The sequence below is a fragment of the Salminus brasiliensis genome, chromosome 14 (genome assembly GCF_030463535.1).
Source record: "Salminus brasiliensis chromosome 14, fSalBra1.hap2, whole genome shotgun sequence".
NCBI lineage: Eukaryota > Metazoa > Chordata > Actinopteri > Characiformes > Bryconidae > Salminus > Salminus brasiliensis.
The window spans coordinates 25,917,968-26,019,305 of record NC_132891.1 but is presented as its reverse complement, the minus strand read 5'-3'; the positions used below and the strand labels follow the sequence as shown (position 1 = coordinate 26,019,305).

At 40.0% G+C, this 101,338-nt stretch overlaps 1 protein-coding gene across 1 annotated transcript; it reads left to right on the top strand.

Moving 5' to 3' along the window:
• The first annotated feature begins 397 nt into the window (after window positions 1–397).
• Window positions 398–92,275, top strand: samd10b (sterile alpha motif domain containing 10b). The gene is made up of 5 exons (XM_072697093.1): window positions 398–631; window positions 48,934–49,112; window positions 68,658–68,826; window positions 78,776–78,916; window positions 90,585–92,275. The coding sequence occupies exons 1-5, from the start codon at window positions 619–621 to the stop codon at window positions 90,605–90,607; spliced, it is 525 nt and encodes a 174-aa protein (XP_072553194.1). The 5' UTR covers window positions 398–618; the 3' UTR covers window positions 90,608–92,275.
• Window positions 92,276–101,338: the final 9,063 nt, after the last annotated feature.

The window sequence follows — 101,338 nt, the reverse complement described above, 5'->3', positions numbered from 1 at the left end:
CTCAAAGAACCCTTTGTAGCACCTTTATTTTCAGAGTGTTTTGTGTCTCTTCTATGTGTTAAAAGAAATGTAAAACATAGTCAAATGCTGTCTGTGTACGTGTCTGACCGCTCATCGTCCTCATCGTCCTTTGTCCCCTATTTGTCTCGTACTGCATCGTACGTAATAACCCCGAGGACACGCAGCTACAGCTAATGTCACTACAAACACACACTTCACAGCTCGGTGTCAGTTAAGCTCCGCTCGAACAGTTAGGCTCGAAACCACACCGGGGCAGTAAGCACTGAGGGAAAGGTGCCAAACGAGAGGGAGGAGTTCCAAGTCGCTAAAGGGGTTTCCGGGCGCGCCGAGTGTGGTTCACATCTTCAACCTCAGCGCGCGCAGGGATGGGGAGAGGGGCATGACCGGAGACGAGGGAGAGCCACATTGGGAACATAGCGCATCAGTTCGCTCGCAGATTACATCGTATAGGAGCCCACGGGAGTACGGGAGGTCACGCGTGTGACGCGCAAGTGTGCGTGTGTCTCGGGCTCCGTCTTTGTGTCTCTCTCCGGACGCTGATAAGTATGGAAGACCCTCACTAGAGCCACCACGGAGAGATACACGTTCATCCCGAGCATGGCTGTGGACGGTAAGGTCGCCGACGGTCTGCTGTTGGTCTGGGATGATGCTAAAGTCATGCGTTCGTTTTAGCCCGTAGGTGAACTGACCCTGCATCTGTGTGCGCGCGGCAGAGCGCCCACACTCAGCCTGCTTTACTCTCTGGTGCTTAGGTGTAGTTCAGTGATGGATGTGAGGAATTGCTCGAGGTTTGCGGATTTGTTTTAAGACTGAAAGTTTGAAACCTGAAACCTGAAACCTCCTCGCGGTTTCACACACTTTACTCTGTTCTGTGCGCTCCACCAGCCGCTGTGCTTCACACCAGAGCGCGGCCAGGTGACAGAGCAGTTACTGCTGGCTTTCCTAACTACACTACACATCACTGAAGGTGTCAAGCTCGCTCTGGTTTTGCTCTTATAGTGCCTCTCTAATCGATTTAATACTATTTAAATTTACTATTGTTATTTTACCTACTTTTGGAAATAATTATTGTGTCAGAATTATAGTTTATCATTGCTGTCTCACAAAAACCTTAGTAGTATCTCCACAATGGTAACTTTACAGCGCGAAGAGAAACCTTCTGGACTCGAAATATATATATATATTACATTTACATTTAAGGCATTTATCCAACACGACTTATAAAAGTGCTTTTACCCAAGAAAAACCTCAGCTAGTTTGAATAGACTAATAATTCAAACATACCTCTAATATATATATATATATATATATATATATATATATATATATATATACGTGTGTGTGTGTGTGTATCATAAAGTCGTGACACAAGGTAAAGAACAACTGCCAGAAAAAAATGGAGAGCAGGTTTTTGTGTGACAGTGAGGTGATATCTGATTATTCTTGAGAAATGATGTGCACAATTTTGTGACCCGAATAGATTTATTCGAAAGATTACTGTTCTTCTGTGTAATGTGGTAATAAAGAAATGGCAGTTGCTTCTATAGATAGATAGATTCATAGGTGACTTTATAAAAAATGCATAATGTGGATAAGATGTCTTTGTAAAGGTTAATTAAATAATTACACACAACCATTTGCTTATTAAGTTATTAATTCAGTTAATTAGGCAGCTTCATATAACCTTTATCCCAACATTTTTGCTTTATGACCTTTCCATCTCTACTGCTGTCAGAACACGAATGAGTGTGTAACACCCGATTGAGACTGAGTTTAATATCAAAGGCACCTTGATTATACAAGTTTATTTATTGCACTCGAATCAAATTAAATATGCATGTTTGTTTCATTAATTTACATAATCTACATTAATAGCACCAATTTATTCGTTTTACACAAGGATACTTCCTCAAGTAGCAAATAAAGGGACTTTTAGGTGCCCTGTTTACATTCCATTAACCCTTAGCAATTGTGCATGGGTAAATTCTACTTTAAAAAATGATGGGTTAAAAATAACTCAATTTGGGTCACTTTCACAACCCAACATTACATAGTAGAACACGTGCTGGGCTGAACCCATTGCTGGGTTATATGAATTATCCAACATGCTGGGTCCTGAGAGGCACCCAAATCTATGGATGCTTTGACCCAGCACTATTTTTTACTTATTTTAACTTTAGATAATATTTTCCTTTTCTTAAAACCATAAGTATTTATTAGAAATACAGTCAAATAATGACAAACTGTCCAATTAAATAAAATCATTATTAATATTTCTGCTTCTTCTCAGCTTGCCGCAGATAAAAAAGAGAAGATAATCTTTTACAGACACACAACAAAACAGATGCAGAAACAATCTGCCCTCAGAAACAATATCTTACCCAAATAATGCATCAAATACGATGTTCATATGTATTTTTTTACCATCAAATTGACTACCAACTACCAACGACCCTTCAAGACAGTGACCACGTCATGGCAAGCTGTCCTTAGCTCAGAAAAATACAATTTATAATATTGTGTCTACCTAAATAATAGATCTATAATTCATTATATAATTACAAAAAAAAAATACATTGCTAAGGTTCGCTTAGTGAGTAATAAACTGTTTGACTGACACTCTCCTCATGTGCTGTTTATTGTTTTAACTAATGTCATCAGATGTTTTTGGAGTGTCGAGTCGCAGAACTTTGGAGATATCCTCCCTTTTTAAGACCTTTAGACGACTGACTCTGAATACAGCATTAAAGTAAGTGATAAAAGCAACACATTAAAACATAGGGTACAAGGCATTGCACTCATATTTTGTAATATACAGAGATATTAATGCATTCTCTTCACTGGCCTCCTGTAGCTGCTGCCCGCATCAGATTCAAAACCCTGACGCTGGTCTACAAAGCCAAGAATGGGCCAGTCCCTCCATACTTGATAGCAATGGTCAAAAGCCAATCAGTACAGAGAGCCCTTTGAGCTTTAGGTACGGCACGGCTTGACCCGCCATCCCTTAAGATCCACGGCAGACAAGCAACCAGCCTTTTTTCTGTCCTGGCAGCGAAGTAGTGGAACGAACTTCCCCTGGGTGTCCGAACAGTCGCTCGCTGTATTCAGGCATAGACTGTAATATGGTCTCCATACTGACTTTTGTATTTAGTAGTATCTAAGCTTAGAGGCATATTTTCAATCCTAATCTATACAAACTACCAAGGGTATTTTTCTGAGTAAACAGTGAAGCACTTATGTAAGTGGCTCTGGAGAAGAGCATCTGCTAAATGCCTTAAATGTAAATGTAAATATGGACACTCATTCAGACCCATGCACACATTTGTGTTTTTGTAGCATGCTTTGGAGAAAAGAAAGAATGTGTGTATGTGAGTGCGTATGTGTGTATTTTTGTGATCTAATACATTTTTTGGTTACTTTGCTCATAGTGAAATGTCTTGTGGCAGCGGGTGCAGTTGTCTACAAATCTAAAGAACATTCAGTCTGTCTGCTTTTACCTGATGTTTTAAGCTTGGCCAAGTAATCAGTTCTAGTAGCTGTTTCTTCATAGTCATTGTGTCTTTCCAGTTCCTGTAAATGAGTAATTAACTCCATGCTCATTTCTTTTTTTTTTTCTTGGCTGATGTTTCATGGTGTTTTCAGAGTAGCCTTATTTGATATGTCTTGCTTATTTCCCTCTCATTAAAACACAGTGTGAGCTTTGGTGCTTCGTACACAGTCCATGCTCACAATAACCTTTGGATAAGAAGTAGTAGCTCGTTTGGACCGACTAATGGCCTGCTGCTCTTACACAAATCCTGACCTTAAAGACATTCTCCACCATTTTTAACCTAAACTCTATCTGCCACATCTGCATCGTATATTTAATGACCACTGACAATAATTTTGACACATTGACCTGTGCTTAAAAAAGAGCAGTGCGTAACTTGAAGCTGATTTGTAATAGGAGCCAATGGGCGGGTGCAGGATCAAGTGCTTTTTGACTTCTGTTGTCATTGTTATTGTCATTTCTACTCTTTTACTAGGTAGAAGGAAATTATCCTATTAAAATGATCGAGGATGGTAATCAGCTATATGCTGCACATGGAGATTAGGTTGTAAAATGCTGGAGTACTGCCTTAATAATTATGAAAAACCGCAGTAACTGCCATGTTTACACAGTGTATAAGAAAACAGGCTGAATGGCTTTAGTCAGTTGTTCACTGAAATGCTCTCCAATTTGTGCGTTGGAGCCACCATTTAGGACCCATGTGCGCTGTGGGTGGGGCCACAAAGGGCAGCAGAAAAGAGGAGTTCTAGATGAAAAAGAAAACAAGTCACTGTTTTTTCTTTGCAGCTCAAACAGGTCTTTGTTGTTTTTGGTCATGTATTTGCGAGCACCAGTGGAGTGGCTGAGTGGCCATTTGGTGGCCTGCCCAAAAGGTGGCTTAGAAGCGCTTTTGAAATGTGATCCCCGCTCCTGTACCGCAGCTGGGTGTGTGTGTGTGTGTGTTTGTGTGTGTGTGTGTGTGTGTGTAGGCAAGCATCACTATGTACTCACAGGCTTTGCATCCACCTTAAAGCCTTGATCCCTTTAGCCCTTCATCCTTTCAGCATTAGCTCTCTCCAGCACACAATGGCTAGTGCTGATGATCTAAAAGGGATATGCATGTGTGTTTGTCTGTCTGTTGCATACTTTTGCCCACTCCCAATGCATGGCCGGTTGCCGTGTTATTGGCCTGATCGTCCTTCTTCTCTCTCTCCTTCTCTCTCTCTCTCTCTCTCTCTCTCTCTCTCTCTCTCTCTCTCTCTCTCTTTCCTCTCTCTCTGTCTCTCTCACACTCTCATCCTCTTACTCGCACACTCCAGCTCACAAGACATCTGCACCAGCAAGGCTATTACCCCATACTGCTGCAGCTATCATCACAATCAAACACCATAAAACCAACCATAAAACTCAAAGAGTGAGAAAGAAGGAGAGAAAGTGTGTTAGAGCGAAAGTGTGCGTGAGAGAGAGAGAGAGAGAGAGAGTGTGTGTGTGTGTGAGAGAGAGAGAGGGAGAGCATGAGATGACTCATGTGGCATACTCTAATGTCTTTTTGTTTTTTCTTTTGTTGTTGATAAAGGACCTTGAAATGTGTGGTACACTTTCAGCCCATTAGCTCAAGGTTTTATGTTTTCATGGCAAATTATTGATTATGGCATTAGGGCTGTTATATTGAATCTACCAATTATTACCACGTTGAATAATCTGTTTTTTTTTGTCTGTACAAATTGGCTTTTTAACAATTTACTTAAACAACAACAATGATGCTTTTAACAAATGATGAATGTATATAACAGGGTTCTATATATTTCTATATTCGACAATAAGAATAAGCATCATGTAAAATTGTCAAGTAATCAATGATGATACATTTAGTAAAGTAAACTAAGTATTTATTTAAGATCACATAAAATAATTAAATGAATTAGTTGGGACTATAGATGGGTGGAATCCACGTTTTTTCATACTGTGATACTGCCTCAAAATATTGGGGTGGGGAGTAGTGTAAGCTGCGCAAGTAGCACAGATGGTTCTATGTGAAGTGGCTTCCGTACCATCTCTGTATCCTGCGTTACTTTAAAACCGCAAAGCGATCAAATACAAAGTTCCGTTTTCTCACAGTGTGACAAACTTAGTGAACACTGAGCATGATTTCAAATTTTAAGTCCTTCAAGGAATGTTAAACTGCTGCAAATCAGGAATCTGGCTGACAGAAACACCACTTCTAAACGTTATAAAGGCGGGAATGGCTCGGATCTAGAGACTGGTGTTGATGTTGGTGTTATTTATGTAGCCTTCTCGCTAAGCTAACCTTTTCTTAGGTTGAATGTGTCATTCAATAAGTGTTAAACAGTATGACAACAACTGCAGATGTCATACTGCATCAGGAGAGAGAAGCTAGCTCAGTTAGCAGGATAACAGTCTGCTCACTACAGATGAATTGAAGTCTGACTGACAGAAAGCACACTTATAAACTTTTAGATGAGAATGTCTCAGATGGATGACTGCGGTTGAAAGCACAGAAAGCTAAATTAAGTTTTTCTCTATTGTTTTGGATCAGTAGGCCTCGCTAAGCCAGCCTTTGCTTAACTAGCTCAGCTACAGCTGCTCCAACTATCAGACAGCTCAGTTCAGCTGTAGTTGACTAACTGCTGAACTACTGACACCGACAAGTGTTGAGAATAAGAACTTGTGTCTGAGAGTGAAGTCGAGCGACTGGTGTTGTGAGGAAGAGAAAGGTAAACTGAGACAGGTTCTGCTGTGTTTGGACTTGTAGACAGCTAGCTAACACTATCCAGCTATATTAGCAGGCACGCAAAACCCCACAGCACAGTCTATGTTTAGCCGAGGCTTAAATCCCACACGTTTCGAGGATAACATGACACATCAAATAGTTCATTTTGAAATATCATCCTTATTTGGAGAAACAGTCCTCATTTTTAAATACTGATATATGTTGATGTTGACTGGTTCTTGGCAAAAGTCCACATCCACTGATGTCCTAAGTATGGAGTATGGAAACTAGTCCAAGCTATTGTTAAAATGATTTTGTTCACTGTATATTGTTCCATAATCAAGAATTATGTACCACCATAGAGCACCATCATTAATGAGCTAAGCAAGAGTGATGGTGGTACATGAACTTATTTATTTTAATAACATTTATTTCTACAATAATGAAAAAAAAATAAGGAAGATGACCACAATGTAATATAATGGGCGAGCTGAAAGAAGGTGCACTCAGTGATTTGGTGATGGATTGTAAACATGGCCAGACAGTCTCAGCCTCATATTCTTGTTCCACAGACAGCTCTGTCTTCATCATACATCCTGCATAGCAAGAGAGTGAAGGAGAGTGTGAGCAAGAGAGAGAGAAAGTGAGCGTGTGTGGTGGACACGTATGGTTTGGAGGAAGGTGGAGGGCTTTCAATAAACATTTACTCTGTCCCTGTGGGCCTCAGACAAATTGATTAAATGTTGAAAGCACAGAGGGATCAATTCAGTTCCAATCAAAACGCGTATACGAGCGAGAAGACGGAGAGAGAGACAGGAAAAGGCAGAGAGAGACAGACCCTGGTCTTCAGACAATAGAGAGAGAAACAGGGCTGATGAAAAAGGGTATAGAATGGTGCACGATTGGAATTGGTCAGTATTATTCATTTGTAACGATGAGCTACAATGAGCTGAATTATTGTTATTATTGTAATTTGTAATATAAACCAGCTAAGTACGCACTACATAGTCTCAAAACATTTTTGGACACCCCGTTTAAAAGCATAGTATCCTGTCTAAGCTCCACTTGTAACATTTGTGTGTTTCTGTGCTTTAATATATATATATATATATATATATATATATATATATATATATATATATACTTTTTCTTTCTATGTGTTGTTTTATTGGTTCTGAAACCAAAAGTTGAGTTTCAGCAGCCTGTTTAAAGGCCAGACGTTTATTTATTTTTGAAAATCTGTTTGATCCAGCTTGGCAAGATTATGCTTCTTTACTTTACATAATTTAAATTTTTTAGTAGCTCTGTAACTTTTAAAATGTGTAGTTTTTTCAAGCTAATATTATATAATATTTAGTATAAGATATAAAAAAGTAAAACCTATAAAAGTGGTGCACTATAAAAATATCAGGATTTGGAGCTGTCTATCGGCAGATACTTGAAAATCTGGTATCGGTATCGGAAAGGAAACTCTGGTATCGGTGCATCCCTAATTTGAATGTAAAGAAATCAGAATAAAAAAAAACTAAATTGCTAATAAAAACTCATGATCAGTGCACTCCAATAGGGGTGGCTAACTTGACTGATATTAGAGATGCTGAGATTAGGGAGGAATTAGCTTTGATGAGATAACTGCTTCATGGTGAGGGTGTTCATACTACACTCATTTTTTTGCCCCCCTGTCCTTGTTACTAATTTTCCAGAACGAGTACAGATACTTTTTTCTTGTACTTCTCCTGTCAAATTAGGGAAGGCATGGGCCCGTGTCCAATATCTATACTTTAATTAGCATACTGAGAGAGAGAGAGAGAGAGAGAGAGAGAGAGTCCTGTAAGAGAGTGGGGAAGAAGAAAGACAAAGATACAAGGAGAGCAAAGAAGAAGCGACATTGAAACTTAGAAAGTGCTGAGTGGGTGATACTAATTAGGCCTCATTTCATAGAGCCATTTTCCCCCTTAGCTCCTCTCTTTCTCACCAGTGTTGCTGACCTGACGGAAGGTAGTGGCCTGGGGCATGTAAGCAATCAATTCTCTCCTGTTAGGAAAGTATTCACCTGTTCACAGTGTCTTCGAAGGAACATTATTCGTTATTATTATTATTATTATTATTTATTATTATTATTATTATTATTATTAACATTATTCATACACTGAACATGCCTCTCCTTTCAACGCTAATCTTCTAAATATGTGAAACTAGCTAAATACTCCTATCCGTTGTTCACTGTGGGGTTACCTTTGTTGTAGGCCTGTTTATGCAAAGATAAGCATTCTGTGGTGGCGCTGTATTTGTCAATAGAAGGGCTGGGAGTCTGCCTGCACTCATGCACACATGGAATGTGAGAGATTCTGCTGTCACTTTCCAGACAGTCTGTCTGAAAAACTTGTCCTTACAACACATTTATATGTAAATATAATAGAAATCATATTAGACAAACGAAATAGCTACTTACTGCTAAGAGTGGTGTAAATAAACGTGTGCTAATGTCCCTGTGATGATGTCAAGGCACCAGACACATCACCACTTATCACCAATCAATGCATCTAGATTGGATGAAGCTAGCATAAAAACACATACACACCTGCAAGAAAATGTTTTTGTTGGGCATAGTGGCACTTAGCTGGGGGGGATGGGAATGAAAAAATTGGAGAACTGACCATTACATTATGCTAATTTATGATATGTATATAGAGAAATGTAAATGAATTGTGTCTGGCTTAATTAGTGTATAATATGTAGTGGTTTTAATGTTTATCTTGTTTTTAACCCCTTAGGATGGTATGTTTTAGGGAAGGGGAGGTATTAAGGCAGCAGTGCATGTGAGAGGGGTGACACAGTTTGGAGCAGATGCGGCGTCTGCTAAGGGTGGCAGGGCCTAGCAGGCGGGCTTGTAGATCAGGGGGGTTGTCTAGAGGTTGCATTTCCTTTTTTTCCTTTTTTTATAAACTGACAAGAATTTACAAGAATTGATGGATCCTCACCTTTGCTTCTCCTTGAGGTTTTTCGTCTCATCCACCACATACGGTCACATTACCACAGTCCCATACTGCCTTCGACACTGCTTATAACAGCTCTAATTTCAAAACCTTCATATTACATAGTCCTTCATGTATGGCTTTTGTTCAGTGAATCCTTTAGAGACCACCTTAACTTGTGTAGGAATACTACTCTTTAGCATCTCTTCAGCTTTACTGCAAAACATCATGATTCAATTAAAAAAGCCTCTTAGTCTTACTGTAGTGAGTGTAAGAAAAGGGAAAATTTAAAATATGCATGGCAGGAGCAATACAAGATCTGCTCTGGGAATATCTGCCCTGTAACTTTTCTCTGTCCAAATGTGCTGTATCCCTAGTCGCTATGTAGCAAAGGCTGTTCATTCACAAGCATTTTCCAGAGACAGAGGTGTTAATAAGTCCCTAGACTTTGAGACTTAAATGCGTCATCTGCTCTACAGCTTTCACCTCATACTAACCAGAAAACATTCTGCTTTGAATCAATGTTCAGTGATGCTCTGTTGATTTCTTACTTGCTGTTGAACAGATGGAAAATAGGCCATCACCAGGTTGGCTGCTGGGTGAAAATGCGCGGCACACTGTGGACAGAAGAGGCACGTTCTGGTTGCGAAAAGCAATTACACCATGATTTTCACATCAGTATTATCATCCCCATCCAGCTCTTGCTACCGCTAATGGGTGCATTACAAACCTGAGGAGCAAAGAGAAGGGGAGGAGGGAGAGTGCGAAAGAGAGAGAGAGAGAAATTCAGCCATCCTCGCTCTCTCAGGATGATGAACAGCCCTCCACCCTCCCTCCATCCCTCAAAACAGAACCCATGGGCCAGCCCTCTCTCTCCTCCTCTGTCTTCTGTCCGCTTGCCATGCTGCGCTGCTCCCTGTATAGTGTGCGCTCTCTTTCAATGTCTGTTTACCTTCTATCTGTTTGTCGTCTGCATGCCTGTCATATAGCAGCTTCTCTCTCTCTCTCTCTCTCTCTCTCTCTCTCTCTCTCTCTTTCTCTCCTTCATCTCCTGGTCATCCAGTCGAACACAAATGAGATGTGGGCAGGAATGTGGATAGATTGGGGGGATTGTTTATTAGGCTTTGCTGGCAGGGGCAGATTGGCTGGAGATGTTGATATGAGCTGACAGTGCCATTGGGTTCTGCCGTCTTTTTTTTTTTTTTTTTTGCTTAAGCCTGGTTGCCCCACTCCAGCCACACAGACACAGTTATCGAAAAAAGACTGGATTAAAGTGGACCGTCTTCTGCCCCCAGAGTAAAACAGCACTCACCTTACGAGCTTAAGTGTGTGTACAGGTTTTTATTTTTGTTTATGTAAGAATGGAAGGTACTACTTTTATATGCAAATGTGTGTTTTGCCAAGGCCATAGTAAGGAATTCTGAGGCCTGAATATTAAGATCACCCCAAGCGGTAAGGTTAGTTTGTATAATGAAACATTTAGGGATTTAAGGATTTAGATATATTAGCTTCATGTGCCCCCAGCTCAGCTCCTGATTCTCAAATACTTGAGTGGTGCATTATATATATATATATATATATATATATATATATATATATATATATATATATAGTTTCAGCATTATCATGGCAATGTAGGCATGCTCACATCACCGGACATGCAATGCCATGTAAAGCTAATTTAATGACATGTTACTACATATTTGCTGCTATATATATATATATATATATATAGCATATATATATAGAGAGAGAGAGAGAGAGAGAGAGAGATTTAGATTTATTTATTTATTTTTCCCAACCCTAGTTTTAACTACTCCCCTTAAAAGGAGACTTACTTGATTTACTGTGCACACGCCTTAACGTAATGTGAGAGAGGGAGGGGTAGTGTACTGTGCTGTGTAAACACATTGGTCCAGTCATGAGTCACACAACCAGCTTGCACTTGTTTGGCCCCATCCTAGTTCAATGTAACTGTCTCTTCTGTCTGCTCTTCTTGATTGTGCTTGATTCGGATTCACCAGCTATTCAGCTCTGCCCATATTTACTGGTGCCATGTCAGAAAGCAGGCAGAAAAAGGGCATGATTCATGTAACCAAAGAAAGAAAAAAGATTCAGGGCTTTGCTAGAAACCCAACCCCTAGCACTATTCATTCATAGGTTTTGGGATTTTTTTTCAGTCACATGCCGAAATTGTCCAAGACAATAGACTGTACACTACAGATGACTGACACAGTATGATAAAGACTGTGCTGAAGTATTCTGTAGGCATGCAGAATTGCTCCTCCTTGCAGAAGTTTGTGCTGTGTTTGTTGTCAGTATCAATGGCCACTGACTGCAGTAGATTGAGCTCCATCAGGCCGGAGTTTAAAGTCAAGTGCTGGACTGGCTGCCTGCATCGTTCCCGGCCTGTGCAGGGCTTCTGCTGCCTTTAGCACCCTTATTTACTGCAGCACAGAGAGGCCACGAGAGCAGAAATGAGACCATCAATTTAGTCCACCAGTGGGGAGCCATGCGATGGAGTGGCGAGAAGAGAACTGTTTTTAGTCCACTCTGAAAAACGCTCTTACTGAATTTGAACACAAATCCTAAAGGGAGCAGTTGTCTCCCCCTTAAATGTATTTCTCTCTTTTATTTTTGGGTTAGAGTCTCTGCATTTCTCTGGCTGCTGGTGGCGATAATATGGAGAGTTAAGGCCTAATGCCAAAGCTGCAGGTCCTTTTATTTGTTTTATTTTTTTGGCATATTTTTGTTATCATATTAATCGATTTCAGTGCTTTCTTGGGGTACATGCTCCAGTGTGTGGAGGTAAAGGTAAAGCCAGTCGTGCCAGTCGAAGTCCGTGCTGAAGTGCCACATTTCATGGAAAGTCTTTTCTGTCTAGGTAACTGGAGCCAATATGGACTGCATGACTGAACATAACATTGCTGCTGACGGCAGTGCTGGTATATAATAATGCAAAATGGAGCAAATCACTGTGGCAGAGAGGGCAAGATGTTCCAGACTGCACTCAAGTGTGTGCGCTGAGATAACCGTAGCAGGCTGATACACTTCCCCATTTTATATTTTACACTTTTCGTTTTACAGTCACTCTGCCCTGGACTCTCTCCAAGTCCTGATTAATTCTGGGCTTTTCAATTTTTATGTTCAATGAATATAAAATGAGCACCTACAAATCATTTTAATGTTTTAAAATGAGTTAAAATAAACATGGCAAAGCGAAATTGAATAACAAATAAGTGGTCCTGCTCTAAAATTGAAACATTTCAACATCTAAAATCATAGTTCTGTCATTACCTTTGACCAATGCTATTATGGTTTACTGTTCACTTGTAATGCAGTTTATTTCACACATATGCTTTGAGAACTAATATTCCTACATGACCTGATCAATAAAATGCCTATGCTGGCCATGGCCAAGGGAGTTTTCTGCCCATCTGCCTGTTATTGTGTGTGTGTGTGTTGTATGCTGTGTGTAATCTGTTGGATTTGTCTTTGTTCAGTAACTGTACAGAGTCCTTGGTTTTGAGAAAGGCGCTATACAAAATCTGCAGTCTCTTGCTGTTATCTGTCAGTGTCAGTAAAGCCATCATTAAGTGAGCTTGTCAAAACTTACTGATCTTCTTCTTCTTCTTCTTCTTCTTCTAGCTCTGAATTGTTAAGGCCACCCACTCCACATCACACACACCGCCCACTTCACACCACACACTGCACACTCCACACCACACACACTGCACACTCCTCACCACACGCTACACTGCACACCCCACACCAAACCTCACACTCCACACCACACCAAACACTGCACAGTCATCACCACACACTGCACACCCCAGACCAAACCTCACACTCCACATCACACACTGCACACTCCTCACCACACACTACACACCCCACATGAAACACTGCACACTCCACACCACACATTACACACCCCACATGAAACACTGCACACTCCACACCGCACACACCAAACACCAAACACTCCACACACACCACCCCAAACACTGCACACTCCACACCAAACCTCACACTCCACACCACCACCACCTAGCAACACTCTAGAGACATCTTAGCAACCACCTGGGATACTATAGCAACCACCTAGCAACAAAATATCATCCAGCTGGGAGATCATTGAACCCCCCCCTTCAAAACTTTAGCAACCACTAAGCAACCACCTGGGATAGTATAGCAACCATCTATAAACTCCATAGCAACCACATTGAATATACGCTCATACACAAAAACTCTTGAATCCAGGACAGTTTGCAATAGAGCTATAGAGTTATATGATGATGTTTCATCACAGTATGCTCTTCTGCTCTTTGTGGATAATAGTCCTGCATAATTGGATTTAGTGCAGGGCACTGTGTGAAATGTTGAATAATTTATACTTTTAAATTTGTCCATTTCAACTTATCAGATGTCAGAAAAATAAATATTCATAAGACAAGTTTCTTGTGCAAGTATAGAAGTATTGGCATTACATGTATGCCATATCGTCTGCACCCGAACCTTATTGTTTCAGTACAGAGCAAAAGTCGTATTCAGGCCATATTTCCAACTTCAGAAGCACGTTGTGCATTTGTGAACAGTTCGTGAGTCATGCTAGCCATACACTAGAAGACGTTGAAAAGACTCGGTCACATCTAAAGACAATTTGCCATTACTCACAGATGATTTTGCAAAGCCTGAGAATCTTGCAGGGTCACTATTTGCAAGACTGCAGCTAGATTCCTTTTCAGAGTATGTCCCATCATGCTCCTGATGAGAATTTAAAAGTGAAGTGGAAACAGAAGCAGATTTATGCCACAGCTGCCCTTGTGTTCCTATAGCTACTTTGCTGTTTCCTGTTTAGTGCTGGAGAGAGCTCACCGATTGGTTAATTTACAATGTCTATGTTACAGTTTGCAATCGAGATGAAGGGAGTGTGCTGCAAGACTTGCATGGTTTTACTGTAGCATTGGAAATTAGTCTGTCAACTGATGTGAAATCGTTTGAAAGGTTGTTTCATGTAAGGCCAGCATAAATGGCCCAAAAGTACCTTGAGTAAAATTGCATTAACAAACTTTAAATTTAAGATTGAACATTTTCCAAGTTACCACTTCTGCAGTATATAAGTATTAGTAATACATCAGCAGCAATATACCATTACAGGCCCTAATCCAAAGCAGCAGAAGAAAGGAACCACAGTTTCTAGGGACTAAAATAAGAGGCATATGTAAATAAAATAAAATATATACTTAATCCAGTTATTCATATTCTGTTACTCCCCAGTAAGGCTTATGCTGTATTAGCATATGTTCTACATTTCGGCCTTGCAAGCCTTAGCCGATGTTTGTTATATCAGACTGAGCACTGCATATGGAGGAAGCATATGGTAAAATCCTCCTTCACGCACTCATGAAATCCACATTTACAAATATGTGCGAGTATGTGGGAGGCTGTGTGTTTCTTAGTAACGATAAGTGTGCAAAATATGTGTCCATCTACTACAATTGCAGTATTATTTAAGCATAAATACATTTTTACTGGCAAGATTTTGGATTTGTAGCTTTGCCAAAGAAGCAACATAAAGTCTCGCTCTACCCTCTCTTTGTAAAACATGTATTTGAAACAGATGGACAGTCTCTCTCTTCCCTTCCTCTCTTGGCTTACATGCCCATCCGTACTGGACTTCAGCCATAATGCTCAGAGTTCGTACACTGTTGGCCTGACTTTAATACTTAAAGTACTTAACATTAACATCATGTTTTGCCGTCTTGTTTTTGTTGAATGTCTGTCATTCTTTACTTTCATTCATTAGTTTTATGAAGCACTGTACATTTTAATATTCTCAATAAATCTGAATGTAGAAAAAAATATAGACATGACAATTTGTAGAAACTGAAGGATTTACTCATACATACAGCACCTTACAACAATTTCTCAGCATAATATTTTAATATGTTCAATTGGGATTCTTCTGAATATTCCCTTAGAACAAAGGAAAGAACCTTAGAACAAACAAAAACAAATGTTTCAATTGGGGAACCTGTCATTTGGTCTTCCTGCTGTATCTGTTCTGCTTTAATCTGCTCTGAAACTCTCATTCACTGGCACAGTGATTCAGTCTGCGGAAGAGCGTGTCAGGGTGCAAGTACACAACTGCCCCTTTTGACCCTTTACTTTCCTCAAAATCCACTCCGGCAGAGCCGGCAGAGTACTTTATCTCAGATTAAGAGGGATTTGGTCTGTGTGTGTGTATGTGTGTGCGTGTTTGTGTGTGTGTGTGTGCGTGTGGAGACAGAAAAACAGAGATAAAATTGTTGCTTAGAGGGGCAATGCAGATGATGCTAGCCTGCTGGGGGACAATTGTGCACTGTGGCCTACAGTAAAGCAGACAAGCTAATGCATATTCCCATTAAAATGTGTGTTTTTCCACTGAGTGCAGCCTGAAAGAAAGAAATGGGATCATGAGCTGAGATGGTTGGAAATTGTTTGCTGAGGAAGAAAGTAATTCACATGCTACTACCGTCTCTGCAATGTACGATTCCCCTATTTTAAAAGTAAAGGTACAGCAAACTGTCAAAAGCCACATAAGGTAATCTATTAGAGAAGATGTAGTTTGATCCAGGTTTGTGATGAATAGGCCTGTTACGATAGTATTAGATGGAATATTGTTCCATAAACCAAATTATTGTCATTTTAAGACCCTTTTATACCATTACTATAATGCCCCCCCATCAGAGCTGTGGAATGATCCTTTAAAACCAAGTCTATTTGGACTTACTCTTCCAAGCCTTTTGACTAGAATTCAGGTCTAGTCTTCAGGATATACAACTGTTATGCTTGTTATGCTTGGGTAATCTGTCGCAGTCTGCACTGTGTGTATAGAAGCGTCAATATTAACGCATGTGTCATTGCGTGCACTTTGCACTATTTTCCTACATGGTAGATGTAGCTGCTGCTCAGTCAAGCCCTGCCTTTCACAGAGATCAGACAACAGAGGAGAAAAGAGCGACTGGCTGAAATATTGGCGGCGTTCTTTCTTATGTAAACTAACCCACAGATAAACACAATGGGTGATATTGAGGTCAGCAGAAGTGATCAAGGTCATGTCTATATGTTGTACGATAAGTCAATAATCGGACTGCTGATGATTTGGGCAGGCAATTTGCACAAACCAAACTGGTGGGATAAACCAATTGACTATACTGTATTTTGGGTGAGGTGGGAACACTGTAAGGTTTTCATATAAGGCCAGCATAAATGGCCCAAAATTACCTTAAATTTAAGATTGAACATTTTCCATCTTAAAAGTTACCACTTCTGAGGTATATAAGTATTAGTAATACAACAGCAACAATATACCATTACAGGCCCCAAATCCAAAGCAGCAGAAGAAAGGAACCACAGTTTCTGGAGACTAAAATAAGAGGCATATGTAAATAAAATAAAATATATACTTAATCCTGTTATTCATATTCTGTTACTCCTTAGTAAGGCTTATGCTGTATTAGCTTATGTTTGATAAATCAATTGTCCATAAGTCCATAACGTAATTATTGTGACAGAAGTTCTGATGATTTTGGCAGGCAGTTTGCACAAAGTGACCTGGTGGGATACACCAATTGACTATACTGTATTTTGAGTGAGGGGGAAAACTGTAAATTTGTAAAAACAAATAATAAATAAATAAATAAAATAAGATGACTGTGCATAACTTTCAGCTGGAAAAACACACAGCTGAAAATGCTATTGGGTGTTTCCCGAAATGCTCTATATTACAGTTTTTCTTGATTGTTTACACACATTTTTTGAAAGCATGCCTCATACTCTCAGAACTCTACACACAAATCGAAAAACACACACACAATGGGCAAAACCCCTCAATTCTCCTGCAAAATGAAACTTTACATTCAAAACAATGTTATCTCTTCTCAAAATGGTATTTTGTTTTCAGATGACACACACAAACCATTATATGAATAGACATATTCATATAATGACAAGAACCAGTTGAACACTGATGTGCTCAATGGAAAACACTATGATGAATGGAAAACACTTCATCTCCATTCATCATAATGACTTTTTGGCCTTTTTCTGTTCAGTGTTGCACGACAGACAGTACAAACATAAGTGTATTGTAAAATATTTTAGAATATTGTTTTTATACTCAGAACACACAAATACATGGTAACAAATATATTTAATTTTTCCCACAAAAACAATGTACACAGTGTACATCCCAACCAACACAAAGTTACACATACAGTGCACATACAGTCTACATACAAAACAACAGAAGATTTTGCTGTATACAGTTACAGTAAAACAAACAAACAAAAAAAACTATGCTGCATCCTCTCTGCTGTTTCGGTCTGGCCACAGCACCTCATCTACATCACAAGCAATGTTTTCCCTGGCCAAGCAGTGGGGGAAATATCACCTAGCATGGCGAATCCAGCCATGAAAAGCATCAACTGCTATATCTCCACATGTGTCTTCCATAGCTTGGAGAAGGGGTATACGCGTTTGTGAATTTAGGTCGTACACTTTCCATCTCCAGGCAGAAAAAAATTGAGGAATGGAGAATATGGAGGGAGATAAACAACTGAAAAGCGTGGGTGGGCAGTGAACCAGTTATGAAGCAGAGCAGCCCGGTGGAAACTTACGTTGTCCCAAATGACAACGTACCTGAGCTGCTCTGGGCCGTCTATCTGATCTGGTGGAATGAGTGTGTTGTGTAGGGTGTCCAGGAATGTAATCAGATGGGCAGTGTTGTAGGGGCCAAGGGTAGCATGGTGATGGATGACGCCATGGTGGGTCATCGCTGCACACATTGTGATGTTCCCTCCGCGCTGGCCAGGGACTTCAACAATGGCACGCTGGCCGACGATATTCCTTCCCCTCCTTCGTCTTTTTGTGAGGTTGAATCCAACCTCATCCATGAAGATGAACTGGTGCTCCACTGCAGCCACCTCCAGCTCAAGGACTCTCTGAAACACACATGACAATATCAGAAGTAGACATGGAGCGGTCACTATTGTGAAGCACAATCAATTGTGATTACAATATAATAGAAAGAAATATGTATAATTTATACAATGTTGACAGTATGCATCAATTGTGGGAATGTATAGGACGTACTTGCACATAGTTATATCGCAATTCTTTGACTCTTTCAGAATTGTGATCAAATGGCACCCTGTAGACCTGCTTCATCCTCAAATTATTTCTGCGCAAGACACGGTCCAGCATTGATAAGCTTTCCCTATCAACATTTTGAAATATCTCATTGTTTTCTATTATTTTTCTTTGTATTTGCTGTAAGGTAATGGCGTTATTTGCTAGAACCATGTTCATGATCTGTGTTTCCTGTTCAGGAGACAGAAGACGTCTCCATCCATCTTGTGTTGGTAAACTTTCAGTTCTGCAATACAAAGAGTACAATACTGTAAATACTGTGTAGGAATACAAAGTAGGAATACATTTCCCAAATATATGAAACACAGTGTCCTACAGAACAGTCCACAGGCAATACTGTACTACTGTACTCATTGAGTACTGTATTGATATGCAGTACTGCAGTTTTCTAGTGAGAGTAGATCTCTTACCTATTGTCATTGCGAAAGTCCGGATGATGGATGCTACAGTGTACCTGCTCAAATTTGGCTGTACTCTTTGCCCAGCCTCCCTCATTGTTAGACCATGGGTGACCACATGGTCAACCAAAGTGGCTCGAATCTCATCAGAAATTATGGTCCTTGGCCTTCCTCATCCTCGGCCTCCCCATTGTCCTCCTCTTACTCTCACTCCTCTGGCTCTGGCTCTGCCTCTGTTTCCAACGTTGGCATCCATTGCTCCAAAACAGAAGAGCTCACCTGTTGCCCTTTTATGCTAAATCTCTGATTGCTAAGTGTAAACATGTGTGTTTGCCCATGTGAGGAGTCAGTGTGCATAGTAGGGCAATTAGAGACAAGATGGTGCCGCTGACGACGGCCGCCGTAACGACTGCTCTAACCACATCTAGCTTTTTTTTTTAGTTAAATTTAGTGTTTTTTGCTATTTTATTCAAACTTTTCCATCATGGCTCGTATTGCATACGACAGAGAGACTCTTCTTTCTGTTAATTTACAATTCACTCACCTTAAATCGCTGCTAACTCCGGATCCAAGCTGGCCGAGAGAAATCCTGAAGGAGGACAAAGAACGGGACGACAAACTCTACAAGAAGCGACACCGAGGAAAGCGAGCCGGCGTCAGAGACAGTCAAGTCAAGTCAAGTCAAAGTCAAGAGGTGGTGGAGTATGTATCATGGTGAACAACAAGTGGTGCGACAGTGCTAATGTTGTGACCCTCGTACGCTCCTGCACACCAAACCTGGAGCTGCTCGCCCTAAAGTTTCGTCCCTTCTATATTCCTCGGGAGTTCACCTCGGTCATCGTCTGTACAGTGTACATTCCACCCGATGTAGAGAAGGACACCGCGCTGTGTGAGCTTCATGACACACTCACACAGCTCCAAACCCACCATAAGGACACTGCACTCATTGTTGTTGGGGATTTTAACAACGCCAACCTCAAAAGTGTGGCAGCGAACTTTCACCAACACATCACCTGCCCCACCCGGGGCCACCGGACTTTAGATCACTGCTATACCACACACAAAGACAGCTACAAAGCGCAATCAGTACCACCATTTGGGAAGTCAGACCACGCCGCCATCTTTCTCCTACCAAAATATAAATAAAGGCTGAAGCTTTAAAGCGGACCAATCAGTGGCCGCACTACAGGACGCTCTTGATGACACGGACTGGGACATGTTCCGGCGCAGCTCCGATGACGTCAACATGTTTACGGAAGCGGTTGTGGGTTTTATCGGGAAAGAAGCGGACGACACCGTCCAGAAATCTACAATCAAAACATTTCCCAATCAGAAGCCCTGGGTGGATAAAAGCATCCGGGAGGCTCGGAATGCCCGCACTGCTGCCTACAACACGGGACTGATCAGCGGAGATATGCAGGAATACAAGTCTGCATCATATGGAGTAAGGAAGGCGGTAAAGGAGGCGAAGCAGCGCTACGGGAGAAAACTAGAGTCCCAGTTCCAGCAAAACGACTCTAGGAGCCTGTGGCAGGGACTGAGAACAATAACGGACTATAGGAGCTCACCCTGTGGACTGGGAAGTGCAGACTTATCTCTGGCGAACGAGCCATACACCTTTTATGCTCGCTTTGATGCTGCAGCCGGCAACGTTAACTACAGTAACACCGGCACAGCTGATATAGAGGAGCACGTCAGAGAACAAAGAGCCTTCACCATCACAGAGAGAGATGTACGGCGGGTGTTCAGGAGACTGAATACCAGGAAGGCTGTGGGACCCGATGGCATCTGTGGTCGAGTCCTAAAAACCTGTGCAGATCAGCTAGCCCCGGTATTCACGGACATCTTTAATCTCTCACTGAAGCAGGTGATTGTTCCATCGTGCAGTCCATCATCGTTCCTGTCCCGAAGAAACCACAGCCAGCCTGCCTCAACGACTACCACCCAGTCGCCCTCACATCAGTCGTGATGAAGTGCTTCGAAAAGCTGGTGAGAGACTTCATCACATCCACACTGCCCGACACCCTGGACCCGTTTCAGTTTGCATACCGTCCAAACCGTTCCACAGATGATGCCATCGCTCACCTTCTCCACACATCAATGACACATCTGGATGCTGGGAGGGGTAATTATGTTAAAATGCTGTTTGTGGACTACAGTTCAGCATTTAACACTATTATCCCCTCAAGACTCACCACGAAGCTGGAAGATCTAGGTCTCCACCCATCCATCTGTGACTGGATCTCCAACTTCCTCACAAACAGACCACAAGCTTTTCGGGTAGGCAAGCATGTCTCACCCACCCTCACCCTCAGTACCGGAGCCCCTCAGGGCTGTGTCCTTAGCCCTCTGCTGTACTCGCTGTACACCTCAGACTGCCACTTCCAGCTCCACCAACATCATTAAGTTTGCTGATGACACAGTTGTGGTGGGCCTGATCTCAGGAAATAGCGAGAAGGCCTACCTGGAAGAGATTAGAACCCTGGAGAACTGGTGCCAGGATAATAATCTCCAGCTAAATGCCAGCAAAACGAAGGAGCTGATTGTGGACTTTAGCAGGAAACAGCAGAGGAGCTCTCAGGACTTGTCATGGAGTTGCCACATCAACACCATAACGAAGAAGGCTCGTCAGCGCCTATACCACCTGAGACGACTGAGGGACTTCAGACTGCCCTCCAAGGTACTACGATCCTTCTACTCCTGCACCATCGAGAGCATCCTCACGGGGAACATCACAGTCTGGTTTGGGAACAGCACCAAGCAGGACAGGCAAGCGCTACGACGAGTGAGACGTTCAGCAGAGCGAATCACTAGGATGGAGTTTCCTGACCTGCAGTCCATCTACAAGAAGCGGTGTTGGACCAAGGCCAAGAAGATTGTGAAGGACCCCAGTCATCCCAACAATGGACTGTTTTCTCTTTTGCCCTCGAGGAAAAACCCTTAAGAACCCTGAAGGCTAACACAGAGAGAATGAGGAGGAGCTTCTTTCCACAAGCCATCCGTGCCCTGAATGGGGACAGGGACTAGGACACTAAATTAAAATATCTACATACACAAACTAGACCCTCACTCACTACAATACACAACTATGGCTCACGGACAACTCACTACGGACAATAACAGAAATATTTCTTTTTAACTCACACATACACTTACATACGGATAAATATGTACATATGTGTATATATATATATATATATATATATATATATATATATATACAGATACACACTATTCCATCTGTATATTTTTGCTTCTTATATTTCTATATTTTCATATTTTTATATTTTATTTTTTAACCTAAATTTAACTTAAATGTAACTTTTTTTTTGCACTTTTGCACTTTATTTCATTAAGTTAAGGTTTAGTTTAAGTTTAAATTTAGATCTTATTGAATAGCTTTGATATGGGCAGACTGTCAAAAAAACATTTCACTGCAAGTTATACTGTGTATTACTATGTATGTGACAAATTATTATTATTTTTTTAAATTAACTTTAGTTTTGAGTTTAACTTTAACATTAGAGTTTTGAATAACAGTGTGTTCCTTGTGAAAACAAGAGATTTTCTTCATGACAATTGTGTGTAGTGTTTTGAAAAAAGTGTGTTTTAGAACTGCAATTTGAGTGTAAAGTAGGAATTGTGCTTGTAGTTTAGCAGAATTGGTTCAGGGGGTTGGTGTATGAGTTACATGTTGTGGTCATTGTGTTTCAAGTACCAGTATTTGTGTGTAAACAATCGAGAACAACTGTAAATATTCAGCTTTTTGAAATTCTGTCAAACAGTTAGTCATTTTGGCCTAACAATGGCCTAAAGCAAGTGTTTAGTTTCTATAGAGGAAGCGAGAGAGAAAGAGAGAGAGAGATACAATCTGGCAGCCTGTTCAGGGTAAACTGCTCAGGGCTTGCTCGCTGTGGCTCCACATAGGCATCCCATCACAGCCTTGCATTACATAATCCATCTTTACCCCCAAAATAAAGATGGTTAAAAATGAAGCATGTTCTTTGACAGGTCACTGCACTTCTCCTTGTCTTCTTAATACAGTGTATTCTGTTGTTTAGCATTTCAGTTAAGCGTAGCATTACAAACAAGGACAATTTCCAACCCAGCATCTGTTCTGTGATTTGCTCATCTGCTTGGTGCCTGTGTGCTGTTACATGGCTGGGAGAGACTGATGATGTTGGTTTGTGGCATATGTACAGACAAGTTGATCTGGATGTGATTTGATCTGCATGGGTATGAGTTGGCCTTCACAGTTATGTTCATCACTTTTAGTGTTGCTGCATGCTACATTTGCATTCACTGTTGTGCAGCATAGGGCGAGTGTGTATAAATCTAATATGCACTCTACACAAAGTAAACTAATACGTAAAGACTAAAGAAATAAACCATGGAGAAAGGCACTTGATTTTGCATTTTTATTACATTTTAAATGTGACGGGAAAAGAAAACATTTCCATACTCTCTCTATATATATATGTATTTTGTAACTGTATATTAATGAGAAATATTCACCATTGTATGCAAAAGTCTAAACAATCAAGCCAAATTGTATTTAGTTGGTTTTAGTTTTTGGATTTAGTTTTAATCTAAAATCACATTACCAAATCTTAACAACCATGTTCTTCTCTAAACAGCTAAACAGCTTCCTAAAATTGATACAAGTGGTTTAATGTCACAAGGTCCACAATAGAGAAACATGTTTGTTGTGCAGTTAATATGAAACACACATTCAAAGCTTTGAATCCCTCTAATAATTACCCTATTAAAAAAACGATTACAGGAAATGCTTACAAAAAGTAACTAAAAGTACAAGATCAATTGATTTATGACATAAAAGATTTTTGAAGTTATTTTTGATTGATTTTGACTACTTGGATTACAACTCATTGAATTGCAGTCTGTGGAATCATCATCATCATCACCAGGGAGTTTTCAATACTGTAACTAATGCTATAACATACAGTCAAGTCCATAAGTAATTGGACAGTGACTTTTTTTTGTGGCAATTTTGCCTGTGTACCATCACACTGGATGTAAAATAAAGCAATTAAGATGTAACTGATGTGTAGACATTCAGCTTTATTACAAGTGATTTAATGAATTGTGTTAACCATTTAAAAAAAATTACATAGTCTCAAAATATTGACACCTAATTTGACAAACTTACACAATTATAAATATAAACATGATTTAATACTTGGAGAAAAATCATTTGCATGATGATGCATGCACATCACCAAATGCTGAGTTTCCATCATTGATATGCTTCACCAGGACAAGCAGCTGCCTTCAATTGCTGCTGGTTTGCAGATCTTTCTGTCTTCAGCTTTGTCTTCCCTACGTGAAAAGCATGCTCAGTTGGGTTGAGGTCAGGTGACTGACTATGCATTCAAATAATATTCCATGTCCTTACCTTCTAAAGCTTTTTGGGTTATTTTTGCAATATGTTTTGGGTCATCACCTACCTGTACAGCAAAGCACAATCCTATTAGTTTTGCAGCATTTGACAGACTCAAAAGTACAGCTCTACACTTCAGAATTTTTCCATCTACTACTATAAGCAGTGGCATCATCAGTAAATGACCAGTGACCTAGTTCCATTAGCAGCCATACATGCAATACCATAACACTGTCTTCATCATGTTTGACAGATGATGTGGTATGCTGCCATGATTTGGATCATAAACCCTACTTCCCTTCTCCATACTCCATACAATTAATGTTATCTGTGAAGCAAAACCATTTCACTCAACTTCCACATTAGGTCTGTTTTCTCCATTTCTGCTCCCTGGCTAATGCTGTCTCATTTGAAGCTTCTAGCTCGGTTGGCCGACTTCCCCAGCTTTGCAACACTGATCTCTATCCCATCTGAATATATATTGTCGCTCTTTGTGGACTCATTTCTCTCCACATTGAAAACAAGGTCTTCATTTCTGTTGCACCAGCCCACTAAACCTTTTCCTAGCCATGCGGGCTCTGTCCACCTAGACTCGGAGTGCGCACACCCGTGAGTCTTGTCCTCAATGCATCTCTGACCAACCTCAAATGACGCCTGATCTATGTGATGATGTTACTATGCTAGTGCTTACATGGGTGCCTGAGTCGCAACCCTGTGACCAAAGCCATTTGGTCACATTTCTTTCGCACAATGGCTTCTGTTCTCTTCCTAGTCTCCTTTTCTCACTTTTTTGTTCAGGACATGAATCTCCCATTAGTCCCACTATTCCCTATATCAGTCCAACCCCTTCCCTACCTATCCTACCCCCTCCCTTTATCATCCCATCCCCTTTCCCCACTCATCCCACTCCATCCCATTCCTCCCACCCCATTCCCTATTCATTTCTCTGTCCCCTTTCATCCCACCCCTTTTCCTAATCCCATCCTGCCCTTTTTCATTCCACCCCTCCCCAATTATTCCATCCCATATCCTCTTTCATTAGCAAGGCCTGATGGAAGGTTCAACTTCCTTATGGCCCTCATTTGAGCTGCGCTTTCTCATGGCACTATGGACAATTTCTTCTGTTGAAGTTGGCCCCTCTGCCTCACTGGATTCTTCATCCTTCTCCTGCATTACCTAATAGAGGTATCTCTACTGCCAGCTCCCGTCAGTTAATTAATCTTCCCACCTTCCCAGACGCACTACACCCTAATCCATCTGCATCTGCTTCCTGTCACTACTTACCCCAGAGCACCTCTTTATCTCCCACCTTCAGTCTCATTTTGCTCAGCCTTTTGCCCTGATGTTCTATCCCCTTACATGTCCGTCACCATTTACATCCTTCTGGGCATCGTCTTTTCACAATGCTCCTTTGTGAGCCAAGCTCACTTTCCCTTAGGCCTCCTCTACCAGTCTCATAACACATTACCATAGTCTGACCCCTTCTGAAATTCTGCAGCCTTCCATTCAGGAATTCAGACACAATTTCTGCATTAGATCCATTTAATATCAGTAAGATTATCTCCTACCTAAATTGACTTACATGGCATGTACTCGTATTTCTGCTGATACATCCAATAGGGCACAGGTCCTTGGCATAATTGTCCTTGGAATGATCAATATGTATGTTAAAATCACCAGCAATAACAAAACTTTTAAAACCAGTGGAAGTAAACGATTACTGTAAACACATAAAAAGATTATACACTGGAGGCTTTTTTTAATCCAAATATAGTCAGTTAATTGCCCAACCCCCTCTCCCCATCACATGTAATGCTCCTGACATTGGGAGGGAGAGCACATGTGACACATGCCTCCTCCGACACATGTGTAACCAGCATCTTTTCAAGCTAGGTGGAAAGCGTCAGGTACCCAGCTCTGATGCATCGGGTGTAAGAAGAAAAACCCATCTGTAGAGAACAAGGCCAATTGTGCTTTCTTGGGCCAATTGTGCTCTGATGGCAGGCAGCATGACCTGGGTTTTGAACCAGTGATCCTCGGGTCACAGCGGCAGTGCCTTAGGAGCACTCAGAGCCCAGTAGTAATTTTCTTGATGCCCCTCTTAGAACGACTAGTCCAGAAATCCATGTCATGTTTGTGATTGTTGTGGAAAAGTCACTATTCCAAAAGCACCTTTCTCATTTTTTTAGTGTTTTAAGAAGGTTATGACTCTTGTAACTTATTTTCTGAACACCACAACTTACTACGGAGCAGCTGCCTTCCTCACTCAGGTTTTTTTTTGTCTGTTTGTTACTTATCGTATTTGCTGAATAGTATTATGTTTTTTTCTGACTAACTTCAGATTTAGTTGTCCTGCTGTCCCTCCCTGGTGACAGTCCCTACTAAGGTTGCAAAATGGGGGGGACAATTTCGGATAAATTTCCTGTAAATTACTGGTCACTTTACTTGAGAATTTTGGAAATATTCCAAAATGTAACCTTTTTTGGGAACTTTGGGAATTTTTATGAGTTTATTGAAATTAATAGGAAATATTGGATAATTTAAAGGAACTGTATAATACACTATATCATCAATGTACCGTTTGTTTTGTCCACAGCAGACATACAGGCACAACTATACAAATAATAACTATGACACATAGCAAGCAGAACTTTAGAAATGCTTAATTCTTTCATCGAAAAAACAGTCAGAAGAACCATTGTTCTTTAAAATGTTAAATAAATAATTAACTTGGTAAGATAACTTCTTGCTAGCTGTTAACTGTTCATCAGGATCTGAATAAACATGCTCTTGGTTAAATAAGGTTTAGAAAAAGGTAAAGTAAGTTTGCTGTTTTGCTTCAGTGAAATGATAGAGTGAAAAATGCTTCTCAGCCAATCAGATTGTGCAGCCAGAACTAACTGCTGTATCACCTATTCTGTATTATTCATCATGTTGATGTATTCTCCTTTGCACCTACTATTTTTTTAAAACAGGATGCTTTTTATAGGCCACAAATGAGAGATAGCAGAAGCATGAAAGCTTATAGTGTTAATCAGAGACCGCGGCAAAAAATACTCTCCATCTTTCCAATTTATTAGGCTGTCAAGTATTACTGTCTAATTTGAATACGACACACTATTGAGCGTGTTTTAATTAGAGTAAGAAAGTGAAAGAGCAAGCAAGAGAGATTACTGTTATTACACACCAGACGGTATGGACACAAGTATAGGACATGTAATTGTAAGTGAGAGATGGGTGATAGAATGATGCAGAGTAGGATGAATTCTAGGGATTGTTTGTTTAAATGGCAGAGCGTACTGCAGTGAATTGTTCTGCTGCTATTTGAAGATGAAATACAACAACCATATTTTGTATCTTTCTGTACAGCTGTGCATGAGCTTCAGGCTTTCTTTCTCATGTGTCTCTCTCTCTCACTTACTCACACACACAGCTAACTGGCAATGCCTACCAGGAGGCACCGGGAGTTTTTCATAACAACTCACTTGGCTATCTAGTCCCACCCAGCAGGCCACAAGCACACAGAGTGGATGCATGATGTCCAAGTCTTTTTGATGTGCACCTAAATGAGCTAGCCAGTATATTTTCTTATTTGAAGGGAGGATGTAGTTGGAGCAAAGGATCATGGGAAATTGAGTTTGTTTAGGTGATAAAAATAGGAGAATAATCTGCCGCCCTCACATGACAATATTTGATTGTTGCTACTGTACAGTGGTCGCTAGGATTAGCTGTTTTGTGTGAGTTCAAGTTGAGGAGTTAGTGAGAAACATGAGAAAGAAGCCTTGAAGATCATGCAACAGATGACAGCACGATAAAAATATTGGTTATTATTATTACTCAGTGAGTGAAAGTTGACCTTATTTCCAAAAGGCATAGTTAAAGAAGCACTTTTCTGTCTTTGAATGTGGACAAAACTAAAGAGATGGTTGTTGACTTCAGGAAAATAAGAAGTGACCACTCATCCGCTGCACATCAACTACAGTGGTCTGCTGTGGAATTCGTCAGGAGCACCAAGTTCCACATCACAGAGAACCTTACCTGGTCCCTCAACACCAGCTCCAGCTACTTCCTGAGGAGACTGAGGAATGCCCATCTTCACCACGTGCTGCGTTCGCAAAGCCACCAGCATCCACCAGCATTGTGGACGACCCCATCTACCTCTCACACAGACTCTTCTCATTGCTGCCCTCTGGCAGAAGGTACCGGAGCATCCGAGTCTGCCTCAGTAACTGCTGTGCTTGCCTACGCTGATGGGCAAATATCTGTATGTCAGAGTATGTTACATAACCCAAACAACCATGCTGGAGCGTTATCCGTAACTAAAACTACATTCTTTAATAGCTCAGCCATATTTGCACCTGTGTGGCTCTCATTCACTGCTCTTGTTTTGAAGCATGAGATACTAGCTGCCACTCATCAGTCATAAAATCCACTATAGTTTGTAGTTTGGAAATCGCCTTACCCGTTCTGAGTACCATCTCTAGATCATTGGTTTGATTTGCCTTTGATTGGCAGCAACGAAAAATGCCAGTTTTTGCCAACTAGAGCCAAAGTGCCTCCATTCGCTAGTTTTTAATGCAAATATAAATATAAACCTTTATCCCAAACCCCCTATTGTACACACTTTTTGTACTCTGTTTAAGATTGCGAAAGGCTTCCAGATCAGTGCCCACTCTTCTTGTATGCACCGCTCTTTTGAGGTCCATGTACTGATGAAGTTTAAGTCAGGGGAATGTGAAGGCCATGGCAAAGCCTTGAGCTTGTACCTTTTTAGCTAGTCCATCGTGGATTTTAAGGTATGTTTAGAATCGTTTATTTGAATCCATTCTTCCCTCTACCAGTGAAATATTCCCCATTCCGCTGTGTGCAACACATTCTCAAAGCATGATCAATGCTTACCAGTTTAAGAGAGATGTTCTTTTCATGCATTTCTAAACACACCAATGCTCAGTGTTCTAGTTCTTTTGGCCTTCCAGACCTCAACTTGACCTCCATCTGTTAACTATCATTTATTAATTACATTATGGACAGAGGAGACTGTCTGTTTGATAAGTTGGAGTAATCATGACAAGTGTCTTTAAAATTTGGTAGAGCACCTTTTTGCTGTTATGACCTGCTGCAAATGTGAGGCACTGCCTCTTGGTTGCTTCTGATGCCGCTAATGAAACTTAATTTGCCACCTGATGTGTTGTTATGAGGGACTCTAATCAGGGGGTGAATAATTTTGAGACAGCTGTTGTCATTAAAAAGTAGCATTTTGTGTTGAATTCGGAGAAACCACTTGTTCTATTAGTTGTGTTGAGCTATTTAAATGCTCTGGTTTATTGTAAACAGATGAAAGTTCTTACATTTTTCTAATAAATTTGCAATGGAGTTTGATTGCAACTGTATTACATTACAATATATAATGAAATTGAATGAATAATTAATAATGTTTAATTCAGTGCATGTGTGAGAGCTCAAATGTACACTCTTCTTCCTCATAAAATGCTGTCATATTGTAAAGGCCTCCAAAAAATGTAATATCCTTAATAACCTGCACCCAATCTCTTAGTTGTGTCCTCCAAGCATAAACCACTCTAAACCTCACAGTGTCCCCTTGGAAAAGAGGGAGTGCAAAAAAGAGAACAGATGGGGAGGGGTGACAGAGGATGAGGAGGAGAGGAAGAAGCTTTGATTCTGCTCTCTCTTTGATTCTTTCATTTCAAAACAGGCGTTTTGGGCCCTGCTGGCTACCTGGGGGCTTCTCAGGTCCAGGCACCCAGCCATGCTGAGGGATAATTGGCACAGAGTAGAAAAGTTGCAAGAGAAAGAATGCTGAGATAGTGGGAGAGAGACTGATAACGTGGCAATTAAAGAGAGAGAATGGAGAGAAGGAGTGTGGTGACATACTGAGAGAAGGAGAGAAAGAGACACACAGCGAGGGAGAAAACACTTTCCCATGAGGCATTGAATGAATTCAAAGCTTATAAACATATTACCCTCCTGCTCTCTGCATGACTGTGTGCCTGAGACAAGAGGAATAAATTCGCCATGCTCTACATACCAACCTGCCCCAATACACTATTAACTCCTAGGGAAGACTCAGAAAACATTAGTTTCTAAAGGTCTCTCTCTCTCTCTCTCTCTCTCTCTCTCTCGCTCTCTCTCTCTCTCTGTTTAGATCTCCCAATCCCCTTGGTCTCTAGTATTGGATGTAGGGTAGGGAGACAACCATATATAACCATACTGTGAAAAAGCATGCCTAAACTGTTTCCTTTATATGTGACAAATCCTGAGTTTTGTACCATTTTTAACACTCACATATCAGAAGTGTGCTGTAGTCACAATACACAAATGGTCCTTCACTGGACAAAGAGAGACAACAAAGGGGCAACAAGGTATGAATATTTTAAAGGAATCCCTAGAGAAGTTTTAGTGGCTTTAAGTATTAGGTTTACAAAAAAAATTGTCCTCCTTTATTGTGGCTAGTTGTATTGTAGCCCTTATCTTGCTATCCAGCAAGCTACCAGGGTAAAGTAACACAGCAGTCACCTATAGTCATTTAAGCAGTTTTTTTTTTTAACCTAAAATCCAGCTTTAAAATTGTAATTGTTTTGGAATATTATTTTATAATATGTCTTATAAAGAGCTTGGTCTGATTTTGGGGGGGGTTAAAAAATGTAACTGTGTCGGATAAACAGTCCTGATGCTACAAGTCCAAAGTTTTTTTGTTTTTTTGTTTTACCCCAAAGGGAATGTTAAAACCATTTTGAAACATCTCCTTGTCTTTCCCTGTTTCTCCTGACCTTAGTGCTCACAAGATCTCAAGGTTTCAGAATGGGGGTGGGGTGTAATGGATGAGTGCAGAAGGCAATTACTAGATGTTCTCCACAAAAAGCAGAAAATACATTCCATGGTGAGATTCAGAAAACAGGCAAACAAAGTTAACCTTGCCAAATCTATAATCAAATACAAAAAGAACACATGGAGAGGTCAAAACCAGAACACACTGGAAGAAGAGGAACAATAGAGGAGAAGGAAACTAAGAACACAGATAAAATGAATGCAGTAGAGGAAAATAGGGGGAAACACCCATTAACAGCACTACACATTACAGTAAAGCTAAAGATGATACGTGCATGAGTTTAACATGCACATGGTACCTATGCACATGCACATGATACCTATGCACAGTTAGGGCACAATAAATTTAGAGTTATACATATATATGGGTTGTTCATAAACTCATCATTTATATGAATGTCATGGCTTTCCAACATTTCTTAATATTTTTTCTTGTTCTAGGATAGAATGGGTATACAACATTCATTGTGAGTAAAACCAAAGCTTTTGTTCATTTTCTGAACTCAACATAAGGTCAAAATTATACATTCAGGGATATACAGCACACCTAATGTTTTGTTCAATGTCTGACCAGTTGATTAGATTGGATATTTAATTTGAGTTCAGTTAAATCTGTAGGTTTCCAGCCACAGGCTCAGCTGAAAGAACAGTCCATATATATAAGGTCAGGACTTTAGGGAGGCCATTCAAACAGCTGAGCCTGCTTTATCTATTCCACTTCTTCTAAAGCTAAAGCAGCTTTGTGGTGTCAAAAAGCACTATACAAATAAAATCGAATTGAATTATGGCATTAAAAGGCAATTTTGAGTAATACTGCACATTTCTCTAGCTGGTTCTTTCCCCTAAGAAGTTGCCATATATGCAATTTTACCAAACCTACCGGGGTAGTTTGAAAATGCAGTCACTGGTAGAAATTATACATTTGTACAGACAGGTACAGTAACAGATCACCATCCTGAATGTTTTAAAATGGTCTTTAAATGCTGATCTTGAATAAATGGGTTTTTGAGCTTTTTATTTTTTTGGAGATTTAGTGGTAAGCAGGTTTTAAGAAAAATTCAGGCTGGCCATCAGTCCTTCCCATTCCTTACTCAGTCATGTTAATTGTCAAAAGCAGGCAAAACCCCAGCACAGCATGAGGTTTGAGGTTTAGCTGAATATTTTTTTACTGTGCTTTGAATAAAACCATGTTTTCACTTACCTGCAAAATTCTTGGAATATTTTAGAGCATATTTTTTCTTTCTAAGACACGTGGCTCGCCTAATCACCTATTTTTCTTCTGTATGACCTACTCTTAATATTACAAAGAAGCGAAAGCAGTGAGGGGCATTCACTTTCTCTTTATCTCTTAGTTTTTCTGGTAGTTTATAGTGCAATCAATGCAAATTGACTGCTATAGCATGCAACACATATGTCAAATAATCAGTGAAACTCCACTGAACAGCTTTTTATATTCATGATAAAACTGCATAATGTGTCTTATAAAGGTCTACTATTAAATTTTTTCACCTCCCAATCAATTAGCTTTTATCAGTCAACCAGTATTTTACTGGCCCAAGCACATACTGAAGGTGTGGTGTGAACTGCTGAGAGTTAATTTAGATCAGTAAGACTGCCTCTTGATCGGTAACGATGCACTGAAACCAGTAAATAAAGCCAGTATGAATTTCTCTCACTACTCAATACCTGTTCTGGTGGACTGAAACGTCTGCAAATGTGTGTATCTATGCTCTCTCGCCCTGTTAAATTTACACTGATTGTGTATTACTACCTGTGGTTTTTCATGTCGTGTGTGTGTCAGGTCTAGCAGCATGTGTTTACCTGGTCGTTTGATCAATAGGAACATCGCAGTGTGACATCAGTCAGATAAAATCTCTCTCTTTCTCTCTCCTTCTCTTTCACTCTCCTACACACACACACACACACACACACACACACACACACACACACACACACACACTGAAGTTAGCTTCAGTAGGGAAACATGCTGAAACCCTCCCACAGTGTCACTATCTGTGTGTGTGCTCTCCCATCACTTTTACTTGTTATACACACTCTCTCCCTCCAGGTCTTTGTCACTCATCTCTAGAGCTGGAGAATCCTTGAACGGCATGGCCCGTCACGCTTTCCCTATCTCCCTCTCTCTCAGGACTGTTTCTTGTGTCTTTACTGCACTCTGTTTCCCTCTGTACATTGCCTATTGTTTGCTTCTTCTCTGCACTCTTCTTTTTCCTCCTGCAGTTTTCCCTTCATTTTATAGTTGCAGAATTAAAGGCTTGATCTAAATCGCATGATGACTGTCAACGAAGTCCATGGTTAATGACATTATATTATTTTCTCACTAAAGGGCAGAACCATACATCACATATACCTTGTTAGGGTCATACCATGTTCTATAAGTTTATTATATAGACTAACCCTAAACACAAACTTAATTCTAACCTCAACAACCCAAAGGAAAGGTTTTTGCCATCTCAGTTGCTTTTGGAAAAAAGGATTGTGGGAGCGCTCTCAGGGTAGCATAGTCATTGAAGCATTGGTCCTATAATTGGGAGATTACCGTCCAGTGATGGAGCAGCCATCTGTTGTTGGGAGTCCAGAGAGAACATATTTGGACCTCCCTCTCCCCCCATAACTCAGCGTGCTGCTAGTCAGTGTGGCCGTCTGTTGGCTAATGTAACATAACGGACAGTTAGCGCTCTCCACCAAACGCATTCAGCTGTCTAATAACATTGCATTAATGTCAGTTTGAAAAAATGGGTAAACAGATATGTGGGGTGGCAAGTATCATGTGACTCGGAGGGAGCACATAGTATTTACTGACCCAGCACTAGGTGGGGTAGAGTCCGAGCTACTGAGCAGAATTGCAAATCACAAAAATATAAGGTGAACCTGGGTTAAAAAATGCAGATATCATTGTTTTGGCCCTGGCATTGTAGGTTATTCATGGTTTTCTCTGGTTTTCCTGTGAAGTCAGAAAAAACAGTTTTCCCGTAACTGTCTGAAAACAGTCCCTCACACACACACACACACACACACACACACACACACACACACATACGTAGACTCCTAACATCAGGACAGTCTGTTCTGATCCAGGGGGTGTCTCTGAACACTCAATAAACTATTGAATGGAGAGATGTTTTGCCATGCCATTGCACAGGAGGGGAGTGGCTACATTGATCTGATGTGTGTGTGATGCGTGTGTGTGTTTGTGCGCTTTGTTCATTAAAAAGTCCTGTTCTTGTCTGACACGCTGTGTGTTCAGCGAGAAACCTCTCTTCGGCCCAGTGGACCTCAGGCAGGGCTATAGTTATGTCAGGCAGCAGCACAAGCCCATGAGGAGGCGGAGGGTGTTGGTGGTTCAGTCCACCCCCATTCCAGTTTATCGGGCTGCTCTCCACCGCCTCATTGAAGGTATCTGTATTTCTCATTATTCCTCACTTGCTTTTAACCTCTTAAAGCACTCATTGTCAGGTTATTCATTGTCAAGGTGTTCTCTGGCATTTTGAACTTAATCTCTGCTGCTACATCTGCATTGTAGGAGAGTTTTTCCCTGCCAATGTCACCGCTGACTGGCTCAAAAGAGTCTCAGACCCGGTTTGCTGTAAAGTTGCTGTAAAATGCATTTGCCATTGAATTAAATTCAATTACAATAAAAAAGTCAATTGTCAGAATGCTTCAGCATCTTGATTTAATGTAAGCGGTACACGAAAGTGAAGAGTGGACATCTGGGCCTACCAACAGTTTCTTAAAATTAGAAGTTAATAATAAAAGAGGGGCTATTTCATTGTCACATTTTAGAGGTTACTAGATTGTTCCTTTATTTGTAGTCCATCTTACTTATCTTACCTATACCATATAATAGTAATAATGAGTTATTCAGTTAATTCAGTTCAACTTGATTGTCATTATACTAATACTAATAACACTAATAACAGGCTAAATCGCCAGTGCAGTAATGGATAAGGAACGTGGGACAGTAGTGCAAGGATAATAGACTAAACAATAGCAGTGCAAGGACAACAGACACAAGTCACACAGAAAACAGACAAATACAATACAATAAATGCATAATTGCACATGTAAGCTGAGCTCATATAGTGTTACATCCACTCACTTTCCACTGTTTAGGTTGACCTACAGTTGCAATTTAAATTATTTAATGCAAAATGTTCAAACGTTCAGCTGTTTTCAATAAACCAGTCAAGCAAGAACAATTTAAATAGCTCAGCACCACTAATTTTACATACAATACAAGTGGTTTCTCTAAATTCAACACAAAATGCTACTTTTAATGAGATTTATTCAACCCCCTCATGGCCCGTCTAGTACTTTGTGCACCCTTTTATTGTTATGACCTGCTGCAAATGCGAAGCATATTCAGACTCCAGCTTCTGGCAGCGTTCCTGAGGAATCTTAGGCCATTCCTAATGGGAAATGGCCTCCAGTTCACCAATATTCTTGGGTTTGCTGCTGCAACCTCCTTCTTCAAATCCCACCATAGATTTTCCATAGGGTTCAAGTCAGGCGACTGTGACAGCCACTCCAGAATCTTCCAGGACTTCTTCTGAAACCAAGCCTTGGTGGATTTTCATGTATGCTTTGGATCATTGTCCTGTTGGAAGGACCAATCTCACACAAGCTTTAGCTTCCTAACAGAAGGAATAATGTTTTATCCTAGGATTTCTTGATTATATCCATCTTGTTTCCAGTGCCAGAGGAAGCAAAGCAGCTCCAGAGCATCACTGAGCCACAGCCATGCTTTACCGTAGGCAGTGTGCTCTTTTCAGCATGTGCTTGTTTCTTCCTCCTCCAGACAAACCACTGATCCATAAGCCTGAAAAGTTCCAGTTTTGTTTTATCGCTCCACAGAACAGCATCACAAAACTTCTTTGGCTTATTTATATGGTTTTGAGCAGATTGGAGCTGACTTTTCTTGTGCTTTTGAGTTAGAGACAGAGGTGGATGTCTGGTGGAGTTCAGGCATGGAGACCATCAGTGTTTAGTATGCACCTTACTGTGCAAACTGAAACCTCAGTGCCTGCTGGCACCACATCTCGCTGCAGGTCTTTTGCAGTCAATCAGGGAGTTCTTGCCCACCTGCCTCTTCAGGCATCTGGTGGCAGCCGGTGATCGATTTTTTCTTTCTGCCACAACCAGGTAGTGGAGTCAGTGTTCCTTTAACTTTGAACTTGTGAACTCTGCTGCCAACTGTACCTCTGCACTGGCAGTGATTTCTTCTCTGAACTTTCGGGACAGCTCTCTTGCCAACGGTCAATCTATTATAACAGTCAACAAACCCCAAGCCAGTCCAGGTATTTGATGAGTTTTAGCTTAAGCGCACCTGATGCAACAAAAGAAGCCCTTGATTTGCCACCTCATTTGCAAATATGTGCTCCTATGAGGAATTCTAGACTGAGAGACGCAGATGAGCAGATGTCATTAAAAGTAGCATTTTGTGTTGAATTTAGAGAAACCCTTTGTTATATTAGCTGTATTGAGATATTTTAAGTGTTCCTGTTTGATTGGTATATTGCAAATAGCTGAAAGTTTGTATTTTTTTCCTAATTAATGTAACTTGCAGTGGAGGTTGATTAATTTTGACTGCAACTATAAGTCCACTGCCTAGGTGCACAATTACAGACAAGCAAAGCTGTTCTACACGGTTAATCAACCACCCTCTACCCCATTTATGAAGTTCAGACTACGGCACCTCTGTTGACCATTCCCACATTACTGTCACTCATGTGGAGTTGGAAGTGTTTCACTAACCAAGTAATATCAAGCTCAGAAACTAACCACTGGTAATTAGCTAGAGGACAGGTTCCCAATATTGGTCCTGCAGTACCCTCTACCTGTCATATTGTGAGTAGCTGATTATGTAGATCAGGTGTAGTGGGAACAGTTAAAACAGTAAAGCTGCAGTCTCAAATATTCGAGTGTTTTTTGAGAAATGGAAAAATCGAGCAACTCTCATAAGCTGCATGAGCAAAGCAGTGTACAAGTTTTTGAAATGTTCTATATGTATCTGGAGATTTTGTGATGAATATTCTGATTGAAGCTCAAATAAAGCAGCAACATCTGCTTTAGTGGTAGGTCAGCTGAGCTTGGCAGATGTTCCTTTGTTTTTTTCTGCTTGTAATTAAGTCCTTGTCCCGTTTTAGGAAGCCATTATAGCTTGTAGCTCAAGCAGGCAATCTTAGTCTACACTAAAGTAAACAGTACATTAAATATTCCACATTTAAATTAAAAAGAAACTTTTTTTGCAGCTGGAGCAGAATGCAGAGCAGCTCTTGATTGAATCTCTTTTCTATTCCTTGGAATGAATTCCATTATGCAAGTGCAAGCAACTCTCAAGTTACATTAGTGTAAACTCTCCAGATAATTAAAACAGTAGCTGCTTGTGCATTATTGAAGCAACAACATACCAGCAGAGGTGTGAGAGTAGAAGATGCGAGGAACGTTCTTTGCGAACTCCTGTCAGCGGATTAAAAATGAAGTGTTTGGATCATGTGTCAAAAGATTAATTGGCGCTCATAATTTATCAGCATGTTCACATCTATCATAAGCATGTGAAGTAGAACAGCTACACCCAGATGATGTTTGAAGCATGTGGTCAGAGCACATTAATTATTTATGGTCACATTAGCGGCATGTCCCATGCAGTCAGGAGCAAGTTATGCACTTTGTTCAGTTACGCAAGTACATGACCCCTGTTCAGTTTGCTTTGGAGTCAAAAGACTGAAAGATGAGAGATGATGGACAGCTTGTCTGTCTTTCACCATAGGAATTACCACTGCTCACTACCACACTGATTATTTACTGATCAGAGGGGAAAATGCAGAACTGCCTTTAAATTAACTCTTTTTATTAGGCCATATTAATGGCATGAAAACTCAGAAACTAGCCACTGGCAATCAGCTAGAGAACAGGTTCCCAATCTTGGTCCTTGGTACCTGCAGTACCCTCTACCCTTTTGTTCATGAGCTGATTATGTAGATCAGATGTACTGGGAGCAGTGAAAACAGTACAATATATGGAAGCATAGCCATTGTTGGGAACTACTAAACTAGAGGATGGCTAATGCAAATTGTCTGACAACACCTAGGCTGTAGTTTGGGATGCAGCAGTCAGATACTAGGATCTCGGTCTTGGTCTGATCCACTCACTGATCCACTCACTGAACCTGATTCCCACACTGCCGGCATTCTAGGCTTCATAACTCAGGATCAGAGTTACATACATACATTTCAATGACAGGGACATGATTGAACAGAGCCAAAATGTGGCATTTTGTCAGGAGCAATCGTTTCAATCCAGCAATATAAGAATGCATACAGTGGAGTTAAGTGCATACTGAGGCAGCATAGTAAAACTGCAATTGGAAAGCAGTAATATTACTGCTTTCCTTTGACAGATATGATTGATATGCATTAATATAACTAGCTTAATGCCCTTTGCCTCTTAGGTTGTTGGGTGCATAGTTTAACCCCTTAAGATCATCACAAAATAAGCAGTTATTTCTGCCGTTTGATTTACACAGCGACATGTAAAGGCTGTTGTTGCATTTATGTAACATGTACAGCACATGACCTAACAAGGCAGACATTTAGTATGTTTTTAGTTTTAACAAGCACGTGTAGAAAGAAGGTGCAAGGAACGTTCATTGCAGACGCCTGTCAGCAGACTAGAAATGAAGTTTTTGGATCATGTGTCAAAAGATTAGTTGGCGCTCATGAATTATCAGCATGTTCACATCTTTCATAAGCATGTAAAGTAGAAAAGCTACTGTTTCGCTGATTAAACAAGTTAGTAATAAGCACATAGGAATTCAAATCCTGCAGCTGATTCTATTTTTTAGGCATTTAAAATAGTAGTAAGAAATGTGGTGTTGTCCTTTTTCCTCACCAAAAAAATAATTTTGGGTATTTACATTTCACAAATACTTTTTTAAAAGACTGTTCTTTTGTTTTAAGTGTTTAGTCATATAACCTCTATCTCGAAATATTGTTCAAATCAAGATCAATTGTCCGTATATAATATGGAGTTTTCATGTGGCATCCTGATTTTTTCTCACTTAAATTGCTTGGTGTGAAGAAGAGAAAACTAATAAGTGTGAAGTGGATAGGAACTGATTATAACTGCATGCCATTGAAGCATCTGTGTAGACAGCACCCTTCAGTTCAGGGTGTTTTTCCATTGTTAGTACAACATGGTGCTAGTGCTAGTGTCATTTGCCTGTATAATCAATATCAATTTGTATTTGGGAGAGAGAGAGTGTGTGTGTATGTTTGAGGCTGCCCTTGAAAGCTTGGAGTGAAAAGAAAGACCAGGTTTTCAACTAATTGCTAAATGCTAATCAGTACTGGACTATGGACATTAAAACTAGTCTCTACCTCAAATAGAAGCTTTTAAATGACTGTATGCATTACCTGTGTTTTGTTACACTTATTAAGCATGGCTGGATACCCTGTATTATGAATTTTTAGGACTTTTTAGATTTCATCCATTTGTTAATGTCACACATTTGTTTCCACATCAATTTGTTTCCATTGTTAATGTAACACAACACTAGTAAGTGTGTGCATGGACTAATGTTCCCTTAAGGTGACCAAGGCCATTTCATCCGTCCTCCTACAGTGGTAAGCCTTCTCTTGTACCTCATCCTCTTCCATTGACATCTCTGCCTCCCTGACTGAAGCACTGGCTGTCAGCAAGATTTAATCTCAGCCGGCATGTTCACTTACAGTGTGCAAAGAGGCTCACAGATCTGGTGAGGCATACACACTGCTGCTCCACTGTCAGCCATAACAGCATGTCCATACACCCCTGAATGACCCACATATGTAGTACAAAGGCACCTTGATGTAAAGCTGACTTGAAATGATAAAAAGGAGGCTACAGTCAAAGGCTCTTGAACAATATTAGAAAGTTCCCTGAAAAAGTAATGCACTGAATACTCTACAAAGTAACATTCTCAAGAACACACTTATAGACACACATATAGTATTTGGTATCAATTTATTTAGTTGAGAACTTGCATAGTGAAGAGACAGCATTGGTCCAGCTATATAATATTTTGAACTTTCTTTTATTTGATATTATATAATGACTATTATTACAATAATCAACACCATCCTGTTCATTGACTTATATCTACCAATAATTGTGTATAATAAAAGGTAATGTCTTACTTTGTCAGTGCATTCAGTCCAATTACTTGCTCTCAAGCGGGCAAAAACTTGGATTCGTACCAGACGATATTACAGATTGCAGTTATGTTGATAGAAATTGGCTCCTGTCCTGTTCTAAATCTATTATTTTTAATATGTGTACATTCTTTAATACATACCTGCACACTGAACTCTGTATGTCCCTCTGAGAATTTAATAGGAGTCATGTGTTGGTTGAAGTTAGAAGGGGAAAGAGGCCCTATTCTGAAGCCAGTGTATTATGTGAACAGATGACCAAAACATGTCATGAGTGAACCAATTTGTAAATAGATATTTTTAGATTTACTTAACATGATTGCATGCTTCATCTGTGCCACAGGTAGAATAATTTCATGCTTCATTTCTGGAATTTAAGATAGAGACCCTGAGGATCCCCCCCAAAAAAAATATTCTGCGACTACATATTTGGACACAGAACCTAAGGGAATGTTATGAGAAATGTGTAGATTTAGATATTGAAAAAGCAACGATTCAGCACTTTGGATTCTATTAGCAGGAAGCTATATTTGGCATTAAACATGGTTCCATCTTCCGTGACCAATTCAAGAGGAGGTTCAGGGCACTCACAGATTACTGCGACGGCTATGTAAAGCTGTTTTCTGCTTCTTCTTTTTTTTGCTGTGAAATATTTTGTTTATGTTTAGGATTGCGTTTCTGGTGGTGTGACTGTCAGTACGTCATTCAGTTTACTAAACATGGCACACTGGAAGTTAAAAAAAAAACCTTTTCCAGCGATCTTAACCAGATCCTAATAGTGCAAGTGCCAGATTATGGTGTAAGAGAGTACACACAGAAAATCCTAGTGTGTCTCTATCTTTAGGGAGGGAAGGAAGTCAGTGTGAACATGCTTGGGTAGTCCACCATGGGACTTGGGTCAGAACTTGGCTACAGAACCTTCCCCACTACCACTGTAATTGCTAATCACTCAGTGGCAGAAGGAGCTGGAAAAAAGGCTTGAAACTTTTAAAACTTTAACAATTAGTCTTTGAAGAGGGGTTGGATCTAAGTAGCACCATCTATCACACGTCATTTCTTTAAAGCCTCGATGCATTTACCCTTGGCTCTCTCTCTCTATTTCTCTTTCTTTTCTTAGCCTCCACTCCTTCACTCATCTTGTCCTAATGTTGAGTGTGCCCTTTGTATTCATGGAGAGGCCTGATGGCACTTAATTAGGAATAATTGCAGCAAGATTAAAGGCCAGAGCCAAACAGGAGTATGCAAAGGAAGTCAGAAATCATCCAAAAGCTTGACACGTATTCAGGGCCCCTGTATAGAAGACATGAAACACCATGTAGTGTCAATAATATTAACTACACCATTGCTTATTAAGAAGATAAATGTGGACTATACATGGATAATAATGGCTTTAAAGATGTACAGCCACAGTGGCACAAGGTTAAAGCCAATAAAAGTCTTTAAAAAATGAAATGTCGTTTTTCAGCTTATACCAATGTCATTAAAATGGCTGTTACTGAAAGTATACCATTGGTGCCAACAGTCACGCCTTCCGCCTGCAAATGTGAATATATTCACGCAGATCGGCGTCGTATTCTCGAAACGAGGTGCGTTCAGGTCAATTTTCTTGCACCACTGACTGAAAACAACCTAGGCAAACATCAACAGTCAGGCCTAAATCGCTATCTTGACAGTGAAATGTCAACACAGGCGTGTGCCAAACATGCATACATCCCTGCTTGTGTATTGTAAATTGTAATAGACAGTTGTAAACTTTATTTTACAATTGTCTATTAACTATTCAGTTTGACTCATTTCTCCACACCCAAAACAAACCCATGATTAATTAAGAGAGTTAGTACAGACTTAGTGCTTTTCCCGTCGCTACGATAGCAAAGACACACTTACGCCCTAAATCAAGCCCTAAATATCGCTAAAATAGGGCTCCTTGTGTCTTCGTTTATGAGGATGAGCGAGAGATTGCTGACTGTGTAAACGAAGAAGCACGGCACGAAGAAAAAAAGAGCAAACAAACGAACAGCTCCACTAAATCAGGATTACTTCAGTTACACTAGGAAAAAGAGAGAAGGAAAGAAGAAGTCAAAGGAGCTTCTTCACAGCAGGTAAACTAAAGAAACAGAGGTCCTGGTCTTCGTTTGATTGTCTTCCACAGTGAAACAAACTCACAATGTTCAGCCTTTGTGTAAATTGGATTCTTTTAGGTTTTACTGTTTGTCCTACAACAAGTCTTAAAGTACAGTTAACAGACCACTCTGCTGATTTTTGTCATGTGAAAAGATAAGCAAAGATAGAGGACAGAGCGGTTTGTGGTGGATAAATACGCCAGGTGGAGCGTTTTTGTTGTTTTGCGCATTTGTGGTGCAGTTCAGTGCCGTGATTCGTTCAGACGAATGTCAGAGCAGATCACACTTTCCCCAAGACATAGTCCTGTTATAGGACTCCTCTCACAACCAAACCACAGAACCAATTACACACACATACTGTGAAGCAATATGTCGGTTTCTGTAGTGGACTGTAGTTGGAGCCAGGCGGGAAAATTGACACAAAAGCTTGGTACTTCCTTCATGACTGCATAGCTGTGAAGTCACTTGTCCCTTCAGCTCTGTGATTTTGATGCTTTCCCCAATGAACACAATTTCATTTAAAAATTTTACTAGATCAGAACAGAAATATGTAGAATGTTGCTGAGACATAATTCATAATCATGATTTGATGACACTCACTCATGTGCATGGGTGGAGGCACTTCTGTGACCCGTGAACAGTCTTTTTCTGCTCTGTATTTTATAAAACTAAAAGTAATCTTGTCTGTCGCTGTAAAGATGTGATTACAATGGGCAAATTTAATAGTGAAATCCGCTCTGATGTTCAAAATGATGCTTTTTTGTTTAACACGCCAATTCTGTATATTTATTAAAGCCAAAACACCAGATAGCGAGAATTTGCTATCGAAGGTGTGAATAGGCTTACCTAATTACCTAAAGCCTCACATAGCAACCAGATGGGAGAGGAACATCGCTAGGAAACAGTCTGTAATATATAAATGGCTGATTCCCAGCAATATCTTGTCCCACATTTCTGTCATATGATCAAGTATATACTATGTAGGGTTGATAAAATGTATATGGTGCTTGCGTTAAAATAACAATCCAAATTTTCCCCTTAAAATGTGATCTTCTCCTTTCCTGTCCTGCCAGCATGATGACACCAGTTTGCTTGAATGTAATTTCAATGTAGTGTAGTGTAGATCATACAAGTCTTAAATTTTGTAGTTATATAGTAATAGAAAACAGGCTTTCCATTATTTTTGGACACATGACCCACATTTCAATCTTGATTAAGAGGAAAATAACAGATTCCACTCACACTTTTTATTTTCTCCATTTTTGGTTGGTTTATGTGAGGAACCTTTTAGGATCCCAGTGGAACATGGGGAACTGCCTTCACGAAAGACTTACGAGAGGGTCGCATCAGGTGCTCGTACGGGGCACTCATGTCGGGGGGAATTCTAAAGAAATGGCACACCCTACAGCCTTTCACACCTAAGCAGGCATGTGCAAACGAGGGGTGTGAGGGTGCAAGCACGAGTAATGGGAACAGGGTCTAACATTAGCACAGGTTTCTGGGTGCTTTCTCGTGCTTGTGAACTTTGGTTCTGCCTTATTTTCATCATTCTTCGCACATATCTATAAACTATGTGTACTGTGCGTTCCCTATGGAACCACGTGTACCAAACCGTGACCCCTGTACCATGACACTGTCATGACGCGTTAGGCCAGACACAGAGGGATGAACACTCGCAGAGATGGACTCAATGCAAGTAATTTATTAAACAAAACAAGACAAACAAAAGGGGGCAAGTGAGACAAAAGATGCAGCAGCTAAAGGGCATAAATGTGAACACAGTGATCAACAAAACTAGAACATGGCAAACAAGAGGGACAAAAACAAACCTGAGACCGGGGGTTTTAGTTGGGGAACCAGCTACTAGACAAGAGTGGCTAGGCCGACCCAACCTGGAACTGCTGCGTGGCAGAGGGTCATCTGGTAGCTGGAACGAGAGTCGTGGGTATAACGTAGCAGATAGTGAGTAAACCTCGCTGAGTACTTGAACCGCCGGGTGGCTTGCTCGCACACGAGGAAGTCGAGCCGAAGCTGGCCTAAACACAACGTGGTCAGAGACGGGAACCTCTCGAGCTACCTCAAGGTTCCAAACCATTTATCCAATTCTCGGCGCCCCTTAACTACCCCCAGCCTCAGGTGAAACACATAAACTAAACAAGACATGATAACCCTGAATCAAAACACATGAACATGAACAAAACACTGAACCAATACATTGAATCAAACATGAACGGAAACACAAAACAAAAGTCCTTCTGTGAGCCTGTGGGCGGCGGCTCAGAAACGCCCCGGGGGAAGGTACCGATACCGAGGGGCTGACAGACAGGTATAAATACATATACTGTTATGGCCCCAAAAAAATGTATGCATTGTAGGCTATATATGATAATATGATAATATAATATGATTTCAGATAAAACAATTAAGACAATGTCAGGTTAAAATACCCTTTGCAGGCCAAACAGTGTTAAAAAATGTAGACCACTGCCCTAGTCAGTCTATACATCTTTTTCCTTGTTGTGTTATTGAGCACAACCCAATATCCATTTAGTGTGCTGTATGCTGATATGCTCCCATGCAGAACTCTAAATGGAGCGAGAGTTCTCCAAGTGCTGAGTGTTTGCTTCATTGCTATGCGATTGTGGCCGACAACTATACGGGGAGGTGAACTGTAGACAATTCTCTTTCCTCTGCCTTGCAAAATAACTGACATGACTCGGCCAGGAGAGAGCTTTGCCTGGCTCCCACCCACCTAATCACGGACGGATCACGGCTGCAAACCAACTCTGTCCCCATGTTCGTCCTCTCCTTTTCTCCGCCCTCTATGATTTGATGAACAGTAACAAGGCGGGGACTCTGCTTCCTGTCCTACCTGAAGGAGAGGCTCGTTAGAGTGAGACTTGTTTGGAAGAACTGACAGCAGAGAACTGTATCCACACCAAACCTTCACTCCAGAGAGCTGGATAGAGCCGATTAACACGAATGTTAAGAAAACAGGAAGATGGCACCAGTGGAAGCTTCTCGAAACAACATTATGTAGCATTTTCCCTTTAAAATAGCAGCTTTAAAATCATTGTGCTGCTGTACCGACCTGTATCAGGGGCAATAGTGTCTCCATCGTTGCTACTCTAGGCTCGACATGCCAGCTATAGCACTGCATAACTGGTAAAGCGGGAGGATAATGCTTGCGAGCGCTGCATAAGACTGCAAACCTAACTCATTTTCATGTAAAATGGGATATTTCTTTACTGTATCAGTCCATGCATTTTTCACCAGCAGTGACTGTTCTGTATTTCTCAGCTTGTCCAGAACTATGTGTAAAGCGTGTTTTTCAGGAGGCTAAAAGCGTAATTAGCTGCTTTGCTGCAGTGGAATACAAGCAAATTACACTTCTAGACTGTAGGAGGAACTCAAGAGCCAAAAAATACTAATTCTCACTTAGTTCTCTGATTCTCAAGCTGCTTTAAGAGAATTAAGGGCGGTATTGCGATTTACCAGTTCTCTTAATCTGTGTTTTTTTTACCCTGGATTTATAAATTATGCTTAACATTTATGTATATGAGCTTGGTTTCGTATGTGGAAAAGCCACTATTTATCTGGTAGTTTCTAACTCTTTTTATGGAGTGTTTTTCCTCCCACTGTCACCTTCCCACAGTCTCTATAGGAATACATAATTGACACAGAAGTATTAATCAGCAGCACTGTGTGTCACACAATAACCTCCCACAGCTGTAGTGAGGGATGCTTTCTTGTAGGCCTGAATACTGGCTTTTAGAGACTACTCAGTATTGTGAGGCACTACTGTACCAGTTTGATCTCTCTAAAACACACACACACACACACGCACACATATACACAAAACACTATTCATTAAATATTTTTATACGCCAAGTGCTTTCTGTAGCGGTAATCGAATCAGCTATGCTAGCAGATGGGCTTACATAAGACGGCTGGTCGGCAGAGAGAGATAGAGAGAGAGCTGAGCATGAGGCGAAAAGGAAAAAAGCCTCTTTGAGCATTTTTTCAATTTATAGCTAATGCTTTTTATAAGCACATCTTTAGGCCTGATGGTCTATTCCTAATTTGCCGATCTGTGGTTCAAAAAAGCAGCTCAGAGCGCTGTTTAACAAAGAAGGAATTAATGTGTGAGAGTGAGAGAGGCAGAGAGAGATGCTTACAGTAAGATGTACTTGAGGCCACACATGCACACTGAGGAGTAATTCCAAAAGTAAGATATAGACCAGAAAATTGTCTATTGTCTTGTCTAACAATTGTTTATATTAGTCATGTTCAAATTAGTAGACATTGATGAATCAAGTAAGTTAAACTTTTTTTTTTTATCTCCAGTCTGCCTTTAGTCCTATCTATTTCCCACCTAGTAACCGGGATCCTGTCACACAATTCCTCCAGGGTGAAATCTAGCATGTCCTTTTTTTGTCCTGTTTTTTTTTAACTGCTGCTAAAGCAACATTCTTGGACAGCTAAACACACTTGGAGTAGAGTGCTAACTGCCTGTTCTGCTACATCTCCTATCCACACTACACAGATAATGTCTCTACTGCCCTTATACCATATACACTGGACTTATTTATTCTTGGCATTCACTTGGCAGATTATTCTTGGCATTCATGAGATATCACAATAATTTTCTGCACTTTATTTGTACATACTGAACCTAAATACACACCATTATCTATATATCTACCCACACTATATATACAAAAGTATTGGGAGACCTGCTCATTCATTAATCAAGAGTATTTGATTGCATTCAGCGACAAGATAGTTCTAGAGAGCTCCACCCCATGCCTGGCACAAAATTGTATCAGGGACAGAAAACCCTTGTAAATGTCAGTACATTCGGTGTAATTGAATACATTAACTTGTAAATTGTATTGTGGATTAGTGCATAATGAAGCCTCAGATATGACCAAATTTAGTTTTGTAATTTTGGACTTTTTAATATATCTTATCATTTAATGCTATGGTGACATTAATATAGCAAATATAGAGACATATAGAGATATGTAGTGCTTTTAATGAATTATAATCACTTAACAGAAGTGCATTTGACAACCTCTCTAGTTACAACCCGCCTTAGACAACTACAGTTACACCTGTATGCTAGCACACATGCATCATTTTAACATAGAGAGGCATCCCCCTTGTTCTCAAGCTCTCCTTCTCTGTCTCTCTCTCTCTCTCTCTATTACGCTCTCTCTCCTTCGCTGCCCTTCTCTCACAAACAGAAGGGAAAAAACACATCAGTAGACTGAAGTGTAGCAAAGTCTTGCAGCTTAAGGGTATGCCTTGGCATCTGTACTATACAGTCAAGCAACACAAACAGTCATTTTACTGTGATTCTCATTCATACGAAGAAGAAGCCATTCTTCTAAATTCTATTAATACACTTTTGAACATGACTGTATAACACATTAGTAACTAGAACTGTCACACTGTAATAATACAAGTCTTTGAATGAAGCAGACATGACAGTCTCTTACCAAAGCTGTTGTTGAGTTGTTGTCAATGCCACTGTGCTGACATTATGGGTGCTACCTTACACCCCGCCAACAGTCTATTCTCACGCTTTCTGCCTGCGTTGTTTAAATAGCAACGGTGCTTGTAAATATATATATATACTGATGGGCATGGTGATCTCAAAATTATGTGAGTTCGGAAAACACAGAAGCACCACTGACTGAAAACAACCTACACAGACGTCAACAGTCAGACGTTCCTTTGGTTTCTTGGCAGTGAATTGTCAACACAGGCACGTGCCCAACGTGCCTACACCCCCGGTTTGGCACCATTGAAATAGCAATCTGCCAAAGTAAGACAGAACCTGGCTCTTTAAGGGAATGGCAAGTGACATGCTGATTGGTTTATTGCACGTTACGCCCAAAACACACCCATGATTAAATAAGGGACTTAGTATGTGCCTTTTTGGCATATCGAGCCACGCAAGGTGCACTTTTCCCGCCATTATGATAGCAAAACATACTGACGCTCGCCCGAGATATCTAAAATAGGGCCCTATATCTTGGTCACAACATCTGCTATTGTCCATTAAGATTAAGGCTGGTCTGTTTTTATTTTTCCTGCTGGTGCAAAATGTGTTTTCTGAAGTCTGAATATATATACCTAATTTAAATGGAGTGTTGACATAATGTCACACTGATATCCCCTGTGATGAGACACTTCTTGAGCTTCTTAATCCGTAAATTATTTACAAGTGTGTTGACAAACTATGCCAAACTGTATATCAGACTTGTGTTTATGTATGCACCAATGCACAGAGAAATCTGCGCACAAGCAAGCAGCTGAAAAACAGCTCTAATAAACAGTGTCAATTTCACAGTTGTGTTGGATTGATTAAAGTAAAATGTGCAATGATTTTTCTAGATCAAATCATCATGCAATTGTCTTGTTTATCTTATCTAATCCTAATCTCCTACTACTCTCTTTTTCTCCCTCTCCCCCGCTCTCCTTCTCTCTGCAGCTGCGTCCAGTTTCAGTTTCTGCCGGGCTGCGCTGGACCACACAGTCTCGGCGGAGGAGCTGAACTATCAGCTGCCACGGAAGGCTGGCGGCAACCTAACCTGGCATGACGGTCGCAGCCCTAGAACAGGCGGCAGAACCGTCAAACTGCTGCAGCAGCCCGGCACAGAGGGAATACAGGTATACACGTTAAATACAGCATACACATTTTTTTCTTATTATTATATGTGTATTTAACTACTTAAATGTACTGAAGATTTTCTAGGACTAATGTAAACCTATCCTTCACCTCAGTTTTGGTCCTTTCTGTTAAAAATAGACAATGAAAGGTGGATATTTCATAAGAACACTGTACAAGGTCAGGACAAACATATAAAGACATTTTAAGAAAGTTAAAAGAAAAAAAACACTCACTCATTAACAACACACCCTCTCTTATACACCCATACACATGCCCAAGGCCCCCAATAAAGGGTGAGAGCATCAGTAATTATGCATCACTGTGCAATGTGTTTTTTGCAATCATCGGTGGATAGGGAGTGTGTTTTCCTGTGTGTTTCCGCATGCTGTGTGACGGTTGGGGCTCATTACTGAAAGCACTGGATGTGTATTTATTTGTGTGTATGTGCAGGAGTAACAATGCTCAGTGCCTTTGGTACATTCTCAAACCAGGTTTGTAAAATTCATCAAAGCCAAAGACAGTCAGCACAAACACCGCACAATTCTGTCTTTTTTAGTTTCTACCTCTTCCTGTTTTTCTTTTCCTCTTCCTCTTTCTTTCGTCTCCTTTCCCTCCTCCTCCCCTTTTTACTACTGAGGGTCTCCTGAAACTTACGGCATAAATTATTCACATCATAACATCCTTCCGTTTCTTAGACTCCAAGGGTCATGTAAGAGAAGTTCTTACTTATTTAAGGTCCCCTGGCTTTGGCCCACACTTAAACCAGTACCTGTGATGTTTCATTCTCTCAATGCGCACAGATTCAGAACACTTCAGAGAGTCCTACAGCATGTGTAGGTATGTTGCAATACTTTTCTTAACTTGCATTCAGCTCTCGGAACAGATTGTCACAGAAGTAACATGACAGAAATCAAGCCCCACATGCCTTATAAACCAAGCTGAGAACAGTGTGTCAAGGAAGATTCTCCAGGAAGGCTTTAAAAAAATAACATTTTTTATTATATCCCAGTCTGCTGCATCCATACTGTAACACTGATTGGCATGGACAATGCTGTTGATGCATTTCCCAGTTTGCTTGCAGCACACTTATAATAGAAGCTTTTCAAGCAAGTTTCTAAATTTAGGGACTGTATATAGATTTAAGAGTTAGACATGAGAGTCTTAACATAGCTGACCCAATGACATATTATGGACTGGACTGTTGAACAGTGGAGCAATAAAAAAAATCCAGGACACATGTTTGAGCTTCTATAACTGTGAATATTGGCCATAATCTCTGGTCATATCCATAGCTCTATGTATATATAGTATAAATATACAGATATACCTTGTATATATATACCAAATGTTTGTGGACACCCCTCCTAATTAATGCACTCAGCTACTTTAGGTTACACCCACTGCTGACACAAATGTGCAAATGCACGAACACAGCTTGTCCAGTCCCTGTAAAGATGTATTGACTGTACAATAGGACTCTCTGGAGCTAATGAACACCTTGCCTATAACTGTGGAGCAGTGGAACTGTATTCCCTAGAAAGATTGTGCTCCAGTCAATGCCTTTGGGATGAGTTGAGGAGCTGGGGCTGAAGTAGGGCGGTGGTCATCCAACTCACTAACACTGTTGTTGCTGAATGCAATCAGTCCTTACAGCAGTGCTCCTCCAAAAGGGTTACTCCAACAAGAGCTGGACCAGCTCATTTTCATTCCCTTGATTTTAGAAGAAACAATCAATGAGCAGGCGTCCCAATACTTACGCCCTCATAGTGTATCAGCGTGCGTGTGTGATTTAATGTTGTGATTAAATGCACTTAATACTGCATTCAGTATTAAGTCACCACAGTGCACTAATGGTTACTTACTGTACTACAGAGAGGGTTGAATTACATCCCTTTTTTGATATATGCTCATAAGTTAATGTGCTGAAAAAGGCTCATAAAATTATTTTTTATGATATAATGAAGAGTTTTTTAAACACTGATTAATTATCACAGTCACAGATTTTATTTTAGCCTTTTATTTTTGCATTAAACTGTTTTAAAGGCTTGGTGAGTAGTGAAGAAACTCAGACATTATTAGAATCAGGCTTTCGCAGTCAAGGAAAGAGTAGCTATCTGTCAGACTGTCTGGTAAAGGCTTTTAATAGAATGCCTTTTTCTCCATTTCTCTGCTTTCACTGATTGGCAAGGTTGGGCTCAGTTTTGCATGAAAGCTTTGTCTGTGTGTGCACACGCGCGCCTGTGTGTACTTGGAGAGACTAGAAAAGGTGATGGCATCAAAGGCATCGTCTTCATGCATTATGAGTTTTGCAAGTTAAAAGTGAATGCCTCCATTTCAGATTCATTTCCAGATGTTAGTTTTAAGCTACAGACTGGGTTACCTTCTTACAACACAGACGCATTATTCCAAAATCCAACCAGAATCACAGAATATGATAGCCATATGATAGCAGACGTGCTTAGAGATTTACAGCAAATATATTGCTCTCTGGCTCCCACATGTATTTACTTACCTTACTGTGCTTGCAGTCTATTACTGCTGGCATTTCTTTCCCACGACTAGCTAACTTGAGTACAAGGCATATTATCAGAACATCATAAAGAGGGTTCAAAATGGTTGTGCATATTGTATCATTGCACCAGTGGGTATGCTAGCACACGCCAGCAGTAATAAGATGAACCACACTAGCTTGTCTGTGCCAGGTGAAATCCCTTCTCTCATTTATCCAACTGCAGTTCCTCAGCTCTGGGAAACATTCAGTAGCTACTGATGACCTCATCCTTGAGATGTGTGCGGGAATGTTACAGTGTTTAAACTGTCTAGATCATAATAAACTTGGGGTGTAGCAACACCCCAGACATGATCAAAATGCATTCTTTTTTTGCACAAATGGCTGAAATTAGCATCAACATGAGTCTCATTAATTGGACTGCTATTATACTACACAAACTGTTGTAATGAATGCATTTTTAATGATGGTGTTCTGATTTGATCATACATACACGATATGAACAAATGTATTGGGACACCTGCTCATTCATTGTTTCTTCCAAAATCAAGGGTATTAAAATTTTAACTTAAAAAACACGAGTTTATCCTGCTAACACTGAGGAAACTGTCGCTACTGTCCAGGGAAGACTTCCAACAAGATTTTGGAGAAGCACTGCGGTGAGGATTTGATGCACAGTAATACAGTAACATAATTCCACTGCTCCACAGCTCAATGCTGGGGGGCTTTATACCCCTCTAGCCAGTGCCTGGCATTAGGCAAGGTGTCAATAGGTTCATGTTTATCTGCTCCAGAGAGTCTGATGCTATTGGTGGTACTTCTCTACAGGGACTGAACAAACCGGTGCAACCCAAACGAGCTGAATTCGTTCATTACAAGGGGGGTCCACAAACTTTTGAGACACACAGTGTCCCATTTAGCATGGAACTATGCTGTTCCGGATGCAGCCCGTCTCTCATATTAGTGTATGAGTTTTTGTATAGTTGTTGCCATGGTTTTAGTCGCTGCCCTGTGCTGTCCTGACCTTTACGGATCTCTCCACCCTATGTTGTGCACATGGACACTAATAAACATCACTTGTACTGACAGTCTACCATCTCTGGCTCAATACAGGCATCAGCACATTATTGCTATTTCAAATAGTTCTGTGGATGAATACATTATACTACAAAATAACAAGTGATCCATGTTCTTCTGAGCATTCTCTTGAGATCCACTACCACAGTGTCAAATTTCCAGTAGCATTTCAGCTGCAGAATAGGCTCTATTAATAGACTAAAAAAGGTAGCCACATAACGAATATCAGTTTATGAATCAATTACTCATGCCCATCCTTTGAATGAATGAAGCATACTAAAAAGACTGCCCTGCTGCTCCTTTCAGATGTTGAACTGACATCCAGATAGTGAAAGCTGATGTGTTACTAGAGTGTTTATTTCAGAACTGTCAGGGCCCTGTCAGGGTAATGTAGCGAAAAGTGCTCCTTGGGAAGTTCCTAGGGTAGTTTCAGCTCTAAAGAATTCGTGACTGGCTCTTCTTCTGTCTATCAGCTGGGCTAATGTGATTTGATGAGGGAATCTGAACTTTACATTCAAGTCTTCAGCTTCTGGGTTGAGGGTTTTCGGCGTGAGCGCTTTCATCAGAATAATCAGACTAATAAAGTGGGGGAGCGAGAGATGAGGCAGAGAAAGAGAACAAGAGGCTGATGAATAAAAGCGCTAACCCGACAAAGCGCCCATATTATAAAGGGGGGGGTGGGTGGGTAGCGCAGTGGATTTGTATTTAGCATGCAGCAAGCGGACCTCATTAAAGCCCAGCCGTGATTAGGCCAGCCCAGGTTTGGCGAGAAGAGGAGATTGGCCCTTTGATCTATTTGGTTTCCTCATTACAGCTGCAGGTTGCTTACCCCCTCCGCGGCAAAAAAACAAATCTCAAAAATACACAGCTTACCTCAGACCCACATACCTGCCCAGACTTGCTGGATTACACTTTATACCAAATCCAGGGCCTGGGTGGAAGCTAGTCTTTTGCATTGATCTTGGATCATCTGGTCTTGTCCAAAAGCTATTTACCATCATAAAAGAAACAAGAAACAATCGTCTCATAGAAGTAAATGTACAGCTTCCATCAATAATACTCTTTATCTTTAAACAGGCATAATGTTCCCATTTGAGAAATGGTAGTAGGTAATGGATGTGAAGGATATTGCATTTTGCAAACCCTCATACCTTTGACATGCTAAAAATCTATTAAAAGAAAATTACATTTGTAACTTAAATACATTTTAATACAACACTATTCTAATTCTACAAAATTTCTGTTGTGTGTAAGCGAAGGAGACGTAACCCATGTTCCCAAAGCTCTTAAAAATGCAATATATTAAAATCTGATATATGTTTTATTGTCTCAGTGGAAAGCCCTGCAGCTAATCTAATGCAGTTCTTCACAGTTCCATCACACACATGCTTGCCTAGATTGGAAGGGATCATTGAGGATGTAAACTGGCCTGGAGCAAAATACAAGAAGCAGCTCTTGGGCTGTCGGTGCAAAGGTAAATTCGCACTGAGGGAGGAGAAGGATGAATGGGTGAAGGGTAAGAGGGATTCTGCACCACTTAGACTGGTTTCGAGTCTAGGAAGCTTTTAAAGGAAGCTTGTAATTATATTATATCTAACATTGAATGAAATGAGAATTTGTCAGAAGGCTGTAATTTAAACTGTCAATTGATACCAAGCCTATGTTTGTAAAACAAATATATGATGCATGATATTTTATTATGATTTTGGGCTCAGAGTGGCTTAGCGGTCTGATGTGCTACCACTGTGAGCTTGGGTGGTGAGTTTGAATTCTTAGCCGTGCTGTATTGCTATCAACAGCCGGAGTCGGAGGGAGCACAATCAGCCGTGCTGTCTCTGGTTAGGTAGATGGCGCTTCTTTCCCTCATCTTCATACGCTTCTTTCCTCTCAGCGTATAGGCAGACCGACAAAAAGAGTTTGAAAAGAGGCGGTGGCTGGCTTTGCATGTATTGGAGTCCTTACCCTCCTAGTGGTAGGGGGAAAGCAAGAGGGGGCTACGAAGAGGTGGGTTAATGTGCAGTACCAAAGTGAAGAAAAAGGGAAAAATTCATATTGTACAAATTATATAAAATCCATTTAATTAGGATCTGAGTTTAATGAAAAGTCACTGTTATTATAAACCATTACCCCACACAACATCTCTAATGTTTTTGTACTGTTTGTCATTTTTGTTGAGCTGAAAGCAAACTTGAGTCTGTCCTCACATAATGCATATTTAAACATAAATGTAATTCTTTACACAACTAATTAACTATGTGATTTTGTGTGCTTTCCATCCAGCATAAATGTAATATTTGTTATACAGGAAATATTGGCTTAATAAGTAAACAAAATGCCAAATAAATGGCATGTAAAATAAATTTAAACATGTTTAAGCTTGAGTAGATGGATTTATAGAGACTAGTAAGTGTAAGCTGGTTAAAAAAATCCTACCCCCTACTTTCAGCCCTCTTCCTAAAGCTCATCCCAAAGAATGGTTGCAATGCTTAAATGGTTCCCACTCCCAGGCAGATGCTAGGCTGTTGCTAGGTGGATGCAATGGTATTGGCATGGCTTTTCTAGGTTGTGATGGCATCCCTATGGTATCCCAGGTGGTTCCTAGGGTGTTGATAAATGGTTGCTATGGCATTCCAGTAGCTTGCTATGGTGTTACTTGGTGGTTGCAGTGGTGGTCATTATAATGTTGCTTGGTTAAACTTTTTTTAAAAATAAAAAACTGAAAAGTGGGACGTGCAATATTATTCGGCCCCTTTACTTTCAGTGCAGCAAACTCACTCCAGAAGTTCAGTGAGGATCTCTGAATGATCCAATGTTGACCTAAATGACTGCTGATTATAATTGAATCCACCTGTGTGTAATCGAGTCTCTGAATAAATGCACCGGCTCTGTGATAGTCTTAGATAGTCTTAGTTCTGTTTAAAGCGCAGAGAGCATCATGAAGACCAAGGAAGTGAAATGGAAGGAGTATCAGACCACTTCAAATCTACCAAGACCCGGCCGTCCCTCTAAACTTTCAGCTCAAACAAGGAGAAGACTGTTTAGAGATGCAGCCAAGAGGCCCATGATCACTCTGGATGAACTGCAGAGATCTACAGCTGAGGTGGGAGACTCTGTCAATAGGACAACAATCAGTCGTACACTGCACAAATCTGGCCTTTATGGAAGAGTGGCAAGAAGAAAGCCATTTCTCAAAGATAAAAAGTCTCGTTTAAAGTTTGCCACAAGCCACCTGGGATACACACCAAACATGTGGAAGAAGGTGCTCTGGTCAGATGAAACCAAAATCGAACTTTTTGGCCACAATGCAAAATGTTATGTTTGGCGTAAAAGCAACACAGCTCATGACCCTGAACACACCATCCCCACTGTCAAACATGGCAGCATCATGGTTTGGGCCTCCTTTTCTTCAGCAGGGACAGGGAAGATGGTTAAAATTGATGGGAAGAAGGATGGAGCCAAATACAGGACCATTCTGGAAGAAAACCTGTTGGAGTCTGCAAAAGACCTGAGACTGGGATGGAGATTTATCTTCCAAACAAGACAATGATCTAAAACATAAAGCAAAATCTACAATGGAATGGTTCACAAATAAACGTATCCAGGTGTTAGAATGGCCAAGTCAAAGTCCAGACCTGAATTCAATCGAGAATCTGAACAACAATTTTAGTCTCTCGATGTGCAAAACAGATAGAGACATACCCCAAGCGACTTGCAGCTGTAATCGCAGCAAAGGTGGTGCTACAAAGTATTAACGCAAGGGGGGCGAATAATATTGCACGCCCCACTTTTCAGTTTTTTATTTCTTAAAAAAGTTTAAAATATCCAATAAATTTCATTCCACTTCACGATTGTGTCCCACTTGTTTCATATATGTTTCAAATTTCATATCTTTATGTTTGAAGCCTGAAATGTGGCAAAAGGTTGAAAAGTTCTTTTGCAAGGCACTGTAAATATATACATGAATATTTTCTTTTTAATGTCAGAGCATTTGATTTATTGGCTGGTATCTGGGTGTAAACCAGTAAAGTATTTTCTGGGGTACCACTTGGTTTTCATGTGTTTTGTTGTGGTAAAGTCAATTTAAGCACAAAGAAACATATGCTGCGTCTTCTCTGAGAGAACAACATTACACTAGACAAAAGAACCATTTAAGCATTCGATCTGATGAAGCTTGATTTTTAAAGAAAGATGGTAACTTCTTACGATTACCTGCTGTAAAGTAGCATTTTCTCACTGTGTCACAGTTACTTTAGCAAGCCTCTTTTCAGAAGACAAGTTGGATTGCACATCACTGTGATAACCCTGCTAACACACTACTTTCTAATTAGCTGAAGAGTCCTGACCTTCAATTTGTAAAGGAGGAGAAAGTGATTGGAAGACAATATGTGTTGTTGTAGCAGCAGTCATGGTTTAAGAGAGGCGGAGGAAGTGGAGTGAGGGAGGCTGGTCGGAATTTTAAAGAGTTATCTCCCTCCTGGCTCTAAAAGACCTAATCCCTGATTCAGCTTCTTTGGGGGCACCCAAAGACACACGACAAGGGCATGTGGCTTGGGGGTGGGGTGATAAAGAGGAGGAAAGGGAGAGGGAGAGAGGGAGAGGGAGAGAGGGAGAGAGAGAGGGAGAGAGAGAGAGAGAGAGAGAGAGAGAGAGAGAGAGAGAGAGAACAGTAGAAAGGAGGGGAGGATGAGGAGCAAGATATAGAGATAGAGGACAGTTGAAGCAATCTGAATATAGAAGGGTGGGGTAGTAAACAGTCAGAAGCAGAGAGATACTGAAGCTGAGGACAGAAAAAGAGGAAATAGAAAGAACCACCTTTTTCACAGGTCAGTTCTTCAAATTTCTGCCTTGCTAGATCTGCCCTGTGTGCTGAGGCAGTTAAATGGAAACATACAGGTTCCAAACACAGCTCAAGCACAAACAGTAGGCCGCAGGACCTCACAGGATGGAACCGCTGAGTGCAGAAGCACATTGCGTGTTTTTCACCTGTCCTCGGTTGCAGCACTGAATACCAAGTTTCAAACTGCTTCTGGAAGCTTCATGGATTGGGTTTGCAGAGCTGAGCAGTCACACACAAAGCCTAAGATCACCATGTGCAATGATGAGCATTGAGTGCTGTAAAGCACACTACATTGGACTCACTACCATTGCAGCAGTGGAAATGGAAGAACGCTATTCGCTGTAAGTTGGTGGAGAATAAATAAAGATCTGAGCCTGTTTTTTCTGGCATTGAATGAAAATTAATCTTAATGCTCCCATGAACAAAGTGACAGCCTCATAAGAAATGGTTCACCTAGTATAGTGTGAACAAAAACTTTACTATGTTAACCCTAACCTGTGCCCCATCAAACACTATTGGGATGAACTGCAATACTGACAAACTGAATACTAAAAGATAGACATCCAATAAGCATAAGAAAGGGACAGAGTCTAAATGAAAATATTCGAACTTCTGACCAAGTCTGCTGATTATGCTATTTTCATATTTAAAAGCTGGTGCATGTTTTAGTGGATGAAAGCCATCACAGCCAGTTAGTTTGCACTGCATGCTAGCTTCACTTGCATTATTATTGGGCAGTACATAAGCATAGTTTTCAAAATGTGACCACCCCCCATATTTAAAGTTAGCTTAATGTTGCAAGGAAAGTCACTAATCTTGCAACATTAGGATTAGAAACAACCATTGGACAGCAGTGCAATCAATTCCAACCTCTGAATTTAAGCCATCCTGAACAGTAAATACACACATCACTTACTCAAGGGCAACTCAGCTGTGAATGTTGAGGGAAGAGAGAGCATTGTTCCCTTACTCCCCTGCCCCCCACTTCCTGCCAGTCCAGTGGACTGACCCGACGACTTTCCAGTCCCAAGCCCGCTTCCCTAACCTTCAGGCCATGGCAGACCATGGCTGCCACATAACCACAATGATAAAAATACAGTAAATAAAAAAAGTATTTAATAAATTAAAAATATTTTCAGAAATAAGTATGGAGTGACTAGATTAGCTCATTTTCACTTAACATTAGTTGTTCCCATGCAAAATTTAAGACTAAGATAATATTGTAGATTATTGCCCTAGACAGACTTAGGCTTCATGGCTGGATCATTTGGTTTATTTTTTAAAAACTCTGCCATTAACAATGTTTTCGTACTTGTAAAGTTTCATCTTTTAAACTACATTGGAGTCCTCAATATAATTTTCCCTTTATTTTTAGCTTGAGTCACTTGGGTCAGTCAGCTTAAAGTTGTTTCAAAGTTATTCAGATAACTGAGTTAGCCAGCCATAAGGACTACAGCCCAGGTCAAAGAGAAACCGAGAAACATAACTCACCAGAGAGAAGCTGCATATGAATCATTAACAGAGAAAGAGCAGAGTAGGATTAATTTTAGTTTGGCCTCAGATCCCTTAAGAATATTTCCTCCTATTTCGGGGGAAGGCCAAAACTGAATGCATACAGTGACACACAGCAGAGTGCAGAGTGTAGCGTCGATGTGCATACTAATACTACACCCTGAATGTTTAGCTGACACAATTAATCATTAGCTGTCAAAATGAAGCATGCCGTATACGAACAGAAGGCTAGCTCTGAAGGACCTTGCTTTGTAGAAGCATTAGGTATCCCAGATAGCCAGACTATAAATCTTTATTCAATTTTAGGAGGCCAAAAGCCAAAAAATGATCATTCATTAAAACTGGATCCTGGGAAAATGATAGCTCGATTTCTTTTTCAGTTTGGTGCATTACACTGCACCAGATACATGGCCTGGAACCACCCTGATGTTCAGACCAAACAATGCAGCATATTGGCCAACACAGTGAAGTCCAACTAGCTTAACTAGCCATTAACATTTAAATATTGAATGTGGGTGATTTGTTTCTCAACTTCTGGAACCACTGCAAATAATCTTCAGTGTTTGAAAGCACATGGTAGTAGTTATCTACACTTAAAGCAACATTATGTAGCATTTTTACCTTTAACTTTACATTATTGGTGTGAAATTCTGTAATATGACTGTACCACAACAGTCCATGGGCTTATTTTGCTTTTAGATGATGGTTCTGTATCTCCCAGCCTGTCCAGAAATGCATGTGTAAAGGGGTGGCTCAAAGCACAAATTACCCTTACCAACTGTAGGGGGAGCCCAGAAGTAAGAAATTCTGTAACAATTCTGGCACAGTGCAGCTTGTACAAGCAGTTAAACTTTCTGATATTACTGTTTAGTTTAGTTTTTTTTTATTAAAAGATTCACTCTGTAGTTTGCTACTGTTTCAACCCAATGTAGGTCATGCTAACCTATATAATGTCTATATTATAAGCTATGCAAGTGCAGTGTTATATAGCCTTGGGAAAAAAATGAAAGTTACTGCCCTGCTGACATATTTGTGAAAGGACATTGCATTGAAAAATATTCAACCCCAATTTTACATTAGGTTTATTAGTAAAAATGATAAACTTAGAGCTGTTTGCAAAAAAACAGTCAAATAGAACTTACTTTAAAATGACTACTGCATTTTCAGAATTATTTAACCCTTTCATGAGAAGCATCTTTAGTACTTAGTACAGCATGCTTTACTGTTATGACCTGCTGCAAATATGATACATAGACACTAGCTTCTGGCAGTGTTTCTGAAGAATCGTAGCCCATTCCTCACTGGTAACATCCTAATATTCTTGGGTTTGCATTCTGAAACCTCCTTCTTCAGACCCTACCATTTTCTATGGGATTCAGGCGACTGTGACGGCCACTCCAGAATCTTCCAGGAAAAAACAAAAAAACAAGCCTTCTTGGACTTTGAGGTATCCTTGGGATCATTGTCCTGTTTAAAGATCTAATGACACCCAAGCTTCAGCTTCCTCACATGAGGAACGATGTTTTCTCTTAGGATTTCCTGATACTTGATTGAATCCATCTTGCCCTGTACACAGTGCAGGTTTCCAGTGGCAGAGGAAGCAAAGCATCACCCAGAGCATCACTAAGCAACCGCCATGCTTCACTGTAGGCATGGTGCTTTTTTCAGCGTATGCTTCATTCTTCTTACACCAGACGTACCGCTGATCCAGAGGCCTAAAAAGTTCCAGTTTTGTTTCATCGCTCCACAGAACAGAATCCCAAAACTGTGGCTGAGTAATTTGGTTTTGAGCAGATTGGAGTCTACTATTCTTGAGCTTTGGGTCAGTAGAGGTGTACGGGGATGGAGACTGTCAGTGATTAGTATGCGCCATGCTGTGCAAGCTGAAACCTCACTGCCTGCTGCCACCAATCCTTGCTGCAGGTCTTTTGCAGTTTCTTGAGTGTTTTTGACCACCTGCCTTTTTAGGAATCTGGTGGTAGTCGGTGATAGCTTTCTCTTTCTGCCACATCCAGATAGTATAGCCAATGTTCCTCTAAGTTTGAACGGTGAACTATGCCTCCGTATGTATCTCTAAGAATATTCAGGGCCTTTTTTGTATCCTTTTCCTTGTTTGTGCAAGGCAGTGATCACTTCTCTGAACTAATGGAACCCATTTAAGTTGCGTCAGGTATGTTGGGGACAACACCTGATTTGCAGATGTGTGCTGTTATAAGGGAGGTTGAATGGTTCTAAAACTGCAGTTAAAGGTCGCATTTTGTGTTGAACACTTGAGGTTGAGTTTTCTTTTATTTGTTTTGCTTGATTGGTTTATTACAAACAGCTAAAAGTTTGTAAAAAAATCAAATAATTTTGAGAAACTTTGATTAAAATATATATTTAAAAAAATAATGTTATGTAGGGTAGGCCATCTCATTACTAGAATTTTAAAACAAATACAAAGCACACAATATACTTGTAGAAAAGGCTGCCCTTTCATGCTTTAACCTAATTTCACTCTCTCTCCCCGCAGTTTGAGCCTGTGTGTATTATTAATGACTATGTGTCTTGTGCTGGACAGAAGTGGCTCTCTGGGGTTCAAGGGTGGACACTCACTGCCAAGGGGCTGGCGGGGGTAGTGATATGGAGTGATGGATGGAGAGGGGAGAGAGAGAGAGAGAGAGAGAGGGTGCAGGGGAGAGAGTATGGGTCGGATGGGAAAGAGAGATACTCTACTGCTTCCATTTCTCCCCTTTCCTCGTCTCCATCTCATCTTTAGCTCTGAGCAAAGTGATGAGAGTCATTACTCACTGAGGAATATGTGCCCGAGTCAAATTAAAGCACTTGTCTCTGAAACCTATCTAGTCTGAAGGAAAAAAAAATATTATTAAAAATAAATCTTAAAATATATATATTTTTATTTACTTACTGATGAACTGAAATGTCCACCTTAAATTTACAGCATTATAAAGAAACCAGCTTTTATTTGTAGTAAAATTGGAACATTTCTATTGTAGAAATACTCATAAGAGCAGCTGGCTTTCCCAAAATCAGTTTCCAGGTTTTGAATTGACAGTGATGATACAGTATAAACAGCTAGTTGTCAGTTGGCCTTTATTTTTTATTCAGCATGCTCATTGTTTCTGTGTCACACTTTGGTTTGCCTTGTTTCTGTGATTTCTTTACTATGTCATTTGCTTTTTTTCCTTTCAGATGTTCTTTCAGCCCACTTCCTCTTGTTTCTTTGAACTGCTTATTTAATACGTCTGCAGGCGATTTTTTTAGTGTTGTATTTTTCCCTTGAAGAAAAACAAATATGTAGAATGTGAGTTTATGTACCAGAAACTGTCATAATACATTTTTACACAATCACTGTCCAACCTGTCTTAATCCTGTAGAATCCTGTGGGCTGTTTTATGTGTGGCTTATGTAAAGGACCTCAGTTCTGATTCACGGACATTGTTTGTCGATCTAGGTTGAAACACTACTTATAACTTCAAAAAGAGTAGGTGGGTCTGCACTGCTATATGTGTAGTGCATAGATGTTTCAGCCTTAAATCTCTGTCTGGCTCTCCCTTATCCTATTTGGGCTGCTATCTGTCCGGTGGACTAATGGACATCAGGGCACATTAGAGTAGTTGTGCGAGACAGAGCATTTTAGAGGGTAATATTCCATTAGCAGCCAGATTCCCCTGCCCGTTCATCGACCCATATACATTACAAACACACACACACACACACACACACACACAGCTGCCATATCCACAATGGCGGTCAATTATAGGTGGTACTCTTATACACACGTGTGCACAAAAAAACACACTATCACAGTGGTGTCACAAGGTATCTTGTGTTTGATGATGTTTCACTGGTTAGCACACAGCATAAACAAAACTGGACAGCAGCTTTTCATGAATGTTTGCTTTAGCATTCCCAATGAAGTGCACAGTCAACAATAAGTGGCGTGATAAATAAGCAAACAAGCGAGTGAGTCAGTGTTGCCGTCTTGTCGTCACTGTGAATTAGAGGAATTGTCTTTGCATTTTTCGCACCAGCTGTCACCATTTCTCATCACAAAGAGGCAACGTTTCGATTGTTCACTACTGTTTCAGGAGGGCCCTATTTAGTGGCATTATAGAGGAAGAGGCATTTGTGAATTCCTTCTTTGGTGGCCAACTGGAGTTTTTTTTTTATTCCTGCCTTATCTGTACATAGTACAGATATTCCAAGAATCAACTCCTGGAGGTTTTAAAATTATGGATATTGATGATATTGTTAGTGCTTAAAGAACACTATGTTTCAGTGTAATTAGACTGGTTTAATTAGATGTAGAGCAGCAGATATTGAATAAAACTCACTGTATTCAGTACGGGAGAGGATCTGAATAGTAGTTTTTAATTATCTTTTGCTACTAATGTGTTTAGCCTGTGATTACATAAATCGTGATAAACAATATTAAAATAACAAAAAAGTGTGATATAGTATTTTTTACCATATCGCCCAGCCTGGGTATCCCAAGGATTGATTAACAGCTTAGAGGCTGGTCTTAATTTTAAAGTAAAAAGTAAAGTTTTGTTTAGTTATGAATGCTGTCCAGTGGGAAAGCAGTGACTACAGTACACTTAGTACTGTAGTCTGCTTAGCCTGGCCACTTACCTATTTCCCACAAGCGAGTTTTGCAAAGTAGAATAATGTATTTCCCTAAAACAGCAAAGGAAATAGAGGCAATGAGTGCACTTTTCAGTATGAAAATGATCAAAACCGTGCTCCATATTAATACATTCATTTTGTACTCGTTCAGGAGTGCCCTCTAGCGTCTGACAAACCCAGATGACTTTCTCAAGTGGTAATTCTCCTCTCTACATGATCTGTGCCCCTTTAACCTTTGCATATGCAAAAAGTATGTAATTTCCGCTACTGTTTCACGCCTGCTGCCGGATTTAGACAACGCAATGCGTGAGAGGGTGTACTTCACACAAGAACTTTGTAACAATTCTCATTGAAGCCCTTCAGGATGTTGAGAAACAGACCCCTCAGCACAGTATGTTGGTGAGTAGTTTAATGCAGTTGGTGGTGTTCAGGGCATTCGCTAATGTTACTAATGTTGTAATAATAATGGACTGAGTGGGAGGAATGAAACCTGCTGCTCCTTCAAAAGTGAAGCTCAATAAATGCAATCTGTCTATTCAGTCTGTCTATTCAGAGATGTGATCTGGTGTTAACATAAGAGGAGAGCTCTGCTCCAAGCAGATCTGACTCTGATAAGCTCCACCATCTGACTGTGATAAAGGTCTATTATGGGCCGTGTTAGGATGCATAGGGCATTTGTGGGCTGGTGCAGCAGAAAATGGTGTTCCAGCCCCACTCTGCTGTCAGTCTTTATAGAGGTGAAGTCTGTTGAGGTGGTTCCTATAAGTTCCTGGGGATGCATCTCAATGACAAGCTCAGCTAATTAACAAATTACAGATGCTGTCTAGTTTCAAGCCAAGCGTCTTTCTTATGAAGACTGAAGTGTTTTACATCTGCAATAACGTGGCAGATGCTTGTGCAGTGGTGGCTCAGCGGTTAGTGCTCCGGGCTATTGATGATAGGACTGTGTGTTCAATACCTGGGCTCGGCAAGCTGCCGCTGTTGGACCCTTGAGCAAGACCCTTCAGCGCTGATACTGGGAGGAGTTGGATTATACATCAGTTCATTATGATCAACATCCACCATCCCCTCCACTTCACCATAACTAATCAGAGAGGTCAGATTTGTGACAGGCTGATTGCTCTCTGTTGTTCCACCAAACGAATTAGGAGATCATTTATCTCCAGAGCTACAGTATATGTTGGTACATTAGTTTACAGTGACATATCTAGCTAGCAGTGCCAATACTGTCTTTACTGTCTTTTGCGCTAAAACTCTACAAAGTAGTCCGACCATGCAACGTTAGCTTATATGTCTTAATAGTGGGCATGACATGTCGTTTCCACATTATTATTGTCTATGAGTGCTGTGCTGCTTTGATTGTGCATACATACATAACCTGCTGTCTTTTCTTTCTCTGTAACTTATAAGCCTGAAATGATGATATAGTGATTGGTAAAGTATTAAACAATGCATAGCCTGTAAAGGCTACTGCCTACTCAGGTCCAGCAGCATTGCAGCCTGAATTCAAAGTGTAAATACTGAGCAGGAAAATGAGTTCCAAATAATATCATTTGTCAAGGCCAAGATCAGCAGACAGTAAATGAACAGGCAATTTCTCTGAAAAAGACCTGTAGATATTACAGGGCATTACACAAGAGCTGTACATGATGAATAAGCCTGTATATATCACAGTCTAATATATTAAATATACTTATGAGAGTGAGAAGAAACATGGCTAATGTTTAATGTTTGAGGTGTTTACAGTTGCAGTTAGCAGGGTGTCAATAGAGAAACCCAGCCCTTCTCAAATGTGATGACTGGTGATTCTTGTCTTCATTAGCACTTGGAGCCATCTCTAGCAAGCTAACGGCTTCACTCCCAACAAGATCAGTTCCAGCTTACTGATGCTAAAACTGCACAAGCTTAGACGTTATATACTCAAATTACTCTGAGGGCCTGGTACTGGAGTGACTGAAAGACAACCCATTTCACTGTACTTACTCTCATAAGCACCCCCCTTAGGATACATCAACAACATCAGTACCTAACTGTGGGGGATGATGGACACAAATGAAAAAAAAAGCATGAGATTTTCTTCTGGTTTAATAGACTGCTGAACTAATTCTGAGATGTAGAAGAGAGTGTTACAAGAAATGACAAGCTCTTCCACTTGTCTTATAATGAATCCTATTTAGCTAAGACTGAGGTTAGAGCAGTCTGGCCAAAAAGATATTAAGCCACATCTGAGACCACACCCAAGGGATGTTTCTCAGGTGATGAAATTTAGAAACAGGGGACAGTTGCTTAAGTCTCACATTGGTCTCAAACATTGAAGCGTTTCAGGGAGAAATTATGAGACTAAGAGGATATAGCTGTCACAGTCATGTTGGCTAGCTAGTATATTAGCATTCAGAGGTCAAATGCTGCTTTCCTGATGATGGGAGTACCAGCTTCCATTGCTGGGGACCAGCACACAGTATGTTGGCGTTGCTGGTCTATGCTGGGCTTATTGGCAGGGTGGGAGCTTGTGTTTGTTTTTTGCTTCGCTAGATTTACTCAATGTGTTCAAACATATATGATTATCTTTTTTAACAACGCATAGTTTGTCAAAGGTAAACATACACAGCACACAGCTTAGTGGGGTGAAAGGGGATAGAACTGGAAACAATGTCCAGTTTGAATATATACTGTATATATATATAAATTATATATATTCTATAAATTATGACAAGCCAAACAGGAAATATATAACGAACTTTGATATATATAGAACGAACATTGATGTATGTAATGAACGTTGATATATATGGAATGAACGTTGATATATATGGAATGAACGTTGATATATATGGAATAAACGTTTATATATATTGAATGAACGTTTATATATATTGAATGAACACTGACATGTATGTAATGAACGCTGATATATGTGGAATGAACGTTGATATGTATGGAATGAACGCTGATATATATATGGAATTCATATGGATATATATGGAAGCATTTATTCCGTATATATCAAAGTTCATTCTATGTATATCAACGTTCATTCCATATATATTGTCATGACTGGCTAGGTTAGACAATGACAGGTGAACACTCGCAGGGGATGGCTTGATGTCAAAATGCTTTATTAGCAAAACAAGGGTTTGGCTCAGAACGGTAAATTTTTGGCAGTGTGACTGCTAGCGCTGGCTCCCTAAATACCCCAGCCTCAGGTGAAACGAATCAACACATGAAACACAGTCCGTGAAGCTAGGCATGAACAGAACGTCAACTTAAAAGTCCTTGAAGCCTGTGGACCGCGGCTCGGGACCGGCCCGGGGTGGGCATGGCGACGCAGACCTGACATATATCAGCATTCATTCATAAGTTAATTACATATTTCCTGATGTTCCTAAGCCCTTTTAGTAGTTTCTTAGAAATAATACAGAATGATAATTAAGAATGTATTGTTCATCAGATTATTTGACTGATCTTTTAATATTTATTATAGTTTTTATACATTTTTGAGAGGTGTGTGAATAAGGTGTGGTTTTGGTGTGGATGATGCTGGGGGAGTTGGCGTACTTCAGGCTATTCTGTGATCAGAGAGTGTTTACTCAGCTGATCTGGAAGCAGTGCTGTAGCTGACACTGCACGTCTGTCTGACCCTTATCTAGTACTGTCAGTTACACTGCTGCTGCTACTGAGAAATGTCGAACAAATCAGACATTCCACATCAGAGAGAGAGAGAGAGAGAGAGATTTCAAACTAGGAGGAAGGTGAAGAGAAATAGTTTGGAGGCCAAATCTGTCAAAAGTCCATGGTGATTTATGAGAACCACAAAAAAATTTAAGTAGTGGTGTGTGTGCATGTGTGTTCTGTGTGTTTTAACTTTAATTCCGGTTTAGATGGGGGTGGCAAAGTAATATTGTATTGCAATTCTGTTGCTATATTTTGCAAATGAACTCCTGATGTAACAAAGTTGCAGTTTGTGTTTAAAATGGCCAAACTAAACATGTTTAAAAGTATAAAAATACATCTCTTTCTTGAGAAAATCATGCTGACATAAATTCATACTGCACTACCACATTAAAACACACCCAAAATATTCAGAAACACTACTGTGTGCTAGTGCTCAACTGAAACACTGTTATCAACTGTTAAATTGTAAAAGGTAACCACTGAAAAAAGTATAAACATGTAATGATATGTTCTGTTTTTTAAACACCATATAGTGAAAGTGTGTTTTTGCCACTGATTTAGTCAATAAAACTGAACAATTCTTCTCAGTAAACACCAGAAAAAGTAAGAGAGATAGAGAATGTAATATTTGCTGTTGACTTTTGTAATAATATGAGTACATCATTTAAATAATAATGCCATTATTATTCAAAATAAAAAATCTTCTTAACACCCACCAGATGAAGAAACTAGCCAGAACTGTGTGTCGACACATGCATGCTTAAAAACAAGTGTACAAACACAACATTTTAAAAAATAATTTAATTCCACACCATTTGTAAAATGGAATTAGAAATTACCTCAGATTAGAAATTAGAATTGGAATTAGAAATTACCTCAGAAATAACACACCCCACAAACGTTTCCACTCTCCAGTGCATTTTCAAACAATATGAAAATCTGGCAACCCCCCCTAGAGGAAAGAACCAGTAAGTAAAACTTACTCCTGATGAAAACAGCACAGAGGTCCAGGCTGCTGTAAAGACCCTGTCATCTAAAATCCCCCAATTGTTTCATACAGTTCCCCTACTGCTGCTTTTTTCTGACTGTTATAGCAGTTTCGCAGTCATTGCTTTTTTTACGTGTTTTAGGCACCAGGGTTGTAAAATAAACTTTTAATTTTAATCATTGTCATGTTTTCAGAATTTTACTGGAATAACTGAACTGTTAACAATGTACAAAAAAAGTATTTTTAACTTAGCCAGTAGAGTGGCAGAATGATGGGACAATTGATGATGATGATGATGATGGTCCTATTCTCATGTGTAGATTCGTCCAGGTGAGGCCTTTGCTGTGTATCACACCAGCCCTACGCTGTCCAGCCTTTCAAAGCCTGTAGTGCTGTGGACGCAGCAGGACGTGTGCAAGTGGCTGAAGAAGCACTGCCCTCATAACTACCTGACCTATGTGGAGGCCTTCTCTCATCACGCCATTACAGGTACAACAACCCACCCCCTCCTCACCTCCCCCCACACACATTAATTTATATAAACTCACTCAGTTGCCATATCTGTAACTTAGAATCATCTCAGGATGAGATGAATAGTACACAGCACAAGTACCAGTAAAAAGATGGACACACCTACACTCACAAAGATTGCCTTGTTTGTTTCCTTCTCTATTTTTTTTTAGAACACATCAAAACTACAAAATAACACCGGTGGAATTTGGGCATGGTCACAAAGTGTTAAATCAAAACTTACTAATATACATAATCATTACTTATTATATATTAGATTGTTCAAAGTAGCCACCCTGTGCTTTGAAGTGTTCGTCCAGAATTATTGACACAGTGTACAGAGCAGGTAGAGGGTTCAAACCATGGAAAAAGCTGCAAACAAAATGCAGATATTTATTTTTTATGCTGTTCTTCAACAGTGGTCATGCATTGGTTCAATACTAATAAATTTTGGCCTGATCAAAAATGATTCAGTTTAATTCTTTTCAACATGTATTGATGTATTAATGTGCATTATATAAATTTTCCCTGCACTAAATTCATTTATTTTATGTTCATAATTGTCACTGCACCACATTCATACTTAAATTCATGGATTATTTTTTGTAAAATAGCATTTTGTTATGCTTTACAGTTTACATTTCAGGGTTTTTGTGGGACCATGTTTGTGTGCTTTCCATGGAATGCTAGCCCTTCTAATCTCTCCACAGCCTTTTAAAATACTACAATATTTTAGATCCCTTTATTGTTCACCCTTCCAAGCAGTTCAGTATAAATCAACACTTCTGACTATCCACTTATGGATCTTTATCATTTAATGGCTTCGGACTGGTTCATGAAGGCACTAGGGGGAGAGAACATTCTCATTTATACAATGCGGAAAAAGTCAAACCCATCAGAGAACGGACGAGGACTGTGCCCCTCCTCTACCCAAGCTCACAGCAGAGCTGGCAGCCAACGGAGGGCACAGGAGGTTACACTCCTCATTATATTCTGCCAAACCTCACGACTGCATCCGTCTACCTCCCGTTCCCTAATGGACTACTATACTGGCCATAATGTTACACAATTCATCATGTTGCGGCCAGTCCTGTAAAATCACACTGTCCTGAGGTCAATGGAACAGAGACTGCAGGAATAAAGTCCTTTTTTCCACTTTTCCATTATCCCACAGTAAATTGTCCAGTTACTGTTTAAACAGTTGAACTGTTGCAATAATGAGGAAAGAAGTGAGTCCTGGCTCAAGACATTTTTGCAAGGCACTTTGCAAAGCTAATTTATGTGATATGTGGTAGAAACAATACTACTACTACTACTACTACTAAAAATAATACTAAAAAATAATATTATAGCACCTTTTAAACAAAATGTACAGAGAAATATAGAGAATAATATGAGAATATAATAAAATAGAATAAGATATATATTGAACATAAAATATTGGACATAATTCCTTTCAGGAGTACTTACATCAGCACTTATCTTGCACTTATTAAGACTTAGGATTATATTCATGTCTCACTTAATTAGTCTGACATTCAGGAAAAGTGCAGTATTGTATATCTAGGTATACTGTATTTGGCAGCAGCTAGCTTGAGGTACCGTTTGGATTCCAGTCTATACAAACTAGCTAAGGACATTTTCTGAGTAAACAGTGAAGGAGAACTAAAGTAAATTAAAGTAAAAATGAGAATTTGCAGTACAAACTGCAGTTTTTGTAGTAAAAACAGCTAAATCTGAAAAGGAATGAATTACCAGTGATCCCTATAACAGTATACAACGCATGTTTTCCACAAGTTCATTTACTGTTTATGTCAGTATTCCATAAAATAATATTGACATACATTAAAGATTTTTATTAAAGCGAAAGCTTAGCTTCTCATGACTTGCCAAATTGGCTAGTGTAAGCGGCCAATCCAACTATAAAGGGCAAGTATCCAATAAGCCAGAACTTTTGAACACTGGATGGATTCAAATCATAACTTGACGTAGTTATTTAAGTATGTATTTATTAACAACTTCTATACTGTTTCTAGAGAAATTTGTATATTCACATTTTTACTTTTTTCAATTAAGTGAGATATTTTTAGTAGTCCTAAAATATTTTTATTTGCGGGAAAATGTATTTTATTCAAGTAAATTTCATGCATGACTTTTTTTTCCCAATATGTTCGATGCCTGGAATTGTCATCATCTTACCATCGCTTGTTTACCACCAGCAGACTGTAAATACTGGGGCGGTTTTTCACACTGCACAAAATGAGGATGTGTTTTTTTTTTTAAAGGCTTAGATTTTCTTGAATGACTGGATTGAAGGATTTGAGAAACAGAGCACAGCAAGAATATTGTACCCATGCTTTGCAAAGAGAGCACAGTCCAGACAAAATCCCAAAACGTGTACGACTGAATAGTGTGAAATGGTGCTGAATGTGAGAGTGGGGGATCTACGCCATTCTGGACATGATGTTTTTTGCATGCAATGTGACTGACTGAGGTGCAGTAACTACTACCTGACCTTTGTGTCATTATGTAACCTTCTAATGTTACTGTATACAAAACTGGTATGAACTGCTTTTGTTAAGACAACAGAAATTGGTCAAATCATATTTCAAACATTTCAATCATGACATTTAAACATTTCATGTTGTTTGGGTGCTAGCAGTATCCAGGCCAGATGCTCTTTTACAAGTACGCACACACTCACGCTACTATAGAGGGGTCATTTGTACTATATTTAAGTATTGCACAACAGTGTAGTAAAAAAAAGGGCCTCTTGGCAAGTGCATGTCTGTGTGTTTGTGTGTGTGTGTGTGTGTGTGTGTGTGAGACACAAAGTGAGAAACAGGGCACTTTTAAATTCACTCAAAAAGCAAATTGCTTTTTTTAAGCTCCACTTTCTCTCTACCATCGCTTTTATACTGCTCTCGCGCTCTGTCCCCCCCCCCCCTTTCTCTCCCTTTTTCTTTCTGTCTCTTTCAAGCTTACAGCAAAACTGTGACAGTGAATCGTGGTACCAAAGGGCTTTCCACTTTTTTTTTTCCTCTCATCTGCTTATACATTCATTGAGTGGCACATCTCCTCTCGTAGCCAGGGTGTTTGAGAGAGAGTGTGTGAGAGAAAGCCTCTGCGTTTTTTACAGGTCACTGGCACTGTGGCTCACACACTTCATGCAGATAACTCACTTGCATGATCATCATGCACACACGCACCCCTCACAAGCCTCTTGCACACCCTCTGATACAACACGCTTATGATTATTATTCTTTTTTATGTGGCCTTTTATATACACATCTTTTCCATTTGTTTTTATATTTGCAATATTAACAAGCACAATTACTTAACAAAGGGATTGATTTCTTCCCCTGTTTTCCCTTTTGGCCCTCTAAGCCACCCTCTCGTAATCCTTAATTAATTAATATTATGCCAATAAATACGAAGTTAACACCGCCGTAATCCTCCAGTAATTAATAGCTGAAGGTGAACTGAAAGTGTGAGCCGGACGCTAAACAAAGCCATTTGTGTTGTGTTTTCCACATTCACCTCTTTTCCACTCTCCCGCCGTTCCTCTGTCACTATCTGCATGCTGTTATTAGGGGGGCATATTAAACTGCTCTGAGGGGAATTGATTCCTGCTCTATTCATCTCCTCTGTCTGCTGTTACACAAAAGCATCAAGGGTGATGTCATTTCAGGACAAAGTGTTTCTGCAGGCTGAACTCACCAGCGATTAGAGAGATGGAAAGTGTGTGTGTCTGTGTGTGTGTTTGTGTGTGTTTCACACTGTTGGTCCGATTCCCTGCCTCCGTCACAACAGTGGCTTTAAACTTCTTAATTAGACGCACGTGCCAGTGAGTCAGGCCCCGCTGGGAGTGCTCCGGTGGATGAGGAGCAGCAGGCTAAGTCTGGCTGAACTGCAGCCCAGCACTGATCTGAGCCAGCGGCGAGAGAAAGCCAGGCACTGCCATACAACGACAGATCCCCAGTAGCTCTGTAAGAAAGTGTAACGAATCAGAGCTGTAAAGTGGGATTGCTTATGTATCCCAGTGTGTTTGTGCGCGCGTGAGAAAAGTAGCGTGACACTTAAATAAACTCCACTTCAGCTTCCTGAATCTTCCTGAATATCTGATCATATTAACAGGAGCGTATTAATGGCTGCTACAATGTGAGGAGCAATGGGAGGTTTCTACTTGAAAGTCATAAAACATATAATTGTAATTACATTATATTGTTGATATAAGTTGTCAGGTGGCTATGTAACATCAATAATTCCATCACATTCATATTTCCTTCGATTTTGCCAAGTTTAGTTTAAACACTTAAATTATCTGTCACATCATCTCAGAGCGCTCTCATTCTGCCGTCTGTCAGATTTGCTTACTTTAATTACTTTCATTTGTGTACATATGTATGTATTTATGTTTGTATGCATGTATGTACGTAACTGTGAATGATTAGCAGAGAAATTGATCACAGTCTCGCTAATTATTTTAACTTTACAACACAGACTTGTGCTGTGAGCAAGCCGGAGGTTTACTGTCTGTAGGTTGGCTGTAGGTTGACACTTATACAGTATTGCATAGCATTACCTATTCTAAACTCAAGAGGCACCCAACAGATATAAAACTTGTCTTTACTTGTATATATATATATATATATATATATATATATATATATATATATATATATATGCATATAAATTTTATCAGTTTTTTACCCATTTTCTCCCCAATTTGGACTGACAGTCCCCTCCCCATCACACACAATGCCCCCTCCGGCGTGTGCGCAGTCAAGCCTCTCATTTTTCAAACTGCCACCGATCTGTAGACGCCAGTGACAGCCAGCTCCGTAAAAAGCAATGTGGGGGTGAGAGCCATCTACCTAGAGGGGAGAGAGCAAGGCCAATTGTGCTCTCTCGGACCTCGGCTCCCGATGGCTAGCAGCATGACCGGGATTCGAACCACCGATCCTCTGATCATAGTGACGGTGCCTTAGTCCGCTGGTTTACTTACGGTTCTTAATTGCATTTTTAATTCAATTATTTATTTTTAATCGGACATGTAATCAACAATTATTTTAAAAAATAACACATGCACTACATGGACAAAAGTCTGGAACAGCTGCTTCTGAAATCAAGGGTTTTATTTTAGTTTTAAATAAGAGTTGTTTTTGTTGGAGTAACTGTCTCTACTGTCCAGGGAAGGGTTTTTGCTAGATTGCTAGTGCTGTGACTTGATTGCATTCAGCGACAAGAGCATTAAGGAGGTCAAGATGTTGGATGATCACCACCCCCTCTCATCTCCAATTTCGCAAGTCATCCCAAAAGTATTGGACAGTTCACCATCATCCCAGAGAACACTGTAATGTTGGGCTTTATACCACTTTAGCCCATGACGGCCTAAAGCATGGGGCTAATAGGTTCATGTTCATCCATATGGTATATTTTGCATTGAATGCAAATGACCTCAAAATCGAAGTGGCTGCCACATACGAATGTTGGACAGAAGTAAAATCTCGAGACACCACGGTTCAACAAGTAAAAGAAGATCCACCTAGCAGAAAAGCTGAAAAATCAGCAGCTCTATGGCTAAATCACACATACACACACAACTATTTTGTATTTGGTCTGCCACCCATTTTGGCTGTATTGTAAGTGACATGGCAATAACTGTAATCCCCATAGCGGCCTGCCTTCTTTCTGTGTGTGTATATAGGTCAGGGCAAGACCTTGTTTGCTCTGCTGGGACAGCCTACAGTCATACTACCTTACTGGGTCAGTACGGCATCGCTGTGTAGTGATCTTCGTAAATCCTCTGCAGTCACACACTCACATGCTTAACACTTTTCACATCACAATAGGCTTGACTGCCTGATGCTTTTTGACATGAAGGTCTCTCTGTGAGGAGATCGATCTGGACAAATTGGTATGTACAGTGAGACTGGGGGTGGGGGGGTGGTAGTGATTAGTGTTTAACTCAGGGTTATCCTTTGGTTGCTCTGGTCAAGGCAAGTTACACTCTACAGAATGCTAATAGGCTGCCACAGACCAAGGAAAAGCACCCAATGCATGTACATGTTTAGATTACATGCCCTACTCATATATGCCCTGCATGTACAGAATATTCTGTGACAATATAATATGAAAAATATGAAACAGAGAGCGGAAGTTACACTGCGGTCATTTAACCTCTCACAAATAATGTCCAGTGCATTCAGCAATGGCTACAAACTCTTTATATGTAATACAAAATATTTTAGTACATGTTTCTATGCCCACCATGAAACACCAAAACAGTCAAAGGCAAACAGCCTCAGTACTCATGCTGAATCTTCCTGTGGAAGAGTGCAAGAGAAAACAATAAAGAGGAAGATGCTGGGATTAGGAGAGAAGGCAGAAAGGGAGCTGTTGTATTGTGCAATTGCTGAGAGATTCCTGGCACTGAACACTATAGTATGGCTAGGAGGAGGTACTGCTGCTAAAGTCTGACAGCTCTGAGATCTGAAGCTTGTTTTGTTGTCTGTCTCTGTCTGTCTGTCTGCGTCTGTCTCTCTCTATCTCTGTCATACACTTTCTTTCTCCCCTAGTGCTTTGTTCTCTTACTGTCTCTCTCTCTCTCTCTCTCTCTCTCTCTCTCTCTCATGCACTTTCTTTTTCCCCTGGTGCTTTGTTCAAGAGCACACTCAAAATGCACACACATACATGCTTGCACGACCACACTCATTATCATGGCGAGGTAACTAATGACTTGCAGTAGGATCCACTGTGTTTTCTATAGGTGGGTGTTATATAGTTTGAAACTTTACCGTCACTTTAAATCATACTCAATGGTCTGCAAAATAAAATCATCATCCTCACTGAGTATACCTGAGCTATTTTATTCCTGTGGTAGGAAAACCCACTGAATGCCTACCTAGACATGCCTCTCTTTCATTAGGAACAGCTGATGGTCTGTTGACAGCTAGCACCCTTTTCTTAGGAATGGCTATTTTATAGCCATATGTTAGCTAGCTGACTCCTATTAGTTATGCCTTTTCAGAGGGTACCATCGGCAAGCTTATCGGGGGTATTATTAGAAATGGCTGATGTACAGCTATGATTAGCTGGTTGATTGGATCTCTCCTTATGAATACCTCTCCTTATGAATGTTACCTATCAGATAATACCTAGTTCTGAATGGTTCACTCATTTACTCATTCACTACTCTACATAACACTATGCACACATTATATAATAGGGTGTATTTTTGAGAGCTCTCCTCTCTTGTTAGGAACAGCACTTAAACCAGAAGGTGTTAAATAAGGTTGCTGTTCAACCAGGTTTGTTCCTGACAACAAAAGCCACTATCAGCCTCAGCCCCAATGCAGATCTTGCTAAATTGTGACTCCTGGTGAAGCTCTACGCATCTCCTCATTTGCATCTTCTTTAATCAACATGTTCTCACCCCCAATATCCTTTCCTCCCTCTTTGAAAATATTCCACCCTGTTAAAAACCCAGTTAGCAATTACTAAGGTCATTCTGTTTCTTCGGCAGTGGGGAATAGATGTCCACCGCCGAGCCATTTGAAGAATGGGCCGCAGCTATTAAAGGCAGCCGACCCAAGGTCACCCTATCATACTTAAATAACATGACTTTGTTATCTGTCATTACATTCAGTAGGCATCGTTTGGTAATGATCGCTAATGCATGCACTATTGCATAAATTGCCTAGGCTGTGTTTTCTGCTCATTGGGGAGGGGCCATGTACCTGCCTTAACTAGAATGGGAGATTAAAGAGCATAATGATGTACGAGTGTAATTATGAAATGCCTCTTGTGCCGGTTTGAGTGTCAGCATTGATAAATTGTCATGCTTTTGAAGGACAAGCACACAGCATCAACGGGAGGAGCTCAGAGTTTTATGCAGCCCAATACAAGAGCGTTGGCATGGATGTACTGACCCGGCCTATTGGTTTCTTTGCTAATAAGAACTAGCTTAAAAACAACAGAGATCAAGCTTCGTCACTGTATCCTAAAGTTAGATTTCACACTGAAACTATGTTAATTCCAGAGTTCACAAATGAATGAGGGTAACAGGAGTGTGGCGTGTGCTCAAAACTCTATATAATATCTATATCTTAGCTACATCTGTATCTGTATCGGTTTATCGAAGTGTCATGATAGTTTTGCAGTACTGTATCGATTCAAAAAAACAGTATAGATTTTTAATTAGTAATATCACACGGCAAGTTCTTGCCAGTACACAACCCTAATAATTTATGAATGATAAAGAATGACCAGAAATGCAATGAACACGCATGTTCAGGTTAATGTATATTTGTCATGGTTGACATGTTCTATATGGACTGGCGGCTCTAACTAAATGTTGAGTTGAAAAGTATATCATTTGATTATTTCATTTTATATACATTTTTTATTCAGGCCAAAAATATGCCATTTTTATGCAGCTCCCTAAGGCAGTGTTTGTTAAGGTGTTTTACACTTACAGGCCACTATAAACTACTAATGGTCAACTCTTCCGAATAGTTTACTGATCTGATGACATAATGGATTCAATTGTTTAGCGCTGAGAGTACATTAACCATGACAAAAGAAATTTTAGTAAACTATTCAGGCGCAACCACAGACTTACATAAGCATCTCAAGGTTATGTCTGGCATGGAATGGATGTAAAACCTAAAAATTATTTGTTGCCTTCCAATCAAAAACTGTCCGAATGTAATCGTATTCAGTCACATCCTTAGTGTACCCAAAAATCTGAGCATACAGGCTAACGAGCCATTAGTCACTATGTGGAGAAAAGAGTGTCGGGAGTTACTGTGGCAATATTACAACACGTCAGGTCTCATGAATTATAGATAGCCTTCCTGATTAAAACATGAACATCACATTATCGTCATCATCATCATCATACAACTTACACCTTAACTTACATGTATTAAACCTTTCTACCTGTATTTTGCACAGATTAGTGTTAGGGTTGGGCCGTAACCATTTTTATCATACAGTCATACCGTCTCAAATATTACTGTGGTATAAGGTATTGCCGGGGTCGGGGGCTGTAGCACAAATGGTTTGACATTTATTTGGCTTTTGCACCTCAACCTGCCTTATTTTAAAACTGAAAAATGATCAAATATAAAGTTTAGATTGCTCACAGAGGGAAAAACTAAGTGGACAAGCACAGTTTTATATGTGTCAATTAATAAGTGTTAAATCATCAGTCTGACAACTGCAAGAGAGAGAAGCTGGTTAGCATTAGCCCAGTTAGCAGGATAACAGTCTGCTCACCACAGATGAATTGAAGTCTGACTGACAGAAAGCACACTTATAAACGTTTAGACAAGAATGGCTCAGATGGATGACTGCGGTTGAAAGCACAGAAAGCTGAAATTAAAGTTTTTCTCCATGGTTTTGGATCAGTAGGCCTCGCTAAGCTAGCTCTTGCTTAACTAGCTCAGCTACAGCTCTGGCTATACGACAGCTCAGTTTAGCTGTAGTTGACTAACTGCTGAACTACCGACACTGTTGAGAATAAAATCCTGTGTCTAAAAGAGGGAAGTTGAGCGACTGGTGTTGGGAGGAACAGAAAGGTAAAATGAGACAGGTTCTGCTGTGTTCCAGCTAACTGAGGCTCAAATCCCCCATGATTAGAGGATAAAGCAGCATAGCTTAGAGTGCAGAGTCGAGAGGGAATGGCTTTAGGAGTAATTTCAGGCACATTTGAAATCCAGGTTAGCTACGGTCTCACTTTCAAACAACTCAGCGTGTCGTTAACTCACAACTACGGTGGGCTTGTTTTTTCTCCCACCTGTTTTCAGAGCGTGGCATCACCAATCAGTGAGCTCCTACAGCGCCCCCATATTTATTTTCTATACACCTATACAATTTATTGTATCTGTATGTTTATTCCCCTCTTTTCTCTCACAAACAGGTCGCGCTCTGTTGCGGCTGAATGGAGAAAAGTTGGAGCGCATGGGCATTGTGCAAGAGACACTGAGGCAGGAGGTGCTGCAGCAGGTTCTCCAACTGCAGGTCCGAGAGGAGGTGCGCAATCTACAGCTGCTCAGCAGAGGTGTGCACAACTTCACAACATGCTATGGCAACACACTAACAGTTTTATAGCTGTGTGATTGGTAATTGCATGTCTGCATGGAACTGGGAGTTGAATACTGTATATTTAGATATATTATATTTATATATTTATATTTCTAAATATATATGATATATTTAGAAAAAAGACCATTCAGTGGTAAAACACCTATTTCTTAAATATGTAAATATGTGTAGGTCCACCTTGCTGGTAGGGCTGTGTAATGGCAAAAACCTGCATACGACACAGGGGTTACCATTCAGTATATTGCGATATACACTGCCTGGCCAAAAATAACAGGTCACACACTCTAATATTTCATTGAATTGCCTTTAGCTTTGATTACAGTATCATTTCCACAAGCTTCTGCAATGTCACAACCTTTATTTCTGTCCAGAGTTGCATTTATTTTTCCCCCAAGATCTTTGATGTATTGATGATGGGAGATTTGGACCACTGTGCAAAGTCTTCTCCAACACATCCTTAAATATGCTCAAGCCATCAGGGAAGAAAAAAATTCACAGATGGAATAAGCTGGTCGTTCAGTATATTCAGGTAGTCAGCTGACCTCATTCTTTGGGCACATAACGTTGCTGAACCTAGACCTGACCAACTGCAGCGACCCCAGATCAAAGCACCTCCCCCCATTGGCCTGTACGGTAGGCACTAGGCATGATGGGTGCATCACTTCAGTCACCTCTCTTCTTACCCTGATGCATCCATTACTCTGGAACAGGGTAAATCTGGACTAATCAGATCACATGACCTTCTTTTTATCTGACCTTGTTTTCTGGCCAGGCAGTGTATATTACAATACTGTTTGTAAGTTGATGTATTGCAATGTTTTAATCAAACTTTAGGAAAAATATATTTTAAAAAACCATTATATGCAAGAGTGGATCTGAAGAGTACAACACTGCTATCTAGCGGTCAGGTTAAACACAACACAAAATGAACCACTGTCTGCCATGAATCTTTGCATGTAAACTATTAATTAAAATATTGCCATAACATGTGCAGCTGTACAGAGTGTGAACCTACTGTGCATAGTGGTCCTGTAAGGTAAGATAAGCTCAGAGTGGCTGGTAGGCGGAAGGTAGCTGTTTTTGATGAAGTGGAGGTATGTGTAGATTGCAGATGTGAGGACATTTTACTTCATGGATTCATTATAATTCCATACTTGGTTTTTAATTAAATTAAAATCACTTTATAATCACTAATTTATAATTAGTTTTTTTTTTGTACAACAGTGTATAGCGGTAATTAGCCAGGAGGGATAAGATGTGTAGTACGAAGAGCTTCTCGGGCTACAGGTCCTGCGCGCAGCTACAGGCCATGTTCTTGCTCAAGCAAGTGTCAGACCCCAGTCTGGCCCCTCCATTAAGAGCAAGCAAATTAGAGCCCATTTAAACGCTGTGTCAGGAAATTCTCCTGCTAGCACAGGGGAGGCAAATTTAATTTAACAGTTCACCACACCCTGGCCTATGCAACATAATAGAGGAAACTAATTGAGTCTCCTGTTAAAAAGGAAGGCACACCTGGGTGTTGTGAAAAAAGGGGCTTGGGTGAGGGTCCAGACAGGTGGAGAGGTGGTGTTGCTGGTTGTGGAGGTAAAATAAAAGTGCTGTCAGCGCTGATTACTTTGTTCTTGATAGTTGCCATCACCTGTCAGGTTAAGTTAAGCTCAGCGCAGTGGGCCTTTCCAGACTGCACTGCTGTAAGGGCCAGCTGATCCTGAGTTTATTCTTAGATGTGCCAGCCTAAGTATCCGTGATGGCCCACAGAGTGGAGATATAAAGAGAGGACCCCTATAGCAGCTTGTCATATTTGATTTAGTCACTCCAAACGAAAAACATCAAATATTGAGCAGGAGAAAGAAGTGAGAGGAGTTTGAGGAACCGAGGGTTTTTCCTTGCTGTTGGTGAGCAGCGGAGAGCTGGGAGACATATTGTTTGGGAGTGCACATATTAATGAGGAAGCCTACGCATCTGTGTTTACCCTCCAGCCGTCCTTCAGCCTCAGACACACCTTCTGTCTCACGTTCAGCTCATTCTCTCTCCCCACTCTCCCTCCCCCTCCCTCGTTCAATCGCTTTCTTTCTTTTACGCTCCTTGACCTGTCTTAGCCAAGCTTCTTTCATTTTCCCTTGTAATGTTTACAGTTCCTTTGTTTGTCCTTTCCTTCAACCCTCCAAGCACATGGTCATGTCATTTCGTTTTTCTTAATATTGTTTTCTTTCTTTCTTTTTCTTTCTTTCTTTCTTTTCTTTCTTTCTCTCTGATGTTCTTGCATGCTGGTAGGGGTGTGTGTGATGGATTTTTGGAGGGCTGTGCAGACAGATGGTGAGATGGTGTTAGGTGGAGGGGAGGGTGAGGAGATCAGAGAGATAGAGGAGAGAAAAAGCTCACTCACACTTTTTAAAGCTTTTCTCTGCACTCTAAAAGGAGATGTGATACAAATTTGACATGTTCAATATGTTTAATAAGTGCACTAAGAGACATGGTATAGTGTGTTGATGTAGACACAGTAAATGTGTCATTCATTAAATGATCCATAATTGGGATGGAAGGTATTACATGAATTTTCAAATGCTTTGGCACAAACCTCACATAAAAACTATTGTTACTTAATGTGTTGAAAACTCACCTTATATCTTTAACATGTTAAAAAGCAACACGTTAACATTAACATTAGAGCAGCTCTGAATGCAGGAATTGCCAGATTCCTATTATGTCTAAAAGAGATGGCTAGAAAGGAATGATGTACTATGGGACAATCTACTGAGGACCTCCTATCCCCCTGTTCTCCATTCCTCAGTCTAGTATGTTAAAGATATGTGTTCACTGGACACATGACCACATAACTACTGGAAAGGATGAAGGATGTCTTTGAAGAAAGGACATGACAGCAGGAACATATAGAGAGCAGTCACATATCCGGTGTAATAGGCTAGGATTACTGCCTATTTACAGGAATGTTTTTTGTTTAATTTAATTGCCTAATTTCACTTATTAATCAAGGCATATGTTAATACAACAGGTAAAAGCTACTCAAATCTGATTTATTACCCAAATATGATTTGCTTTGTCTTTGTTTGCATTGTCTTCACATTGAAAGAAATGCATTTTCAGAACTTCAGAAAACAGTTAAGAGTACATTCCCAGGCCAAAGAATAGGCCATACCCAAAATGGCTAAACGCTGAGCTTTATTTGAGGGCTGTGCCAAAGAAAGTGAAACAACAAATCATTCCATAGATAGATACTTAGTGTAACTTAGTGTGAAATATTTCACCCCTTTTGTCTTTGGATAAGCTTGCAGACGGCCATTTACAGAAAGAAGGGTACATTCTTTTCTACTCAGCACTGATGGCTTCACACAGCTAAAAACACTGCCAAGCTACTTTGTGTCTAAGGAGACCAAAAGTTTTTTTTTAGGTCTTAAATCTGGACTCTGACTATGATCTGATTATTTGGGGACAATTCTTTTTTTGGCCAAGAATGCTCACTAATATATTGACATCATGGCGAAGTATTTTGACCATCTTGTTTGTATTAAATGACACAAAGACATGTCATTCTGATGCCACGGACATGTTCACTGACCTTACTGAGATTTTGAGCTTTTGCCGGTAATCCATTGTTTCCATACAGCATACACTTACTGTTATGTTCATGATAAAAAAATGAATAGACTCCTTTTATATGATGTGAAATCAGCAGAGCGAAATGCTGACTTTACTTTTCAACTTATTGGAGGACAAACAGCACAAACTCGAACAGCTGCACTCAGAACAGAAAAGAGTCATTTTGATGGGTTTCTGTGCTTAACTGTGGAAGTTTCTTTTGTTTACTTGCCATGAAGAAGAATGCTAGCAAAGGAACACAAGCTCAGAGAAAGGTGATTAATACTGGATTTGATCTTTGTGAAGAAGCTCCTTCGACTTTTTTTGTTGTTGTTGTTGTTCCAAATATCTCCATATCTCCATCCATCCTTGAATTAACCCAGATTTTGATGAGCTGCTTTTTTGTTTACAATGCTCTGTCTCTTGTCCTGCTAAGCAAAAAGAGTTATGAGGAAACTCTGTCTGCCAGGTCTGCCATGCAAACAACAAATCTGTGACATATATGAATAAAAACATAAAATCGGCACCATGTTTACCTAATGGGTAAATGTAGCATATATGAATGCGCCATGAAGACCAAACCATGACTAAATGTAACTTCTTTATTGAAATTGGTACCCTGATCAATTATGCATTTAGCTGAATTTACCAAATAATTCAAATAAACTTTTTTTGAGGGCTGTGCCAAAGAAAGTGAAACAACAAATTACTTAAGTAACTTGGTGTGGAATATTCCTCCCTTTTTGTCTTGTGGATAAGCTTGCAGACGGCCCTTTACAGAAGGAAGGGTCCATCCATTTCTACTCAGCATTGATGGCTTCAAACAACTAAAAACGCTGCCAGACTAGTTTGTGTTAAAGGAGACCAAGGGCGCACCTGTGTTTTCCATTGCTAAGATAGCAATATACCAGAAATTTACCTGAACACACCTCATTTCAAGACGACCACGCCCATCGGTGCAGATATATTCACAAGCCCGTTGCTGATTAAACGCTGCAGACGGAAGGTGTGAAAGTAGACTGTTGGCGGGGTGTAAGATAGCAATGAGCATTGCAACATGCTTTGCACACGGTGTAAGATTGGGGGCCAAATGTTTTCTGTAGGCTTTAAATCTGGACTCTAGACTATTTTGGGATTTGGACATTATTATTATATCTACACTACCTGCTATCTAACTGCTGTCTTCCAGTTGAGTTATTTTCACAAGTTTTGGCTGTTGTTTTGAAACTGAAATTAGAAATTTGAGTCACTTTTTCTGTATATTTGTGTGGTATTTGATTGAATAGCGCTACAGCTGTAACGACTTTTTTTTTTCGACTTTATTGTACAGTTTGCAAGAGCCTCTATGAGAGATGAGGTAAAGAAACAATTTTAGGTTACCCTGTCATACTGACACTGTTTTGTAGCATTCTGAAAATATTGGTTTTACCCATTAAACAGTCTAGGAGTGTTATTACAAACTTCACCAAAGAATAGCCCCACCGGTTTTTACAGAAGTCCCTGTAGTTACTGAGTAATACACCTTACAGTGTGTAGTAAGCATTTCTGCATTAAGGGTTGAGCAATTAAAAATATTGAACAACACAGATTCTACTAAGTGGTGGATTCATTTCATTCTGAAACTGGAACTACACATTGTGAGTGAGTGCTACCGTAATAGTCCGTAATAGCAACATTTAAGCACAAAAGCAGGAGAGAGAAAAGTGTTTACAGATCTCTTTTGACTGACACTTTTTTTTACAGTGATATTCATTTTTATTTAACATCTGCTGCTTCTTATCTAATTAAACTAGTCTAATTACACTGTTTGTAATGAAACTTGCAGTTGATCAGTGTTCTTTAAGCACTAACAATATCCTCAATATGCTTAGAAAAGCATATTGCGTATCACGCTAACATAATTGATCACAATACGATAAAATATCGGCATCTTGCCCAGCTCTTCTATTTTCCAGTGTACAACTGAAAATGCTACTGCTATTATAGTGTACAACTGAAAATGCTACTGCTGTGGGGTTGGCGCTGGGTCCTTACAACAGAAAATAACAGTAATTATTTACTTTTTAAATTAATTTGTGCACTTATTTTTTTATTTGTGTATTTTTAGGCTTTTGAACACATCTGCAGTGCTGAGAGTACAACGCTGTTCGTGCATCAGGACTTTAAACCTCTTAACACACCTTATTTGAATGATCTCTAAAGTAAACATCTGTAGCAGTTAGCTGCACGTTAGAGCAGATTCTGCTAGTGAATACAAATGAATGATTGTTTGTGTTCCTCATTGTTGCCTGTCATTGCTATCTGTTCCACACCTGCTACTGTGTTCTTCCTGCATTAATGTACTTCTCCGGTTATTTTAAACAGCTGCAGTCTTATGAGCACACAGCTAAAGCTAATTCATTCTGCCTTCTATCACCCCCCTCCTTTTCTCCTCTTGCATTCATTCTGAAATGTAATTTAACCTAGAGCAGGGCAGATGCTCCCCAGTCCTTCATTGCTATTCGTACTGGGCCCCAGCCTTCATTACTTGTACCACAAATTACTGTCCAAAATGCTACCGTAATAGTCTGTAATAGCAACATTTAAGCACAAAAGAAGGAGAGAGAAAAAGTGTTTACAGATCTCTTTTGACTGACACTTTCTCGTCTGCTGCAGCTTTGTGGAGCTTTACAGAATGCTGCTATTGTGTAGCAGCCACCAGCTCTTTGTTCACTCGCTTTTGGCGCTGTTTTGCTCACGTCTTGTTATTTGAGGGTTGAAAAGGAAAATAGACTTTTTTCATTGCGCTCGAACTCTCTGTTCTTTTCTTGTATGAAGTCATGATGCTCTCGTGAAACTGCCTTGCTGGTTTCCAGTTTTTCTCCATTTCAATTTAGCTTACTATTGTGGGGTTGAGCTCAAGTCAGCTTAAAGCGATAGGCCAGCAAAAAAAAACAAAAACTTTGTACCCCATATGTAATGAATTAGCCAAGACACGTTAGTGGCAGTGACAGTCGACAAAATAAGTGGTTTCAGGAGTGGCTACCACTTTTAATGGATACCAGTATTCCATACAGTGTCAGAAACTGAGCCTATTTAAGATTACTTGTATGTTATAATATAGTCATGACTTTGCATAATGCTAATTATAGGGCTTTAAGCTTCCGTCACCTGTAGCTAGATTAGCTTTGTAGCTCCAGTGCAAATCTAAAGGATTTTTCATTTTGGACACAAACACACTTTGGCTGATCCACTATGTTTGGAGTAATTCTGTAAATTAGATTTGTCTCTGACGTTTCGCTTTAAAAGTGAGGAGGCGGATGGCAGACGTTCTCCTGCCAGTAGAATTCCTCAGTCAGGCCAGCCAGCCTGTACACACCAGGAGTGCAGCCAGAGGCTGTCCCCAACATCTGCCAGCCTGCGCCCTCCTGCTCAACTCTCCACCCCAGCGTGTTTGTTTTTCTCCTTTTCTGCCGCAAAACTGCCTCTCTGTCCTTCGTCTGAGAAATTGTCCCTGTTCAGCAGAAGGAGATTGAGTGGTGCACAGAGAATTCACCATCTGTTACTCGTCTCTGTAGTAATTATAGAGGGGAGTAGTAGAGGGGGGCAGGTATCGTTGAGGCTTGAATGCTACCGCAATCAAGGAGCTTTTACTGGAGTTAGCAGATTTTAGATCGTTGTCTGCCATTGTTTCTGACTCAATACTTTGGACTGGCTTTCCAAGCAGTTTCTGAGGGTTTCTGGGCTTTATATCAGTGCCTCTCAGAGACTTCTCCATACTCTGTCCCTATATGTAGTGAGTTGGGCTGAAGCAAATATCTGTACTGTCTGGGTGTCCAGGTTTCTGAACCACTGATATAAAGGTTCTATATGACAAGATAAGACAACCACTGTGAATAAGGGTGCCCGGAGCGGTAGGCAGCCATTGCTGCGGCCCCTGGGGAGCAGAGAGGGTGAAGGGCCTTCCTTAAGGGTCCAACAATGGCAGCTTGCTAAGTGTTGCAGAGTATCGAACCCACAACCCTGTCATCAATAGGCCGGAGCTCTAACCACTGAGCCACCACTGCCCACAATAAAGAAACGGATGTCTCGCCAAACTGGGACTTGAACCCTGGACCCTCTACCGACTGAGCTATGTCAAGGTTGTTCGTTATACTTCGGGCCCAAACCAAGATCTGAGTTTAAGAACCACTGAAAGGTTCTTTATTTTTGGCCCCAATTCGGATAACTGCAGACTGTGAGTCCAGGGTTTCTCCAAAAGTGGTAATTTACCAAACCTTGTAGGAGGAGTGGAAACTTTGCCCTTTTGCTGTGGCCAATTGCATTATTGCAGTGGTGTGACCCATAATTGATACATGGTCATTATAGTGTGTACTGCAAGCACACATCAGATATTTTCTGTTCTGTCAGAATTTGACCAAATATTTAAAATTCTGTCCAAGTGTCATTTGTTTTAGATTGCTTTGTGTCCAGACGTCATTACAGACTGATCACAGCTGGAACGGAGGCTAGAATCCCAGTGGCTGTGTACTGACCTTTTGCTGAACTTTCTCTGCACACTCTACATCCCTCTGCCATCTTCCCTCCTTCTTGCTCTCTCTGACTCCTTGTCTTTCTCTCTTTCTCACACACCCACCTTCTCTCTCTCACTTACTCATTTTAAATGTCATGTTGAGAGACACTCTCTTACCTTTATTATACGCCTTTAAGGTCACAGGGGTGTCTCTCAAAGGCTTGAAGCAGATGACACACTCTCACAACTCAAATGCCAGCCATCTTGTTTTTTTTCTTACCAATGATAAACCTGAAGGTATATAGTAGTTTACTGTATGGCTTCTGGAACTTATTTTTTGTAGAAATTTATACTATAAATATATATAAACTAACCATTATTTAAATAAATTACCATTATCATACGGACATTTCAAATATTTCAAGGTACATAAATGAAGGTACTTCAGAATGATGTCACCACATAGAACAGATTACATTTTTATTTTACTTAAGACGTAAAATTACAGAGGTAGAAGTAGAAGGATGCATGCTGATGTGTAAACACCTATACTTTCTGCTCATTATTAGTTAAATGCTGTAAACATGTTGGCACTTCACAGTACAGATGGATAATGACATTTTGCCTTAAGATGCTCCACATGTGCATTTAAGGGTCATTTGCAATAACCTGTAAATAATATTACTATTGCTTTTTAAATTCTTATTTATATTGTGTATGTAGTGTAAATTATTTATCTATATTTTTTTGTAACTGAGTGTCTTGCTATCCCTTTTTTGCTGTGACACTGAGAATTTCCCCACTGTGGGACTAAAAGGATTATCTTATCTTATCTTACCTTATCTATTCTTAAATGGCAGAATCAACCATCTTCAACCCAACTGAACATGCTTTTAACTTACTGAAGACAAAACTGAAGCAGCAAGCAGCAAGCAGCAGCTGAAGGTGGCTGCTTGTTAAAGATCTGCCAATGCATCCCAGGGAAAAAAATCAGCATTTGGTGATGGCCATGGGTTTGACTTAAGGCAGTTATTAAGTCAAAGAAATGCAATGTCCTTAAAAGGCAGAGTCAGTCACCTGACCTCAACCCAACTGAACATGCTTTTAACTTACTGAAGACAAAACTGAGTGCAGAAAGATGAAGATGGCTGAAGATGGCTGCTTGTTATTAGCAAAGCATCTCTGCGAAGGAAGATCAGATCAGCATTTGGTGAAGGCCATGGTTTCCAGACTTAATTCATCACTTTCACTTTAAAAAACCTTGTATCTCCATGTAAGCCATTTTTCACATTTTGGCATAATGTGACTCCAGCAGTTGCTCTTCAAATTGCATCAGAATTTCATGATGAACAGACCAATAAAATGTTCCCCAAATGACTAAAATGAATAAAAGCTTTTTACATTGACTTCTATTGAAAGTTTTGAAGTTTTTGTTCCTACCACGTATATCCCATGTGAAGATGGAAGGACTATATAAAAATGTCTGCAATTCTATTGATGCAGTAGGTTAAACATATTGAATTGAAGCTGAAAATCTCCACTTCAATCACATATTGATAACTGTATATCAAATTATACACTGTCACTGTCCAAATACTTGTGAACCTGACTGTGTGTGAGGTAAGAAAGTATATAGTGGAGTTTTATCTTGTATTCAAAAATCACATCCAACACATCCAACACAGGACAAATGAGTTATACAGTTTAATAGCAGTAGGAAAGAAAGATCACTTGGACCAATCTTTGCTATCCTTGTGGCTGTGTTAGTCCGAAGCTCAACCAGTTCCAGGTTAAACTCTCATGTAGGGTAAAGAAAACATTGTCCATGATTTGCAGTAGTTTAGCTACCATCCATTTCTGAACAACCAGTTGCTGTCCAGAGTTCAGGTTGGTTCCAAAATCTTGATCAGAATCAAATGGTTGATTAAATGAAAAATCAAAATGTTGATTAAGACTGACACTTTTTCCTACAGGTACCAACATTAAAATATTAAGTATTGTCTGACTCAGTTCAGCATGTTTAAACCAACTAGACTTTGAAATGAGAAATGTTCAATTGAAGCACTTCACTCTAGATGAGCATGTTAAAGTAGGCTCTCATGCTATTATAGCTATCAGACTATCATCAAACTACTCCAACACTCAAACACCCTACAGGGAGAAACACTCATCTGATATCCAATCCAATTTTCTGCTGATGATGCATAAGAAGGGATATTGTTTACCTTTAGAAATGTATTTGAAACAGTAGGACAATTCTTTTTGTAATGCTTGGCCGTTTTTGTGTTGTTCCTTCATTCTCTCGTTTTCATTTCCTCGAGTTCAGTGTCGAAAATTAGACAAGGCTGTTATTGATTTCCGGAAGCTGAGATAATATCATGTTCCTAAATTGCAATCAGGGGGGTTTTCTTAGCAGCTCTAGTCAACTGATTGCATTATGGAATATGCATAGTTCCGGCTAAACTCCGCTGCCATTGTGATATGCAGTATGTAGATGGGCTTTTCTGCACTTTTTGTGTCCTTGATGAAAAGATTTGTCCTGCTTTTTTTCTGTGTCAGACATTCAGTGCCTGCAGTGAATATGAAATACTGGTGCATGACACATACAGACTTATGCAAATTGCTAAAAAAAACTCTCCAGACAAGACTAGGGGAACATCTGTGTGTCCTTTCTGGAAATTCTCCACCGTTTTTTTTTTGTTTGTTTGTTTGTTTCTCTAATAAATTGTATTATTTTAATGAAAATTAAGAGAAGGAAAAGAACATTTGCTAAATAGATATGCTGTAAGTGAAACCGGATAGATTGCATCATATAAAATGAAACATTTTGCATTAGGTTTTGATATTTCAAAATGGAAATAAATATAGTTATTCTGTTAATATAAATGTAATAGACATATTACAGCATTGTCTATTGAAGGAAGAGGAAGGAAAGCAATCAGCCTTGCAGAAATAGTTCAATTAAAGAAGAAGCAGAATACAGATTTTTAGGTTTCCCTCTATACATGCTTGCTGTCCGGAGTTTGCTTCTTTAGTTTTAAGAACTATGAGTTTAATGCAAGAAAAAATATACTGCACAAATTAGCATTGTGCCAAATGCTTACCTAAACCATCACATGCTTGCTGCAAACCTTGCTGCATATCTGTTGGGACTGGCACTGAGTTTTTTTTTTTTTTATTACTGTCCACTTTCCTTCTCCAGCAAAGCTGTTTTGATAATACTTTGCTATATCAGTCCCTCTTACTTTCATCTGTGGCATCACATTCTTTTTGAATTCACATTTAGTCATTGTCTGATAACGGCATCTGATAATACGGTATCTCTTGTTCAGCATTTTTGAAAAGCCCTTCAATCCCAAGCTGTTCTCCAAGACAAAAATCTGTGTGTGTGCATGCTGTAGATTGGTTGGGAAAGATGACAAGACAGGGTTTATGATGTTTTTTCCCCCTGTATGTATGTATGTATTCTCTCCGTTCACATGAATAATTTATTCTTTCTCACCGTCTCTCCTTGTCTGTCTCTTTCTTTCTCCAGCTTCTTTCGGCAACTTTTCTTAGCTCATCCATCCATTTGGCAGCTTTCTCCTCTCCGCCAAACACAATGGATTCCTGATAAGGAGAAGAGGCACCGCTCCAAACGGACACTGACAGAGGAGGAGATAAAGAGAGAGAGAGATTGGGAGAGAGAGAGAAACTGAGCTCAGGCTGGGGTTAGAGAAGACTGGTGAAAAGGGAAAAGTTCTATTCCTGGCCGAACCAGAGCCCAGAACTTCAGCATTTGCAGCCAAGCTGATGCGTTTTAAATAAATGATGGCTGAATTCATACTGTAATATAAGGATCAGATTCAACACTCATTTTGTTCCACATTTTGTTCTCAACTGCATTACAGTGCTTCACCAGATAAATGCAAGGTCAGGTCAGCGGTTTGACTCTCTGCTCTGATTGCAGGAAGCAGGAGGCTGTTGTTTTTTTTCCCCATTAATGCCATTTAAAATTTGTCTGTCGCCAAAATCAGTTTACTCAACTGGAAAAAGGGAAATCAATCCCTTCAAGTAGCGGTTAATGTCACTTCAAGACGAGTTCACCAGGTGAACCCACAATCCCACCACAATCTTGCGAGCCTTGGAAGCATGGGCCAAGAGAAAACAAGAGCTGATCTGTGGTCTTTCCAGCAGTTTTAGGATGTTCACTGATCAACCAGCTAGCCAGCTAACATTAGCTGTACACTGATGCTCATAAGAGGACTGTCCATAACTGGCTTATTTTTGCTGGACTCTGGCAAAGAAAACTGTAAGCCAAAAGTGGTGTGTCATCTATTTTACACTGACTTACGACTCACCAGGCTTATACTCACCAAGTCCTATCCTCTACAAATGACATTCAAAGAAAGGCAAAACTGACCTCACATCAGAATAGAGGAGTTCTCTATGAGTTGCATCTACATCTGTCATCTACCAACATGGGCAAGAGGATGACGAAGCATTCATCTTCCTGAAGTCAGAACAAAAACACTGTCATCTTTCTCTCTCTGTCCAATGACGAATACTGTGTGTCTGGCTCTTACAAGAATTGATGTGCTGCTGTCAGCAGAAATAGAGCAAATAGAATTAGTATTCTAGAGTAGAGAAGCCTACCTAGAGATCTGAATACCTAGTGCTCTCCTGTTGTTGACATATGTGCTTCATTATTTAAGGTCAATGGATTCTCTGATGGAGTCAATAGCACATTGTATTTAAATGAACTCCTTGCTGAATGTCAATATCAATAGACTGGCACACTCCATAACCAACCTTCAAATAATGTATTTGATTTCTTCTCAGGGTGGGATAAATTATTTTTTTTATATACATCCTAATGGTTACGTCTTCTGCTGTCCATTGTAGTCCATTCCCAGACACACTTATCCCTTTTGATCTGAATGCTTTTTTTTTTTTTTTTTAGATCTTGCTATGAGATGTACGCAATATAGCTAGACGTTTTCTTTGTATACAATAAACACTGTGTCTGTAAGAAGTATAAATAAAGTTTTTATGACAGGGCTAAATGTGTAGAATCTAAGAATGATTGATAACTGTAAATATGTATGAAAGCAACTCTTTTAGGATTGTCTCTGCACTGTTTAAAGCAATAACATAAAGGGTCTCTGTGGAATGATGCTAGTTTCATGTCTTTACCTCCCTTTGAATGTGTATCACACAAATGCATAGCAATCTACACTTACAAAAACACATATGATTCTGTTACGCCACTACTACTTCAAATATATTCGACCAATCAAACCTCTCTGACAGACCTAAGAAGCTATATAATGTATTGGTCAGGGGTGCATAAAAAGAGGGAACGGATCCGGAATCAACATTTTTGCATTGAAAGGCTTTATAAATATGAGAATTTATGTCTTCCTATCTTAAAGGAATAATCCTCACCACGTTCACTGTGCTTTTACCTTTTATATGTCAAACGTAAGAATCATCGATTTAGTCTTGACTGCTTTAGAACCCACTGTCGTTGTGATGCCTGTGAACCGTTCATTCTGTGTGGATTATACAGTTCTTTTGGGGAATACTGTGTTCACAAAAAGCCTAATTCACGCTCCTCCCATAAAATGAGCTTTAGAACACTGCAAAGATCCGTTTTAATGGGACCATACACCACAGAACGCACCATTTACTCCTCAGTTCATACAGCCATACATGGAAAAAAAGCTGGAAAAAAACATCCATTTTTAAATTGTTGTTTTTGTAATGTCAAGAGGACACATCTTCACAAGTATCCACCTAATCAGCCTACACCGGTTAAGGCCATTTACTCATTAACACTGCAGTTAAAATGTGTTTCAGAGTGTTTAAAAAATAAAATACACCAGGTTGTATATCATAAATGATATACAGTGGGGGAAAAAACTATTTAGTCAGTCACCAATTGTGCAAGTTCTCCTACTTAAAAAGATGAGAGAGGCCTGCAATTGATGTCATAGGTACCCCTCAACTATGAGAGACAAAATGAGAAAATAAATTCAGAAAATCACATTGTCTGATTTTTAAAGAATTTCTTTGCAAATAATGGTGGAAATAAGTATTTGGTCAATAACAAAAGTTCATCTCAATACTTTGTTATGTATCCTTTGTTGGCAATGACAGAAGTCAAACATTTTCTGTAAGTCTTCACAAGGTTGGCACACATCGTTGCTGGTATGTTGGCCCATTCCTTCATGCAGCGATGTTTTGGAGCTGTCGGCGGGCAACACAGACTTTCAACTCCCTCCAAAGGTTTTCTATGGGGTTGAGATCTGGAGACTGGCTAGGCCACTCCAGGACCTTGAAATGCTTCTTACAAAGCCACTCCTTTTTGCCCTGGCAGTGTGCTTGGGATCATTGTCATGCTGAAAGACCCAGCCACGTTTCATCTTCAATGCCCTTGCTGATGGAAGGAAGTTTGCACTCACAATACACAATACAAATCTCACAATACATGGCCCCATTCATTCTTTCATGTACACGGACCAGTCATCCTAGTCCCTTTGCAGAGAAACAGCCCCAAAGCATGATGTAGCCACCCCCATGCTTCACAGTTGGTATGGTGTTCTTTGGATGCAACTCAGCATTCACTCTCCTCCAAACACAAACAGTTCTACTTTGGTTTCATCTGACCATAAGACATTCTCCCAATACTCTTCCAGAACATCCAAATGCTCTCTAGCAAACTTCAGACGCGGCCGGATATGTACTGGCTTAAGCAGGGGAACACGTCTGGCACTGCAAGATCTGAATCCCTGGCGGCGTAGTGTGTTACTGATGGTAGCCTTTGTAACGTTGGTCTCAGCTTTCTGCAGGTCATTCACTAGGTCCCACCGTGTGGTTCTGGGATTTTTGCTCACCGTTATTGTGATCATTTTGACCCCACGGGCTGAGATCTTGCGTGGAGCCCCTGATCGAGGGAGATTAGCAGTGGTCTTGTAGGTCTCCCATTTTCTGATTATTGCTCCCACAGTAGATTTCTTCACACCAAGCTGCTGCCTATTGCAGATTCGGTCCTCTCAGCCTGGTGCAGGTCTACAATTTGTTTCTGGTGTCATTCGACAGCTCTTTGGTCTTCACCATAGTGGAGTTTGGAGTGTGACTGTTTGAGGTTGTGGGCAGGTGTCTTTTATACTGTTAACGAGTTTAAACAGGTGCCATTAATACAGGTAATGAGTGGAGGACAGAGAAGCCTCTTAAAGAAGTTGTTACAGGTCTGTGACAGCCAGAAATCTTGCTTGTTTGTAGGTGACCAAATACTTATTTTTCACCAATATTTGCAAATAAATTCTTTAAAAATCAGACAATGTGATTTTCAGAATTCTTTTTCTCATTTTGTCTCTCATAGTTGAGGTCTACCTATGATGTCAATTACAGGCATCTCTCATTTTTTTAAGTGGGAGAACTTGCACAATTGGTGACTGACTAAATACATTTTTCCCCACTGTATATGCTATACATTAACTTCCTGTGATTTATACATCAGTACATAACAGTACTTCTTTGCTGTAAGTCAGTCAGTGTGCTGTATAAGACAGAGTTATAATTACATGAACATGAGCTCTTCTATGTTTTCTGTCGAAAGGTGTTGTTAGGAATTTCTACAGAAATAAATCTAATCAAATCAAATTTATTTGCATAGCGTTTTTTACAACTGTTGTTATTGTCACAAAACAGCTTTACACAATCAGTAATTAGTAAAAGACAAGAAATCAACAACAAAAGACCCCAGTGAGCAAGCCAACGGCGACAGTGGCAGTCCCTCAGAGCTGAAGGAAGAAACCTTGGGAGGAACCAAGACTCACAAGTGGGACCCGACCCATCCTCCTCTGATCAGAACTATTTATAAATTATTGATAAAATTCACCAAACCACCTAAACTGTTGTACTTCTCAGGTGAGCAACATATTCTTAATTATAATATAATAATCCTGGTGTAGTATAACCTAATATAGTCATGGCAGTGATGGAAAGAAATGAGAGTAATGATGGTTAATAGTGGTGATATTAATAGTGGCAGATAGTTAAGGGTCTATTTAGGTTTTAACATGGTCATTAGGAAGGTAGCAGTGGTAGGAGGGTGAGCAGCTGGTCTGGCATGGGTGGTGGTGGGAGGGGTAGGCCTGATGGTCGGGCTGGTAGGTAGTAGCTGGTCTGACGCATGTAGAGGGGACCCCCAGTGGTCAGTCTTCCAGCAGGTTGTGCTGGATGAGTGGGCGATCATTTACTCAGAGAAGGTAAAGAGACAGTTCTGAGTTAGGTCTGAATAGATTAATAGAGAGCAGAGATTGCTGAGCAGTATCAGAGTGTGTCTGACGACTCCGGCAGGTCTGACTATAACAGCCTAGTTAAAAGGAGAGAGCCAGAAGGTAACACAGACACGGTAGCACCCTGAAACACTAGCGTCCATCTGCAACCTTTATCTAAAAGGATAAGAAGTAATACATCTAGATAAACTGATCTAATGCAAACAAATTAATTTTAGAGTGGTCTGATTTGAACTTAATGAGTTAGGATTGTTCACAGTGGAGGTGGAGACTAGACATCTAAAGATTTTAAGGCCTCTATGCTCAAACCAAATTTTTGAACCGATATTCGCCCGAACAGTTCACCCTCCTGAACTGACATGCATTCGTAATGTGCTATGTGAAGTTTCGATTTTATCTTCACAGATCAGGCTAATCATCAAGAATGCACTCGAGCTTGCCCTAAACAGGGTGCATTATTTGGTCACGGCCACTTCTTTGGTTTGATTTTTTAAACTTCGTCTTTAAGCTTTCTATTTCCCTTTGACACTGTAGCAATGTCCTCCTGTGGCAGAGTTTGGCCATATCTTTGGAAATGTCTTTAAACATGGAGCGGTTGTGATGTGTGCATGAATTCCGATCTGGCTGTTAAGACTGAGTCACATTGCTGCATATCAGATATGTATTGGATTGGAAAGACATATAAAAAAGCAGCCCAAATTGGAATTTAAAATGCCAGATTCAATGTGTTTTTTTTTGCTGTTCACAGATTTGGGCCACTTAATACAACAGGTAAAATTGTCCTCAGCCCAAATTCTCCATTGTACAATCTCCATTGTATCTTGTACTGATTGTTGATAGTCTAAACAGCCAAAAACCACATGAAATCCACATCTGGTGGTGGTGTGAAATGTGATTACAATAGTATTTGTATAGACGTGTCTCAGTCTGGATGCTCTGTATGCTCAAATCAAATTTGAAGTGTCTTTTGCGTTGCTCACAATTCAGCAAACAGCGATGGAAGTGCGGGGATCCAAGCGCCACAGGTTACTTACTCATCTCAACAGATCTGATTTGAGAAACAAATCTGCTTTGTCTGCAGTTTGAAAATAGTCTACTTCAGATACAGATCCGATACATAGAGAGGTAGCCTCCTAAGGGTTTGGTGTGATGTCTCTGTTCATGCACAGTTAGAAGGCACATATCGCAACAACTGTTCTGTGTTTAAAGACATCTTGGAAGAAATGGCTGAACGCAGCCACAGGAGGACATGGCTGCAGTGTCAAAGGTAAATAAAAAGTTTAAAAACAAAGTTTAAAGAAACAGAGGATGCAAACCATAAACCATTCATGTCTGAATAAGGTGCCCTTTTAACAGTGAGCTCCAACACATTCTCAGTGCTGATATCAGCTGTCAGTCACTGGAGCTCCTGACTGTGATAGCTCCAGTTATGCTGACAAAGACTAAAACTAAAACTTCACTTGAAGCATAAAACACGTCAGTTCAGGAGTGTGAACTATTGGATGAATGCTGGATATCGGTCACATTAAAGACAGTGTGAACAGTCTAAAAAAAAAGTGCCATTTTGCTTGATCCATGGCTGGATTTCTGCTTGCAGAAGCAATGGACACCAATTGTAGACATGATGGAGTTCATTTTACATTTTCGAGACAGAAAATGTTGCAAAAATGTAAAATCAAGGTTTATTTGCCACATACACAGTAATACACAGTACAGCTAGTAGTGAAATGCTTTGGCAGTGGAATGAAATTTAACAGCTCCATAAATGAAAGAGCAGTGCATTCAGACACGGTGTGCATGATTTTGTAATAAATATTTTAGAACAGTGTTGTTTCTAGGTATTTTTGCAACACACACACAATAACTAGGCAGTCTGTAAATGCAACTTGGATATTTCAACCAATACAAACATACACACTCACTCAATCTCTCTCACAGGTAAGCTGTTCCCTGCTACAAAGCTGTCCTCCTCCTGATAGAACGTTCAGTCGGAAGTGTGTGAATGTGTGTATAATTCATAGAAATTCTATGAGGCATGAGTGTAAAAGCTTTGAGCTGCTTTTCTGAACTGTGTTGGAGCATGTTTACAGAACATAAACAGTAGCAATTTCAAACCCACCCCATCCCATCCCATCCCATCCCACACCATCTCAAGGCCACAACAGGCGAAGGAACTCAAGGAAAAGAAGGGAAATCTAATAATTGCACACAATATCTGATTGTGCTTAGAAAAATTGTGTGACACTATGCATCACTGGACTTTTAGTTTTAATGCATTTATCTTTCCAGCGAAGACACCCCAAAAAACAGCAATTGTGGGGTTATAATTGCAGGATCAGAACATGTGACCTAACGTGGTTGGACTATGATGGCATGTTGGGCACTCTGTGTTGATTCCATGGTTTGGCCAATCTTGCATTTAAATAATGCAATTCATGTCTTGAGTAACTTCCAAATCCCACACACAAGGTCTAATGTATTAATGTCTAATGTATTCATTTATACATTTCAGACTCTCCCACTGGTCTAAATCCAGTGTAGCATCTGTTATATTTTTAGGAGGAGAGGATGGAAATTGCAAAACTAGCAAAACTGTGCACCTGAAGAAATGGCTCTTCGGGATGTTACGATCTGTCTGCAACGTTTTAGATGAGGCAAATGTACCTTCTATAAAGTCGTCAGCAAGAAATACCAATGCATTTTTATGCCATATTTTAAAAGCAATGACAGTTTGAGATGGAGGGAACAAGTGGTCATCCAGTAATGGGAGGGAAGTGTTTGCTTGGTTAAGACTGAAATGTCTTCTGAAATGAAACCATATTTTTGGGTCTTTATAACAACTGGGGCCAGATTTTGCAGACTTAACTAAACTGACAGGCAGGTTCTATAGAGACCCATATTGTTCCTTGATTGTTTTCACACACTGAAAACAAGTAATTCAATTTAGAGATGCCCAGTATTTAAATAGAGATTTAGGCAAGCCCAACTCCTCTTTACACCTGGGCATCTTTTAATTTGTTGGTTAGAGTTACTCCAGATTAAGGTGACAAGATTTAGTTGTTTAAACCAGGACTTTTGAAACGTTGAAATACAAGAATCATGGTAATACTAACTGTGTTTAACCAACACTTTTAATGCCACTAGTTTTTCCTTGACTTTCAATCTCTCTGAACATCTCTCTCTGTCTTGCATTCCCATTCTTTATCCCACAGTGCCTTTATTTCTCATGTATTCTCTTTCCCTCTAATTGTTCACCTTCTTTGTGATTTCCCCCTCATCTTGACCTGATTTCTCGACAGCGTTCGGTGAAGTGCTATCACCAGCAAAAAGCATTATTACTGTTTGTCAAATTGACCCCTCATCCATTCATCTATCTCAATATTTATCTTCTCCTTCACCTCTCACACTTTATTCCTCTTGTTTTGTTAAATCTCGCTCTATCTTTCACCACCTATTGCCTTTGTCCTCTCAAAATTCTGGTCAGAGGTTCTAGGAGAATGGCTATAAGCAAGCACAGACTCCAGCTAAGCACAACCCCAAGACAAGAACCATTAAAATCTGTGTACTGAAAACAAGGCCAAAGGCCAGTGTGTCTTGCACATGGTGCTCATGCTAGGCCTCAAGTGTCACTCCCTGTGACAGCAGTCTGCCCACAGCTCATTATTATGCAGACAGATAATTATCTGAAAGCTTAGCACACACACCTTTAGCCTAATTAGTAATTGCCAGTCCCCCCAATGTCTGAATCCCCCATTACTGCACAGCTCCAACCTATCTGGAAGTGTGAAGGCAAAACTTCGGAGACATGTGTAGCCAAACAGAATTTCCGTTTATTATTCAGATTTTCTGTTTATGGTTGGCATTAAAACACTTTTTTGTCTCATGATCTTTACATGGCAACACGAATGATGAGTTTGAATATCGTCATTACCACTTTGCTGAAGAGGGTGCAATCAGCAAGTCAGCTGTGTCATCCTCTAGAATTCTTTGTCAGTCACCTAAAATTTAGGTCTTACTTAACTGGCTCAAATTCCAATGTGGGTGCTGAAAGAAAGTCCCCAAGAAACAACTGTTGAGCAGTCCCCACTGAAATTAATGTGTGCTAACAATCACTCCAGGTCCAAGTGATGGCTGACCAACCTCAACAGTAAGGCTGATCCTTATTGAAACTGTTTGAATATGCATTGCGGTTTCTATGGTCATCATGCCATGAACCTTTGTTTACTTTTTAAACTTTTTAAACAAAGAAAGTCATGTCATTTAACACAGCATGTTTTGGCTATGTCTGTGATTCTGCAGCTTTACCATGGCCTTCCCTACTGCCATCAATGTTTCTTTGGTCTTCTAGTTGAGAGTGAAAGTGATAGAGTGATGAACTTAAGCCTTGCTGCTTGGTAAGTTGGCTAAAGTTTTAGTCTGTGCCTTTACCTTAAATGCCCCACTTTCCTTATGTTGTTCATCTTAATCTAATTATTTCTATATTAGCATACAGAAACCTATGTGTGCGAGGCCAAGTCCCAGACCAGCTGTCAGCCTGCCCTTGTGCTGCCTATAATTCTTTCCTGCATGGAGTGAAGTCTCTATAGCTGCCAAATGAAAAGTCCACAGACAAAGACTTCCATTACTAGTTTAGATTAGAAGGTTGTATCATCAGGACTCAGGAAAGGAGATTTCCAGTTGCTTGTGGCGATCCTTTGTAAGGTCCATAAATATTTGGATAATAGAGCAAATGACTCTAGGGGCTAGCAGAGTGGGAATCACAATGATCACTGTCTCTATCAGGAGGATCTACAGAGCTTTAATAAAACTGGGCATGGGTTGGTGTAAACATGTGATCACTATCATTATAGTATGTATAGAGCTTGGCCTTATGGTCTTATTTCCACAACATAAAGAGATGAAAAGTTAAGCCAAAGGATATGGTCAGAACTGGATATGAACTTGACCTGACCTGAGGTGCAGTGCTGTCCTGTTGGCTGTGCAGTCTGAGATTTTTTAACATAAGAAACTGGGGGAAAGTGCATCACTATAGGATTTTTGTTCCCTAAACCTTTTATTTCAAACAGACGGAATCCATCAAGCATCTTAAGAAGCTAAAGCTTACTGTCAGGTTGCCAAGCAGTGACTGAATGACAAAATAAACAGGATGGGGCTTGGGAACAGTTGATAGAGAGACAAGACAAATAGAGAAATGCTGTAATTTAATTTTTTTACAGCTATGTAAAGCTTACCAAACTATAAACATACCATAGTTTCATTGGGCATTAATATCCTAACTTGAAGTTACTTCACAGTAAAATGAAACAGAAATCAATGGTCATGATTTCCATGTTGTTTCAATGGAAAACTATTGATGTGTGAATAAATACTGGACTTCTGTAAGTATCTGCAGGACTGCGATAAAATCCTCCGGGGGCAGAACTAAAAACACACAAACTAAAATAAAAAAGAACAGTTCCAGTGTTTTAGAGGATGCTGATAAATGCTGCCTTTTTCATGCTCTCTTGGCCAAAAACATAAAGATGATAAACCTTAACAGCCAGAGGTGTGAGGAATGGAAAAGTGGTACAGTTTCTGTTACCAATGTGGCATAATTTACAAAAAACACAACTATTAATTAATGTTAATTATTAATGGCTGAGTACATTGTACAAATACAGTAGCAAAAGTAAAAACCCCAAAATATTAATCTACATATTAATATGTACACTGCTCAAAAAAAATAAAGGGAACACTCAAATAACACATCCTAGATCTGAATGAATAAAAATATATTCTCACTGAATACTTTGTTCTGTACAAAGTTGAATGTGCTGACAAAAAATCACACAGAAATCATCAATGGAAATCAAATTTATTAACCAAAGGAGGCCTGGATTTGGAGTCACACACAAAATTAAAGTGGAAAAACACACTACAGGCTGATCCAACTTTGATGTAATGTCCTTAAAACAAGTCAAAATGAGGCTCAGTATTGTGTGTGGCCTCCACGTGCCTATATGAC

What these genes read in the sequence shown, in the direction of transcription:
- samd10b (XM_072697093.1), top strand. An exon ending in CTCTCATCACGCCATTACAG is followed by an intron (nt 68,827 to 78,775) that starts GTACAACAACCC and finishes TCTCACAAACAG; the next exon opens with GTCGCGCTCTGTTGCGGCTG. An exon ending in TCTACAGCTGCTCAGCAGAG is followed by an intron (nt 78,917 to 90,584) that starts GTGTGCACAACT and finishes TTCTTTCTCCAG; the next exon opens with CTTCTTTCGGCAACTTTTCT.